The sequence below is a fragment of the Colossoma macropomum genome, unplaced genomic scaffold (genome assembly GCF_904425465.1).
Source record: "Colossoma macropomum unplaced genomic scaffold, Colossoma_macropomum, whole genome shotgun sequence".
NCBI classification, from domain to species: Eukaryota; Metazoa; Chordata; class Actinopteri; order Characiformes; family Serrasalmidae; genus Colossoma; species Colossoma macropomum.
In genome coordinates, this window is record NW_023494790.1 from 3,226,840 (window position 1) to 3,332,691 (window position 105,852).

The 105,852-nt window shown below is 40.7% G+C and overlaps 3 protein-coding genes across 4 annotated transcripts; all 3 read left to right on the forward strand.

The window, feature by feature from the left end:
* Positions 1 to 20,303: 20,303 nt before the first annotated feature.
* ndr2 (nodal-related 2) lies at positions 20,304 to 25,473 on the forward strand. The gene is made up of 3 exons (XM_036571809.1): positions 20,304 to 20,523; positions 23,221 to 23,954; positions 25,321 to 25,473. Exons 1-3 carry the CDS (start codon positions 20,304 to 20,306, stop codon positions 25,471 to 25,473), a joined length of 1,107 nt encoding a protein of 368 aa, XP_036427702.1.
* Positions 25,474 to 31,273: 5,800 nt separating this feature from the next.
* Positions 31,274 to 51,212, forward strand: lrrc20 (leucine rich repeat containing 20). 2 transcript variants are annotated; one of them, XM_036571926.1, is made up of 5 exons: positions 31,274 to 31,486; positions 33,456 to 33,545; positions 35,184 to 35,333; positions 36,897 to 37,064; positions 50,805 to 51,212. In XM_036571926.1, exons 2-5 carry the CDS (start codon positions 33,476 to 33,478, stop codon positions 50,918 to 50,920), a joined length of 504 nt encoding a protein of 167 aa, XP_036427819.1. In that variant the 5' UTR covers positions 31,274 to 31,486; positions 33,456 to 33,475; the 3' UTR covers positions 50,921 to 51,212. The 2 variants fall into 2 exon arrangements, with proteins under 2 accessions (XP_036427819.1, XP_036427818.1); XM_036571925.1 differs by having other exon boundaries at positions 31,274 to 31,440.
* A 28,601-nt stretch (positions 51,213 to 79,813) lies between these two features.
* LOC118808796 (neuropeptide FF receptor 1-like) lies at positions 79,814 to 104,594 on the forward strand. Its single transcript, XM_036571673.1, has 4 exons — positions 79,814 to 79,920; positions 96,624 to 96,941; positions 100,810 to 100,909; positions 103,680 to 104,594. The coding sequence occupies exons 1-4, from the start codon at positions 79,893 to 79,895 to the stop codon at positions 104,497 to 104,499; spliced, it is 1,266 nt and encodes a 421-aa protein (XP_036427566.1). The 5' UTR covers positions 79,814 to 79,892; the 3' UTR covers positions 104,500 to 104,594.
* The last annotated feature ends 1,258 nt before the right edge of the window (positions 104,595 to 105,852 follow it).

Below are 105,852 nucleotides of genomic sequence, written 5' to 3' on the forward strand. Positions count from 1 at the left end.
CGCAGGAGGACAAACAGCTCACAGGAGGAAACGGCAGCAACGTTTACAGCACACAGTTCACACCAACACGCTAACACACAGAGTCACACGCCACCTCACACGCCACCTCACACGCCACCTCACACGTCGAGGAACGCGTTACTGCAGACACTACCTTCAACAGACGCTACCACACATGCTAACACAAACGTTACCTGAAAATGCTAACGCGATCACTAGTTTGCATGTTAACACAAATACTACCTCACTACCTCACACGCCAAGCATTAACACGGACACTACCTCACATGCTATCGCAGATGCTATCAGAACCACAGATGCTATCAGAACCACAGATGCTCCTCACACACTAACGCGAACACTACCTCACGCACTACGGCAAAGGCTACCTCACGCACTACGGCAAAGGCTACCTCACGCACTAAGGCAAAGGCTACCTCACGCACTAAGGCAAAGGCTACCTCACGCGCTAAGGCAAAGGCTACCTGACACGCTAACGCAAAGGCTACCTCACGCACTAAGGCAAAGGCTACCTGACACGCTAACGCAAAGGCTACCTCACGCACTAAGGCAAAGGCTACCTCATGCACTAAGGCAAAGGCTACCTCACGCACTAAGGCAAAGGCTACCTGACGCGCTAATGCAAAGGCTACCTCACGCACCAAGACAATCGCTACCTCACGCGCTAACACAAAGGCTACCTGATGCGCTAAGGCAATCGCTACTTCACGCACCAAGGCATTCGCCACCTCACGCACCAAGGCAATCGCCACCTCACGCACCAAGGCAATCGCCACCTCACGCACCAAGGCAATCGCCACCTCACGCACCAAGGCAATCGCTACCTCACGCGCTATTGCAAAGGCTAGCTCAAGCACCAAGACAAACGCCGCCTCACGCACCAAGACAAACGCTTATGCACACACATTGGCGCTAATGTGAACTCTTTCATGCTAACACAAATGCATGTTATTACAGACGCTACCTCACATGCTAACGTACAAACAACAAAAGAAACAAACTCTGACCTTTGAATCAAAAATGTTTTCAGGTGTTTAAAGAGTAACGACACCCTAAGACCTTTTTTCATTAACAGCTGAAATGCGCTGCTCTGTAATAACAAAATATACCAGACTTGCTTGAAATGTGATCACATCTTTCCAAACTGTAAAAATATCATATTTATCGTGGTCAGTTCTGCCTCTTCCTTTGAAATTCAGTTTCTCAACGTTAGCAGTCGAGGAACAAATGAGAGCTCATTTTCACTTATCATAATCTACAGGCCACCGGGGCCTTACTCTGAGTTTTTACAGGAATTTACTGACCTGTTATCTACTTTAATAACAATCTCGAATAAAGTAATAATTGTTGGAGATTTTAATATCCACATAGACAAACCACAGAATCCGCTAAGTAAGGCATTCATATCTATTTTAGACTGTTTTGGCTTCACTCAAAATATTATGGGGCCTACTCATTACTGTAACCTCACTCTAGACTTAATATTGACCTTAGGTATAGACATTAAGCATTTGGCCATCCTTCCTCAGACCACAGCAATGTCAGACCACTACTTAATCTCATATGAAATCAGTTTTAGTCGTAATATATATTCATCCACACGCTATAGTGTTAAACGTACTATAACATCATCTACACCCAATAGCTTTATTGAAAACCTTCCAGATCTTCCGTCCTTAATTAGTTGTCCGTCTGAACCCAATGAATTAGATATACTGACTAAATGTTTGGAAGACACTCTTCGCTCTACTTTAGATAATGTGGCTCCATTAAAAAGTAAAAGAATAAGGCAGAAAAGGCTCCATGGTACAATGACCATACTCGAGCTATGAAACAGACTGTTAGGCGATTAGAGCGTAAATGGCGTCAGACTAAACTTGAGGTTTTCCAATCTGCCTGGAAGGAGAGTCTTATAGACTATAGGAAAGTACTAAAGTCAGCACGTTCAGCCTCTCAGTCTCTCGTCATTGATTGAAAATAACAAGAATAATCCTAGGCTACTATTCAGTACTATCTCTAAATTAACTAATAATCAAGCAGCTACTGAAGCCCAGATACCATCAGCCTACAACAGCATTGACTTCATGAACTTCTTCAATAATAAAATTGAATTGATTAGGCACAAAATTCAAAATGCGCAGCATTGCAGTGCAGCGTCCTATAAACCTAATCTAGATCTAGAGTGCAGTATAACCACTACAGAGACGCTGGAGTCTTCTACTTTACTCCAACAAACAGAGCTCGTCCAAATTATTTCATCTACAAAAACAACAACCTGTATACTAGATCCAATTCCTACAGGTTTACTTAAAGATGTTTTGCCAGAAATAACTAAGCCCTTTCTAATTATAATAAACTCTTCTCTCAGCCTCGGCTATGTTCCAAAATCTCTTAAATTAGGTGTAATTAAACCCTTAATAAAGAAACCCAGTCTTGACCCCTCTGAGCTATCAAACTATAGACCTATTTCAAATCTTCCCTTTTTATCAAAAATTTTAGAGAAAGCAGTGGCAAAACAATTATGTTCCCATCTGCACAGGAGTAATATATATGAAAAATTTCAGTCTGGCTTCAGGCCTCACCATAGTACCAAAACAGCGTTAGGGAAAATTGTAAATGATCTTTTATTATCCGCTGACAAAGGAAACATATCCTTACTGGTTTTACTCGATCTTAGTGCAGCATTTGACACAATAGACCATTCCATTCTATTAGACAGGCTTGAGAAACTAGTAGGAGTGACAGGTGAAGCTCTTTCGTGGTTCAAATCTTACCTTAGTGATCGCTTTGAGTTTTTTAATGTAAATGGTGAACCATCAGCTCTCACAAGAGTAAAGTATGGTGTTCCACAGGGCTCTGTCTTAGGACCCATATTATTTACCTTATATATGCTACCACTAGGTACCATCATTAGAAAACATGGCATCAGTTTCCACTGCTATGCCGATGATACACAATTATATATTTCAGCTAAACCAGAGGACAAAACTGAACTTAGTAAGATTGGACTGTGTAAAAGACATTAAAGACTGGATGTCAAGCAACTTCCTTTTACTAAATTCAGACAAAACCGAAGTCCTTCTTCTTGGTCCAAAAGCTGCTAGGAATAATCTGCCTATGTTTACTCTTAATCTCGGTAGTTTCTCAATTGCACCAGGCACATCTGTAAAAAGCCTTGGTGTCACGATTGATCCCAGTCTGGCCTTCGATGAGCATATTACCAATATTACCAGAATAGCTTTCCTCCACCTGCGTAACATCGCTAAATTAAGAAATGCACTGTCGCTACAGGATGCAGAAACGTTAGTCCACGCCTTCATCACGTCCAGGTTAGATCACTGTAACGCTCTGCTTTCTGGCTGTTCCAGCCAAAACCTTAACAAGCTTCAGTTAGTCCAGAACGCTGCAGCCAGAGTTCTCAGCAAAACCAGGAAATTCGACCACATTAGCCCAATTTTGTGTACCTTACATTGGTTGCCAGTTAAATTCCGCATTGAGTACAAAATTCTTCTACTGACGTATAAAGCTCTGAATGGCCTTGATCCTCAGTACCTCAGTGACCTTATTTCCTATTATCAACCGACACGCCCACTTAGATCACAAGGTGCTGCTCATTATTAGTACCCAGAATAAATAAAGTTACGACAGGGGGAGGAGCCTTTTCATACAAAGCCCCCCAGCTTTGGAATAGCCTACCAGTCTGTGTTCGGGACTCAGACACAGCCTCCATCTTTAAGTCTAGGCTAAAAACTTACCTGTTTAATTGAGCTTTTGGTTAATTTGTTTTTCTAACTATGTCCCTCTCATCCCCCCTCCCCTCTTCCCCCCCCCCTTCCCCCTCCCCCTCTCTTTCCCTGAGCTGAGCGGCTGCCTGTCCTAAGAGGGTCTGACCCGAGATGCGGCCGGCGCTCTGCACAGTGGTGTTAAACTGTATCCACTATACTGTTTTGTGTCTGTCCTCTTATCCGGTGTCGACCAGAGGAGGATGGGTTCCCCTTTTGAGTCTGGTTCCTCTCGAGGTTTCTTCCTCCTGTTGAGGGAGTTATTCCTTGCCACTGTCGCCAAGGCTTGCTCACTGGGGGCGTGGACCCGGATTTTTTGTAAAGCTGCTTTGTGACAACATCTGTTGTAAAAGGCGCTATATAAATAAATTTGACTTGACTTGACTTGACTATAGGCGTGGGGGACGTCTTCATACTGAAGTACCAAGACACATCACAGTATGCAAATCAGTCAAACAATGTTATCGCCCCCTGATGACGCCCTACTCATACCACACCCACAAATATGAACGCGTAGAAGCCCAGAGTGAGGAGAGAAACACTCACACGCTGAGCTAAATACCCCCAGCACCACCTCACAAGGCTGCGCTATGCCAGCTGTCTGTACCAACTGTAAATAACCCAGTTAATCTGAGCTTAGTTAATAATAAAGATGTTGGACAGATTAAATGAGGATTCTTGTCTCCATAAAGCTGCTGGTGTTGCATCCAATTCATGTTTCCCTTCACGACTCAGACCCTCGGGCGCGACTCACTGAAAGGACATCAACAGCAACACTGGAACTACGGAAAGCGACACAGTTCATCAGTACAGCCTCTCTCAAACTTTTTTCCCGCTTTCCGTAGCTCCAGTGCTGCTTGCCATTGATTTCTATTCAGTGATTGTGGCCCAGACGGTCAATTTACGAAAGGGAATGTGAATTTGAGGCAGAACTGACTCGGATGTAACACTGGTAAGTGCCATGAACAGCTCGCAGAATATAAGGATTTAGGGCCACTAAATGGCTGACCGGTGATGCAGCCTGCGACTTTGATGTCAAACTGAATGAAACTTATACAGAGTTCAAAGAAATCCACTTTATTCATTCAGAATTCAGGGCATCTAAGAAATCAGGACTCGGGTTATGTTGAATATGGACCTGCTGAACAGATCAGAAGCTGCCCGTCACGGTTTTAGGGAATGTTCTACCGTTCGACGCCTCTGCCGCTCACTGCTGATCGTTTTCTGCACTACGTTAACTCTTGAGTCAGTGACTCGTACTGTTAAGGCTCACGACGCACCGCCTGATCAGAAACACCTTCCCTCGTCGAAGATGGGGATGGTAGTGGAGAGAAATCGTCAACCTCATAAGACTCTCAGCTGCAAAAGTGCCGTTTGATTGTGTCTCTCTCCCTATTTTCTGGTGGCTAAAGTACTCTAGCTCTAAAAACACAGCAGCCCAGCCCACCTGGGTTCCCTCGTAGCCCCACCTCCAAACCTCTACATCACTGCCATGCCCCTCCAAGCGTTCCCCCCATTTTAAGCATTTTTCAAAGTTGAGCCAGGAGTGGAGTCAGCTGGAAACAGGGGGGTGTAGTTACTCTTTAAACCAGATTTGGGCCGAAAGAGTTTCAATGTGTGCTTTTAACAACTGAATATTTTTTCCTGATTAATTTAGTTAAAGCACAACAAAGTTAAATCGCTGTCAAGTATCTGGTCTCTGTTTTCCGCTCCAAACCGATTCATAAACACAGCAGATCTATAATCAGCTGTGCGCGCGGCCGGGTTCTGTATTTAGACTGAGCTGAAGCTCCTAAGCGTGTATTTCCTGAGGCCTGTGTTTCTGCCATTAGCCTCCACAGAAGGAGCTCAGGCAGAGGCATAACGGCTGTTTACAGAAGAGCCACACCTGTTCCTTCCTCTGCTCCAGACGCTTTGAAGAAACCCTCACAGAGCCCAACATACGACCAGAAATACAGCTGCTGGCAAATAACAGACAAGCTAACACAGCTATGCTAATAACCACCAACAGAGCAGACATGCACTGTAGCACTGTAGCACAGCACTGTATCACTCAGCTGAATTAAAGTCAGTCTGAATTAAAAATGATATCATTTTTATGTCTTTGTTTTAAGTACAATATGCAAATACGTCATAAAACCATTGGGAGTCTTTGTGGGTTCAGCCAATCCGGACTAGCCAAGCCACTGAGCTAGAGTCTAACAAGCAAGCGAGCGTTAGTCTAAGTCTTGCCTGAGTGTTTGAACAAAGCTGTAAAGAAAACAGTGATTCTATCTTTATTGAAAGGGGAACTCCACCTATTTTTTAGAATTTCTGCACAATTAAACAGCTAACACGAATCCCATGCTGGTCTGGTGCTGGTTTAGTTGGTCACCCAGCATAGTCATACTGGTTGACCAGCATACTAGCATACAGAACTCAGCAAATGCTGGTCTCTGCTTGTTATTCTAGCAGGAAAGTCATTCAGAGTGGTTTGGTGTGAAACACTCCATTCTAGAGAAACCTAGAGTCAGAGTAGTTCACAGTGGTGGTGATAGGAACCAGACGTCCACCTCTAAAAGCTCCCTCACAGAAAGTTACTACATGAAATGGTTATGAATTCACTGATGACGCTGTTTTACGATACATGTGTGATAAAAGTTTTGGCCTAAAACATATTATGATCATTTTATTTTACTATATTCACGGTGGAGGGATACATGCAGGGTGTTGTGGGGCAAAATAGTCCCCAGAAAAAAACGTACTGTTTCAGATTTTCCATTTCCCATCATCAACTTTCATATAAAGCTTTGAAGTCTCGTGTAGGTTCACTGGTGGTTTTGATGGTAAATAAAATGTCTATATTTGTGTTGTAGTCATGGCGACCCCTGGTTCCTATCACCACCACTGTAAAGACATCTGAACCACTTCACACCAAACCACTCTGAATCACTCTGTTTACATCTCACACACTATGAACTATGCAGAAATTTAGAAAAATCGGTGGAGTTCCACTTTAAGTTCAAACTGGACACCAAAGACAATTATTTTAGCCTTTCCGTTTCAGATTTTTGTGCTCCCCATTTTATCAGTAATTTCTGTCCATGTCTCTATTGTAATGATGAGGACAGCTGCAGTCTTACGGCTGCAATAACACATTTAACTCATCGATAACATTTAACCATCTGCCTTCACCAGCTAACAGAAAAACACAATCATTTCAGTGACCCAGTGAGCTAATACATTCAAATGCATGTACACCGATCAGGCATAGCATTATGACCACCTCCTTGTTTCTACGCTCATTGTCCATTTTATCAGCTCCACTTACTATATAGGTGCACTTTGTAGTTCTACAGTTACAGACTGTAGTCCATCTGTTTCTCTGATACTCTGTTAGCCCCCTTTTACCCTGTTCTTCAGTGGTCAGGACCCCCATGGACCCTCACAGAGCAGGTACTATTTGGGTGGTGGATCATTCTCAGCACTGCAGTAACACTGACGTGGTGGTGGTGTGTTAGTGTGTGTTGTGCTGGTATGAGTGGATCAGACACAGCAGTGCTGCTGGAGTTTTTAAACACCTCAGTGTCACTGCTGGACTGAGAACAGTCCACCCACCAAAAATATCCAGCCAACAGCGTCCTGTGGGCAGCGTCCTGTGACCACTGATGAAGGACTAGAGGATGACCAACACAAACTGTGCAGCAGCAGATGAGCTATCGTCTCTGACTTTACATCTACAAGGTGGACCAATAAATCAGCGTAGAAACAAGGAGGTGGTCATAATGTTATGCCTGATCGGTGTATATATATATATATATATATATAATATATATATATATATATATATATAAATGATGTTTCTTGCATTTCATAAGCAAACGTTTCTAAAACACTGTAAAATGACTAGTTTCTACTGTTTCTCCCACTCTGCGTTGTTTTTGTGTTTTTTCCATATTTCGCCCACTTTGTCTCTGGCATTGTTAACAAACTAGCTAAACAAACTTGATGGACCACCAATGGTGCCGTTCTGATTTGTTTGTATGGTGAAGAGGAGGAGGATACGGGGCTGTGGATGGATCGCACAGCAGGACAAACCAGCAGCTTCGCTTTATTAGACAGGTTCAGTGCAGAGAGAGAGATTTAAGGAGCAAGTTCAAATAAACAACTACTGCAACCGGCGACTACCAAAATTTGTAAGTTGCTTTACATAAAAATAAGCCCAAAGTCATTCATAATAAGCAGTCTTGGTAACTGTGGTCTGGATCTTCATGCAGATGATCCACACAGAGAGGACACTTCATCAGATTAAAAGAACAAAAGCAAAATCTCAGAGCTTTGTTCTTTTAGCAGACGGTGGAGTAAAACAAAAGAGTTTCCGATCTGAGCTCATAAACACAGAGGGAGAGAGAGAGAGAGAGAGAGAGAGAGAGAGAGAGAGAGAGAGAGAGAGAGAGAGAGGAGAGTGTCAGTACCTGAAAAGAGGGCAGGAAGCTGTGGCTGAGTTTACAGCTGTGCAGAGACACGCAGAGAAATCACACAGCAGGTAAGAGTGCAAGTGCGCGTGTGTGTGTGTGTGTGTGTGTGTGTGTGTGTGTGTGTGTGTGTGTGTGTGTGTTTTGGGATGTGTGTGGGTACTCCGTAAACTGTTCCAGGTACCAATATACTCAAAATGCTCAAATCAAGATTTAAAATATGGAAATCTCTGTCCGAATGACAGAAAAGCTGCTCGAGTGCCCGAATTGTTGTTTAAGTGCCAGAATCGCAGCTTGAACACCGAAATTGCTGTTTATATGCCGGAATGGCTGCTCAAATGCCAAAAACCGCTGTTTGAATGCTGGAATCGCACATTGCCAGAACTGTTGCTCGAATGCTGAAATTGCTGTTTATATACTGGAATGACTGCTCGAATACCGGAATTGTTTCTCAAACGCCGGAATTCTTGCTCGAATGCCGGAACTGCTGCTCGAATCCCAGAACTGCTGCTCGAATGCCGGAATTGTTTCTCGAACTCCGGAACTGCTGCTCGAATACCGGAATTGTTTCTCGAATGCCTGAACTGCTGCTCGAATGCCGGAACTGCCGCTCGAATGCCGGAACTGCCGCTCGAATGCCGGAACTGGCGTTCGAATGCCGGAACTGCCGTTCGAATGCCGGAACTGCCGTTCGAATGCCGGAACTGCCGTTCGAATGCCGGAACTGCCGCTCGAATGCCGGAACTGCCGCTCGAATGCCTGAACTGCCGCTCGAATGCCGGAACTGCCGCTCGAATGCCGGAACTGCCGCTCGAATGCCAGAATCATTGCTCAAATGTTGGTATCCCTGCTCGAATGAAGAAATCACTGCTGAAATGCCAGAATCGTTGCTCGAATGCCGAAATACTGTATACTGAAATTAACGATTCAAACACTGAAATTAACATTTGAATACCGAGATCACTTTTCAAATATTGAAACTACTATTTGAATAAATATTTAATTAATACTTTATTTAATTACACTGTTACTTTGAGAAGAAAAAAAAAAAAACAGTGTAATTCTCCTTTAAAAAATTTGAATATTAAATTTGACTGAAATGCCCATGTATATGATTGGTGCATGCATAATACTCATACAGTAACACTCATTGTGCATGCACTTTTTTAGGGCACTAGATTGCATGTGTGTGTGTGTGTGTGTGTGTGTGTGTGTGTGTGTGTGTGTGTATGCTGAGAATGCACAAATGTGTGTGTGTGCACTTTGTTCCTCATCATGCAGGAGAGAGAGTCTAGGTTCTATTACAGCTTTTCTCTCTCGCTCTCTCTCTCTGTCTGTGCTGGAGAGTGGTTACCTGCCTGTTTCCTGTTCTGCTCTGTGTCTGTCAGATGGATGAGGCTTTTCTTTTTTTTAAACATCCTTTTCCGACTGACCTGATTCCCCTCAGCGTGTCTGTGTGTTTCTGCACTGTTCTCCACTCTCTCTCTGATATATGGACTCCAATAGCAGCACATCCACACTCAGACTGACCGCACAGGACCTCAACTCACCTTCAGCTCACAGTGGCTACCTGTCCCAACATTAAAGGTCATTTTTTTCTCCCAAATTCTGTACAATTATACCTTAAAGATGTTGAAAAGGTCATTCAGAGTGGTTTGGTGTGAAACGCTCCATTCTACTTAAACTTGCTGAGTCAGAACTGTTCACAGTGGTGGTGATAGGAACCAGACATCCACCTCTAAAAGCTCCCTCACAGAAAGTTACTACATGAAATGGTTATGCCTGGAATCATGTTTTACGTTAAGCATCTGCCCTAAAACCTTCACTCATGGTGGAGGGATACAAGCAATCTGAGTCTCTACAATCAACCATTTCACACCAAACCACTCTGAATGACCCTGTTTACATCTCAAACACTGAATTATTTTGAAAATTTGGTGGAATTCTCCTTAAACTGCAGTGCGTGTCCATTACAATTCCAATTTTAACTGTTCAGACGTCTGGTTCCTATCACCACCACTGTGACCACTCTGAACGACATCTTTACTGTTCAATTATGCAGAAATGTAGAAAGTTTGGTGGAATTCTCCTTTAACTGTGTGTCACTTACTTCAGCATAAACACCAAATAAATATTACGTTTCTGTTCTGTAAATGTGTTTGTCTGTTTAATGTTTAAAATACTGTGTAAAATTAGTGTCATTTTAAAATATACAGAACAAAACAGGTTTATAAGACATTCTTTGAACAAAGAGTAGCTCATTAACATTACTAATACCAATTTACATAACCTCAGATACGGTGACATCCTTATAAATTACTTTTATCAATTACTATTTCATCATTGTTTTGACTTTGGCAGATCTGTGTTGGGGGTTTATGAGGTAAATAAGGTGAGGAGGGTAAGTTAGCACTGTATCTGAAAGCTGAATGAACACCCGAACCAGCTGAAAGACTCAGGGAACCTAAAATCTGTGTTTTCTTTCTAATTACGTTAATACAGGCCCTTTTCACAAGAAATGGAAGTGTTTAAACTCTGGGGAAAACAAGTTCCTCTATTGCCTTACGGACAGTTACTAACCTCAGAAATACAGGCGTTCGTGTCACTTCAGCTCATCACACAAAGTTGAGTCACTTTATCTTTATCATGGTTGCCAAGACTAACACTGGAGGATGTGTCCAGAACCGCTGGAGACCAAACACACAACAACATGGGAGTCCAAACTAAATAAAGGATATAAATGATTAGTGGAAAAATTCCGTCTACAGAGCGATAAATCAATGGAGGCGAAAATAACTATAACCAAAACCCCAGATTAGCCATGTTAGCTGGAGATGTTGAAACAGCTCGCTACAATAAACTGATCAGCAAAAAGCTAAACATGCACACATCCCAGCAGGGGGCGCCAGGTCGTCAGGGTCCGTAGCGCCAATGTAGACGTTTTCTTATTTGCATTTATAATCACTCCGTTTAGGATTCCTAAAACATTTAATCTGCAACGAGAAACTGTCAAACACTAAAAAGTCGTGAGGCTGAAGTCAGCGTCGTGTTGGAATTTTCTCATTCGTTCCGTTCCACCTTAAATTTACAGCGGTTACAATTTGGCGGCTCAGGCACCATTTAAGGTAGAACCACCGGCACCAGTGAACGACCATCTGCTCCCCTCTGAGCTCTCGCTCTCTCAGATACCGACAGCTTTAGAGGGAGGAAATGAAAACTGTTCCTCTGAAAGCGGCTGAAGCAGCGACTTTAAAGCACAAACTCGTTTTCCTCTGTTCATCATCAGCTGACAGACCACTGAAACTGAGATGAGGCTGTTTTTGCTTCAAACTCTATTACTGGAGTGAGTCATCGTTGTTGCTATTGTAATTGATTCAGCGGAAGCAACGTTACACTGCAACGAGAACTTCCTGCTAAAAAAAATGCAGAAATGTGAAAAGGGCCTATTGTTCTTGCAGGTAATCAGTAAACATGTATTAAGTTTACCCTTTAATAATGTTCCAATAAACAATAAATGCTGCGATGGACTGACGACCTGTCCAGGGTGTGTCCTGCCTTCCGCCCAATGACAGCTGGGATAGGCTCCAGCACCCCACCGCGACCCAGAAGGATAAGCGGTTTAGATGATGTGTATGGAAACAATCAATGACTGATTTCACCATATTTCTCTCTTCTCGATGTAAACTGGGTAGTCCTAATCTTTGGTAAAGCGTCTGTAAGCATTTCCCTGACCAATCACAGGGCTGCATCTCCTGCCCCGCCCACACAGAACCGTTTCAGAGTTAGAGAAACCTAGCAAGCTAAAGCTAACCCAGCATAACCATGAACTAGATAGCTAGACCACCTGTCTGTCGCCTGTTCTCTCGTTTATCCAACTCCAACGTCGTTCGCGCATCCTTCTTTCATTCACGCACTGCTTCATCCTTTCATTCATCTGTCTGTCAGCCTAGGAGTGCTGGACAGAGAGCTGTCAATCAAGACGCTCATTAGCCACACCCACACAGTTCTCAGATCTAATCGGCGGTTTGTAAACTGTGTTTTATTATATCTATACACTATATGTACACATGTACACCCCTCCGATTTACTGAGTTCAGGTGTTTCAGCCACACCCATTACTAACAGGTGCATAAAGTTAAGGTCATAGCCTTGAAGTCTCCATAGGCAAACACTGGCAGTAGAGGGTCACACTGAAGAGCTCAGTGACTTTATACATGGCACTGTTATAGGATGACACTTCTGCCACAAGTCAGCTTGTGAAATTTCCTTCCTGCTAGATCTGCCCCGGACAACTGTAAGTGCTATTATTGTGAAATGGAAGGGTCAAGGTGCAAAAACAGCTCAGCCACAAAGCGGTAGACCACACAAACTCACAGAGTGGGGCTGCCGAGTGCTGAAGTGCACAGTGTCTATCCTCTGTTGAATCATCACTAATGAGCTCCAAACTGCCTCTGAAGCAACATCAGCAAAAGACCTGCACATCAGGAGCTTCACAAAATGGGTCTCCATGGCTGAGCAGCTGCACACAAGCCTAAGATCGGAATGCACAATGCCAAGCGTCGGATGGAGTGGAGTAAAGCGCCGCCACTGGACTCTGGAACAGTGGAAACGTGTTCTGTGGAGTGACGAATCAGCTTCTTTATCTGTCAGTCTGATGGACGAGTCTGGGTTTGGCGAATGCTGGGAGAACCTTACCTGCCTGGCTGGATGAGTTTGGTGTGGAAGAACTTGACTGGCCCTCACAGAGCCCTGACCTCAACCCCATCACACACCATTGGGGTGAACTAGAATGGAGATTGTGAACCAGACCCTCAGTGTCTGTGAGATCAGACACAGCAGTGCTGCTGGAGTTTTTAAACACCTCAGTGTCACTGCTGGACTGAGAATAGTCCACCAACCAAGAAGATCCAGCCAACAGCGTCCTGTGGGCAGCGTCCTCTGACTGATGAAGGACTAGAGGATGACCAACACAAACTGTGCAGCAGCAGATGAGCTATCGTCTCTGACTTCACATCTACAAGGTGGACCGACAAGGTAGGAGTGTCTAATAGAGTGGACAGTGAGTGGACACAGTGTTTAAAACTCCAGCAGCACTGCTGTGTCTGATCCACTCGTACCAGCACAACACACACTAACACACCACCACCACGTCAGTGTTACTGCAGTGCTGAGAATGATCCACCACCCAAATAGTACCTGCTCTGTGAGGGTCCATGGGGGTCCTGACCACTGAAGAACAGGGTAACAAAGTATCAGAGAAACAGATGGACTACAGTCTGTAACTGTAGAACTACAAAGTGCACCTATATAGTAAGTGGAGCTGATAAAATGGACAATGAGCGTAGAAACAAGGAGGTGGTCATAATGTTATGCCTGATCAGCGTATATTAATATATCATATTGTAGTAGCTCATATTAAACTGAACGTTTGTTAGACCCACCAATCAGTAGTGCCCACCCAAAACAGAACTCCCGCCTGGTTCAACTGTAAACACAGCAGAACTGTGTTCTCCGCAAAGCGCAACAATCTCATAAGCTCATTTATGACTTTATGACGCTGCACCAGTGTTATTAATTTGCACTCTGTGACTCAATAACAGATAAAGACAGATAAAGACATAAGAAACTCTCATTAATGCGCAAATAGATCAAATAAAATCACGTTAAACTTCTGTAAACATGCAGTTCCCATCAGACGCAGCCCACAGGCTCTAAATGAATGAACTGCTTCATCCCCACCGAGACAACAAATCTTAATCCCTGATGCAAACTGCTCTAATCTAATGTTAACAGATTAAAACAGATGGATTATGCTGAGAGAACCCTTGTGTGGGTTAAACAGGTTCAAAGAGGGCCATAATGAATTAAAGTGCTGAAATGGGGGGAGGGGGGATAAGGGGAACAACACTAGGGGGAGGGGGAGGATCTTTTGACCATAAACCAAAACCCCTAAAATCGCAAAACCAAAATCAATCTAACCCCAAACCAAAAACCTCAAAATGGAAACGCTAACCTTACCCAAACCCAAACCTCAAACCAGAACTTAGACCTCAAAAAATCAAGCCCTAAAGTCAGACCTGAAAAGCTTTAATCCCAAACCAGAACCAAATACTAAACTCAAACCCAAACCCAAAGCTCAACCTCTTACCCCAAACCTGTACCCAGACCTCACAACCCAAACGCGAACGCAAACATAAAATCCTTAAATTCAAATTCTAAACACTGAACTTAAACCTACAACCCCTAAACTTAAAACAATCATCAAACCAAACCCAAATCTAAAACTCTTATTCAGAGGCTAAAATCTCTAAATCTCCAAAACCCAAACACTAAACCTAAAAAGCTTTAACCCCAAACAAGAGCCAAGCCCCAAACACTAAACTCAAACCTAAAATCCCTAAACCCAAATGCTAAAACTCTAACCCCAAACCCAGACCTCACAACCCAAACACTAAACTCAAACCTTAAACCTGAAGTCCTTAAACTTCTAAACCTAAAAGCTTAAACGTAAAAATCCATAAATCTCCAAACCAAAACACTAAACTCAACTCTAAATCCAAACCAGAAACAAAACCCAAAGCATAAACTCAAACCAAAAATCCTTAAAGCCCTAAACCCAAATGCTAAACACAAACCAAACCAAAACCTAAAACTGTGACCCTAGACTCTCAAGCTAAATCCTAAACTTAGACCTAACATTCACTAAACTCAAATCCCAAACGTTAAACTCAAACCTAAAACCAAACCTCAAACCTGAAATCCTTAAACTTCTAAACCCAAAAGCTAAACTTGAACATAAAATCCATAAATCTCTAAACCCAAATGCTAAACCCTAAAATTCTAACCCCAAACCAAACCAAAACCTAAAACCCTAACACCAGACTCTCAACCTAATTCCTAAACTTAAACCTAACATTCACTAAACTCAAATCCTAAACCCTGAACTCAAACCTAAAACCCCTAAACGCAAAACAATCAAACCAAACCCAAATCTAAAACTCTAATCCACAGCCTAAAATCTCTAAATCTCCAAAACCCAAACACTAAACCTGAAAAGCTCAAAACCCCAAACAAAAGCCCAAACCTCAAAACCCTAAACAGAAGCCTGAAACACAAACACTAAACTCTAACCTAAAATCCCTAAACCCAAATGCTAAACTCAAACTAAAACTCTAACCCCAAACCAGCACCCAGACCTCACAACCCAAACACTAAACTCAAACCTAAAACCAAACTTCAAACCTAAATCCTTAAACTTCTAAACCTAAAAGCTAAACTTAAACGTGAAACCCATGAATCTCTAAACCGAAACACTAAATCTAACTCTAAACCCAAACCAGAACCTTAAACTCAAGCCAAAAACACAAACTGTAAACTGAAACCTAAAATCCTTAAAGCCCTAAACTCAAACCCAAACCTCAACCTCTTACCCCAAACCAGCACCCAGACCTCACAACCCAAACACTAAACTCAAACCTAAAACCAAACCTCAATCTCCTCAAACCCAAAAGCTAAACTCGAACATAAAGTCCAGAAATCTCTAAACCTAAACATTCTAACCCCAAACCAAACCAAAACCTAAAACTCTAACCCCAGACTCTCAATCTAAATCCTAAACTTAAGCCTAACATTCACTAAACTCAAATCCCAAACCCTGAACTCAAACCAAACCCCAAATCTAAACTCTAACCCCAAAGCAGAACTTAGACCTCAAGACTCAAACCCTGAACTCAAACCTAAAGACTCTAAACACAAACCAAAACCCAAACCTATCAATCCAAGCTTAAACCAAAACTCTAATCTAAACTAATCCTAAGCATAAGGATTCTGAACTTAAACACTAACCCTAAACCCAAACCTTAAACCCAAATCTAAAACTAACCCCAAAGCAGAACTTAGACCTCAAATCTCAAACCTAAAGACTCTAAACACAAATCAAACCCAAACCTATCATTCCAAGCTTGAACCAAAACTCTAAACTAATCCCAAACCATAAGGATTCCAAACTTAAACAGTAACCCTAAACTCAAACCTTAAACTCAAATCTAAAACTAACCCCAAAGCAGAATTTAGACCTCAAGACTCAAACCCTGAACTCAAACCTAAAGACTCTAAACACAAATCAAACCCAAACCTATCAATCCAAGCTTAAACCAAAACTCTAATCTAAACTAATCCCAAAGCATAAGGATTCTGAATTTAAACATTAACCCTAAACCCAAATCTAAAGCCTGATATGAGACCTGTGGGCTGAGGCTGTATTCCGAAACTTTTCAGATCCATGCCTGAAGCCGATTCATAAACATTTATAAAAATGTAGAAATCTGGACTAAATCTGGATCATAATTACAGAGAAATCAGTAAATGATATGAATGCAATAAATGCAGCAAAATAAATAAAACACGGATGTTTTAGTGCAGAAACTCTGGAGTTCAATAAACTCATCAGATTTCAGCCTAAAATATCAGCCAAATCCCGAAATCACCATCCGTCCAAAGTTGATATATATTTTTAAGGAAATATTTGCCGATATTGATATGATTCTGATATAATCGCACTTCCAAACACCTAAACTGAAACCTTCTTAAAAATAAAAAGGCCAAATGGTTCTCTTTAGGGTTCTCTAATGGTCGGTTCTTTAGAGAACCAGAGACTTGTGTAAAAGAGATGTGTGAGTGGTGTAAAGAACCTCCTCGTGTTGCAAACCTTTACATTACGTTGTTCACACTCTCAAAGTTCTTTTTCAAATGTAGTTCTTTTATGGAACCAAAAGCGGTTCTATGACATCAAAGAGCTCTTTGCGGTACCTTATTTTTTTAAGACGGCATCTAAACTTTAAACACAACCCTAACCTTAAACCTAAACCCCAATCCTGCACCTAAGCTCAAATCAAACAGAAACACAAACCCTAAAGGGGAATTCCACCAATATTACCAAATTTCTGCATAATCAAAATGGTTAATTCATGGTTATTTTGCTCTTAATTTATTATTATTATTATTAATGTGAAAGGCTGTGTTGGAGAGGGAGGTGCTGTGCTCCAGAACTGGAGACACTAATGACAGCAGAGTTAATGTAGTATTCTGTTAAATACTGTTGTGTTGTGCATGAAGTGAATAAGAATTAAAATATTTCAGATTTACTTTGGTTGTTAAAATGGTTCCAACTAAAATGTGAAGGGATTACGACATTTATGACTCATTATATGTTTCATAAACTGTTTTTTGGGGGAGTCAAGTCCCTTATCTGCATTCTTCTTGTTCAAAATGCTCAATAAAACTGCTAAATAAATAAATAAATAAATAAATACATACATACATACATACATACATAACTCAACCAACAAACCTGAAGGGATAAAAGGATAAAATGCCACTGTTAACCAACAAAAACAGGGTTATTTATGCATCTGAAATTGTTTTGTTCAGAAAAAACATAAACTATGACCTATACCGTCAGAAATTTTAATTATACCCATGATAATTTTTTTTTGCCCACACCACCCACTGCTAGTAAGGAGTGAACGAGGGTGCGCAGCAGCAGGTTTAACGTCGGAGGAGGTACAAGACTGGAAAAAGTTTGGGAACCACAGCTCTTCAAAGAACCAGCTCACATCAAACCACTCTGAATGACTGTTTACAAAAAAAAATTGAATTATGTTGAAATTTTGAAGATGTGGTTGACTTCTCCTTTCTACTATGCAGACACCTGGTTCCTATCACCACCACTGTGATCAATTCTGACTCAGTAGGTTTTTGTAGAACTCACTTCACACCAAACCACTTCTGAATGACTTTGTTTACATTTTAACCACTTAACTATGGAGGAAATTTTGAGAAGAGGGTGGATCCCCCCTTTTCAGACGTCTGGATCTTATCTCCACCACTGTGAGCGATGCTGGCTCGATAAGTTCCTCGAGAACGCAGAACCACTCTTAATGACTTATTTACCTCAGATACAAATTTGGAAGCAAAGGTGGACTTCCCCTTTAAACTCTTCAGACGTCTGGTTCCTATCAGCCCCACTGTGGACAATTCTGGCTCGGCAAGTTTCTCTACCACACTCACTCAGAACCACTCTGAATGACTTCGTTGACATCTTGGACATTTAATTAGGCAGAAAATTTTGTAAAAAATCGGTGGGATCGCCCTTTAAGCCCAAACCAGTATCGATACTCATCATCATTAATCTTCATAAACTCTCGAAACCGAACATTAGCACTTCGAACTCCGCTCATAAACCCGTTCTGGGATCTGAGGGGATTGCTGGAGGCCAGTTTCGCCCATCAAAAAAAGACGATCATCTTTAATAATAATGTTTTTATTTACTTTATGCTGCTGTTTGCATATGACTGACCGACTGCAGCTCCACCTCGCTCTGCTCTGCACTGCTGCCCCTCACAGAGCCTCTGTTTACCCCCCACCCCATTCATTAGCATCAATTAATAAATGGGCTGCTGTGATTATAAGAGTGTGAACAGAGCCTGGACACATGCAGGACGGACACACAGGCGTGCACGGCCCATTTGTATGCATGTTGGGCTTACAAACTATCCCAGCTTGCCTGCTCTGCAGCCATGTGGCTCGTTTCCATGCACCGCGCACGCGCACGCAAGGCACAGGGGGTCTGAAAAATGTGCTAAAATGCATAAATAAGGATGAATGATCAAGTTTAGCCTTCATGCAAAGTGGGCTTCCAACTTGTCGTTCGAACTCCCCGTTCCACCTTAAACGGTGCAGCAGTTACATTGTGGCGCCTCAGGCGCCACAATGTAACTGCTGCACCGTTTAAGGTGGAACGGGGAGTTCGAACGAGAAGATTTAAATTTCGCAAAAAAAAACACGCCAGCTGTAGTTAAAAACTTCTTTACTCACCATTGCACCAAACACGCAGTCCTCTGCGGAACAAAAAAAAAATGCAAAAAAATATATCTACAAAAATATTTTCCGCTTATGAAATCAGTTCATCAAACACCTCCCCGCACTTGTGCTTTTCGCTTAAAACGACCTACTATGTGTTTTCGCTCGTGGGCGGCTCTCCAGGCACAAAGATCTGTCTTTTTTTCCTTTTTTTTTCCTAGTAGAAAAAGCATTGTGGCTCACTGCGCATGCGCGGAGACGGAAAACGGGTGGGTTTTGTTTCCTTACCCGTTTTCTGACATCCCGCCCTGCTGAGCTGTGATTGATTGTTGAGCCGCTTCATCCTGCTTTAGGATTGGGTACCGAACTTCTGGCCAATCCTAGAGCGGGAGGGCGCGGCCTGCCTGAAAACGGGTGCGGAAAAAAAAGAATCAGCGCTTGTTTATTGGGTTGCACTTAATAGTGACGATAATAATAATGTTTGCTTGTATAGCACTTTTCACACAGGGCAAGTGCTGTTGCTTATCAATAATGGATAATAGTGGATAAATAATAAGAAAATAATAACAACAGAACACAGAGATTGAAGGATATGATTGATGTGGGTTAATAAAAATACATTAGAATTGTCACAGCAATGACTTTAAGTCATTAACTTAAGTTTAAGTCATTTATCTTAAGTTTATATCATCCAGTGATGTTCATAGGTTGGTCAGAACTGGGTTTAAAGCCCTTTAAAGTTAAAATAATTGTATAAAATTATCATTTTTTACAGTAAAGAACCACAAAAGGAACCTGCAGAATTGTTCTTCCCCACAATACAGCAACATCAACACACAACATGCTCCTTAGGGCAGTTGAGGCCTTCAAAGAGGCCAGAAATAAACTGAGAACATGTGTAATAGTAATACAGTGCAAAAGGAGAGATCTAAGTAGTGTTCATTGTAAAATATGCGCAGCGGGGGCCTCATTTACAGCTCAATGGCTGATGACCTGTCATGTCGGCCCTTGAAGAGCCACTTCGGCTTCCTTTCATGCTTTCTGCTCTGGCACTTGTTAAATGTGTGGGGTGTTTAAGAAGAAGGGGGGGGGGTGTTAGTGATGGAGGTGGTGGTTGTTGGGGGGGGGTGGTATAAAAGGCCAGGCTGGTGCCCTGACCTGTCATTTCCAAGCTGCTGACCTAACCATGAACATGCTAGGAGTTTTATTCCCACTGCTGTATTCCCAGCTCCTCCTGGACGCAGCCTTTGGGATCCACAGGAACGTCAGTGCTCCTCGCCACCACCCGCCGTCCTACATGATGCGCCTTTATCGCAGCTTCAGACCCAGCCAGACCCCATCCGAGGATTACACGGAGCAAGACAGGTCCAAGCAGGCCGACACCATCCGGAGCGTCATGTCCAAGAGTAAGGAGCTGCCGTGTTTTATTTTTATCTTTTTTTAGAGTTTTTAAGGCTTTGGAAAAGCAAAAAGATGGAATAATTAGAGTAGATAGAGGAGAGGCAGGTGTATTTCTGTAGTTTAGAGTTTAGTTATACTTTAAAAACTCCCCCAAGACAGTGTGCTAACTCTGTCCCAGCTACTAAAACATGTAAATACCCTGTACAGGTGGGTTTAGAGCTGGGACAGAGCAACCACATGGCCTGGTTTGGGAAACACTGCAGGATAAACCATCTAATATCTTGTAAGCAGTTTGTAACCCTTAACTCACATAGGGGCCTAATTCTGTGTGTATATATAAACTACAACACACAAGGGGGAAAAAATTAAACATACTGTATAAAATGTGCCATAAGTTTTGGCCATACTGTAGTATTTTTCCCCAATAAGTTAACATTAGAAAATAAACAGTTTTTATTTTTTTACATTAACTTATAAAACAGTGACTTTTTAATTCTACCTACAAAATGTAATTTAACTGGGGTTGGGGGGGTGCCCAAACTTTTGCACACTGCATTTTTTACGCATGTGTGTATTTATTTATTTATTTTTTGCTTTGTCTGCCAACACCAGCCACCCTTTACATTATTTGAAACTTTTATTTTACTTTTACTTTTATTTATTGATTGATTAATTTGTTTACATTAACTTACAGTTAATGTAAGTGAAGAAAGTTACTGTTGTTGCTTGTTTTCCTCTTCAAAGGTTCCTATTTTGGAGATGACATGTTTGAATAGAGTTATACATTTTATAAAAGTATAGAAGTAAAAGTTTCCCAGTATCTTCAAAACGGAAACTTTATAGAGGCCAAAAACTTTCTTAACTTTTAATGCAGGTCAATATTCCAAGCTGTTTTTGGAGAATCGCTATTAGAGCAGTTTGTTTGTTTATATATGTATATATATATATATATATATATATATATATATATATATATATAATATATATATATATGTTTGAAGCACCCTTTGTTCGCTCAGTCAAGAGATGCACATACCTGAACGCTTCACTGTGCATCAGTGTGTGTTGTGTGTTACTGCGGCCGTGGCGCAGAGCTTTGCGCCGGATTTTGCGCTGTTTGTTTGAAGGCCCCAGGCTGTCAGATGAGGAGGTGTTTAACCCAGACAGCTCGAGGAGGCCAATCCACATCCTGAGCAGAGCCTCAGAGCCTCGGAGCTGCTGCTGCTGCTGCTGTAATGTGGATTAGCATCTCGCCAGACTTCCCCATACAAATCACATGTTAGCCCAAATCCACATCAGCGCTCTTCACACATGCGCCTGATTAGATTAGCCGGCCTGCCCCGCGCGCGCGCGCGCTCGCGCAAAGGGGTGAGGGTGAGAAAGCCGGAGCCTGCGAGCCTGTTTGAAGAGGATGTGCGCGCGGGATGTGCTAAACGATTGGTTTCGATCCGGGGTCTGTTTGGAGAGGGGATTAAAGCAGCGCGGGCTCCCGCGTACTAACACACACACACACACACACACACACACACACACACACACACCATTGGTTTCTGACTATTAATCAAAGCTCAAGGCGTCTCTCTCGGGCCACACCCTCCACCTGCGGGCGCTCACACTGCGCCTCCGTTCGGGCCCAGCTCGCGAGCAGGTCAGCATCCTCAGAGTCAACATCTCAGCCTCCTGTCCACTTCATTTAGACCTCACTTTATCAGATCTGCTCCTGGAGGCCCACTGACCGCACATCTCAGCGCTTCTCCTGACACTTTGACCCAGAAACCGATGGAAGAACAATATATAGTAATTAAAGAAGTCATGATAAAAGTTTTAGAGCAAGTTTTCCATAATTATGACTTTGTATCTCACAATTGTGACATAGCAACTCATTATTACGACTTGCTGTCTCGTAGTAATGAGATTCAATCTCATAATTATGGCTTAATATTGCTTGATTTTGACTTACTTTCTCATAGCTATGACTTAATATCTCATAGTAATGAGATTCAGTCTCATAATTATGACTTAAGTATCCCAATAATGAGATTCATTTAGCATCTCATAATGATGGCTGTCATAATTATGACCTACCTTCTGACACAATAATTATTATATCAAGTCATAATTATGAGAAACTTCATTGTTATGAAGTTTCCATACATTACTGAGTTAAAGGAGCAGGTAAAGCACTGAGATGTGGGGGGCAGTGAGGCTCCAGGAGTAAAAACACTGGTTTATACCCCCATCCGCCCAGCCTGGGACCACTCAGAGCCTCTTCACTGCTGAGATCCAAACTCAGTCCCATCATTTAGAGACCTGTATCCCCACCAGGCAGTCAAGAGCATTAAAGGGCCGATACTGTACTTTTATTTCCATATTTTGCATTTACTACAGCGAACCTTTTTCAGTTTACATCATCTAAAGCAGCAACTTATTCTCAAATGTTTCTTAAAAGTGCGTTTTGAAATGGGAAAGAGACCAAAAATTCTCATAAATGCCATTTTTTGGGTTTTCCCAGGAGTTTTCCTGAGAATGTCCTCACTCAGGGTCCTCTAAGCCACCGTCACTGTGGTTTACATTCATAAACAGGGTTTCAGTCCTGAGTAAAACAGAGAGAGACCAACACAAAACGTCATAAACGTCAAATGATTTCCATTTTTAAAGAATTACTCAGATCCTAAACTCACTCCTTTCGCCTCTTCACGCAGGTTTGACCTACCGAGACGCACGCTGGGTCGCAACCTTTGACTTCTCCTCCCTGCTGTCAGACCACCACGTCCAGACGGCCGAGCTGAGGATCCGCGTCCCCCCAGCAACCGGCCGCCCAGGGAACGTCACCGTGGAGATCCAGCATCAGCAGGACCGTCCGTGCCACCGCCACGACGTCTGTCTGGAGGACCAGTCGATGGGGCTCCTCCCAGAATCCTCTCTGATCAGCTCGTCCAGCCACTGGAGGGTCTACAACGTCACCTCCCAGCTGGTCCAGTGGATGGAGAAGACGCTGTCTCAGAGGAAAAGGAGGCTGCCGAGGATCAGGAAAGACCACCCAGGCCTGAAGGCTGCGCCTAACGGAGCCAACAGGGCCATGCTGGTCGTGTTCTCTCACACGGGATCAAAGAAGGGCCCTCAGGACAAGGCGAGTCTCCTCCGGACGGCAGAGCGCTCCAAGTTCCTGCTGGCGTCGGACGGTCAGGTGGTTCAGAGGGTGAAGCGGCAGAGGAGCCGGAGAGGTCAGCCCATAAAAAGGCATTCGGAGACCCTGAGGCCAGAGAAGGAGAAGAAGAACCTGTGCAGGAGAGTGGACATGCACGTGGACTTCAACCAGATCGGATGGGGCTCCTGGATCGTCTTTCCCAAGAAGTACAACGCCTATCGCTGCGAGGGAACCTGCCCCAGCCCGCTGGGGGAGGACTTTCAGCCCACAAACCACGCCTACATGCAGGTAATGCTCTCTTCACTGCACACCTGGTTGAAAAAACCTACCACAAAATTAGCAAATATAGTCAAATATCCACACTTGAATTATCACCACAGTGTCCATAGTGGAGACCAGGCGCTTAAAGACTGAGGTCCCTACCGCTCTTAGCTAGGACATTTGGTTCTAGATATCATTTGGAAGGTTCTTCACACTTACACATCTCATTTACAGCACTAATGGTTTAAAGAAGCCAGTGAGAGGGTCTTCAAGTTACCAAGAGGTGGTTCTTCTATGGCACTGAACCAAAGTACCGTCTATTTTTAAGAGCGCTGTGGGACGTACAGTCGTGTGCAAAAGTTTGGGCACCCCTGGTCTTATGAAACGTTTTGTTTATTCTTGTTTTAAATGAAAATAAGCTCAAATTTAACTTTAAGTTTAATGCACAAATTGTGTTTATTTGCTAAATTTAATATATTGGGAAAATAAAAAAAAATAAATGTGACCAGCACAAAAAATGATGGCACATTTTTATATTTTATGTTTTATTTTTTCCAGCAAACTGTTGCAGAAAAACGGTATATTAAATCTGAATTAAACCTACACTGTTAATAAATATGGCTCTTCAAGAGTTCTTTAGTAAAGAGAACGGTTCTATTTAGAACCATTCGTTCTATATAAAACCATTTCATACTTAAAATGGTCCTTTCCGTTGTGAAAAGGTTCTTCAGATTAATGCAGGATGTGTTGTATATGGTTTTGTATTGAACCTGTTTGAAAATGGTTCCATATAGCGCCAAAAACGGTTCTGCTATTGCTATGATTTCAAGTTTGTAACAATAGCAGACCCCTTTTTGGTGCTACATAGAACCATTTCTCCATCTGAGGAACCATTTTTTCCATGCAAAGGACCATTAAATCATGAAATGGTTCTAAATAGAACCATTTCTTTACTAAAGAACCCTTAAAGAACCATCATTTTTAAGAGTGTAGTAAAAGACTAACTAGTTTGCGATGGTGATGGTGAATCGGCATTGAATTTGTTTTAAAAGTGTTTGTTCTACTTAAGTAAACGTGCAAAAGTGACTGTACATCATAATGAAAAGTAAAGGTACTTCTAGTCATTGTGGATGTGATGGATACACAACAGAGCTTATTCGTTACACATATACAGTTGGATAAGATCCAAAATAACTCAAAGCGGTGCTACTTTAATATTTCTGTACTGTTGAGTAGAAATACAGAAAGAATTCTGAAGTAATATTTGACTGCAGTACAGAAGCGTCTTATCATCTTTCTTTTAGAAAATGCTTCATGAACTCTACTCAGACTGTCATGTCAACATCTGACTGGCTCAGAATTTAACATGTATCGTCTCCGTTCTCCTCCGCAGAGCCTCCTGAAGCATTACCACCCTGGCCGAGCTCCTTCTCCCTGCTGCGCTCCAACCAAGATGAGCCCCCTCAGCATGCTCTACTACGAGAACGGGGAGATGATCCTCCGGCACCACGAGGAAATGGTGGTGGAAGAGTGCGGCTGCCTGTGAGAGCCTGCCTGGATCATCCGCCCGCCTCGTTTACCCCCTTCTGAGGGTCTTCCTGGACCAGTATGCATGTGTTCTTCAAGCCCAGAGCATGGCAAGTCAGTGTTCTCCAAGAAAAACCAACAAGGGATGGTCTGAACTGCCTGAGCCGGTGAAGCAGCAAGCTGCGAGCTTCCATTACTGTTAGCTATGTTAGCTTCATTGCTAATGTAAGCCGTCCTTGAGTTCTGGAGTGTATCTAGTCAACGTTCTCCAAGAAACACCAGCATGGAAGGTGCACCTGCATGTGATTAATGGGATTTTGCCTGAGCCAGTGTCTTTCTTAGTGGACCAGCAATCTGAGCTTCCATTACTTGATAACTGTGTTAGCTTCATAGCTAATTCCTTGATCTTGAAGCGCACCAAGTCAACGTTCTCCAAGAAACGCCAACAAACCTCGGCTCTGGGTTGGTGTGATGTACCTGAGTGACTGTTGGGACTCTTTTTGCTGGCTTATCATCATCCTTTCACCCTTTAAAGCGATAGTTTGGTGAAAAATCGAATTTGCGCAATTTTCTCCTAAACGCTAAACTTCGCTATCAGTAAAAATGGACAAAATGTCCACTTTTATAGAAAACGGTGTGTCTTCTGTGTGAGAAGCCACACAATCAATTCTATTAGAGATTACTTAACAAGTGATGCATGCAGTTAGCACTGTGCTAACCGGTGGGGCATTGCTTTTTAGCTACATTAGCCTCGTAACTCCAGTGCAAAGGCTAAAGAAGCTAATTTTGGACACCAAAACATATTTTGGATGCCTGATTTCATTGGCAGGAAACTGTGCATTTGAATTTCTTGCCAAACTATCAGCTCAATGTGAAAAAGATCTTCAAACAGTATTTGTGGTATTTAACGAAGAACCCTGTGAGGTTCTCAAGCACTGTGTATGCATTTAGAACACGCTGCCTGGCGTGACAACCCGTGTACATATTTACTGTAAATAATAGCAAAGTACAAATATTTATATTTATTATTATTTATGATTCTTTGATTAGAATGATATTTTTGCAGGAAGAAATAAATTTCTATAAATGAATATTTGTTTTGTGTTCTTTTCTATGAAATAAGTTCATAATCAGTTATGGATTCATAATAAACAACAGTGATCCTAGCTGAGCTCTTCTGATCGGTGCTGAATTATTATTTTTTTGTTGAGTTATCTTTTAAAATCTGAGATTCTGAATGTTTTTAAGAGCGCTGTGGGACGTACAGTCATCTGCAAAAGTTTGGGCGCCCCAGTCATGTGATACATTTTATTTATTCTTGTTTTATATGAAAATAAGCTCAAATTTAACATTAAGTTTCATGCAATAAATGTTGTTTATTTGCTAAATTTAACATATTTGGGGGGGGGGACTAAAATGTGACCAGCGCAAAAATTATGGCACATTTTATATTTTACGTTTTATTTTTTTTCCAGCAAATTAAAACAGAAAAATGCCTTATTAGATCTGAATTTTCTGAATTGTGTAAAACTCCATGAGAAATGTTTGTCTGTTTACGTCCAATGACTAAATTTAGTATGATGAGATAAAATAACACACAACTAGTTCTGATTGGTCGAGAGCAGGGGTGTCAAACTCCACCACTGAAGGGCCTTTTCACAAAAACCCAAACAATTCTGTGGGCCTGAGAACCTCAGTGTTTGTATTTGATTTCTAAATAACCTTAAGCTATAACCCAAACTGACCATTGTTTATTCAACATATTACCACTGCTGTGAATAAACTTGGTAAGTTTCTCTAGAAAATATCATTTCCAAATCAATTTAGGGGACAATTAAGACTTTCACAGATGCTTTTGAGTGACTTAAACTCACCCAGTTCACCCCAAGCCTTTACTAAAACACCCAAAAGAACACAAAGAACGTTATGAGGGAAACTCTGGTGGATCAGGCCTGCATGCATTTATTTTAATTTCCCTTTTTTATTTGACTTCCCTTAGCTTTTCAGTTAAAAGTCTGAAATGCGTGTGTTTTTAAAGGGGAATTCCACCAAATGTTTCAAAATTTCAGTACAATCAAATGGTTAAGATGGAGAATCTATCTTGATAGATTTGTATCTATACAGATTACAATAGGACTGAACTGGGGCCATTGTTTATTCAAAACACCAACAGCAAAAATCAAACATAAATAAATTATATATGTAAATACACCGATCAGGCATAACATTCTGACCACCTCCTTGTTTCTACGCTCGTTGTCCATTTTATCAGCTCCACTTACTATATAGGTGCACTTTGTAGTTCTACAGTTACAGACTGTAGTCCATCTGTTTCTCTGATACTTTGTTAGCCCCCTTTTACCCTGTTCTTCAGTGGTCAGGACCCCCATGGACCCTCACAGAACAGGTACTGTTTGGGTGGTGGATCATTCTCAGCACTGCAGTAACACTGACGTGGTGGTGGTGTGTTAGTGTGTGTTGTGCTGGTCTGAGTGGATCAGACACAGCAGTGCTGCTGGAGTTTTTAAACACTGTGTCCACTCACTGTCCACTCTATTAGACACTCCTACCTTTGTGTTGGTCATCCTCTAGTCCTTCATCAGCGATCACAGGACGCTGCCCACCAAAAATATCCGCTGTTGGCTGGATGTTTTTGGTTGGTGGACTATTCTCAGTCCAGCAGTGACACTGAGGTGTTTAAAAACTCCAGCAGCGCTGCTGTGTCTGATCCACTCAGACCAGCACAACACACACTAACACACCACCACCACGTCAGTGTTACTGCAGTGCTGAGAATGACCCACCACCCAAATAGTACCTGCTCTGTGAGGGTCCATGGGGGTCCTGACCACTGAAGAACAGGGTAAAAGGGGGCTAACAAAGTATCAGAGAAACAGATGGACTACAGTCTGTAACTGTAGAACTACAAAGTGCACCTATATAGTAAGTGGAGCTGATAAAATGGACAATGAGTGTAGAAACAAGGAGGTGGTCAGAATGTTATGCCTGATTGGTGTATATATAGGCTTCATTATTCATGTTATAATGCATACTATGCACATTACAATAGGCTACATTACATTGTATTATGCACATTATGTTGCAGTGCATGTTGGGGATTGTAGTAGCACATTATGAAACTGGCTACTATTAAAATAACATTAAAATAGTTATGCAGGCTGAACAGCATTGTGCTGTGGGCCTGATCTTGTGTTTGACAAATGGGTCTAGAGTGATATACTTTGGATAAATATCTAACAGAAGCTCATTCAAATTGTTTGTTTACATAAAATTTTAATATTTTATTCACAATCAAACTTGTTTCATTAAAAACAGTAGTTATGTGACCAAAAAGATTGAAGTGAATAATAAATACATTGATAGAAACTGATTTTCCAGGCATGCAGTTTGATCAGTTTTTAATGACATTAGTGAGTTCATATTTGATCCTAACAAAATGAACCTGAATCCAAATCTGAACTCCACTTCCTGCACAAAAGAGCTGCAGTTCTGAGCCCTTTGTGGTGAGTCTAGATTTACCCCGGTGGGCCGCGAGCCTGGCCGGCTGTAAGGTCAGCGGGTCACGGACTGAATACACATACAGCCCTTTTCTTTTGTTGGGCTGAAAGAGGCTCTGCAGCCGGGATGCGCCAGGGTCCTTCCAGAAGAACCTGAACACCCACCGCGCAAAGCTCACACAACACGGGTACGTAAGTACAATCTGACTTTTAACGTCTAAATTTCTCTTTAAGATAGTTTTTAAATCTGTTTCAGGTGTCAAACATGTTTTGTGAAGGCTTAGCTATGAATTGTGATTTTTTTAAAGGGAAATTCCACCAATTTTTCAAAATTTTTACATAATGTAGACATTACACCTGTTTACAAGATAATTCAGAGTGGTTTGGTGTGAAATGGTTCAGATGTCTTTACAGTGGTGGTGATAGGAACCAGGGGTCGCCATGACTACAACACAAATATAGACATTTTATTTACTATCCAGAACCACCAGTGAACCTACACGAGTCTTCTGAGTTTATATGGAACGTTGATGATGATAAATCTGAAAATAATACGTTTTCATTGGGGGACTATTTTGCTTTACAACACCCTGCATGTATCCCTCCACCATGAATGGAGATTTTAGAGGCATTAAACCGTTCAGACGTCTGGTTCCTATCACCACCACTGTGAACATTTCTGACTTGGTAAGTTTCTCTAGAATGGAACGTTTCACACCAAACCACTCTGAATGACCTTGTTTACATCTGAAATGTTAAACTATGCAGGTGTTTTAGAAAATCAGTGGAATTCTCCTTTAAGAAGCAGGTATTTCGGATTTTTATCTGCAAAACTCCTCTGAAATAAGTAAAATAAAAAAGAGAAAATGAAAAGAAATGAATGCAGTCCTGCTGCACCAGAACATAACTTATAACTTAAGTGTGATATGTCCTTTAATGTGTTTTATGAAAGGTTTGCGGTGACCTGGGTGAGTTTTAGTCACTAAAAAGCATTTCTGAAAGTCTTATTGGTCCCATAAATTGATTTGCACTCATTTATGGATCAGCATGTTTAGCTGGTATTTAGAAGAGTTCTAGCTTAAGATGCAGAGACATGATCACATGCTAATGCTAATGTGTTGCATATGGTTCTACATAGTACCAAAAAAGGTTCTTCTATCGGTACAACCTTGACATCAGAACTGCTACATAGAAGTATTTTTTAGATAGCATCTTTATATAGAATCATATACAACACAATCCCCATCAGTCTGAAGAACCATTTCACCATATTTTATATCTTATTTAAAATGATGGTTCTTCAAGGGTTCTTTAGTAAAGTGAATGGTTCTGTTTGCAACCATTAATTCTGTATAGAACCATTTCATGCTTAAATGGTTCTTTGCATGCTGAAATGATTGTTCTCAGATTGATAGAGAACATGTTGTATATGGTTCCAAGCATAAGTTTTCTGAAAATGGTTCTATGTAGTTAGCACCATAAAGCGTTCTGCTATAGTTACGATGTCAAGCTTGTAGCAATAGAAGAACCCTCTTTGGTGCTATATAGAGCCATTTCACCATGCAACGAACGATTTAAGCATGAAATAGTTCTTTACGGAGCTCATGGTTCTAAGTAAAATGATTCCCTTTACTAAAGAACCCTTTAAGAACCATCTTTTTAAAGAGTGTAGCATTAGCATTAGCATGTGATAATTTCTCTGCATCTTATGCTGGAACTCTTGTGAATACCAGCTAAACATGCTAATGTTCTATTTAGAACTCATTCCCTTTATAAAAGAACCTTTTTAAGAAGTGTATTTCAAATAAGACACCGAATTCAGTTCATTGAATAGCATGTTATGTTTTAACGTGTTATTTTTCCCACATTATTTTTTCTCCAAAAGCGATAAAGGCCGTTATCGCTGAGCTTGTGCTTAAAAAACTACAACTCCCATGATGCACTCGGGTAGCGATTAAAGCAAAAATAAATGTATTTATTCCTTCATTCATTTATTCACTTTGTTTCGAAATCTTTTTTTAATTACTGATCATTTCAAGCGATCTTCAAATGAAAATAAAAAGAAAGGCGGAACCCGAAACCGAAACCGCCGTTGCTTTTTGATCAATGATTGAAACAATAACAACAAAAAAAAACCGTTATGATTAGTTTCACAACCATCAATCAGCAATCAGTGTTTTTTTTATGCTATGATATTACGTCACGACACAAAAGAACTAACAGAGCAAAAAAATAAAAAAGAAATAAAATTAAATTAACGAAAAAATAAATCGCTGGTGGCTCCGCCCCCATCCGGGCACCGTCAGGCAGACAGCATGTGTTGAGCAGAGGCTCATAGACAGTGAACTACAGCAGCTCAGAGAGAAACTAAGCTAAAATCTCTAATAACAGCGACTTTATACGGGGTTAAACACGAGTTAGACCGTCTGATTCCGTCCAGTTAAAGTGTTTTGTCCCGGAGACACTCGGTGAGAACTCGTACTAGTTTGCATGAGAAGCCCGGCTGTGTTGACTGTGAGTGTTAATGCATGTCTTCCGCTCAAACATGTAAATAAGTCATAATATCGTGAAATAATTGTGATAATAACTGTGATAAAACACCGACCACCGCTGCACTATTTAACTGGACCCGCTTTTCTATTTATAGACCGCGCTAAAGTGAGCTTCCCATTCGAATTTCGCGTTCCACCTTAAATGGTGAAGCAGTTACTGCCTCTCCATTTAAGGTGGAACGCGAAATTCGAACAGGAAGCCTCGTGATTATAGCTGCCTTGGACGGATTTGACCAGATCAGCTCACCAAAGTGACATTTAGAGTCTCCAGCGGCGGCTGGTTCAGCCAGTGGCTTATATAACAAGAATAACACGGACTTTTTAAGCACTGCTGCTTGTGTGTCTCTTATTTACTGGCCAGTTTGTAAAGCCATTGTTTAACTGTGTTGAGTCTTCATTGAAAGCACCATGTTAAGGCTGAGTGCGGTAGTCGTTGTGTGCATGTAAAAAAAGGGGAAATCTTTGTGTTTTTTCCAGTAACAGCTAGTAAAAGTGGGCAAAGCGGACATCTGAGAGACTTTGCATTAACAATACATCAACCGAAATAATTCCAAATGATCTACCGTTCATTATAGCGTCCACTCTGTCCATCGCTCTGTGCCGGTCATGTGGTTTTTCCCCACTTTTTCATCATAAAATACGCATTAAGTTTCATTAAAAAAGCCTCTGATTCTGCCAGCTGAGCATCTGTGACTGCTGCAGTGACGGTTATAGTTTTGTTACTCATCACTGTTTTGTGCTCTTAGCATTATGACAGTTGTTTTGGCGTTGTGACGTCACTGTGGTCACTATGGTTACTGTTCTGCAGCATTGTGATGTGATTTTAGCATTATGATGTAACTGTGGTCACTATTTTGTTGCACTGTGATGCGATTTTAGTGTTATGATGTCACAGTGGTCACTATTTTGTAGCATTGATGTGATTTTAGCATTATTATGTCACAGTGGTCACTATTATGTAGAATTGTGATGCGATTTTAGCATTATGATGTCACAGTGGTCACTATTTTGTAGCGTTGTGATGTGGTTTTAGCATTATGATGTCACAGTGGTCACTATTTTGTAGCATTGTGATGTGTTTTAGCATTATGATGTCACAGTGGTCACTATTTTGTAGCATTGTGATGCGATTTTAGCGTTATGGTGTCGCTGTAGTCACTGTGGTCACTATTTTGTGGCATGGTGATGTGATTTTAGCATTATGATGTCACTGTGGTCACTATTTTGTTGCACTGTGATGCGATTTTAGTGTTATGATGTCACTGTCATTACTGTTTTGTAGCATTGATGTGATTTTAGCATTATGATGTCACAGTGGTCACTATTATGTAGAATTGTGATGCGATTTTAGCATTATGTCACTGTGGTCACTATTTTGTAGCGTTGTGATGTGGTTTTAGCATTATGATGTCACAGTGGTCACTATTTTGTAGCATTGTGATGCGATTTTAGCGTTATGGTGTCACTGTAGTCACTGTGGTCACTATTTTATAGCATTGTGATGTGATTTTAGCATTATGATGTCACAGTGGTCACTGTTTTGTAGCATTGTGATGCGATTTTAGCGTTATGGTGTCACTGTAGTCACTGTGGTTACTATTTTGTAGCATTGTGATGTGATTTTAGCGTTATGACTGTGGTTAACTGTTTACACCAAACGGAGATGATGACCTTCTCACTGTGTTCAAAGCAGGATTTCTCAGTTTAGCCAGATAAGCTAAGCACAAGGTCAAGCCTGTCCAGTAGGAAAGGAGCTGAGTGACACTCCTATTGGACGGTGCTCATCGTTCGGCTTGAGTTATCTGGCTAACTGAGAAATCCTGCTGTGTGAAATGCCCCCAGGGTGTTCAGATTTTGTAAACAGCTGTATATTTGTGTTTATATTGTTGAGGCAGAGCTGCTTCTGACCCAGAAACATTCTCTGTCCGCAGACCCGTCAGGCTGGGACAGGATGGCAGAAGCGGTGGCGAATGTGGCCAGGAGGATAAACGCAACGGCGGAGGAGGGAAGAGACACGTTAGGTCAGATCTGCAGTGTTAAACGTAAACCTGAGTAAACAAAGTACAATCAGACTTATATATACACATATATCAATATTTGTCATTTTTCAGTTTATGTCATAATTTGAAAATGCCTGTTGCCCTTTACATTATGTGTAAATTTCATGATGAATGGATCAAAAGAAACGGCCCAAAAATACTTAAAATAATTCTAGTTCCATTGACTTACATTAAAAGTAAAGTATGTTTTTTCCTTCTCCTGTAAAGTTACCATTTTGGAGATATGAGGTTTTGTTCCGACAGCAGCGATATATATATATATATATATATATATATAGAGAGAGAGAGAGAGAGAGAGAGAGAGAGAGAGAGAGAGAGAGATTCAGAGTGGTTTGGTGTGAAATGGTTCAGATGTCTTTACAGTGGTGGTGATAGGAACCAGGCATCGCCATGACTACAACACAAATATAGACATTTTATTTACTATCCAGAACCACCAGTGAACCTACACGAGTCTTCTGAGCTTTATATGGGATGTTGATGATGGAAAATAGTGGAAAATCTGAAATTATAAGTTTTCTTTGGGGACTATTTTGCTTCACAACACCCTGCATATTATGTATCCCTCCACCATGAATGTATATTAAAACTTGATCTCAAAACCATCATAAAAAACAGTGTCTCAGTCATCAGGCACTGAATTCATAAAAATTTCATGCAGTGACTTTCTATGAGGGAGCTTTTAGAGGTGGACGTCTGGTTCCTATCACCACCACAATTCTGCCCCCTGCTGGACACACCTTAAACTGCACAAATAGCAGGTGGTAAAACAAAGTAAATCGTCTTATTGGGAATAAACTGTTTCTCACACATTGACTAAAGTTGTTAAACTTATTCAGCCCAAAGGCTGCTTGAGTGCTTCCATATATGCTGTCAGAAGTTTGGAATGACGTAATTACAACTGAAGACGTGTTAGATGTGTCCAGAAAGATGAACAGATCATCTAGAATGACTGAGAAAGAACATTCAGAATGAAGTTCCAATGAAATTAATACTCAGGTGTGTTGAATATGCATGTATTTTAAAAAATGTGGACAAAACATAATATAAGGGTTATTTTATTTAGCATTTAACAACCATAAGTTGTTCCTAAAATATTTTAAATATTTTGAATTAAAATGTAAAGATCATTTTGTCGTTTAACTTATGACTTATTATAATTATTGTATATAAAATAACAAACTATTAATTTACCATTTCATATGAAGCTTGATGTGTTCCACTTCTCTGCTCTGCTCAATAGATGGCGCTGTTGTGCTGCTTCAGTTTCCAATGCTGAATGGATTCATATTCCAATCTCTGCCTTTATACCGGCTCATTTAGATCAATGCAACACAAACAAAACAAAGACACACAGTTTAATCAGATTCATTGTGGAGCCAATTACAGTTTCTGAAAAGCACACAGAGATCAAGTGGCTCTAAATCACTCTTTTTAACCTTTTCTCCTGCGCAGGGCCGCTAGTGCTGATTGGTCACGCGTGATTGTGTTATTCAGAGCACGGAGGTGGTGTGATAAACACAATACAGTCATTAGACTCTCCACATGCACCGTCCACTGAGTGTATCCCTGCTTCACTCTCTCTCTCTCTCCTTTCAGACCTGTCCGAATGCAAGCTGATCAGTTTTCCTGACGGAGTCTTCAAAGTGCTTCGCAGTTGCACAGAAAACATACGCAAAATCACACTGGCCAACAACGAGGTGAAGGCCCTGACCAACAAGTTCTTCACCACCTTCACTCAGTTACGAGGTGAATTTTTACAGCTGTCTCTGTTTTACGTTAAGTGGCATTACAAACATACACCAATCAGACATAACGTTATGACCACCTCCATTGTCCATTTTATCAGCTCCACTTACTACATAGGTGCACTTTGTAGTTCTACAGTTACAGACTGTAGTCCATCTGTTTCTCTGATACTTTGTTAGCCGCCTTTTACCCTGTTCTTCAGTGGTCAGGACCCCATGGACCCTCACAGAGCAGGTACTATTTGGGTGGTGGGTCATTCTCAGCACTGCAGTAACACTGACGTGGTGGTGGTGTGTTAGTGTGTGTTGTGCTGGTACAAGTGGATCAGACACAGCAGTGCTGCTGGAGTTTTTAAACACTGTGTCCACTCACTGTCCACTCTATTAGACACTCCTACCTTGTCAGTCCACCTTGTAGATGTAAAGTCAGAGACGATAGCTCATCTGCTGCTGCACAGTTTGTGTTGGTCATCCTCTAGTCCTTCATCAGTGGTCACAGGACGCTGCCCACAGGACGCTGTTGGCTGGATATTTTTGGTTGGTGGACTATTCTCAGTCCAGCAGTGACACTGAGGTGTTTAAAAACTCCAGCAGCACTGCTGTGTCTGATCCACTCAGACCAGCACAACACACACTAACACACCACCACCACGTCAGTGTTACTGCAGTGCTGAGAATGACCCACCACCCAAATAGTACCTGCTCTGTGAGGGTCCATGGGGGTCCTGACCACTGAAGAACAGGGTAAAAGGGGGCTATTCACCATCTTCTTGTTTGAATTTTCTCATTCCCCCTTAAACGGTGCAGCAGATACATTCTGGTGCTTCAGGTGTCAGAACTGCTGGACTATTTAAGGTGGAACGGGAGAGTTAGCTAGCTAGCTACCGAGACATTAGCATGCTATTAGCATTGTTTTATGTTTGTTATGAAGAAAAGGGCCAAAATACACTGAAACAACATTAAACTAAGATGATATGATGGTTATTGTAATTTATTAGCAGAGAAAATTCTCACATTTGTGGGTTTCTTTGGTCTCTTGTTCAGCCATCTTGCCGATTTTTCTTTTTTTCTCATAACTCTCCATTTGGAGCCTCTGAAAAACCTCCGTTTGGAGGGTCATGTAGCCCCAACACTTCACCCTACCCCTCTATCTCAACAACAGTTGGGACACCCTACCCCTAGACGTGAACACACAAAACAGAGGGGTAGGGCTAAGTGGTAGGGGCGAGGGGTGAAATGGAATTTGGACCATAGAACCATGAACCCTCAAAGGACCCATTTTATTTTTACACTTATAACATTTGTGTGGTTTTACAGTCATGATTAATTTCTACATGATCTCTATTCATCACTTAGAATTACACAGACTGCACCTTTAAGACTGATGTATGTGAATTAGCTCTGTTCTGATTGGCTGCTCTGTATTGAGCCTCATTCAAAAAGCAGTCCAGGCTGAAACAACTTCAGTGTGAGTAGGTGAAAGCGTTGTTTAGACTGATTTAAAAAATGCTTTAGGTGGTTCTAAATAGAACCGTTTTGAACCTTCCTCTGTTTGTGTGAGCAGAGCTGGACCTGCAGGGGAACGTTCTCACCAAGCTCCCGGACGCGATCGGAGACATGGAGCATCTGGTGAGCATCAACCTCTCCAACAACAGGTTCAGTGAGTTTCCTGACCGTCTGACGGCCGTCCGCACTCTGGAGAACATCAACATGGAGAGCAACCAGATCTCAGGTAGGAGCTCAGAGTGAAAACACGGTGAGGTAAAGCACTGTTAGAGGAAACTTCAGTGGTTTTCAGCCTCACCTATATCTGCCTTACGTGATGCGTATGGTGAATAACCATGGTCAGTAATTTCAGCACATGCACTATATGGACAAAAGTATTGGGACAGCTACACATCACACCTACAGGAGCTTTTATGAATCCCATTCTAAATCCATAGGCATTAATATGGAGTTGGTCCCCCTTTACAGCTCTAACAGCTTCCACTCTTCTGGAAGCTTCCTACAAGATTTCGGAGAGAGTCTGTGGGAATGTGTGTCCATTCATCCAAAAGAGGATTTGTGAGGTCAGACACTGACGTTGGACGAGAGGGTCTGGCTCACAATCTCCGTTCTAGTTCATCCTAAAGGTGTTTGATGGGGTTGAGGTCAGGGCTCTGTGAGGGCCAGTCAAGTTCTTCCCAGCCTGACCTTATGGAGCTGCTTTGTGCACTGGGGCTCAGTCATGCTGGAACAGGAAAGGTTCTTCCACAAACTGTTCCCACAAAGTTGGAAGCTACAATTGTCCAAAATGTCTTGGTGCTGAGTCATTAAGATTTCCCTTCACTGGAACTGAGGGTTCTAGACCAACCCCTGAAAACAACCCCATATCATCATCCCTCCTCCACCAAACTTTACAGCTGGCACAGTGCAGTCAGGCAGGTAACGTTCTCCAAACCCAGACTCGTCCATCAGACTGACAGGTAGAGAAGCTGATTCATTACTCCACAGAATACGTTTCCACTGCTCCAGAGTCCAGTGGCGGCGCTTTACACCACTCCATCAGACGCTTGGCATTGAGCTTGGTGATGTAAGGCTTGTATGCAGCTGCTCAGCCAGGGAAACCCACACACACACATATAAATATATAAATAAAAGGAGATGGGGACAGTCATGCTCAGGCACGGTACAAAACACCTGGGTATAGTGCGAGTAGTGTGAGCTGGGTATAGTGTGAGTAGTGTGAGCTGGGTATAGTGTGAGTAGTGTGAGCTGGGTATAGTGTGAGTAGTGTGAGCTGGGCATAGTGTGAGTAGTGTGAGCTGGGCATAGTGTGAGTAGTGTGAGCTGGGCGTAGTGTGAGCTGGGTATAGTGCGAGTAGTGTGAGCTGGGCATAGTGTGAGTAGTGTGAGCTGGGTATAGTGCGAGTAGTGTGAGCTGGGCATAGTGTGAGTAGTGTGAGCTGGGTATAGTGTGAGTAGTGTGAGCTGGGCATAGTGTGAGTAGTGTGAGCTGGGTATAGTGTGAGTAGTGTGAGCTGGGTATAGTGTGAGTAGTGTGAGCTGGGCATAGTGCGAGTACACCTTTGTTTCTTATATCTGACTTTTTAGACCAACTGTTTCGATTTCGACTTACAAGTAGTTTCATTCGGTAGAACCAGAAACGTAACGTCGTCATATGTTGGTTTTCATGATATCACAAAAACACTTCATTCAAAACAGGAGCTTATTGTCCATATATGGACTGTAAGCACTGAATGTAATGCTTTAAAACGTTGGCAGTGTTTATGTACCACATCAGAGACTTTTATTTGAGGGAAATCCAGTTTTCCATGATGTGAGCCCAAGCGATTCCCTGCATTGCTGTTTGTATAGCAGTACTTGTTGAGCTCCTTAGGAGTTCGTTAGGGAGTTCTCACACACGCGACACGAGTAAACATAGAGAAAACAAGTAAACATGGGAAAGAAAGGGGAGTCACGAGGAAGCAGTGGAGCGCGGGGGGGCTGGGCTTTGGGCTCTGGAGGGGGTAAATAGGCAGGGGGGTGGATGGCTGTGATAAGCACACATACACAGGGTTCTGTAATAGGATGTTTAGAGGGAAAAAGCTCTGCAGGAGATGGATGGAGGGCTTATTAGCGTCCAGACTGCGACAACATCAGCTCGTGAGGTTTGCATGTGATAACGAAGTGAGGACGCAGCGGGTGACCGCAGGTCATGCATGTACATGTGTGTGTATCTATAGAAGCCTGCTGCCACCTTTAATGAGGAGAAAGTGTCGCTACTACATGGTCAGAAATAAGGGTACTGTACAGTGTTAGTGCACCCTTAAAGGGACAGCAGTGGTCTTAAGGTCCATTTCTTCGCCCTTCAGGTCTGATTTTATGCACCAAAACAACCAGAATGAATCTGAGTGACTATTTTCCAACCTCTGTTTATCCCTTAGAATTAAACTGACTGCCCCTTTAACCCTATATGCACGGCTATACAACCGCTGAGCGTCGCTCGGGCAGCCTTTAGCTGGTCGCTGATGGGCGTTTCGAAGCAAGAGCGGGCCGGCAGGAAGTTCAGTAGGATTGTGTGGTCATGCAGGCCACATTTTTAAAAGCATAGGACCTGTTTTCACCCAACCCAGCATAGTCTATATTTATTAACCTTTTAACCTGTTTTTGCCTGAAACAGCATAACTAAGTTTCTTTGTCATTTGCACAAAATGTCATAACATTCAGGCATTGAAATGCTTGTGGTGAGGCACAGATAATCACTCTACAGCAGGGCAGCATTATACACCGATCAGGCATAACATTCTGACCACCTCCTACACTCAGTGTCCATTTTATCAGCTCCACTTACTATATAGGTGCACTTTGTAGTTCTACAGTTACAGACTGTAGTCCATCTGTTTCTCTGATACTTTGTTAGCCCCCTTTTACCCTGTTCTTCAGTGGTCAGGACCCCCATGGACCCTCACAGAGCAGGTACTATTTGGGTGGTGGGTCATTCTCAGCACTGCAGTAACACTGACGTGGTGGTGGTGTGTTAGTGTGTGTTGTGCTGGTCTGAGTGGATCAGACACAGCAGTTGTATCTTGTCAAGTAAAATTATCTTTAACCTAGTCAATAAATCTCATATTTCTCCTGTTGAGATTGTTGTAAGGTTATATTAAGTTATATTATAGTAGATATTATATAGAAATAAGCAGATAATCTTATAAAAGGTGCACAACTATCTCAAAATGGGGAATATTAGTTGATATCGATTAGATTTAAGATCATTCCACTTGACAAAATACCAGTTTTTGCAGTCTGGGGGTGGTGCTGTGTGTGGTGGACTGTGTTTGGGCTTATCACGGGATCCACTGTAGGGCAAAATTCATATCATGAGAGAACGTCATGCTGTTATTCAGTTTTATACCGGTATACTGTCCACCCCTAATGGACCCGTGGATTTGTTAGCATTTGCTCATTCAGTGCTGATGTTGCAAATGAGACGATCGTAACTGCTGTGATTAGCGGATCATAAAACAGTTTGTGGGAATCGAGTCCTGAGGTTTCAAGCTTTCTAATGGCAAACTGCATCACTGTGTTCAATCAACCTTTGTTTAAAGTCTGTGTACATTAAGGGAGACCCTCATTTACAGTGTAGCCGAGCCAATACAGAAATCAGGGATTTAATTTTTTTTTTTTATAAATTGATTGTAAAAATATATCAAATGCTAAAAAAGTAATAATAATAATTATAATAGTAAATTTAATAGTATAAAGAACTTTGAACTTGCAACAGTAACTTGTATTAACAGATCAAATAGGGATAAAATAAAAAAAACATAGTTAATGAAATAACGATTTTTTTTTAGATTTTTATGGATTTTTTCCTGAGACAAATTTGGGTGTTATCCACATAACAGTGAAAACAAGTCTGAAGGGGCACATGGCATGACCGAGAGGGAGTGTATAAATAATAAACGAGAGGTCCGAGGACTGAAACTTGTGGAACTCCTTGATTGACAGCAGAGGTGGAGGAAGTACAGCCAGCGAAAATAATGAACTGCCTTCTACCCTGTTAAGTGTGATGTGAACCAGTCCAGGTCAGAGCCGCCAGCGTCCAGCTGACGCAGCCTTGACAGGAGGACTGTTCAGAAGCTGCGCTTAAATCAAGGGCTTGAAGTGATTAAGAGGCAGTAATCACTGTTTTGGGAAACTGACAGAACTAAAGAAATTAGAAACGAAAGAATTAGAAGTTGGAGTTCACGTTCCTTTTAGAAGAGTGTGGGGGCGAATCCCAATCCAGTAGTCGAGTGAGGTGCGGTCGAGTCAGGTCAAGTTTATTTCTGGCGCACAACTAATCAAAATCGAAACATTTATAAACAAACAGAAGCAAATTTGATCTTAAAAACACAAACAGTGCAGTGAAAATGCAAAAACAGTTAAATGTAAAAAGAAAACGAAGTAATTCATCAAAATGAAATACACAATTTAGATGAACAGATAGATAAATAGATAGATAGATCGCTTTATTAATCCCAGAAGGAAAGTCGACAGAACAAAGTACAGGAAAGAGCAAAATGAGCAAAAATTACAGTATTACAGATGCATAAATAGAAGTAAAGATACAAAATATACTTAAAACATCAAAAAATATAATGTGCAGTACAAAGTTAAGTAAAATCACATGAATATTATGCAGGTGACATATTAGATATGAGTCGTTTAAATGAGTGTAATGCTAGCGAAGCTGCAGCTAACAGAATCGCTACTTCATTTGCTGAACCAAAAGAAGACAATGACTGACGCAAACCGTGTTTTCAGTGTTTTTAAATTCTTTTAACTCGTTTTCTTATCAATTTCATTTTAGCAGATTTTCTTGGCAGACGTACACCGACCATAAGGTATGTGTAGATATAGGTTAGCTAAGTTGAAACTACATTGCTATGAAACTATGTTTAAATTCTAGAAGTGTGAAAGTTTCACATTGTGGCAGTTTGTAACTGGCTGCTGGACTCAGAGCCGGCTGTATGGAAATAATACAGCTTTAAAATAGAATTAGTTGGATTTGACACAGTTGTCTTTCCTTAACTGAAGGCACTGAAGTGGAACCCGTGAGGGCTCCAGCACAGAGGTGGTTTAGGACCTTAATTTCTGAGAGTGTAGGAAATCTCAGTTCTTCTGTTTTCTATTTAAAGATGCTGGAGTCAACAGGAAAAAGCATGCTGTGAATTTAAGGTGGCAGTGAATTTAATGTTGCAGCCAATTAAAGGTAGCAATACATTTAAAGTGGCAGTCAATTAAAGGTAGCAATGAATTTAAGGTGGCAGTAGATGTAAGGTAGTACGAGATCAATGTTAATCGGTAACATTAGCGATGCTGCAGCTAATGTAATCGTTATGTGAATTCACTGAACCACAGAAAGGTAATGTTAATGTTAGCCAACGCGAACCGAGACATGTTACAGTTTTCCCATCGATCAAATCAACCAATAATGATTGATCAGATACCGACTGTAGGGTATGTGTAAATTTTAGGTCAGAACTGAAAGCTCAGTTAAAACTGTGTTACTTGGTGCAGCCAGTTAAATCCTAGTAGCTCATAAACTGAACATTGTGGTGGTTTACGTTCAAAACTAGGCTACGAGGTGGTTTGGGACCGTAATTTCTGAGAGTGTAGGAAATCTCAGTTCTTCCGTTTTCTATTTAAAGACACTGGAGTCGACAGGAAAAGCATGCAGTGAATTTAAGGTGGCAGTGAATTTAATGTGGCAGCCGATTAAAGGTAGCAATTCATTTAAAGTGGCAGTCAATTAAAGGTAGCAATGAATTTAAGGTGGCAGTAGATGTAAGGTAGCAATGAATTTTTAGGTAGGACGAGATTAACGTTAGTCAGTGACATTAGCGATGCTGCGGCTAATGGAGGACCTGAGGAAACCTCAGTTCTTCTGTTTTCTATTTAAAGACACTGGAGTCGACAGGAAAAGCGTGCTGTGAAATGCATTTCCGTAGTCACTGATGTGAAGTGCTTTACGGCCACAACGCAGATGGTGCTCTGTACCTCAGTGGGAGGCGCAGTGGCTAAGAGAGGCTGCGTTTCCGCTTCTGCTCTGGATGCAGCGCTGTGACTCATAAACACAGCGGATACAGCAGCGGTCAGACGTACAGACTCACCTGACTGACTCTGAGTTTATCTGCTTAAATACTTAAAGATTTGAGGCAAAAAACGGCTAAAAGAAGTAGATTTTCTACTATAGTCACTGGGGTGGAAGCCTCAAGGGTCCATCTCAGTACCTTTAGTCAGGGAACATAACTGAACCATAATCCACTGAAATGATATGTTCTAAGCTGTACTGACTCCACACACCCCGTCTCGTCTCCAGGCTTTTATTTTACTGTTCTGTTTAAAACATTCGGTTATGAAAAGGTACAAATACAAACTTTTCACCTGGAAAAACTGATTTAAGGTTCATAATCAGACCTTAAAACCACTGTTGTACCTTTGAGGGAACATTTACACTGTTTGTACCTTGATGAACAAAAAATGTACCTCAACAGAACCTTTATTTCTAACAGTGTAGAAACAAATATGAACAGAGAAGTTCATGTCTATATGGGAATGTATTTGATATTACATGTAATAAATGTGTTTATCTTTTTAAATTTGATCTGTGTCATTGCACCATATGATTTCAATTTAATACTCGTAAATTTTATTATTTTTGTATTACTTGTAGGCATTAACACCAGTCTGTAAAGCACTTTCACCTGCCATTGGTATGAAAAGCGCTCATAAATGAGATTATTATTATTATTATTATTATTATTTTTTCAACATGTATTTTATCATCTTGAAAAAAAAACTGTTATATACAAGTACATATATAAATGCTTAAATTTAGCAAACAATTTGGCTACACACAGCAGGTACAATTGCTGAAATCTGATTTTTTGTTGGGTTAATAAATAATAATATAATAATAATAATAGTTGTTTATTTATATAGCACTTTTCATGCTGATGGCAGCTCAAAGTGCTTTACAGACTGTGATTAACACAAGTATTAATTTAGAATCATCTAAAAAAAGGAAACAGATCAGATTAAAAGATAAAGACCAAAGAGCCGTAGAGTTTTAATGAAGCTCTGAGTTAAAGAGCTGCGTTTTCAGATGTTTATTAAAAGTGAGCTCTGAGCTCGACTGTCTAATAAAAGCTGAACTGAGCTCCACAGTTTAGAAGCAGAATAACTGAAAGAGTCTCTCCAGGTTTTCAGTGTTTTACTGAAGGTGTTCAGAAGTTCAGTATCTGCAGATCTGAGATCATAAAGAGACACACATTCAGGAGCTTTAAGTTCATTTAGAGCTTTAAAAAACCAGCAGCAGAGCTTTAAACTCTATCCTGAACGATACAGGCAGCCAGTGCAGCTCTTTTAAACCAGGACTGATCTGATCTCTCTCGTGTTGATTTTGTTAGGATGCTGCTGCATTTTGTACGAGTTGTAAAGGATGTATAGTATTCTTAGGAAGTCCAGTAAGAAGATCATTACAGTGATCAACTCTGCTGTAACAAATGTATGAATGTAAGTTTCTCTGCGTCGCTCTGAGAGAGAGAAGGCTGAACATTAGTGACACTCCTCAAATGACAGAAAGCTACTTTAGTGACTGCATTCACAATATCTTTAAATGTGATCTGTCTGCGACATCAGTCTGAACAGGTCAGCTCCTAAACTGACCCGCATGCGCAAACGAGCAATGCGTCACCTGGCTCATCCAGAGATAAACAATCACAATCACCAGCAACACAGGAACTCGTAAGAAGTTCTGCGTTCAAGCTCACTGTATAAAGGGCACGTTATTCAGACACGGTCACTTCTTTGGTTCACGTTCTTGGTTTCTTTAAACTTTGCTTTCAGACTTTTCTTCGACGCTGCAGCCTCGTTCTCCTACGGAACCTTTCAGCCATTTCTTACTAAATCTCTTCGAACACAGAGCAGCTGCGATGAGTGTCTTCTAATTTTGTCTGTGCAGAAACATCAGCCCAAATGTTTGAGTCTTAGCAGTGAGAAATTATGAGGAATGTCGAGTTGGATTGATGTAAAAGTCCTGGCCGTTTAGACTCAGTCTGAAGTCGCACACCTGCGTATCAGATACGTATCGGATTTCAGTGCCACGTATGGAAGGCTCTGTTCACACAGCAGGTAAAAATCTGATCTTTTTCTTCGTAAGTGACACAGATGTGTGTCAGTGTGAACAGATAAACACACTGAATCTGTCATTTTCAATTCCGATTTGAGAGGCTTTCATATGTGGTACTGAAATCCGATCCGTGTCTGATCTGCAGCAATGAGACTCAGAATTCATGAAACTTTTATGTCTGTCCAACTCGACATTCGTCATAATTTTGCGCTGCTGAGACTCAAAAACATTTGACAGATGTTTCTGTACAAAATTTAGAAGAGACCCATACAAACCCTCTGTGTTCAAAGAGGTTTTGAAAGAAATGTCCGAATGCGGCCGCAGAGAACGAGGCTGCAGCGTCAAAGAACAGTTAAAAGCAAAGTTTAAAGAATCCGAGGACGCAAACCAAAGAAGTGACCGCGCCCTTTTTACGGCTCAAACACATTCTGGGTGATGAGCCCAGCTGTCAGTCAGTGAAGCTTCATGATGGCTCCTGTGATGCTGGTGAAGATGAAGCTGATCCTCCGCGTCCGGCGTTCACTGGCAGTCATAATTGTTTACCTCTGGATGAGCAGTGAAATTATGATAAATGTCGTGTTGGATTGACGTAAAAGCGGCATGAATTCCGATCTGGCTGTTGAGACGATTTACATTAGATGTGCAGAACATATTTACAGTACAAACCTTGTCAGTGAACTATGAGAGCAAAAAACAAACCCAAAAACAAAATAATCGTTCATTAAGCATAATCGAGGTAATATTCAATTAATCATGATATTGATTTGAAGTCATATCGCCCAGCACTACTATATAGCACCAAAAAGGTCAAGGTAAGGCAAGTTCCTTGATTTCTTGATGCAAGACTCAGCATGATAGTTAGTAAAGTGGCAACATCTGTCGATAGGTAATGTTCTGTCAGAGGTCAAAGTTTGAAGAGAAGCCCTTGATAGTTTATAACTGTAATTATCAGCTATTTTGAGCAGACTGCTTGGTTGGAGGAGCCTTGTTGACCTTTTTGGTGGTCTGTGTGCAGTTTTAAGATGCTTTTTAACGCCACCCACCCTGATCTTTACATCAGCCTACACTCTGTAAGAAATGTATAACGTTCCTCTGGCTTTGGTTTCTCAGTGCAAACTAACTGAACATGTCGTTGCAGAGAAGATGTTTGTTGTATGCGTGGGCCGTTTAGTTGCTGTTAAAAGCGTAAATACATTTAAGTGGCTGCGTATGAAAAGTGCATTCACTTCGTTTTATCCTCTGAAATGGGCTTTTTACTGGAGTGGGCAGCGTTGGCCGGTACTCTGGGCTTTAATTTGTTGGTCAGTAACAGCGCCACTGAATGGACCAGTTTAAAAAAGCAGCTGAACCCAGTGGATGACACCCTACAATGCACCATCATGTTGTAGACTTGTTAGCTGGTTTGTATGTGAGATTTACATCCCCATTTCCAAAGTTGGGCCGCTGTGCAGAATGTAAATAAAAATAGGATGCAATGATGTGCAAATCATGTAAAAGATATTTTTAAAGGAAAATACTACAAAGACAACCTATCAGATGTTGAAACTAAGAAATTGTATTGTTTTTTGAAAATATATGCCATTTTTAAATTTGCTGGCAACAGCATGTTCCAAAAAAGTTGGGACGGGGGCCTGTTTACCACTCTGTTTCATCACCTCTTCTTTTAACAACACTCTGTAAGCGTTTGTCATATTTTTCATTTTATAATGCACCAAATGTTTTCAGTGGTGACATGTCTGGACTGCAGACAGGTCAGTTTAGCACCCGGACTCTTTTAGTATGGAGCAGTGCTGCTGTAATACATGCAGAATGTGGTTTCTGAAATAATCAAGGCCTTCCCTGAAAAAGACGTAGTCTGGATGGCAGCATATGTTGCCAAAACATGTATATATTATTCAGCATTAATGGTGCCTTCACAGATGAGCACATCACCCATGCCATGTGCACTAATTCCCCCCTATACCATCATGAATACTGGCTTTTGAACTGTGCACTGATAACAAGCTGAGTGGTCTTTAGCCCGGAGGACACAGTGTCCATGATTTCCAAAAATAATTTCAAATGTTGATTCGTCGGCCACCGGACACTTTTCCACTTCCCCTCAGTCCATTTTAAATGAGCTCAGGCCCAGAGAAGGTGGCAGCATTTCTGGATCCTGTTTATATATGATTTCTTCTCTGCGTTTTAGAGTTTTAACTTGCATTTGTTGATGCAGTGACACTATTTTCACAGACAGTGGTTTTCAGAAGTGTTTTCTGAGCCCATGCAGTGATTTCCAGTACAGAATCATGTCTGTTTTTAAATGCAGTGCTGCCTGAGGGCCCAAAGATCACGGCCAGTAAATACTGGTTTTCAGCCTGGTCCCTTACATACAGAACTTCTCTGAATCCTTTAATGTTATTATGTACTGTAGATGATGAGAAGCAGAAGTTCTTTGCTGTTTTACATTGAGAAACATTATTCTTGAATTGTTGCACTATTTGATGGAGCAGTCTTTCACAGAGTGGTGAACCCCTCCTCATCTTTACTTCTGAAAGACTCCGCCTCTCTGAGACGCTCTTTTATACCCAATCATGTTACTGACCTGTTGCCAATCAACCACCAGGTGGTTTTATTTATTTTTTTTTAGCATTACACAACTTTACCAGCCTTTTGTTGCCCCCGAGTGTAGGAAACACAGTAGCTCACAGAAATCTACACTCTGAGCTCTATAAAATGATTTTCCAGCGTGGTTGTCATCAAGTTCATGTGGTTAAACAGTAATGCTAGAATTTTTGGCTGCTTTTGGGGAAAAAGAAAAAAACTTGGTTTCCATTGAAACCCAGTTAAACCATCTGCACAATGCTGTGGAATAATTTAAGTTTAACTTGCGTTTAAATGTCCGTGCCTGTCCGGCTCTGACCAGCTGAAAGACGTGTATGAATCAGAATCTTTGTGTGTGCACGTGTCTCTCAGCCTTAATGCTCATAAAGCCCAGCCATGACTCACCCAGCCTACAACAAAAGGAATGATTTTAAGAGCTGCTCCTGCAGAGAAAAGCCAGCGTTCTGTCTGGTTCAGGCCGATACGTTATAACGAGGCTCCGGTCTGCCTCCTCCAGTCCCTCGCTGACATTAATCATTAAGGACCGCTAATGAACAAACCTGTAATTAGGGCTTTAGCTTTATTCTGCTTTAGTGTGTCGGATGTCTGGATCTGCCTGGACACATTAAAGCTTTCCATGAAGCACGTCGACATCAGTGCATGGGTTCTTCTGCAGAGATCGATTGGGTTTTTCTCTCTGATGCACACAAACACAGTTTTTCACATTTCGGTAGCGGGCAGTTCAACAAACCTACACGGAGAAGGATTTTTGTTTTTTTGTCGTTCTCCATTTGGAGGGGAAACTGTGTCACAAAGGTTTCAGGGCTAAAAAAATGCTTAAAATATCAGACACAGCTCCAAAAGTCAGTATGTACATTTACACAGTCGACTAAGACTAAATAACACTTTTCCCTCATGATTCTCTGATTTTTCTTTTTTTTATCCTGTTTCATAGTCGCTCTGCATCTGTACAACAATTTGGCACAAAACCAACTGTCAGCATTTAACAAACCATTTTTAATATAAAACAAAATTTTGAAGAGGTTTAACTGAAGAATTTTATAAAACAGATTCATGTTTACTCTTTATATCATTAACAGTATACTACATTTAAAAATATGTATTTTATGTTAAAAATTCGTTTGTCACAGAGATTGTGGTCACTGGTGTTATCAGGACTCTTATTTTACATTTTAACACAGTATTTTCAGCTCTATTAAGCTGCTTCTTTGGGTCGAGGCTCATCAGAGAGGAAGCAGCTCAAGGCAAGAGAAGGCGAGTCACACTGGCTCACTATATTTTATTAATTTATTAATAATTTTGTTCATCAGGCAGCTCAGACTGTCTATGTGTCACTGGTGTTTTGTGCTTTAATAGCTGGATCATTAAAATTTTGTCAAAATTATGCCAAATATAATTTTTATTACTGATTTTAAACAGTCGCTCAAGGTCACCTGATCAGCCAATGAGTTAGCCAATTAACAAAATCCTCAGTTTTAACCTGAATGTCACTGGAGTCACCGTCACTGGTGTTACACCATATTCATACAACACCAGTGACTGTAAAATATGTTTGAATTAAGCTCTCCTTTCTGCATATATGATAATAGGAGATATTAATGGACATATTAAGATTATTTAGCTTTGGGATTAAAGAAATGTATTTTTTTATGTATCCACCTGAATTCCCACTCCAAATGGAGAATGACTGGTATATATGTTATTACTGTCGGGACAAAACTTGTTCCATTTTTGTCCATTTTTCATTTTTTGATACAGTTTAAAATCATCTGCCATTTACATTGTGTCAAAATTTCATGGTGAATGGACGAACAGAAATGGTCCAGAAGTACTTGGAATTAACTGTTTCTCCATTAACGTCCATTAAAAGTTACAGACATTTTTTCCTTCTCTGTGCTGGTCTGAGTGGATCAGACACAGCAGTGCTGCTTAAGTTTTTAAACACTGTGTCCACTCACTGTCCACTCTATTAGACACTCCTACCTTGTCAGTCCACCTTGTAGATGTAAAGTCAGAGACGATAGCTCATCTGCTGCTGCACAGTTTGTGTTGGTCATCCTCTAGTCCTTCATCAGTGGTCACAGGACGCTGCCCTCAGGACGCTGTTGGCTGGATATTTTTGGTTGGTGGACTATTCTCAGTCCAGCAGTGACACTGAGGTGTTTAAAAACTCCAGCAGCACTGCTGTGTCTGATCTACTCAGACCAGCACAACACACACTAACACACCACCACCACGTCAGTGTTACTGCAGTGCTGAGAATGATCCACCACCCAAATAGTACCTGCTCTGTGAGGGTCCATGGGGGTCCTGACCACTGAAGAACAGGGTAAAAGGGGGCTAACGAAGTATCAGAGAAACAGATGGACTACAGTCTGTAACTGTAGAACTACAAAGTGCACCTATATAGTAAGTGGAGCTGATAAAGTGGACAATGAGTGTAGAAACAAGGAGGTGGTCAGAATGTTATGCCTGGCGGGTTGGGTATGTATATATATATATGATTAATTTGTTGATTTTATTCCACACGTTTCATGTACAGTTACTGTTTATTTACTGAACTTAACATACTGGGGAAAAATAAAACATAAAATGTGGCCTGTGCTGAAGTTCTAGCACAGATTGTATGTTTAAGTTTTTTCCTGTGTGTTAAACTCAGCAAATAAATGAACATTGTTCCCTAAAATTAGCAGGAAAATATCTTATTTGACTGTGTTCTCTGTGGAGGATGTGTTAACTCGTTTTCAGAGCCCTAACTTTTGCACACACCACATTTTGTGTTTAATTTTAATCCAATGTGTTAAATTCTGTAAATAAACAGGAGTTGTAAGTGCTGGATGTTAATGTTATTAGAACCTCATTCACGATGTTCTCAGATGTCTCAGTCATTCACGATTGTCTGTTCATCTTTCTGAACATCTCACATTTCTTCGGTTTATTTACAGCTTCACACTGATTAATTAATAAAGTGAATAAATTGATTATTTAACTATTGTAATTTAATTTCTAATTAATTTTTTTTCATTTAATGATTTTCTCTTTATTGTTTTAATCAAGTTTTCATTATGTTTTTAATGTTGTTTTTAATTATGTTTATATGTTTTTCTATTCACATTTCTGAAAATGAATGATCTCATTTTTACCTCTCTCTGTCTGTCTCTCTGTCTCTTTCTCTCTCTCTCTCTCTCTCTCTCCCTCCCTCTCTCTCAGAGTTGCCGTGGGAGCGTCTGTGTGAGATGCCGGCTTTGCGCAGTGTGGATATGAGGAGTAACCCTTTCTCTCTGTCATCCAGTCAGACCCCACAGAAATTCACCATCATCACATAACTCACACACACAGACACTCAAACATATGCTCCAGTCTGGTCACGTAATGGGATTGCCACTTTATTAGAATTACCAACATTGTACTTCCACTGGCCATTTTATTAGAAACACCTACCTTATATTTCCACTCACTGGCCACTTTATTAGAAATACCTGCCCTGTACTTCCACTTCCTGCCCATTTTATTGCAAACACCTACCTTGTATTTCCACTCCCTGGCCACTTTATTGGAAACATCTACCTTGTATTTCCACTCACTGGCCACTTTATTTGAAACACCTACCTTGTATTTATACTAACTGGCCACTTTATTAGAAACACCGGCCCTGTACTTCCACTCCCTGGACACTTTATTGGAAACACCTACCTTGTATTTCCACTCCCTGGCCACTTTATTGGAAACACCTACCTTGTATTTTTGCTCCCTGGCCACTTTATTGGAAACACCTACCTTGTGCTTCCACTCACTGGCCATGTTATTAGAAACACCTACCTTGTGCTTCCACTCACTGGCCACTTTATTAGAAACACCTACCTTGTGCTTCCACTCACTGGCCACTTTATTGGAAACACCTACCCTGTACTTCCACTCCCTGGCCACTTTATTGGAAACATCTACCTTGTATTTCCACTCCCTGGCCACTTTATTGGAAACATCTACCTTGTACTTCCACTGACTGGCCATTTTATTGGAAACCCCTACCTTGTATTTCCACTCCCTGGCCACTTTATTGGAAACACCTATCTTGTATTTTTGCTCCCTGGCCGCTTTATTGGAAACACCTACCTTGTGCTTCCGCTCACTGGCCACTTTATTGGAAACACCTACCCTGTATGTCCATTCCCTGCCCATTTTATTGCAAACACCTACCTTCTAATTCACCATCAGTGAGTGGATGTTCTGGGCTGTTTCTAATAAAGTGATGCCTCAGAACTCATTTATGCCATAACACTCACTCAGTCAGACCACAGACTGTCACTAAGGTGCCTTAACTGAGTGCTGACAGATTAATGATTCATACAGGACATCATTCATTTGGCTGCACTTTGTTGTGAGTTTACAAATCCATCAAAACATTCAGTTCATCAAGCGTAGAATCCGACTCCACACCAGTCCAACACCAAACACCAGGCTGGATTAAAGAAACTGTGGTTAGAAAAGAAAGAAAGTCAATGTTGCCCACTCTGAATGGCCATATTAAAATTAAACACACCTACACACTGGACACTGTGGCTAAACATGGAGAAAACTATCAGGCCAGTCAGACGGTCAGGCTGCTGTTGTGGACAGATGAGCTGACCGAGCTCAGTGTCACAGAGCATGCTGTTTGAAGCAAATGCAGTTTTAGACACGGCACTGATTTCATTAGTAAAGGGTAATGACTAATTACAGGCTCTGTAAACGGTAACAGGAGCATAGAACAGCAAGAAGACATTGTCACAACTTAATATCAGGATAGATATACCTCGATTACATTTTACTGCATGCCAAGTACAGCAGAGCGGCTTCTGAGACATGAAAGCAGGCATACTTCGCATTTTTTACAACAGGTGAATATGAAAGCGATAATTTATAGGCACAAAATCAAACTTACAGTTTTTTCACCTTTACTTCAAGTGTAGTCGGTCAGCCAAGACTGATTGGCATCTAAAGTTTGCTTCTTCAGTTTTAAACTACAAGGCTAACAAGTAATGAAATTTTGGACCCCTCCAGTTAGCCGAGGGCCTAAATCATCACACAGAATGTCCTTTATCCATCCAAGTTCCATATAATGAATTCTGAGCCAAATAAATTTCACCAATAGTTTTTGTTATTCATCAGTTTCATCTTTGGCGTATCAGGACGATCAAACTGGTAGGATAGTGTAAATTTGAGCATAAGAGTTTCACAAAACCTGAAAAAGAATGCTTGATTTGGGTTAGCTAACCAAAACTGTTATCAGTATCATCTAGAATATCAATAACAAGAGTAAAAATAGAAAATAACAATAATACTAATAATTTATGCACATACTAATAATTTATGCACATAAGTTTGGTCACTAGGGGGAGCAGCGCACTCACAGCTCCACCCAAACTCTGCCCTACGAGCGCAGCTGTTGGCTCATGAGCTGCTGTTGTTTTATTGGCTCCATACCAAAATATATGCATGAATTCGCGTGTGCTTAATATAAATGATATGTAAATGAGGTGCCGGTAGGCTGGCGCTTGATTTCACGCACGGACGCTGACTCAGCGCCCAGATCTCCACTCGATGCAGAGCAGTTTGTGTCATTAAGAGTGTTTATTTATTCAGTTATTCATCTCTAATAGACTTAATTCTGAGCTTTCTGACACCGTTGTCTGTAAACATGGACTAAAGTACAGGAAACATTTTTTTTTCTCCCATTTTTATGCTTTTTTAAAACATTTTATAAGTAAAGAAGCAAAATGCAGACACCAAACGTTTTGGCTGATCTATGACACTTTGGGTAAAGGAGGAGGAACTGCATATTTGATGTATCGCTTTAATGAAATGAGTTATTGCTGCTGTGTAAACTTATTAATATGAAAAATGAAGATTTCACAGATGAGGCCCGGAGACTCCGGTCTGTCTGAGAGCCGTTTGGCTCTCTCTCTCTCTGATGCTGCTGTTTCTCATGCACTGAACAATCTCTTCTGTGCCTCTTTGTGACTTTTTTCAATAAAATATTTATTAAGCATCTAATGCAGAGTGCCCGATTTTTTATTTCAGACTTGTCCGTGTAACACGACAGAATGACGCAGACGCTCGCGGGTAAAATGGAACGGGAGGCTTTTCTGATGAAAACACAAATCGAAGTCAATAAACAGGCGTAGGTCAGATCCAAAAAGGGCAAAAAACACAAAAATAACCAAGCGAACAATTCGAAAAGGGTCAAGCAAAAGTCAAATCAAAAACAGGGGCAAAAATGTCAGAACCAGAATAACACAAACAGATATAAACGCTCAGCAGCTCCTGGGACAGAAGCAATACCTCGGAAAGAACCGGTCCTACAAGCCTGGGCTTTAGACCAAACTAATCAACGAACCAGAGTTGGACTTGATCAGTACTCTGGAGAGTTAGAGCTCTGATTGGAGCACGAGAGTGAGGCAGGAGTCACGTGACCCCCCAGGAGTCCAAAGAGACCTCAGAACCGAAGGGAGTCGTGACAGGCTGAGTGATCTTACGTTCTGTCGCTCACAACAGACACTCGCTAGATGCAAGATTGTCTAATGAGAATCGGTTCCGGCTATTGAGTCATGCAGTGGTGTTGCTGCAGTTGGAGTGATTCTCCCTGATAGAAATCTGGGGAGTGATTTCAAAATTGGTGCATTTGTTACTTTTTTTAAATTTTTGACTTCACTGAATTGAAATATTTTTCAGAAAGTTTTGGGATGTGGGTTTCTGAGGGCCACTTTTCATGGTGCTACACTTTATATCGCAAGGTATCAGTAGAAAAAGTAGCCCATTGATACTCAGACTGTGATTAATCCAGGTTTAGGTAATCAGGCTGTAATTAATCCAGGTTTAGATACTCAGGCTGTGATTAATCCAGGTTTAGATACTTGGACTGTGATTAATCCAGGTTTAGGTAATCAGGCTGTAATTAATCCAGGTTTAGGTAATCAGGCTGTAATTAATCCAGGTTTAGATTCTTGGACTGTAATTAATCCAGGTTTAGATACTCAGGCTGTGATTAATCCAGGTTTAGATACTCAGGCTGTAATTAATCCAGGTTTAGGTAAGCGGGCTGTAATTAATCCAGGTTTAGGTAATCAGGCTGTAATTAATCCAGGTTTAGATAATTGGACTGTGATTGATCCAGGTTTAGATACTCAGGCTGTAATTAATCCAGGTTTAGATACTTGGACTGTGATTAATTCAGGTTTAGGTAATCAGGCTGTAATTAATCCAGGTTTAGATTCTTGGACTGTGATTAATCCAGGTTTAGATTCTTGGACTGTGATTAATCCAGGTTTAGGTAATCGGGCTGTAATTAATCCAGGTTTAGATACTCAGTCTGTGATTAATCCAGGTTTAGGTAATCAGGCTGTGATTAATCCAGGTTTAGATACTCAGACTGTAATTAATCCAGGTTTAGATACTCAGGCTGTGATTAATCCAGGTTTAGATACTCAGGCTGTGATTAATCCAGGTTTAGACTGCAACCGGCAAATGAACATGCAGAATAAGACGTGACGTAAACAAAATGTAAAACTCAAATGTCACGAGTGGCTTTTTTTAAACATTGAGTCATTTTAGTAGAAAAACATGATTATGCATAATTTAGAAGATGAAGAACATTTAAATCCTTGATTTTGAGGTTGTATTTGGTTTCAGCGTCGCTCCGAAAGTGCTGTGCTGCGTCTCGCGGGTGTTAAACGCTGCTCGCTGTTTCCAGTACAGCACTCTGTTTTCACACATGCTCAGACTGAGAGAAACGAAAGAAATCAGAGTGAGAGTTCACCTGCACTGAAAAACCCCATTACTGAGCTCAAATCCAGCCTCTTTATCAGATTTACTAATCAGATTTATAGACCTTAATCTGATTTTAGAAATCAGAGTGTGTGTTTACACAACCATTTAATAATCAGATAACTGCAGAAATCAGATAATGATAAGATTATTAAGTGCATATAAACACTATGTGTGTATGTGTTTGCTGGGTTTTGTTCTGGGCTTGGGGTTAAGAGTGGGTTTGGGTTCAGTAACCATTTGGAGAAAGTGTGACCTGCCCTCTATTCTGGCTGCTTTTTCTAGCTAAAAAAGCGTTTTTGAGCAGAAATCATGGCCCTCCTGATTCTGCACAACTCCACAGTATCTGTAGGGAATGAATTACAGATTCATGGGTGTTGACTGAATCGTCTACTATCACACAAAACTATACGAAGTTCTTTGTGTGAGTCTGATGTGCAAGTGTGGCAACTTAGAATCTGCAAGTTACTGCTGTGCTACATCAAATACATTGTGATTCAAATTCCAACAACATCTAAAAATGCATCCAAAGTCATAAGCACAGGGACCAGAAGCTTGTGTGAAATGAATCGTTCGATTGAAAAAATAAAACCGTAAAAAAACAGCAAAGCTGCTAAGAATGTGGGGAGGTTCAGACCCTGCATATACAATATAAAATATGTAAATATATCTAAAATAAAAATAAAACATTTTTAAAAGTAGTTTCCACCATACAGCACACGCATGCATAAAATACTCTAAAGGATTATTATTGTTATGATTTTGCAGCAGTTGCAGTGAAACGGTTCTGAAAGCAGGGGGCGCTGGAGACCTCCTGTGTGCCTGTATGCAGGACTCCAGAGTGGGAGATGAAAGCTGTGATGTGGAACGTTCTTGTTATTCGGTCTGATGGTGGTGATGCTGCATCTGTCTGATCTACTCTGTGTCTTCTACACTCGGTTGACACAAAGACGTTGTGTGGAGTTTCAGAGAACACAAGCAAACTTCTGAGAGATCAGTGCTGCTGTCTACAGAGGTGGAAATCTGCCTGATGGTAACTCTGGCAGTAAGAATGGACGATCATGAAGATACGAGTAAAATCCTCTTAAACAGTTTAAAAGGACTTTAAAAATGGAGAATGTTGGTGTTTGGTGGAGAATAATGTTTGTAGTGAAAGTTGGTGTTTGGTGGAGAACGATGGTATTTGGGGAATGGTGATGTTTGTTACATGATGGTGTTAGATGGTGAATCACCTCATTTGAAGGAGAATGATGGTGTTTGGTGGGGAATGATGGTGTTCGGTGGAGAATGATGTGTTTGGTAGAGAATGATGGTGTTTGGTGGGCAATGGTGGTGTTTGACGTTGAATGATGATGTAAGATGGTGAATGACCTCATTTGAAGGAGAGTGATGATGTTTGGTGGAGAATGATGGTGTTTGGTGGAGAATGATGGTGTTTGGTGGATGATGATGGTGTTTGGTGGAGAATGATGGTGTTTAGTGGAGAATGATGGTGTTTGGTGGATGATGATGGTGTTTGGTGGAGAATGATAGTGTTTGGTGGATGATGATGGTGTTTGGCGGAGAATGATGGTGTTTGGTGGATGATGATGGTGTTTGGTGGAGAATGATGGTGTTTGGTGGAGAGTGCACTAATTGTGATCATATGATCCTAGCCCTAGCTGGAGCTCCTCAGGGGTTGGCAGGACTCTCATTCCACTTAGCAAAGGATTCTAACCCATGTCACTATCTTGGGTTCAGTCAGAGCCTGAAAATGGCAGTGCTGTACAGCCATAATGCAACACAGTAATGGAACTTAAACATATACATTTTGTCCACTGCTTGATTTCCCATAATGACTGTAATCACTATAATAAAGTAATAACGCAGAGCAGCCTGTATATAAAGCCAACATATAGCACCTGCAAAATTATTGTCCTGGTACGAGCAATTAACAGCGAGAGGAGACAGCAGAGTAACAGAACACTGACACATGAACTGTGTGGTCTACTTCATCTGTTTGTGTGCTTGCTAACAACATGTGGTGGTGATAGGAACCAGGGGTCGCCATGACTACAACACAAATATAGACATTTTATTTACTATCCAGAACCACCAGTGAACCTACACGAGTCTTCTGAGTTTATATGGAATGTTGATGATGGAAAATAGTGGAAAATCTGAAATAATACGTTTTCTTTGGGGACTATTTTGCCTCATAACACCCTATATGTGTCCCTCCACCATGATTTTAAGGCCAAAATCTTCTCTAAACTACCGTAAAACAGTGTCTCAGTCAGGCAGTGAATTCATAACCATTTCATGTAGTAACTTTCTGTGAGGGAGCTTTTAGAGGTGGACGTCTGGTTCCTGTCACCACCACTGTGAACAGTTCTGACTTGGTAAGTTTCTCGAGAACGGAGCGTTTCACACCAAACCACTCTGAACCACTCTGAACCGCTCTGATTACATCTTATTTAGTTAATTATGCTGATGTATATTTGAAAACTGGTGAAATTCTTATGTAAAGCATTAGGATGTACATAGGCAGGTGTGCTGCAGCGCTTGCTGAGGCTTTAAAGAGAAAAGTCTAAAAAAAAGGGGTTCTTATACGGCTGACGAGGGAAGGAGAACCACAGGTACACACTCTGAGAAATGGCATGAATAAATAAATAAGTAAATAAATAAATAAATAACTCAGTTCTTGAGTAAATTAATAAGTGCAGACCTGATTATATGTATTGTTTGTCGAGAGTCAACAATCAACATACAGTCTATCAGAGTATTTGTTAGAGCAGCTCTCTCTCTCTTTCTCTCTCTCTCTCTCTCCCCGTCTCTCTCTCTCTCTTTCTCTCTCCCTCTCTCCCCGTCTCTCTCTCTCTCTCTCTCTCTCTCTCTCTCTCTCTCTCGTCTCTCAGTTCAGTTCAGTTCAGAATAGTTTTATTAGCATGACTGTGAGGTACAGGTATTTCGTCTTTCTCTCCCCTCATTTTTCTCTCCTGCTGTCTCATTCTTTCTCCTTCTCTGCCTTTTTTTGCCTTTCTTTTTATGTAAAAGTATGTGTATATGTTACATCTCTCATATGTATATATAAGTATATATATATATATATATATATATATATACTCTCTCTTTTCTCTTTAATCAAATGTGTCTGTAATTCTCTCTCTACTCGACACTCTGTCTGTTCTTTACCTTCCTGAACTCCACACGCTGTCTCAGTGTGTTTGTGTGTGTGTGTGTGTTTGTGTGTGTGTGTGTGTTGTTTGTTTGTTTTTGTGCATTTCCAGGACAAAAATGTTCTGACTTCGCAGAAAAAAAGAGAATGAAAACAGAAAATCAGCTAATCTTTAAGCACCAATGAAAAGGTCCTACTATCATACCCTTTATACAAAATCTAGATTTATGTTTACACCAACGTTAATGTCAAAATTTGGTTAATGTTTTAGGTTAATGTTAAAGTTAAGATAAAAATTATTACTACATATAGATACATTTATATGGTGTGAGTATATATGTATGTATGTATGTATAAATATGGGGATACATGTTTTCCTTTGGACATCAACAGTATGGGGCACATTACCACTACATATGGATAATTATGGATAACTATATATAATAAATATGGAGATTATTACACATAGCTAGCTATATCACTGTTGTCAGAACAAAACCTTGTATCTCCAAAACGGTAACTTTACTGGAGAATGAAAAAACATACTTTACTTTTAATGTAAGTCAATGGAACCAGACGTCTTTTTAAATAATTCTGGGACATTTCTTTTGGTTCATTCTTCATAAAAATTATGCACAATGTAAAGGGCATCAGGCATTTTCCAACTATGCCAAAAACTGAAAAACGACAAAGAAGGACGAGGTTCTGACAGCAGCGATATATTAAATACACAAGAGACATATTAATGTTATTACATATGGGTACTTACATATATATGGGGCATATAAATGACCCCACGTCCAGATATTGTATAAAAACAAAAGTGTGTGTGTGAGTTTGTGTGTGTGTGTGTGTGTGTGTGTGTGTGTGTGTGTGTGTGTGTGTGTGTGTGTGTGTGAGTGTCGGTGTGTGTGAGTGCAGCAGGTAATTGAGTCAGTGTGCTGTGGTGTGAAAGGCACTCGGTGCTCCAGCTCTCCATTATTAGCAAAACAGCCGCTGCTTTCCTCCTGTGTTTAACAACGGCTGAGCCACAGAAACCCACTGCACCGCACCTGTTACTGAAAAAGGATGTCCAAAATGAGCTGGACACCCCCCAGCAGCCCTGTGGTCACTGCCTTTAGAGAAAAATGTGCAGCGCTTTTGTTGTTTATCTGATGAAAGGAAGGCAGACTGGACCAAGGTCAGTACAAAGACTCAGCCGGTGGAATCAGAAACTCTGCCAGTTTACCTTAAACAAGAAAGTTCACAGTAACCCCTCAAAAGGCCAGAGCCCACCGGCAGGCCCAAAGTCTTATTACACACGTCTATAACATTAGAACAGCTCAGCCAGGTTGCACTGAAGTCCCTGTAGTTAAGCATTAGTATGCAATAAGCCTGGATTTTAAGGGGTTAAACATCTTCCACACACCTCCTCGTTATGATTCTAATAGCTACAGAAACCCACTTTTAGCCTGTTCTTCAGTGGTCAGGACCCCCATGGACCCTCACAGAGCAGGTACTATTTGGGTGGTGGATCATTCTCAGCACTGCAGTAACACTGACGTGGTGGTGGTGTGTTAGTGTGTGTTGCGCTGGTCTGAGTGGATCAGACACAGCAGTGCTGCTGGAGTTTTTAAACACCTCAGTGTCGCTGCTGGACTGAGAATAGTCCACCAACCAAAAATATCCAGCCAACAGCGTCCTGTGGGCAGCGTCCTGTGACCACTGATGAAGGACTAGAGGATGACCAACACAAACTGTGCAGCAGCAGATGAGCTATCGTCTCTGACTTTACATCTACAAGGTGGACTGACAAGGTAGGAGTGTCTAATAGAGTGGACAGTGAGTGGACACAGAGTTTAAAAACTCCAGCAGCACTGCTGTGTCTGATCCACTCGTACCAGCACAACACGCACTAACACACCACCACCACGTCAGTGTTACTGCAGTGCTGAGAATGACCCACCACCCAAATAGTACCTGCTCTGTGAGGGTCCATGGGGGTCCTGACCACTGAAGAACAGGGTAAAAGGGGGCTAACAAAGTATCAGAGAAACAGATGGACTACAGTCTGTAACTGTAGAACTACAAAGTGCACCTATATAGTAAGAAGAGCTGATAAAATGGACAATGAGTGTAGAAACAAGGAGGTGGTCAGAATGTTATGCCTGATGGGTGTAAATACAAGTTGAGGCTTTAAGGATCCAAAGGAGTACAGAAAAACTGATACCCTAACAAACAACCTACAACAGAACTTTCTAACTAACCAAACCAGTATCAGGGATGGATTATCTGGACCTACTGAGCACATGACCAGGAGCACTGACCCCTAGTGTTGACAGGTTCGCCTGCTATGTATGCTATTTTTTAATTCACAGACAACCTTTACTGCCCCGATATCTTTTTTTTTCTCACAGCAGCCACACAAGATTTATTACAGTAATAAATCGCCAGATTTATTCATCCATTCCTATGCAGTGTGTAAATTGAGCAATTATTTACGGTCATATTATCTACCAAATCTCTAAAACTCAAGCCCAACATCCGACTACTCAACTGCAAACTATTAGACACTCATTGCGGTTGATGGAGTCAGGAAACAAACCATCCACTCTGAAAGTCACCTTAAAACAATGCTAGTGTCTGACACTAAGAATGATGGTGTCTGATGAAGAACAATGGTGGATTTTCATCATCATCACTCATCATCTATGTTGCTTATCCTCCTGGGCCGCGGGGGGTGCTGGAGCCTTTCCCAGTGGTGTTTATTTGGGAATGTTGGTGTTTTGTTGAGTAGAGAATCAAGGTGTGTTTGGAGACTGTTGGTGTTTGGTGAAAAATGTTGCTATTTAGTAGAGAACGATGATGATGATTTTTTTGAGTATATTGGTGTTTTGTTGAAAAATGATGGTGTTTGGTTGAGAACGTGAGTGTTTTATTGAAGAATGACGATGTTTGGTTGAGAATGTGAGTGTTTTATTGAAGAATGATAATGTTTGGTTGAGAACGTGAGTGTTTTATTGAAGAACGACAATGTTTGGTTGAGAATGTGAGTGTTTTATTGAAGAATGACGATGTTTGGTTGAGAACGTGAGTGTTTTATTAAAGAACGACGATGTTTGGTTGAGAATGTGAGTGTTTTATTGAAGAATGATGGTGTTTGGTTGAGAATGTGAGTGTTTTATTGAAGAATGACAATGTTTCGTTGAGAATGTGAGTGTTTTATTGAAGAACGATGATGTTTGGTTGAGAATGTGAGTGTTTTATTGAAGAATGACAATGTTTGGTTGAGAATGTGAGTGTTTTATCGAAGAATGACGATGTTTGGTTGAGAATGTGAGTGTTTTATTGAAGAATGATGGTGTTTGGTTGAGAATGTGAGTGTTTTATTGAAGAACGACGATGTTTGGTTGAGAATGTGAGTGTTTTACTGAAGAATGATGGTGTTTGGTTGAGAATGTGAGTGTTTTATTGAAGAATGATGATGCTTGGTTGAGAATGTGAGTGTTTTATTGAAGAATGACGATGTTTGGTTGAGAATGTGAGTGTTTTATTGAAGAACGATGATGTTTGGTTGAGAACGTGAGTGTTTTATTGAAGAATGACGATGCTTGGTTGAGAACGTGAGTGTTTTATTGAAGAATGATGATGTTTGGTTGAGAATGTGAGTGTTTTATTGAAGAATGATAATGTTTGGTTGAGAACGTGAGTGTTTTATTGAAGAACGACAATGTTTGGTTGAGAATGTGAGTGTTTTATTGAAGAATGACGATGTTTGGTTGAGAACGTGAGTGTTTTATTAAAGAACGACGATGTTTGGTTGAGAATGTGAGTGTTTTACTGAAGAATGATGGTGTTTGGTTGAGGATGTGAATGTTTTACTGAAGAATGATGATGTTTGGTTGAGAATGTGAGTGTTTCACTGAAGAATGATGGTGTTTGGTTGAGAATGTGAGTGTTTATTGAAGAATGATGATGTTTGGTTGAGAATGTGAGTGTTTTATTGAAGAATGATAATGTTTGGTTGAGAACGTGAGTGTTTTATTGAAGAATGATGTTTGGTTGAGAATGTGAGTGTTTTATTGAAGAATGATGATGTTTGGTTGAGAATGTGAGTGTTTTACTGAAGAATGATGGTGTTTGGTTGAGAACGTGAGTGTTTTATTGAAGAATGATGATGCTTGGTTGAGAACGTGAGTGTTTTATTGAAGAACGACGATGTTTGGTTGAGAATGTGAGTGTTTTACTGAAGAATGATGATGTTTGGTTGAGAATGTGAGTGTTTCACTGAAGAATGATGGTGTTTGGTTGAGAATGTGAGTGTTTCACTGAAGAATGATGGTGTTTGGTTGAGAATGTGAGTGTTTTATTGAAGAACGACGATGTTTGGTTGAGAATGTGAGTGTTTTACTGAAGAATGATGATGTTTGGTTGAGAATGTGAGTGTTTTATTGAAGAATGATAATGTTTGGTTGAGAATGTGAGTGTTTTATTGAAGAATGATAATGTTTGGTTGAGAATGTGAGTGTTTTATTGAAGAATGACGATGTTTGGTTGAGAATGTGAGTGTTTTATTGAAGAATGATAATGTTTGGTTGAGAATGTGAGTGTTTTATTGAAGAACGACGATGTTTGGTTGAGAATGTGAGTGTTTTATTGAAGAATGACGATGTTTGGTTGAGAATGTGAGTGTTTTATTGAAGAACGACGATGTTTGGTTGAGAATGTGAGTGTTTTATTGAAAAATGATAATGTTTGGTTGAGAATGTGAGTGTTTTATTGAAGAATGATAATGTTTGGTTGAGAATGTGAGTGTTTTATTGAAGAATGACGATGTTTGGTTGAGAATGTGAGTGTTTTATTGAAGAACGACGATGTTTGGTTGAGAATGTGAGTGTTTCACTGAAGAATGATGATGCTTGGTTGAGAACGTGAGTGTTTTATTGAAGAACGACGATGTTTGGTTGAGAATGTGAGTGTTTTACTGAAGAATGATGGTGTTTGGTTGAGAATGTGAGTGTTTTATTGAAGAATGACGATGTTTGGTTGAGAATGTGAGTGTTTTATTGAAGAATGATGGTGTTTGGGAGAATGTGGTGTTTGGTGAAGAACGATCTTTGTGTTAAATGATAGGCACTATTTATGAAAACATCTGCATGTGGTTAAATACTCCTCAGTAGAATCCAGAGGTTTATGGTTTTACATCTAATTGCAGCACCTCTGGAATTTGTAGTTCTCTTTTTCTGTTCAGCAAGACATGAACCCATGTTGCTTTGTTGCCTGCAGTAACAATGGAACAGAGCAATGTTGGTTTAAATATAGACTCTTTTCCTATAAAACTGGTAGAAAGCAAATGCAGCAAAATTCACCAACTGCTAGCCCCATTATTTGTATGAATATATGTATATATGTTTATTTACTGACATTTTGGCCTAGGATTATAACAGGGAGCTATAAAACTTAAAGTCTTTATACTTTATAGTGTGAATGGCCAAACTCTGCTCCAAGAGATCTGCAGAGTTTCATTCTAACACTAATCTAACACATCCTTTCCAGTTAATAAAGGCATTCTGTAGCATCTGTTTCAGCCTGGTGTGTTGGTATTGAATTCTGCAGGATGACAGATCTCCAGAAATGGAGTTGGGTGACCCTGCCTTGAAGTTTCTAATGAAACAGAGAAAAATAAATCTCTTTCCTTCCAGTCGACTGTTCTGGAGATGAAAGGGCTTGTGAGTGCACTCAACACAAAACTACATCAATAAAACACGGAGTCCAGAGATTGAAAAAGCCCACAACTGTACGAGGACAGCGATCTACAGTCATGTGGAAAATTAGGACGCCCTAATTCAGCTCTTTATGAAGAAATATGGACATATATGATCTTCTTTCAAACAATATCTATGACTAATGGTGTTTATTTGCATCTTTGCAGAAACTATGCAAACTTGACTTTATTATTTATTTATCAAAAAAAAAAAAAGAAATGAAAGAAGATGCCAATTCCTACTGAGGGAAAAGTTAGCACACCCTATGCCCTAATAGCTGATATTATCCAGTTTGGCTGAAAAAAAACTCAATTAGACGTTTCCTTTAACCGTCTAAATGACCCTGACAACAACTGGGAGAAGGTTTTTCCTTCTCCATGCTGAACTCCAGCTGTGAGGTGTTTAAGGGGTTTCTTGCATGAACATCCAGGTTTGACTCGGCCACTCCAGAACCCCCTATTTCTTTCTTTTGAGCTGTTCCTTGGTGGATTTACTGCAATGTTTGGGGTCATTGTCATGTTGCATGGTCCACCTCCACTTCAGCTTCAGTTTTTAGATGGTCTCACATTTTCCTTAAGCTCCGTATGACACGATAAAGAATTATAGTGGATTGTATATTTTATTAAATATTACTAAATATTAAATTATAGTGATATTTAGAGATTAAATAGTGAAATTATAGTGAGAGAAATGATAGTGTCTCTATATTTTGTGTATATTTAATATATTTCAGTTTGTTTTTCTTGTATTTTTGTTTTTTTTTACTTATTTACTTTCTGTAGAGTGATTAGCTGAGCCTCACCACAATGAGGCTGCATAAATGTCCTGACATGTTGTGCAAATGACAAATAAACTTGAAACTATGATGATTCCTTTTGGTGTTTTTAGCCGTGCAGTTCTCCTATTAGTGGAATTTTAGTCCTGACATTTTCCTATTGGTGTTTTTTTGAGCCATGACTTCCTCCTGTTTGTGCTTTTTTAGCCCTGCTGTTCTCCTATTGTTGTGTTGCCCTGTCTTTCCCCTATTGGGGGATATTTAGCCATGCTATTCTCCTATTGGTGGATTTTTAGCCCTGCCGTTCTCATATTGGTGGATTTTTAATCCTGCCTTTCTCCTATTGGTGGAATTTTAGCCCTGACATTCTCTGTTGCTGTTTTCTAGCCCTGATATTCTCCTATTGGTTGATTTTTAGCTCTGCCACTCTCTAGTTGGTGGATTTTTAATGTGTTGTGGCCGCCTCTCTGATTCTTTGGTCACCACAGCAATACCACAGATTCTGGCTGAAAGACCCTTTTAGAGTTTGCAATTTTTTTCTCTTTTGTCTGTGACAGTTTTATTATGGAGTGTTTCAGGGGGTCTAAGCCAGCATTTAATCACATGTAATTATTTTCAGTCATAGTGTTTATCAAAAGTTTAAAATCTCTTGGGTCAGTACTTGGGTCACTTTTATTTAGTGTCTATTCTCTGGTCGTTTGCATTATTTATCAGCATGGCTTAGGTCCTGGTTGCATAGCAACTTTCTGAAACTTAACTCAAACGAAGTCATTCTGGTTCTAAGTCCCCTAAGGTCAGAGGTGACCCCTCCTACAGTGTTCCTCTGTGCACTGACAACTGTTAGGGTCACACCGTCATTACAGGCTAAAAACCTTGGTGTTATTTTGGATGCAACTCTTTTGTTTGACTCATGATAACTAAATAAACAGTCTGTCAGGAGCCTCAACAACTAACTCTAATCTCAGCTGTTCAGTATTCAGTGAGTCAGTCTTTCCCTTTATTCCACTCTTTTCAGGAGCCTCACTTTCAGTTCCTCAAAGAATCTGCAGACACACCTCCAAAGTTCAGTCTTAGAAGCTGGTTGATCATTTTCTGAAGTAATCAAACACATTCAGTGGTGTTGAGGTCTGGACTCTGGGGTGGTCAGTCCATCGTTCAGCTTCTTTGTTTGATGTGTCCGTCTCCTTTTCTCAGTGAGGTTCTTCTTGAACAGCTACACATCCTTTCAGACCCACAGCGCTGAGTCGTCTTCTCACAGTGGAAGGATGGACAGAAACACCTGTGGATGTTTTCAGATCTGGAGCAGCTTGATTTTCTCCTCTCAGAGATCTCAGAGATGAAAGCTTTAAGTGCTGTTTGTCTGATGGGGGCAGTGTTATTATCGATATTCTGTCTCACATTTTAAATAAATTGCCACTTTTGCTAAATACAGCTGCTGGAGTGCTGACATCTACATCTACATGCTACACTCATATCTGCCGATCTGCACTGCCTACCTGGGTTTCAATGGATTTACCTTCTATTTCTATTTTTTAATTTATATTGGATGTTTTGGATTGCTGCTTAAATCTGTAAACAACTAAATATCAAAAGTTTTGTGTTTGTATGGATTTGTGTAAAGCATGTTTAGTTCTTGAAGAAGGTTCTCCATAAATACAACGTATTATTTTTATTATGATCACACTTCTTTGACAGTCTCCTATAGATTATCAACAGATGTTTTAAAAACTGGTGAAACAGCAGGGTCTTTATTTGGTTTTGGGTGGAAGTTAAGGTTAGGTTTGGGCTAGTGTTAGAGTTAAGGTCAGATTTAGAATCTATTACATTCAGCGTAAAGTTTGGTTATTATTCAGTTGTTGTTATTATTATTAAAACACAAGCACATCTCACTCAACTGCAGAATAACAGTGGTCCACACTAGCAGTGGAAATACATACATCAGAAGTGATTCTTCTGACACTGGGTCCCCATCAGGTGTTTGTTGGAGAATGATGGATGTTTGGAGGGCGAATGATGGTTGTTTGGTGGATAATGATGGATGTTTGGAGGGCTGAATGATAGTGTTTAGTGGTTAATGTTGGTGTTTGAAGCATAATGATGGTTGTTTGGTGGGCGATTGATAGTGTTTGGTGGATAATGGTGTTTGAAGGATAATGATGGTTGTTTCGTGGGCGAATGATAGTGTTTGGTGGATAATGGTGTTTGAAGGATAATGATGGTTGTTTGGTGGGCGAATGATAGTGTTTAGTGGTTAATGTTGGTGTTTGAAGCATAATGATGGTTGTTTGGTGGGCGATTGATAGTGTTTGGTGAATAATGGTGTTTGAAGGATAATGATGGTTGTTTCGTGGGCGAATGATAGTGTTTGGTGGATAATGGTGTTTGAAAGATGATGGTTGTTTTGGTGGGCGAATGATAGTGTTCAGTGGATAATGGTGTTTGAAGGATAATGATGGTTGTTTGGTGGGCGCTTGATAGTGTTTGGTGGATAATGATGGTTGTTTGGTGGGCCAATGATAGTGTTTAGTGAAGAATGTTAGTGTTTAGTGCAGAATGTTGGTGTTTGATTGAGTGTCTTGGTGTTTGGTGAAGAATGTTGGTGTTTGAAGGATAATGATAGCGCTTAGTTAGAAAATGATAGTGTGGCATATTTTGTGGGCGAACGATAGTGTTTGGTGTATGTTGGTGTTTGGTGGAGAATGACAGCGTTTGGTTAGAAAATGATAGTATTTGGTGGAGAATGTTGTTGAATGGTGTTTGATGTATAATGGTGTTTGACAGAATAATGATGTTTGGTGAAGAATGGTGGCAGTTGGTGGATAACGTTTGTTTGGCAGAAAATTATAGCGTGGTTAGAAAATGATGTTGTTTAATGGAGAGTGTTGGTGAATGGTGTTTGGTTAACAATGTTAAGAATTTCGGTGTTTGATGGTGTATGTTGGTGTTTGAAGGATAATGATTGTTGGGTTGGAGAATAATAGTGTTTGGTAGACAATGATGGTGTTTGAAGGATAATGATAGCTGTTTCATTGGAGCATAATAATATTTGGTGGCTAATGATGGTGTTTGGTGGAGAATGTTGGTGTCTGAAGGATAATGATAGACGTTTGGTGGAGAATGATAGTGTTTAGTTAGAAAATGACTTGTGTGATGGAGAATTTCCGTGAACGGTTTTTGATGGGTAATGCTGGTGTTTGACACAGAACGATAACATTTGGTGAAGAATGGTGGCAGTTGTTCGACAATGATAGTGTTTGATAGAGAAGAGATGGTGTTTGGTTGGAGTATGTTGGCGTTTGATGGATATTGTTGGTTGTTTGGTGGAGAATGATAGTGTTTGGTAAGAAAATGATGGTGTTTAATGGAGAGTGGTTGTTTGGTTAGGAAACGAAGGTGTTTGTTAAAATAATGGTGCTGTTGATTAGAAAACGATGGCATTTGCCTTGAAAATATTGGTGCTCGTTTAAGGACGAGAGTCTTCTTCCAGTCTATCTTCAGTCCCAAACACATTAAACTGGCTTAAAGTGAAAGTTTAAACCCACCGACTGTATTTTTTTAATGATTCTTGATATCAAAGCACAAAGCACATGCTGCCTACCTGAGGTTCTCAGTGCTGCAACAACATGCAGTTTCCAAAGGCACCTTTTACAGCACATAAGCAGGGTATATGTATATGTCTGTGTACAGTAGATGGTAGAGTGGAGACGTGACCAGCTATGCTAACACTCATTTGACCGGCCTCCCGCTGAACCACCTCTCCAGGGACTCTGAATGAAGCCGGAGAGATGACATTTTCCTTCTCGCACTCCAGCGGAAGAGTACTCATCAGACGCCGGCCCAACACCCACGTCAGCCTCACACTCGCACATTAAAGCATGTGTGTGAAAACCGGACAGAGCAGTTTCAGAGTCACGTCGCCGTGGAGACATCAAGCGCTGAGCGCCGGTGCCAGGAGGAAGGAAAAGATGCCACACTTTAGATGTGAAGTGATAAAGAGGACGACATAAAGAGAAATGTGCTGCACTAAATGAGCATCGCAGCCAGTCGGCGAAGGCCTCGGAGATGCTAAAGCACAACTGCCTGATGTGCAGTGAACTGAACTGAACTGAACTTCACGTTGGCAGGTCCATCCTGGTTTCTGTAAATCTCTGGTGAACATGAGAGAGAGAGAGGTCTGCCAGGCATCTGCGAAAGAGCAGGAGAGAGAAAAACAGAGAGACTGAAAAAAGCGCCAGACTGAGACCAGCAGATAAAGAAGTTCAGTCAAACTGACTCAGGGGTCACAGATTTGAATAACTGCAGCTCGCCAAAGTCTGAAATCCAGTGCTTGTAAAGTTCAGATGTTAATTAATTAATTATTAACAACATACTTTTTAATGCCATTAACTCATTCTCCTAGTTTGACCCTCGACTACTGATTACACACCGTGAACGATAAAGCAGTATACTGTTCAAACAAAACCTTGTATTTCCATGTTTGTCATTTTCATCTATTTATTTATTCTTACAGAATTTGAAAAGATCAGCTGCTCTTTACTTTTTATTTTTTATGATGGATGGACCAATAGAAGTTGTCCAAAACGACTTAGAAAAAAATCTTATTCCATTAACTGCCATTCAAATTTTTAATTTTATGTAACTTTAGCTCCGTGTGAGATCTTTCTTACCCACTGCTATGCGGCTCTACAGCGAGTCTCCTTACTGCAGAGACGGTACTGATCTCCTGCTGTCTGAACTGAGCTGAACCTCATCACTGTATCTCCTCTCCTGTAAATACACACTGTGCAATATATCATAACTGATATATGTAAGTATGTGCGATTATATATCTTACTATTGTAACACTGTAGTTTCCCTTCAGGATAAATAAAGTTCTGTGTATCTATCTATCTATCTATCTATCTATCTATCTATCTATCTATCTATCTATCTATCTATCTATCTATCTATCTCTGTCTGCCTGTTGGTCTGTCTATCTATCTATCTATCTATCTATCTATCTATCTATCTATCTATCTATCTCTGTCTATCTATCTATCTATCTATCTATCTATCTATCTATCTATCTATCTATCTATCTCTGTCTGCCTGTTGGTCTGTCTATCTATCTATCTATCTATCTATCTATCTATCTATCTATCTATCTCTGTCTATCTATCTATCTATCTATCTATCTATCTGTCTGTCTGTCCACCTGTCCATCCGTCTGTCTGTCTATCTATCTATCTGTCTGTCTACCTGTCCATCCGTCTGTCTGTCTGTCTATCTATCCAGGTTTACATAAAGAGACAAAATTTGTATCCGCTGGGTTTCGCAAACCTTTTCATGTAAATAAAAACATTCGAGAGGGCGCCAGTGTAATTTCCTCCTGCAGTGCACTTTCAGACTAACCAGAATTTTTGGGAAAACCGCAAATCCGGCTACCCTGTGTGACGGAGAAAGAACTTGTGCGTGAAACGCACGCCTGTGGAAAACGAGTAGTGTTCCTGGTTGTCATAGCGACCCTGCTGGTTAAAATCCTACTGTTAGTGCAGTTTGACTGTAACAGCTGTTTTCTGCTCTGTGCGGTTTCACTGCTGCTTCAGTAGCTGCACCGCCATACAATTTTTCATAGAAACTACAGATGATGTCCTATTCTGACATTATGTTGCTGACGCAGAACTATGAAAGCCTACAGCGCTGCCACATCTGTCGGCCACAGTAATTTTTTGTCGAGCGACACTTGTTGCCTAGACTATAAAAAATTGGCCTTAAAACAGAAGCCATGGGCCAATTAACATCTGTCCACGGGCCATCTGTCCAGACTTTGGACGCCCCTGATATAAATGATTTGAGAAGGTTGGACACTGTTAATAAAGAGAAATCATTAAGTAGTGCTGCAGTGGAGCCGATGGAGATGTGGAGGCCCATCATCTCAGATCATTTGCCCATGATGTCCAACCAAAACTTCTAAGAACAAAGCCAGAAAGCATGAAGTAATTGCCTGTTAAGGCTGGGAGGTGAGGACTGTGGCCAAATCACATGCAGTGCAGTTTATGGGTAGTAACGTAGGTTCTATTAAGACTTCCATACTGTGTTAACTGACGTTTAGCAAAAGAGTTATTACATGTGTTTAGTTAAGATCATATGGTATCTCTCTGCTGTGAATACATAGGAGACTGAATATGGCTTCCAAGGTCTGGTGCTTTTTTAAGCTTTAGATTTATGCACAAAGTAGGGAAACAGAATTGTAGGGAAACTGATAAATTAGAACATAAAAGAAAAAGATAAGTACTGTTTAAGCTGAACTCTAAACAAATATGCACAATAGCTGCTAAGCACAGGTCTACATTGCATGAGTGGGTGTTCACATTGTCGCAGAAATAAATGTGTACTTTCAACCTCCAACAGTCTCTATGCCTATTGTTTTTCAGAGACATGGGCTCCTGAAATATCTGCAGTATTAGTCAAATCCTTTGTCGTTTAATCACCTTCCTTCCACTCCTCACGCTGACAACAATGGATGGACTGCTGTGCAGCTTCTTTTACTTTGACTTGCTGCACTGTTTTGCACCAGCAGGAGGTTCTTCTATTTCTCCTCACAGTGCCGCATGTCCCATCAACCAGATAGGAGAGAGATGAAAGGCAGCTTGGTATCACAATCCATATCAGTGATCCAGACCTCCTATCCTGATGAAAATGGCCCTTCGTTTGGCATCTCCTTTTGAAGTTGGCTGCATCTCTTTCCTGTCCTTCTTCTTAATAGCCATAGCGGACAGATCAAGGAGTTATGGAGCCAGGATGGAAGTAGCCTGGGGCACCAGGGTTCGAAGCTTACATCTCATCCCATCAGTAGCCTTTGGCCCGTGGCGTTTCTGTAAATGAAGATTCTATAAAGATCTTGGGTGTACTTTAGCATCCTCTTGATTGCCTGGACAGGGCATTTACTCTGAGCAAACTCAGGCTACGGTTGATGCGTCTGAACTTGAGTTTGCAAACTAGGCAGAGCTATCTTCTGGAAATTGAGTCTAATTGGCAAAAGTTTAGTCTAGAATCTCGTGTCTGGTGAAGACTTTAACCCTCTGGGATCCACGGGTGTCAAATATGATGTTTCTATATCTGTGTCTCTTTCTTTGAAATGATACAGAACGGAAATCCAGTTCAAACACTTCCCTGAGTCTGTAGAGTCGCCCTTTCCAATCCATCTCATCACAAGATCATACGAGACTCACATCCGGAGTTATGAGCCTATGAAGAGGGGCTGAGATACACGTTATCTGCCTCTCACCGTGTGGAACTGGTGGATTCGTGTGTCCGTCTACATTCTGTGTGAAACTGACCAATGGACACTCAGGAAATCTTTAAGGACTGACCATCACGCCGGAAAACCTTCATTCTTCATTCAGTCCACATCGGAGACTCATGTGAAATGGCGTGCAGAGAGTTTACAGCTGCTGAAGTTGCTGCAGGGGTTTTGGAAAGTACTGATGAAGATAACGGAGCATTTTGATATGAAACATATGAGGATCATGTTCTATGAAGAGCCTTTAAAGGAGAGTTTAAGAGGATATGAACAAATCGAGAAAATGACCTCAGTGTCCAGAGGGTTAAGGTGCACAACAACATTTTCTGACCTTGTGGGAGTCTTAAAATTCCAGAAAATGAGAAACAGTCCACCTCTAATAAGCAGTTGTGGCCATTCAGTAGGATGTCAGCGCATAGAGACCCAGGGTCTCTTCAGAAGCTCATTAGGCGTTCATGGTTGTGCAGGGTTGGCCACGTTTTTCTTACAGTTCCACACCAGTTCATTCGAATGCTCACTCAGCCCTGACCACCAATTAGGCTCTTCATCCTGGTATCTGCATCTCGCTGGGTCCTTTGTGCAATTACTACAAAATGGTGGGAGATGGTATCACTAACTTGGAGGCTTTTAGCAGAAGGTAGTACAGTTTTACAGCACCTTTCAGCCTATTATGACCTGGTCAACACGTCTGGCATTGGGAATATGTGCTGTCCACACAGGGAAAGTTGGATTGGTGGGCAGCTTGTGCATTATAATACACCGCTCAGGCATAACATTATGACCACCTCCTTGTTTCTATGCTCATTGTCCATTTTATCAGCTCCACTTACTATATAGGTGCACTTTGTAGTTCTACAGTTACAGACTGTAGTCCATCTGTTTCTCTGATACTTTGTTAGCCCCCTTTTACCCTGTTCTTCAGTGGTCAGGACCCCCATTGACCCTCACAGAGCAGGCACTATTTGGGTGGTGGATCATTCTCAGCACTGCAGTAACACTGACGTGGTGGTGGTGTGTTAGTGTGTGTTGTGCTGGTCTGAGTGGATCAGACACAGCAGTGCTGCTGGAGTTTTTAAACACTGTGTCCACTCACTGTCCACTCTATTAGACCCTCCTACCTTGTCAGTCCACCTTGTAGATGTAAAGTCAGAGACGATAGCTCATCTGCTGCTGCACAGTTTGTGTTGGTCATCCTCTAGTCCTTCATCAATGGTCACAGGATGCTGTTGGCTGGATATTTTTGGTTGGTGGACTATTCTCAGTCCAGCAGTGACACTGAGGTGTTTAAAAACTCCAGCAGCACTGCTGTGTCTGATCCACTCAGACCAGCACAACACACACTAACACACCACCAACACATCAGTGTTACTGCAGTGCTGAGAATGATCCACCACCCAAATAATACCTGCTCTGTGAGGATCCGTGGGGGTCCTGACCAACATAATAGCAACCACATAGGAACACCATAGCAACCCACTGGGATCTGATAGCAACCACCTAGCAGCCGCTTAGCAACACCATAGCAACCAACTAGCAGCCACTTAGCAACACCTATTAGCCACCACATAGCAACCATTCAGCAACACCAGAGAAACCACCATAGAAACTAGCAACAACGTAGTGAGAACCATTTAAGCTGCACAACCATCCTGCTTTTTCTAAATGTTTTTTAAAGGTGTCCAGTGTCTGGTCTGGCCGCAGGTCTGGGGAGAAGAGCCCACTCTCATTTTCTGTAATGGTCTGACCCTAGACCGGGTCATAACACCTTTATACAGCATATTTAGTGCACTTCAGCGATTCAGTTTGCTCTTTCACACTGAAGGGTTTCTATAATGAAAGCCTCTTTATTTGAAGCCATGTTGAACCTGACAGGTGTTTAATAGATTTTGTGCAATTCAATGACTGCAGCTAATAACCAGACTAAATAAAAATGTTCTCGACTCAGATTCGCACCCCAGAGACTCAAGACTCCACTTGGACTCACATGAATCAACTTGTGAACATCTCTGCCAGCTCTGAAGCTCTCTGACATTAGCCGGCTCTCTCGGTTTCTGAATGGAGGCAGTCTAATCTTGTTCTGGCCTCTGGGTTTTTGTTGATATAATGTGGCCCAAAATTTCACCCCCTCCTTCTGTCAAGTTCCACAGTTTTCTAAGATCAGAGTAATGCTTGCCTTCTGGACTCTATTCAGCAGTGTGCAACTGCTCATTATGTTCTTTGGAAACTCTCAGGGGCTGAAGCGATCCCAAATGGTAGCCTGTTAAAGTGGAACAGGCCAAATGGTGTGATAAGAGTCGGTGTAGGCCAATTCTTCTTGTGCCAGAAGCCCTTATTGGCATCAGATTTGCCAAACACCTGGGAACCTGTGAGCCTTAACACTTCTTGAACACAGACCTGTTGGCTCTTCCACTTTAGTTATGACCCATAGGCTGTCCATGTGAGAGCTCCTCATTACTCATTTATGGCTGATGCACCATCCCCAAGCCATTAGACACTTGAGGATCAATCTCTTGTAATTTTTCCACATGAAGGCTCTCCATCCAGAGCAATGAAAAACCTACTCACACCTAATTCTATATTCCATTTGTCTTCATTCTAAACATCACCGCACCACCTGGGACCACCACAGTCTTCATCTGGACATCACAAGATTAACATTTCAAAAATACTGAATCTAACATGAAAAATTAAGTCTCTACTTTGTTTTTTCACTTACAGAAGATGTTTTTGAGGCCATGAACAGGCAAGTTCTAGAGAACTGACTTAACAGTAGCTGCTGAACCTTGAAGAACCATCATTTTTAAGATTGTATAGACACTCCTGGTCAAGTATTACTCCAATACAAGTGAAAGTCAAATTTGTACTTAGATTAAGGTACTGGAGTACTTGTTTTTAAAAGTACTTAAGTATTCAAAAGTACATATTCTTGGATTCTGCTTCAAGGATTCTTTAGTGAAGTAAACGGTTCTATAGGGATCCATGAACACTCAAAGAACCCTTTGCATGATATAAGGGATCTTCAGATTGATGGAGAATGTGCTGATGGCTCAATGTTGAGGCTTTATGAAAACGGTTCTATATAACACCAAAAAGGTTCTTCTATTGTTGTTACAAGCTTGACATCTCAACAATAGAAGAGCCCTTTTTGCTGCTACATAGAACCCTTTTCAAAATCTACTGTATATTTAAGCAGTAGAACACAGAGGGAGTGTGTTATCGTGAAATAACATCACGGCTGTGATTTGGTCGCCGTAGATCATCACGGCCATGATGTTATTGTGATAACACACTCCTCGAGTGTTCTATTGCTTTTATAGAACAGTTAAATAAATACAGTAATAAATTAATAAACTGGGCCGTGAACGCGGCGTTTAATATGTTTTAATGTTCGCAGTTCCTTCACCAAATTATAGTTCCTTAACGAGCAGCTCGTTGCTACGTCAGAGTAACGAGCTCCGCCCACTCGCTGCAGTTCGTTCTCCAGCTCCTTACACTAAATTCCCAAACTGTCATCACCACTGAGCAGCTTTTCAGTCGGCAGCTGAGACAGAAGAACAGCTAAACAACCTGGAATCAGCCAGAAATGAACCCAATACCCTTCGCCAAACGTGTAGTCTGATCTTCAGAGTCTGACCAAATCAGACTGAGCCATAAAACTGCCGCAATATCAAGTTCAGCTCAGTTTTGTCAGTTTTTGCCAGATCAGTATTAATGTTGTTTTGTTCCAGCCAGTCTGTAAAGCATCTTACAGCCCATTTAGTTTGGCGAATGGTGTTGGGTTCATTTCTGGCTGATTCCAGGTTGTTCAGCTGTTCTTCTGTCTCAGCTGCCGACTGAAAAGCTGCTCAGTGGTGATGACAGTTTGGGAATTTAGTGTCGTCTCATCTTCAGAGTCTGACCAAATCGGCTGTCGGTCAAATGTGATCTTAAAAGTGTCCATTTTCTGTTTGTGGCAAAGTGAGAAATAAAAACGTTCAAATGTATTGAGCGTCTCCTACAGCTGTCAGAGTCGTTGCTTAGCAACGGCGTCTCAGCGGAGTGACTCAGTGTTTGTGAAAAAAACGTGATGTTATGGTGAAATAACAGCACAGTTAGAACGCCTCTCAACCAATCAGCTTGTGTGGCTGGAACTAACTGATGTATAAAGAACTATCTAAAACACATTCTCCATCAATCTGAAGAGACACTTCACCATGCATAGTTTGTTTTAGAGCACAGGATTAATATAATCTGTGGTTATTCATACAGTTTGTTTTACAGAATGGGATTAATATAATCTTAGGTTATTTTTAAGGTTTGTTTTACATAATAAGATGAATATAATCTGAGGTTATTTCGTCTGTTCGTTTAATAGCACATGATTGATATAACCTGATGTTATTTATATAGTTTGTTTTACAAAATGGGATTAATATAATCTGAGATTATTTCTACAGTTTGATTTACAGCAGTGGATTAATATAACCTGACATTATTTATATAGTTTGTTTTTCAGAATGAGTTTAATATAATCTGAAATTATTTTTACAGTTTGTTTTACAGAATGGGATTATATAACCTGTAGTTATTTCTACAGTTAGTTTTACAGAATGGGATTAATATAATCTGGGGATATTTCTACAGTTTGTTTTACAGAATGGGATTAATATAATCTGAGGTTATTTAGACAGTTTGTTTTACAGAATTGGATTCATATAACCTTATTAATACGGGATTGATTTAATCCTGGGTTATTTCTACAGTTTATTTTACAGAATGGGATTAATATAATCTGAGGTTATTTAGACAGTTTGTTTTACAGACTTGGATTAATATGATCTGGGGATATTTCTACAGTTAATTTTACAGAATGGGATTAATATAATATGAGGATATTTCTACAGTTTATTTTACAGAATGGGATTAATATAATCTGAGGTTGTTTAGACAGTTTGTTTAACAGAATGGTATTAATATAATCTGATTAATATGGGATCAATATAATCCTGCATTATTTGTACAGTTAGTTTTACAGAATGGGATTAATATAATCTGAGGTTGTTTAGACAGTTTGTTTAACAGAATGGTATTAATATAATCTGATTAATATGGGATTAATATAATCCTGCATTATTTCTACAGTTTATTTTACAGAATGGGATTAATATAATCTGATTAATATGGGATTAATATAATCCTGGGTTATTTCTACAGTTTATTTTACAGAATGGGATTAATATAATCTGATTAATATGGGATTAATATAATCCTGGGTTATTTCTACAGTTTGTTTTACAAAATGGGATTAATATAATCTGAGGTTATTTAGACAGTTTGTTTTACATAATCTGATTAATATGGGATTAATATAATCCTGCATTATTTCTACAGTTTATTTTACAGAATGGGATTAATATAATATGAGGATATTTCTACAGTTTATTTTACAGAATGGGATTAATATAATCTGAGGTTGTTTAGACAGTTTGTTTTACAGAATGGTATTAATATAATCTGATTAATATGGGATTAACATAATCCTGCATTTTGTTTTACAGAATGGGATTGTTTATAGGAGGTTATTTCAGTGCTGTGTTAGAGGAGTTCAGTTAAGGACATCACATTTTACTGTCAATCCATTTCCTCCAATCCAGTCCTTTTTTACAACAGGTGTTGTCACATAGCAGCTTTACAGAAAAATCTGGGTCTGAGCCCCCATGAGCGTCGCCAATGGAGACAGTGGCAAGGAAAAACTCCCTAAGAGCAAAGAGGAAGAAACACTGAGAGGAACCAAGACTCAGAAGGGCGTAATAAGATGCCATTTGCAGCACTTAAAAAATACAGAGCAAATTTCTTTTCCAAACTGTAAAATTAAATGAACTGACCTGAAGGTTTTACAGATCTTTACATGGACTGTGTCAGTATGAAAGATATTGTAGCAGAAATAGATGTGGGATTAGGAGCCCTTGAACATATCTAACATATATCTTGGATGTGATGATGTGGGTCACTGAATCATGCAAATAAAGCGTATGATAATTAATTCAGGAAAAGGAAAAGAGACAAACTTCAAGGAACTAAACGAGTGGCCACAGCAGGCGGACGGAGCCACGCTGAGATCTGATCTGAGTTAGAAAGCGTGATGAGACTGAATAAATACAGGTCTCTGAGAGGACGAGACCCTCAGCCTGTCTGAGAGACGGTTCTGTCGGTTCTGGGTGGAGAGAGTGCTGCAGAACCTGTGAGGATCATCTCACTGAGGAGTTTTAATGATTGATGTTTAGGATTCAGTTCCAGGTGTTTCTCCAGAACTTTCCTAGAAGTTTTGGATCAAAATGCTGAGTGAGACTGTGTGTGAGAGCAGAGCGCCTCTTAGTGGTGCGGAGAGGAACTGCAGCCTTTGAGTGACGTTATTGATGTTGAGTGATTTTTCGGTATTAAGTTGTGTGAGTTTGTAAGATGTTATTAAGCCATTTTTAAAAAGTTGTTTAGATCATTTTTAAAATTGTTAGATTTTGTAAGAATTGTAAGATTGTTTATAGGAGGTTGGTTCAGTTCTGTTTTGGAGGAGTTCAGTTAAGGACATTGCATTTTACTGTTAATCCATTTGAGCACAAAATGTATTCAAACAGCAAAACACCAAAAACGTGCTGTTAATTAAGATTCACTGCATTTCGTTATTTTAATTAAAAGTTTGAGAATGTAAGAAGTGTCTTCAGTGAATTTTAGGAAGTTGTGGATTGAGGTTATTTAAGGATTTTGGAAAGTTTAGAAAGTATTTTTCTGAGGTTATTTAAGGACTCTCTCTCTCTCTCTCTCTCTCTCTCTCTCTCTCTCTCTCTCCCCTTTTCCCTTTCTCATTTGTCTCTCCCCCTTCCCTCTTCTCTCTCTCTCTCTCCTTCTCTCGTCCTCTCCCCCTTCCTTTCCCCACCTTCTCTCTCTCTGTCTGTCTTTCATTCTCTCCCATTCTGTCTCCCTCTCTTATTCTCTCCAGCTTTCTCTCTCTCCCTCTTCTCTCTCTCTCTCTCTCTCTCTCTCTGTCTCTCTCCTCCCTCTCTCTTCCTCCCTCTCCTCCCTCTCTCTCCCTCCCTCTCTTCCCTCTCTCTCCTCCCTCTCTCTTTCTTTCTCTGTCTTTTCTCTCTCTCTCTCTCTCTGTCTCTCTCTCCTCTCCCTCCCTCTCTCTTCCTCCCTCTCCTCCCTCTCTCTCCCTCCCTCTCCTCCCTCTCTCTCCTCCCTCTCTCTTTCTTTCTCTGTCTTTTCTCTCTCTCTCTGTCTCTCTCTCCTCTCCCTCCCTCTCTCTCTCTCTCTCTTTATCTCTCTTCTCTCTCTAAGTCTCTCTCTCCTCTCTCTCTCCTTCTTTCTCTCTCTCTCTCTCCTCTCCCTACCTCTCACCCTCTCTCTCTCCTCTCCCCCCTCTCTCTCTCCCCCCCCTCTCTCTCTGAACTTTGATGGAGTGAAGTGTCTCTCAGTCTCCGGCGGGTTCAGGCGAGCTGCAGTGAGTCTGAGGCTGCTGTGTGGTTGATGTCTGGAGGGGAAGCGCAGGAGCCGCAGATGAGAGATGGAAGCAGATCACAGCGACGATGAAGGTAAAGAACACAGTTTTACTCTAGAACCACAGACCAGGTTCAGTCTGAGCTGAAGCTGAACTGTAGGAGGTTTTATTCAGCGCTGCTGAGATGCAGGCGGATAAACGAGAGCAGATCCTGCGGAGTCTCTTCGCTCTGAGCGGAGTGAGTTCAGCTTCCTGCTGCTGTGGGAACTCGCGCTTATCTCAGTCACTACTGCTCTCTCACATCTTTACAGACCCTCCGCCTCCTTTATCACTCTGGACCTGCACCTTTTAGAAGTTCACTTTCAAAAATGAAAGTGATGCCATAGAAGAACCATTTTTGGTTCCCTAAAGAACACTTTGATGCATGCTACTTTAATGAACATTTACATTTGTTAATTTAGCAGACCTTATCTAGAGCAATACTCCCACAAGGGGTTCTTTGAGCGATGCCACAGAAGAACCATTTTAGGTTCCCTAAAGAACCTTTCGAAAGATAGTACTTCAGTTAATGTTTATATATTCACATTTGTTGATGTACATTTACATTTATTCATTCAGCGGACCCTCTTAAGAAAAGAGGTGCCACCAGGGGTTCGTTGAGCGATGCCACAGAAGAACCATGTCAGTTCCCTAAAGAGATGAGATGTCTGAATGTGAAGAACCTTTCTTAACCCTAAAGATCCTCCACACAATGTAGAAACCCTTAAATTTGTTAAATATTTTTTTACACTTTTAAAAGGTTCACATCTCATTTACAAACACGGTTCTTTAAAGAACTTAAATGGTTCCTCTATGGCATTGAGCAAAGAACCTTTTGTTTTTTTCCTAAAGTGTTGTTCTAGATAAGAGCATCTGCTAAATGAACTAATGTAATGCCTCAAAATCTAAATGCCTCAATGTACTTGCAGTTGCATTGTTAATAAAAGTGGTTCCTTAATGGTTCTTATAGAACCACAACAACCTGATCAACCAGTTGTGGGCTTTATAGGTTCTTTGCATGGCCAAATGATGGAGAACCTGTTGGATATGGTTCTTTAAAGAGAACAAACCTGGGATTTTGCTATTAACTGTTGCTATTTTCAGTAAAATGTACGAAGCTTCCAGTGAAGAGTGAGAGATTTTGTATGAATTGTCTTCATCACCACCACCATCATCATCAGTGTCGCTCTGAAACAGAAGGCATGATTCATAAGTGTTGGGTTGTAAACAGCTTCTGTCGTAGTGGACTCAGCATGTGGAGCTAAAGACTGTGACAGACTCAGTGACTCATACGATGCTGGAGTCTAAAAAGATGAATATAAAAAAATTCATTCATTTTTTTAATCCTCCTGGGTCACGGGGGGAGCTGGAGCCTATCCCAGCGTTCATTGGGCAGAAGGCAGAAAACACCCTGGACAGGTCACCGGTCCATCACAGGGCAGACACACCAACATGTACAGTCTCAGACATAAAGGTACTAAACTGTCACTGGGTCAGTGCCCCTCTTGTCACTGGGGTGGAACCCTCAAGGGTCCATCTCAGTACCTTTAGTCAGGGAACATAACTGAACCATAATCCACTGAAATGATATGTTCTAAGCTGTACTGACTCCACACACCCCGTCTCGTCTCCAGGCTTTTATTTTACTGTTCTGTTTTAAAACATTCGGTTATGAAAAGGTACAAATACGAACTTTTCACCTGGAAAAACTTATTTAAGGTTCACAATCAGACCTTAAAACCACTGTTGGAGCTTTGAGGGAACATTTACACCGATCAGGCTTCTACACTCATTGTCCATTTTATCAGCTCCACTTACTATATAGGTGCACTTTGTAGTTCTACAGTTACAGACTGTAGTCCATCTGTTTCTCTGCATACTTTGTTAGCCCCCTTTTACCCTGTTCTTCAGTGGTCAGGACCCCCATGGACCCTCACAGAGCAGGTTCTATTTGGGTGGTGGATCATTCTCAGCACTGCAGTAACACTGACGTCGTGGTGGTGGTGTGTTAGTGTGTGTTGTGCTGGTACGAGTGGATCAGACACATTTTTAAATTATTTAAGGGTTTGCAAAAAATGACATCCTGGCAAGTTAAGAAGTCTTAAATTTAGTTGATTTGTCTAATATGTGTCTGTATGAGCCAAATATCCTACATTTTTCTTGTATTTTATTTTTTCCCACTAATAACATTTTTGTGGTTTTATGTACGAAAAAAAACACCCATAAATCATTTTATATGACCATTTTCCATGACCATTATGCCTTTAATATATATATATATATATATATATATATATATATATATTAATATATACACTGATTGGCTGCCCTATCTATCTATCTATCTATCTATCTATCTATCTATCTATATATATATATATATATATATATATATATATATATATATATATATATATATATATATATATATAGATTAGCTCCCTGGTGTGTTTAAGGTGGTAGTAACTTCAGGCTCCTGCAGATGGTGCTGCACAAGGATGATTGGGCTATAAATACCTGCGGTGTGTGTAATGGGATTCATAGATTGAGAAAAGGTGGTACAGTGTGGTAAATGTCTCGGTCAGTGTGTGGAAAATGGGTCGCAAAGCAGGTGTTAATGATTGGCAAAAAGGAGTGATTTGCATTCGGGTGCCAAAGGCCACAGCGTGAAGGAAGTAGCTGAGGTTGCAGGTGTTTCGAAGCGTACGGTCATACGGGTCGACCAGCAGTGGCAAAATCCCAGCCTACAGGAAATTCCCATCAGAATTGTGGCCAAAAGATGAAACTGATGGACAGGGACTGCTTCCTTGTGGAGTGCGCTTACAGAAATTGGTTGTGAAGAACCTGCATTGACTTCTAGAAGCAGTTCTTGCCTGAGAAGTGAAGTGATTTTTATTCACAGGCTCCTTGGACAAAAAATTAGACACCACCTTAATCACGCAAGGTGTTTAAGACTAATTGTTTTGTCTGGGAAGCTTATACATATATCGCTGTTGTCGGAAGAAAACTTTGTATCTCCATTTTTGCCATATTTCAGTTTTTGACATAAGTTGCCTCTTTTCCTTTACATTGTGTGTAAATTTCATGAAGAATGGACCAAAAGAAACGGCCCAAAATGATTTGGGGGAACTACTTTTGTATAACTACAAAAGTCTGGTTCCATTGACTTACATTAAAAGTAGAGTAGGGTTTTTCCTTCTCCTGTAAAGTTACCATTTTGGAGATTTTGTTCCAACAACAGCGATAATATATATATATATATTGTCGCTGTCCAAAGAAAAGTATCTCCAAAATATGAACTTTACAGGAGAAGGAAAAAACACTCTTACCTTTCAATGTAAGTCAATGTAAAGAGATTTTGTTCCAAGTGATTTTAGAGCATCTCTATTGGTTTTACACATTGTAAAGGACAGCTGTTGTGTTGAAATGATGTAGAAAACTAAAAATCAATAAAAATGGAGATGGTTTTCATTGGACAGCGACGATATATATATCCCTGTTATGGACCCTTTAGCTTAATTCTTGACATTTTGTACTTCTTTTATGTAATTTTATTAAGATTACTATTACTCTTACTATTAAGATTGATATTAATTATCTGAAATATGGGAAATATAGGAAATGATGCTTGAAATAAGTAAAATGATCTGCCATCATAGAGAGATGAAATAAATAATGAATAAATAATAAATAGTAAAATTAATAATAATAAAATAATTGCAAATAACAGCTATTTGTAAAATATATACAAATTCCTAAACAGGTCATTTAACATGAACACATACATCATATCTAAATTGTATTTTAATGTGCACCCCAGGCCCAGGGTGGGGCTGGAACTGGACTATGCAAATGAGATTTCTTGCCAAATTATTGCTTTAATATCCTGTAGAAAGGAAACATATTTCTGAAACAAAAAAAAGACGAAGCGCAACTTGAAGTGATTAAGATGCTGATTTAACAGCCTTAAGGACTCCAGTTAATGAAAACTGACAAATGAGGAGGTGAATGCAGAGAGCGGCTGATGAAGCTGCGCTGATCTGATCAAATATTCATCGTTTGATTTATTATTCAGCTGTTAGATTTTGGCATTTGTCATTTAACATGAGCTCAGCGCAGCAGCGTCGATTTCAATCAATGTCTGTCAATCATTTCTCGTCTACTGAGACGTGCTGAGGTTCAGAGACCTTCAGGCTTTCTGAATATCGAGCTGATTGACTTGTGTATTTACATATATTAAAGGGCTGATAAGCTGCATTTTTGCTGCCATTTTATTTTTATTTTCCTGACGTGGTTTTGACAGTTTGATGTGCCAAAAACAGCCATAATTAAATTTTTCATGCTTATTTTCACAGTTAGAATTAAACAGACTCCGCCTTTAAGACTAATATATATAAATTAGCTTTGTTCTGATTGGTTGATTGATAAGACTGATATACATGCTTAAAAAAGGTTCTTCAAAGGTTCTGTCATAAAGAAAATAGTTCTGTATAGAACCATGAATGCTCAAAGAACCATTTGCATGCTTAAATGGTTCTCTGCATGGTGAAATTGTTCTTCAGATTGATGGAGAATATGTTGTATATGGTTCTATACAGCTCCAAAAAGGGTTCTTCTATTGTTCTTTTATTGTTACGATGTCAAGTGTGTATACAACAGAAGAACCCTTTCTCTGTATAGAATCTTTTACAGCACATTCTCCATCAAGCTGAAGAACCTTGTCACCATGCAAAGAACCATTTAAGCATGCAGATGTTTTTTGGGTGCTTATGGTTCTATATAGAACCATTTTCTTTAATAAAGAACCCCTGAAGAACCATTTTTAAGAGCGTATGTAAATGAACTTTGTTCTGATTGGCTCTGCCTCATTCAAAAAGTAGTCCAGGCTGAGTAAATGGGCGGAGCTTGTGCTATAGACTGAATAGACAGATAATTTATATATAGCACTGCAGTAACACTGACGTGGTGGTGGTGTGTTAGTGTGTGTTGTGCTGGTCTGAGTGGATCAGACACAGCAGTGCTGCTGGAGTTTTTAAACACTGTGTCCACTCACTGTCCACTCTATTAGACACTCCTACCTTTTCAGTCCACCTTGTAGATGTAAAGTCAGAGACGATAGCTCATCTGCTGCTGCACAGTTTGTGTTGGTCATCCTCTAGTCCTTCATCAGTGGTCACAGGACGCTGCCCACAGGACGCTGTTGGCTGGACTGAGGTGTTTAAAAACTCCAGCAGCACTGCTGTGCCTGATCCACTCAGACCAGCGCAACACACACTAACACACCACCACCACGTCAGTGTTACTGCAGTGCTGAGAATGATCCACCACCCAAACAGTACCTGCTCTGTGAGGGTCCATGGGGGTCCTGACCACTGAAGAACAGGGTAAAAGGGGGCTAACAAAGTATCAGAGAAACAGATGGACTACAGTCTGTAACTGTAGAACTACAAAGTGCACCTATATAGTAAGTGGAGCTGATAAAATGGACAGTGAGTGTAGAAACAGGGAGGTGGTCATAATGTTATGCCTGATCGGTGTATATCTAATAAAAAATACAACACCACACAGCCTATTGCTATACATGCACGTTTATAAATACAAATGCAGCAGATATTCAGCACACGTGTCTTTTCTGAGAGAAAGTCTTTAGATTACAGTTTTCTATCTGAGATGTGGAGTAAGGCCGCTTTAAATGTGGATTAAACCAAACCAAAGGAGGTTTTCCATTGAAAGCCCACGCATGTGAAATCAGCATTCATACCCGCCGGACCGTGTACTTAGTGGCCGGTGAGAGCCGCGCTGATGTGGTTCCCTATCGCATGCTTCAGGCTGTCTTTCATGGAAAATCCGAGAGGCGCTCAGATTCCACATCTTTTATGGTTCAAATGGAAAGATTTTTAATGTTAACGCTGCGCTGCTTTTCTCCCACTGCTGAATCCCACTGAGTCCTGCATGCTTTCCTCTCTGAAAGGATTCATTCAGTTCATTAGCTCATTATCATCTATCAGTGAGATTTAGTCCGACTCAAAACCATTACAAATGTATTGAAGCCAATTTCCACACAGTAGAGGAGGGAAAATTCCCTCATTCTCCCTCACTGCTTCTGGCAGCAGTGTGTCAAAATATTGACTCAATATATATAGAACTGACTCCTCTTCTCAAAATATTGACTTTTCTTGAAATAATGACTTATTTTCCAAAATTAGTGACTTATTATCTCTAAATATTTTATTAGAAACACCTACCTTCTGCTTCCAATAACTGACCACTTTAGTAGAAACACCTACCTTATACTTCCTCTAACGGGCCACTTTAGTAGAAACACCTACCTTATACTTCCATTTACTGGCCACTTCATTAGAAGTACCCACCTTGTACTTCCACCAACTGGCCACTTTAGTAGAAACACCTACCTTCTGCTTCCACAAACTGGCCACTTTAGTAGAAACACCCACCTTGCACTTCCACTAACTGGCCACTTTATTAGAAACACCAACCTTCTGCTTCCACTAACTGGTCACTTTATTGGAAACACCTATGTTCTGCTTCCACTCACTGGCCATTTTATTAGAAACACCTACCTTCTGCTTCCACTCACTGGCCACTTTATTAGAAACACCTACCTTCTGCTTCCACTCACTGGCCACTTTATTAGAAACACCTACCTTCTGCTTTCACTCACTGGCCAGTGTTAATGATTATTTTCCTGAGGCTGAACTAAAAGACTAAGTCTTTTTCCTTCTCGACACTATGGGGTGAGAGAAACTCTGAAAAAGTGCAGCGCAAGAACTGTCCTTCATTCTGCTTTAGGAAGATTTGTCTAAAATTTTGCTGAAAGTGCAGATTTCTATCTCTCTCCGCTGTCAGGATCGCTGCTGTAAAGCCTTAATTAATGTAAATGCGCTTGCTGTGTGGATGTGTGACACTGCGTAGGCCTTCGTGACTTTTTCTGTGGTGCTGCTCTGAGCGGGCGGACATGTGTCGTTTCTGTAGCTAGGATACAGCAGACCTTCAACACATAGTCGGCGAAGTCAAGTCAGTACCGATGCTTAAAAAGCCAGAAAGAACAGACACTCCTCTGCACAAGCAAGAGTCACTCTGCAGCTATTTCCAAAATTCCAGTTGTGATGAAACTCTAGTGACAGCAGCCTTAGAGAGAGCTCGCAGCGTCCAGATGGAACAGAATTTCATTAACAACAAATGGAAAAGTACTCGCTACCACACAGACGAGACTCAAACACGAGATAAGATGCAGAACGTCTGCTGAACATTTTATGCCTCCTCTGTGCTGTATGAGCCTCAGTTTTTGTTTCATTATTTCTGACTCGTATCTCATTGGAACAAGTGTAGAAGTTGATCATTTGGGGTTATAAATAATTTCCAAACTTTAAACTACAAGGGGAAAGTTTGTGAACAAACTTTGGTAACACTTTATTTGGAGTAGTCCTTTGTAGATGATTAATAAACTCTTTACAGATTATCAGTAACACATCAACAGCATATCAGTGAAGTAGCAGTAGTGAAGCATCTGAATATACTGAAGTAAATATCTTGTAGATGTTCAGTTGATGCATAATTTACATTAAGCCTGTTACACCCTGGCCCTAACCCTAACCCTAACCTCAATCCAAAACCTAATCCTAACCCTCTCCCTGGCTCTAATCCTAACTCTAACCTTAATCTCAACCCAAAACCTAACCCTCACCCTCACCCTGGCCTGAGCCTGGGGTAGCACAGGGCGTGCTACAAGGATGTTTAGGTTAATTGGCAACTACTGAAGTACTGAAAAAGCTGAGCTGAACCTGATATTGTCAGAGTTTTGTGGTTCTATCTGTAACAATGCGGTAAGTTTTCACCGCAACCAAATAAATTACAAAAATGTTTGCCGTTAAATTTTACCAGCCTTGAGGTGACAAGAGACTGAAGGAGCACGAGAGAGAAAAGATCGAATTCTCCGGATGTTGTAGAGGAGAAACCTGCGTAACCGAGTCAGGTTTGCAGTATGAGCTGAGAATGATAACTGGTCATCTAGAGTCACATCAAAGCTTGTTGCATCTTCACACAGAATAACCAAGAAGTTCTGAAATGAGATGGAAGATGAGGACCTGTAGTTCCAGGGATAAAGAGCAGCTCAGTCTTGATAGGGTTGAGCTTCAGGTGTTGAGCTGCCATGCATGAAGAGATGTGAGTCAGACCTGCTGAGATGTGACTGGAAACCTGAGTGTCAGAATGTGGGAAGCAAAACATCAGTTGAGTTTCACTGAGCATAGTATTTCAGAAACACACCAACCAAACAGATCTAAACAGTGTATAAGGTGAATATCTTTCTACAATAAGTCAGTCACACCAAGTCACTTGTAGTAAAGAGAGTGACTTCACTTAAACTGACTACGAATCCTAGTTAAAGGCAGCAGCTCTCTGTACTACTTGTAATGTAATGTGATTTTGCCTTATTTTGGCTAAATATATGGAAAATACACTCTATGACCAAAGTATGTGGACACCTCTCCTAATTATTGAGTTCAGGTGTTTCAGCCACACACAGGTGTATAAAATCAAGGACATAGCCTTGAAGTCTCCATAGACAAACACTGGCAGTAGAGGGTCGTAGGACCACTGTCATAGGATACCACCTGTGCCACAAGTCATTTTGGGGAATTTCTGCCCTGCTAGATCTGCCCCTGACAACTGTAAGTGTTATTATTGTGAAATGTAAGTTTCTAGGAGCAACAACAGCTCAGCCACGAAGCGGCAGACCACCCAAACTCACAGAGTGGGACCGCTGAGTGCTGAAGTCCACAGTGTCTTTCCTCTGCTGAATCACTAAAGAGGTCCAAACAGCCTATGGAAGCACAAGAACTGAGCATCAGGGGCTTCATGAAATGAGTTTCTATGGCTGAGCAGCTACACAAGCCTAAGATCACTATGCGCAATGCCAAGCGTCGGCTAGAGTGGTGTAAAGCGCCACCACTGGACTCTGGAGCAGTGGAAACGTGTTTTGTGGAGTGACCAATTACACTTCTCTACCTGTCAGTCTGATGGACGAGTCTGGGTTTGGCAAATGCCAGGAGAACCTTACCTGCCTGACTGCACTGTGCCAGCTGTAAAGTTTGGTGGAGGAGGGATGATGATATAATGCTATGGGGTTGTTTTTCAGGGGTTGGCCTAGAACCCTCAGTTCCAGTGAAGGGTGATGTTAATGCTACAGCACAAAGACATGTTAGACAATTATCTGCTTCCAGCTTTGTGTCAGCAGTTTGGGAAGAGCCTTTCCTCTTCCAACATGATGAGCCCCTGTGTACAAAGCAGCTTCATAAGACATGGTTTGACCAGTTTGCTGTGGAGGATCTCCAGTGGCCTGCACAGAACCCTGACCTCAACCCCACTGAACACCTTTGGGATGAACTGGAATGTTGACTGTGAGCCAGGCCCTCACATCTAACATCAGTGTCTGACCTCACAAATGCTCTTTTGACTGAATGGACACAAATTCCCACAGACACACTCCAAAATCTTTAGAAAGCTTCTCAGAAGAGTGGAAGCTGTTACAGCCACAGGCAACCCCATATTACTGTCCATGGTTTTGGAATGGGATGACCAACAAGCTCATGTAGGTACGGTTTAGATGTTTGCTTCATGACTAAGCTTTGGTCATCTGTGTTTCAATATATTTGGTTGCAGTTTGTTTTCTGTCTTTCAGGAGTGTGAAAATGTAGGTTTGATCATTTTTGGAAGTTTATTTCATGAGATATTAAAGAGAGAAAGTCAAATATCCAATCAAAGTCCAATTCAAAACCAAGCAGCCAGTCCTTCTCACCCTGCCCAAACATTTTGATCCTCTCACTAAAGGTGACCAGCGCATGATTCTGAAACAAAATCGATTTATTTCACGAGTCCACCTTGCAGAAAAACTGTAAACCTGCAGACCAAACGGGCTCATATCTACTGACATCTGTCTGAGAGCTGTGGAGCCGACTGTGGAGATTACCCAGAACCTGTTGACAGAAACAATTTATTTCTTCATGCTGTCAGATTAAAGTCTTTACTGGGTCTGCAAAAGCAGTTTGGAGTCATAGGAAATCTGAACACTGTCTGAGGAAGGTTTGGGGGCTCTAGGCTTTTGGAGGCCTATGAATTTTACAGTACATCTTGCTTACAGTAAAATTAGAGGCTAACTAACAGCAATGGCTGCTGTCTGATTTATAAATTTAAGACTGGCTAATTTGTGTATAACCGATGTTTGGGTGCTCATTTGGGGATCTAATTAGTTACAGTTTAAACCAAAACAGGAAAGTTTGTAAACAAACTTTAGATTGGCTTTACAAAGCACTGAACGGTTGGAGGATGGGGGCTGTTTATTCTGTCTTTAAGCAGACTTTATATTGGGTCATTTTAACTTTATATTCGGTTATTTTAACTTTATATTGGGTTATTTTGACTTTATTTCATCAATTGTTCAATTGTTTAAACATTGGTTGCTATAGTGTTCCAGGTGGTTGCTATGCCGTTTCAGTTGGTTGCTATGGTGTTTCAAAGCTGTTGCTGTGATATCCCTGGGGGTTGCTGAGGTGGTTGCTATGGTATCCCAGGCGTTATCCTGGGTGGTTGTTAAGGTTTTGCCAGGTCAGTGAGTGCATTTACATGCACTCAATAATCCCATAACAGCAGAAATCAGATTTTGTCAGTAATCTGATCAACGCGTTTATACGCACTTAAGTAATCAGATAATGGGGAAACTCTGAGTTTACATTAGTCATTTATTTCTGCTTTGTAACCAGCCAATAAACTCACAGAAGAAGACGCAACGTAACCATAATGTTAAACTCAAACTTCATACTGCAGCTTTTTTTTTTAAATCATAGAGTCACTTTATCTGAAAATATGAACATACATCATGTAAAAGATAAAGAATATTTAAATCCTTCATTCGTCAAGCACACATTCGGTTTCAGCGCCACTCCAAAAGTGTTTTGCTGCGTCTCACGGCGACACTGCTCGCTTATTTCCGGTACCGCAGTCTGTTTTCACACATGCGCAGACTGAGAAATCCGAAAGAAATCAGAGTAAGAGTTTACAGCACTGAGAAATCTGATTACTGAGCTAAAATCCAGCCTCTTTATCAGATTTCTTTATTGGACTTCTAAACCTTACTCTGATCTAAGAAAGTGTGGTGTTTACATGACCATTTGAATAATCAGATAACTGCAGAAATCCAATTATGATTGGATTATTCAGTGCATGTGAATGTGCTCATTGTATACCAGGTGTTTAAGATGTTGTTAAGCTGTTGCCATGGTATTCTGGGTGGTGTCTTTAGAGCTGCTAGGCTGTTGCTATGCTATCCTAGGTGGTTGCTATGGTATTCTAGGTGGTTGTTAAGGTTTTGCTAAGTCATAGCTATGTTAACTAAGGTGGTCGCTAAGGTGTTGCCAGGCTGTTGCTATGGTATCCTAGGTGGTTACTAAGGTGCTTGCTATGGTATTCTAGGTCGTTGCTAAGGTGTTGCTAGGCTGTTGCTATGGTATCCTAGGTTGTCTAAGGTGGTTGCTATGGTATTCTAGGTGGTTGTTAAGGTTTTGTTACGTCAAAGCTATGTTAACCCAGGTGGTTGCTAAGGTGTTGTCAGGCTGTTGCTATGGTATCCTAGATTGTTGCTAAGGTGGTTGCTATGGTATTCTGTTTGGTTATTAAGGTGTTGCTAGGCTGTTGCTGTGTGGTTTCTAATCTTCTCTTTTTCTTTGTAGTTTTTGGCTCCAGATTTTTATGAGGCATAATACAGATCTTTCTTAAGACATAATACGGCAGTTGCTTTTTTCTCTGACCCCTTAGACAACATAATGATGCAGTAATAACACAGAAGTTGTTAGCGGGCCCCTGATGTCTGCGGGGCCGAAAGCAGCTGGTAGCTTTAGTTTTAAGAGTGCTTGCACTTGTTTGCTTGTTTACAATAGTGAATAACAATTATTTATGAAGCACATTTCACACATCTGTTGTCTGGTCCCCAGACATTTGATGGCTGTAACCGTGTGGAGGAACATTTCCAGCTTTCCAAAGAGCAGCTCCCGAATACAGTGTGTGTAGAGGCTGAGAACAATACATCCACATTTTCCTCTTTCACTCCACCATCATCTCTGAAATAAAGAGACAAAAGAGCTGCAGGTGAAACATCCATTTCTGTCTCATTTACATTCAAACCTGTAACAGAAGGTATTATAAACTCGAATGCTGGAATCTAGTGATGCACTATTTGGACAAAAGTGATAACTGATTATTATTAAGAATTCTGTTACTGAACCTCTCAGGGTTTTGAGTTATCGGATAACAGGGAAACCTTTTCAGAAACACATATCTTGTACTTTAACTCACTGGCCACTTTATTAGAAACACCTACCTTGTACTTCCACTCACTGGCCACTTTATTAGAAACACCTACCTTGTACTTCCACTCACTGGCCACTTTGTTAGAAACCTCTATCTTGTGCTTCTACTAACTGGCCACTTTATTGGAAACACCTACCTTGTACTTCCACTCACTGGCCACTTTGTTAGAAACACCCACCTTGTACTTCCACTCACTGGCCACTTTATTAGAAACCTCTACCTTGTACTTCTACTCACTGGCCACTTTATTAGAAACCTCTACCTTGTGCTTCTACTAACTGGCCACTTTATTAGAAACAAACACCTTATACTTCCACTCACTGGCCATTTTATTAGAAACCTCTACCTTGTACTTCCACTAACTAGCCACTTTATCAGAAACACCTACCTTGTGCTAGCACCAAATCAGAGTGGTCATGTAATCATGATTAATTAAAATCAGATTGACTGTACATGTGTTGCTGGGTCATGTACAAATCCTGTAAAAACAGCAACACTGGAGGCACATGTCAGTACAGTTGCAGAGCTGCAGTCTTCAGTAAAAGCACATATGGAGCACTTAAGCCTCAATTACATTACTCATGGTCATTTGGGTTGCATCATGACATTAACAGCAGAAATGAGTCATTTATTCAAGCCTTTAGCAAAAAAAGGAAACTTTAGCCATATTTAACATCTTTTGCAGCCTCAAAGATACACAAGGCATCTTTATATAAAATAATACACATTATAAGAACACAGAAAAACTCAGTACCTGCTATGAATTATTCATTATCTACTATGAATTATTCAGTACCTACTATAAAGTAAGTACATACTATGAATTATTCAATATCTACTGTGACTTATTCAGTATCTACTATTAATTATTCTGTATCCACTATAAATTATTCAGTATCACTATGAATTATTCAGTATCTACTATAAATTATTAAGTATCACTATAAATTATTCAGCATCTACTATAAATTATTCAGCATCTACTATGAATTATTAAGTATCTACTCTGAATTATTCAGCATCTACTATGGATTATTAAATATCTACCATAAATTATTCAGTGTCTACTATGAATTATTCAGAACCTACTATGAATTTTTCATTATATACTATGAATTATTCAGTATCTACTATGAATTATACAGTATATACAACAAATTCTTCAATAATTTATGTGGGCCTAATTATGAACCGTTATAGTTATGGGTTTAATAATAAACGAGAAAAAAAAGAGAACCAAGTTGAAAAGGTAAGATAACAAACATCTTAATGCCCAGGAGCTGCCAGGCCTCCATTCCTCACTTCTACAGCTGAAGCATGACTCAGTTAGTTTGCACTGATTTCAGTGTAGTCCCTGAATAATAAGCATTAGAATGCAATAAACCTAGAATTGAAAATGAAAAAAACAGAGATTGATCATATCATGAGAGACAAACAAAAGCCTTCAATCAAACGCCTAATAAGGCAGATGCAGTTTCTTTGCCAAGAACTCTTGGACGCTGTGTTCTGTAGCTTCAGTAGGGAATAAGCCGCAGTAGGAGTGCCTTTATTCTTCCCGTTGAACATTATTTTACAGTGAGTCATGCTGGAATATCTTTGAATAGGGACAAACAACAAGGATTGCATAACACATCAACACTCTATAATGTACAATCAAGAAATAACATCCTTATTTGCCATTAGAAGACCACGGTTGATGTTGTTTTGCTATACATTTGAATTTACATTTAATTATTTGTCATTTATATTGTTTATAAAGCAAAATTTTAAGCACACTTAACCACTTAAACACAATTTCTGCAGCAAACTATTTTTAAAAAAAATCATATTTTTCTGGAAATGTTTGCACAAAGTTACTTTAAAATTGATTAATATACAAAACAGAAAAAAATACTACAGCATGTGCTGCTTTTTAGCTTCATAAACCAAACCTGCGGTAAAAACCTAGTGATCTTAGACTCTGAGCTCTGTTTTATCTGCTTGTAAACACAGTCACTAAAGCAGCTTTTATCATTTGAGAAAATCACTAAAGTTCAGCTTTTTCTCTCTTACTTTGTTGCTGCATTTGTTCAGCAGAGTTGATCACTGTAATGATCTTCTTACTGGAGAAAACAGTCCATCCTCTACAGTTTGTGCAGAATGCAGCAGCACGGATCCTCACAGCACCAACACAGAGAGCTCATATCACCCCGTTTACACACTGCACTGACCGCCTGGAACTTTTAGAGAGAGTTTTTAAAGCTCTGCTGCTGGTTTTTAAAGCTCTGAATGACCTTAAAGCTCCTGAATGTGTGTCTGTTTATGATCTTAGACCTGCAGATACTGACCTTCTGAACACCTTCAGTAAAATACAGAAAACCTGGAGAGACGCTTTCAGTTATTCTGCTTCTAAACTGTGGAGCTCAGTTCAGCTTTTATTAGACAGTCGTGCTCAGAGCTCACTGAAAACGCAGCTCTTTAACTCTGCGCTTTATTAAAACTCTACGGCTCTTTGGTGTTTATCTGTTTAATCTGATCTGTGTTATTGTCTTATGATTTTAAATTGATACTCATAGTTTCTTCTATTACTGTTAAGCTTTTTTCACCTGTCTGTAAAGCACTTTGATATATAAATAAAGATTATTATTATTAAAAGTTGTAAAGTCCCAGAACTCATTAGACCTTAACTGACTCATTAGGACTGGTAAGCTCACAACCTGGGCTCTTGGACTCTTCAAACATTATGCTAACATCCAAAGTCCATGAGCTCCTCTAAGCAGCTGGGTGAGGATCTGAAAATGAAGCTAACTGATGCCTACAAGGGAGAAGGCTATGAAGAGATCACTTTTAGCATTCAATTTCCTCAGTCAGAAACAGGGGTGGCGCCGCACCTCCAAAATTGGTAGGGAAAAAAAAAGCATCTGCCTGAGTGACGAAATGTAATTAGGTCACTGATTAAAATTGCCTCTCATGTCATAATAAGAACATTTCTTTATAAACCTAATCAGAGGTGGGTAGTAAGTAGTTACATGTACTTCAGTAAAATATTGATGGATTTTACTCTGCTGAGTTTTTTCAAATCATATATTTTTTTTTATTTCTACTAAAGTGAGTGAAGGAATCTTTTTACTCTGTTACGTTTTAGCCGTTCATGCAGTTTACGGAAAGCTGAGGTTTTATGTCTCTGTCCAGTACTTTGAAAAGTGGTAGGGCGAATGCCTGCTTGCCACAGTGGTTCTGGCGGCCATAGGTCAGAAATGTCATTAATGTCAGAAATGGCAGTTAAGGTGCTCTGTGGAAGCCAAGGCAAGATCTGGAACTCTCAGGTAGCACTGCTCATATTCTGAACAGAAATGCAAAGCAAAACCCCCATATGATGGCAAAGGACCTGCAGGAAGGTTTAGCTGACACAGGAGTGGTGGTGCACCGTTCTGCTGTGCAGTGTTCTTGCGCAAAAATGATCTGCATGGAATGTTATTCCTGCTATCATTACTACACCACAAAAAATGCCATCTTGTCAAGTAAAATTATCTTAAATTTGGTTAATAAATCTAATAGTTATCCTGTTAAGATTGTTGTAAGCTTAATTTAAGATTATTTAATTTATATCTAGACATTCTCTACTTGTTTTAAGTGATTTTATTCAGTAAATGGACTGAGAGGAAGTGGAAAAGTGTCCTGTGGTCTGGAATCAACATTTGAAATTCTTATTTTAAATCATGGACACTGTGTCCTCCGGGCTAAAGACCACTCAGCTTGTTATCAGTGCACAGTTCAAAAGCCAGTATTCATGATGGTATAGGGGGCATTAGTGCACATGGCATGGGTGATGTGCACATCTGTGAAGGCACCATTAATGCTGAATGATATATACATGTTTTGGCAACATATGCTGCCATCCAGACGACGTCTTTTTCAGGGACGGCCTTGATTATTTCAGCAAGACAATAAAAAAAACCTATTCTGCATGTATTACAACAGTAATGTTCCATTTTAAAAGAGTCCAGGTGCTAAACTGGCCTGTCTGCAGTCCAGATCTGTCACCACTGAGAACATTTGGCGCATTATGAAATGGAAAATGATTAGTTGTGACATTAACTGTTTAGTAATGCTTATTTCTCTCCTTTATACCATTAACAGATGTACTCTTACAGTAAATGTACTGTATCATTTCTTTCCCTCTTGCTTCACAACAGTGGTGACCATCTCTCCTCCCAAATCCAGCCCTCCTCACTCAGCTAATCAAGGCCTTCTAAAGGCAATAATTAGATGGATCAGGTGGTCTGGATTAGGCCTGTAACGTCTGCAGGAAGGTCTCCATGCGCAGGGTTGGTAACCACTGCCTTATAGGATGAACGTTTCTAAAAGGGAATAACTTACACTGTTTTTTGTTTTCAGAGTTGCCCACCTACAATCTGACCATCTCCTACTCTGATTACGTCAGCGTAAATGTCACCGACCTCCCACCGGACGGCAGGAACTACACGTTTTCCTCGTATTACCTGCATTCTCCACCAGTGGCCACCATCTGCATCCTGGCCTACATCCTCATCTTCTTCCTCTGCATGGTGGGCAACCTTCTGGTGTGCTTCATCGTGCTGAAGAACAAGCAGATGAGGACGGTCACCAACATCTTCATCCTCAACCTGGCCATCAGCGACCTGCTGGTGGGCATCTTCTGCCTGCCCATCACTTTAGCTGACAACCTAATAACAGGTGAGCTCATAACACCATTCGCTCCTCGACCTCCTTTATTACGGGTCAACGAGCGCTCCTGCAATTATCAGCAGAGTCCAGCTCTGAAGAGGATAATTACTGTGTTTCAGATGGAGTTGATACTTTTCTTGTTGAGTTTGAGGTTAAGAGTGTAGAAAAGAGCATTTCCAGAAGAAGAAACTGTTGAACCAGACATTTTGTTGTCAGTGAAGTTAGCGTCAGCGCCACTGTGAAAACTGAGTTGACAGGCAGCCACTGTTGGAGTAGCCAGCCAACATGGGACCCCCGAATACCAGGGGGTACTTCACACAGTGATTTTATGTGTGTCAGTGTGTTTATTTATTTTCTCCTCTTTCCTCAAGGCTGCTCAGTATTAGCTGTAGTGATAATCCAACACCTGCTTTATCTAATCAATACCTCATTAAGTTAAATCAGCTGCTGCTGATGGAGTTTAATAAATCCATGTGTAGCTGGTGGGTCCAGAAGAAATCAATCAAACTTTGTTCTTCAAACTCACAAGTGCACAAGATATGAATAACTGTGTTGAAAACAAGAAAATCTTATTACATTTTTTATTTGTTACAAGCAAAAAAAAATAAAAACAAAAAACAAAAAACACTTATTACTCAGGTATTTGGTTTTAAACTCGTGTCTCTGGCATTTGCACAGTACTAAATGTATTTTTGGTGACACTTTATTTTGATTGGTCTTTTTACATGAAACAAACACTCAACAGACTCACAGTAACATGTCAAAAACATATGATGGGTTAGGATTGGGGCCAGGGAGAGGGTTTGGATTGGGGCAAGGGTTTGGGTTAGGATTAGGGTTTTGGGTTAAGGTTGTGGTTAGGGTTCGGATTAGGGCCAGGGCGAGGGTTAGGATTAGGTTTTGGGTTGAGATTAAGTTTAGGGTTCAGCTTAGGGCCAGGGCGAGGGTTAGGATTAGGTTTTGTGTTGAGGTTAAGGTTAGGGTTAGGATTGGGGCCAGGGCGAGGGTTAGGATTAGGTTTTGGGTTGAGGTTAAGGTTTAGGGTTCAGTTTAGGGCCAGGGCGAGGGTTAGGATTAGGTTTTGTGTTGAGGTTAAGGTTAGGGTTAGGATTGGGGCCAGTGCAGAGGGTTTGGATTGGGGCAAGGGTTCGGGTTAGGATTAGGTTTTGGGTTAAGGTTGTGGTTAGGGTTCGGATTAGGGCCAGGGTTCGGGTTAGGATTAGGTTTTGGGTTGAGGTTAAGTTTAGGGTTAAGATTAGGGCCAGGGAGAGCAATTTCAGCATCTTTTCTATAGAAAGTTGACCCTTTTTTCCATAAACCTGAGCTATAAACTGGACCTCAGATGGTGTCTCTTCACTTAAGCTCTGTAAAAATTATTTTTATAAAAAAATACAAGGTGTCTAAGATTTTTGGCTTTCAGCAGTAAATTGTAAGCATAAAGCAATATGTGTAGATCATAAAACACATTTTCTGTTCATTTGAGGGGAGCTTTTACCAAACCCCCCCCAAAAATTTACATTTATTTTAATGCAGCTACTAAATAATTTGCCTTGTGATTTGGGCATGTAAATTCAGATGGATAAAAACAAAATATACCCAGGAAATGAAGAGGCTTTACCTTAAAATGTAATCTGTAAAATACAACCTTCGACTGGTTGAGCACATAAGCATCAACTTTAATAGTTATATTTGTCTTTGGCTGCATTTATATAAAAATGTCAGTAATAAGTGTAATTTTTGGCCATTGGGGTGCAGTAGAGTTCACTGCCTTCACAATCAGTGGACAGATAATTAAGAAGCTGTTCAGGATTAATTAGATGTTTTCACCTGATCAGCAGCAGCTGCTTTCAGCATCGTGTTGCCAGGAAACTGATTTAGTTAACCAGCTTTTTTAATCGCACCTCTGCGATGATGATGTTTGTGGAAGTGTGAGCTCTTTAAACATGAACGAGTCCATATGACACCGTCAATAATTAACGAGCGGAACCAGCCAACAGATTTGTTTATCTATTCCTCTCATAGAGCTAAAAAAAAAACATGGGCCTACACTTCTCTCTACTTTCGCCTTTATCTTCATTTTTGATTTATTTATATCATCTATAATAGGATTATAATAATTGATGAAAATGACATCCATTTTATTTTTAGTAACCATCTTCTGTTTGATTTATCTGAGCATCTTTCTGAGCTGTTGAACAGCAGAGTGAGCGACTCTGGTAACAAACTGGCACCTAATGATAATTTCAGCACTGCTGATTATGGAGCACTTAATATTTCTCACTCTTTCTTTTTATCTTGTACTGTAACTCACAATGTCTCACTTGTTCTCACTCCTCTTTCTCTGTCACTCATCTCATTGTATCTGTCTTTTACTGTCTTGCCGTCTCAGTATCTCACTCTCTACTTTTCTCATCCTACTTTCACACTCGGCTCACTGTCCCGTGGTCTCACTGACTATCTCACTCTACTCTTCTCATTCTCACTCATCTCACTATCTTAATGTCTCACTCTCTCTCTGTTCTCTCACACTTATCTCACTCTGTCTCACTTTCTGTCAGTCTCACTCACACTGTCTCACTGTCTCACTCTCCTCTCTCTCACACTCACCTCACTCACCATCTCACTCTCACTCATATCATTGTCTTGTTTCACGATCTCACTCTCTTCTCTCTCACACTCATCTCACTGTCTGATTGTCTCACTGACTCACCATCTCACTCATATCACTGTCTTATTCCCTCACTATCTCACTCTCTTCTCTCTCACACTCCTCTCTCTCACTAACTCTACTCTTCTCACTGCTACTCTCTCATACTAATCTCATTCCATCTCATTCTCTCTCTGATTCACTGTATCAATATCTCACTTGCACTCTACTCTCATTGTTTTACAGTCTCTCACTCTTATTCTCACTGTCTTATTGTCTCACTGACTCACTATCTCAGTCTCTACCCTTCTCACTCTTACTCTCACACTAATCTCACTCTGTTGTATGGTCTCACAGACTCTCACTCTTATTCTTACTCTCACTAATCTCACTGTTTTATTGTCTCACTGACTCACTATCTCACTCTCTACTCTTCTCACTGACTCACTTTCTCACTCTTACTCTCTCATACTCCTTTGTCTCATTGTCACTGACTCACTATCTCACTCACCCTCCAATTTTCTCACTCTAACTCTCTCACTAGTCCCACTGTCTCATTGTCTCACTGACTCAGCCTCGCTCTCATTCTTAATCTGCCGTCCTCTTACTTTTACTGTTCACTCATCTCACTCTATCATGGCTCCTCATTCTATCTCACTCTCTAATTCTCACTGTCTTAATTTATCACTCTGTCCTGTTCTTTCACTCTGTCTCTTTCAGCTATGCAAAAATGATGATTGTCTCGCTCCTTTCATTCTGTCTGTCTCACACACTCTGTATCACTCTCTTACTGTCACACTCACTCTTACAACGGGCTATTTTTGCAGGTTAGTTTTCTATATGTGGACTATATGGACTGGACAGTGAATGCTATGCTTTGAAACTTTGTGTTTGTATCTTATACTTAAGTTGAAAAAGTGAAAAGAATTCAGTTTTCCACTATATTTGCCCTTTAATACCCAAACTTGACCACCAGCCGCACTGTGTTACATCTGTCCCCTCACTACACACTGTATAAATCACACCCAATCACTTAACCAGAGGCACATAACAACGACGTTCTAGCTAACACAGTTCCACTTTCCTGATATTGTGTATCATGTAAAGTGCAGGAGACAGACTTACAATTCTCTGGACACGTCCTTCACGCCCCTGACGCCCGCCTCTCTGTCTCTCTCCCTTCACTGTGTTAACCCTGACCTTCCTCTCTCTCCTCTCTCTCACCCCCAGGCTGGCCCTTCGATGAAGTGACCTGTAAGATGAGTGGCCTCGTCCAGGGTGCCTCGGTGTCTGCCTCAGTTTTCACGCTGGTGGCCATCGCAGTGGAAAGGTTAATTACATTGCTGTCTCTGATGGTCTCTCTGAATAACAAGTGACAGACAAAACTGAGTTCACTCTGCTGTGGAGTGGAGATATTTCAAAAGCAGAGATGACTCAGAGATCGAATTGTAAAAATGTATTTTAGTGTGAAGAACAGAAACACTGCTCAGTGACCTTCGCAACACTGGCAGCCCATATGATCCGAAAAGGGATGAAAATGTTTCTATTTATATGCACTGACTCAGAGAATGAATGCTGATGCAGAAGAATGCTGGTACCGTCGTATGCTTTATCATCATCATAAGAAAAAGTGATTGTCTGGTCCAGGGGTCACAACACAAATGTTAAGAAGAGCAATTTTGTCCTTTCAGCAAAAATCAAACCACCTTGGTAGACATATTTTTGGTCCATTTTACCATCTTGGCTGTAAATATGTCTCAGATATAGCTGCTTTTCTCACATCTCCAGCAGGAAACTTTTCCTCCAGAGAGAAACAGTTTCTTGTAAAATGTCTCTCAACGTTAAACTTTTCACGAGGCTGAAGTTGCTTTTCACTCACCAGCTTCTTGTTCGAATTGTCCCGTTCCACCTTAAATGATGTCTGAGGCGACAGAATGTAACTGCTGCACCATTTAAGGTGGAACAGGAAAATGCTAACGAGAAGCTCGCGAATGAGAAGCGACTTCAGCCTCGTGGCTTTTTACTGTTTGTCAGTTCCTCATTGCAGATTAAACGTATCAGGAAACCAGCTGGAGTGATTATAAACACAGACAAGTCCATTTGTCACCAAATTATCGATGTTCGTCTTAAATCTCTCTTTTTGCTGTTTCGTTAGCTACTAGCTAGGCGAGAAAGGTGTCCTTTTAGTAAAAATCAAACCACCTTTGGAGCCACAACATTTTATGTCCATTATACCGTGTTAGCTGTAAATATGTCTCAGCATGTGCTGATGTCCTAGTATAGGATAAAAATATAATATAAACCAAAACGCTGACTTATGTTGCTCTGCTTTAATCTTTAGCTCAGCTATAGCCACATTTCTCGCATCTCCAGCAGGAAACTTTTCCTCAAAAGTAGAACAGTTTCATGAAAAATGTCTTTCAACGTTAAACTTTTTATGAGGCTGAAGTCGCTTCTCATTCACCAGCTTATAGTTCGAATTGTCCCGTTCCACCTTAAATGGTGCCTGAGGCACCAGAATGTAACTGCTGCACCATTTAAGGTGGAACGGGAAAATTCGAACAAGAAGCTGGCGAATGAGAAGCGACTTCAGCCTTGTGAGTTTTAAGTGTTTCAGTTTCTCGTTGCAGATTAAACGTATCAGGAAACCAGCTGGAGTGATTATAAACGTAAATACGTTAATTTGTCTCTAAATTATCGATGTTCGTCTTAAATCTCTCTCTGCTGTTTTGTTAGCTACTAGCTAGGCGAGGTTGTTGTCTGTGTTGCTATGGTGACCAGCAGTCTGCGCTGATCTTCAGGGTTAAAGGGTGAATCAGCAGTTCTACATTAACTCCAGAGTTTAAGACCATTTATTGTTAAACTGTGTTGAATGATCAGCAGAGCTTTATTTTACTGTAAAGGAGGATTATTTTATTTTTACCTACAGATCTGATTCTGCTGTGGAGCCGATACATGGGTTGGCCTATAACTAGAGAATTAAAATTGCACAAATGTTTATTTTCATGGCACAGAACAGCACAAACAAACAAGACTATTTTGGTGTAGTTTGGAAATTGATGGGTTTGAGTGGCCTCACTCATCAAAACATTACCGCTTAATAACTTGAGAATTAAAATAGCTAAAATGTTTCTGTTATCTGCACAAACAAGCTTAATTGTAGTGATGATTTTTATGAGTCTTACGGCAACCAAAGATATTTGTTTGTCCTTTTCTGATGATCAGAATGAATTTAACAGAAAATTACACTGAAGCCTAAATCTGCTCTCAGCTGTTTGAGTCAGTGAGTCACTCTTCACCTTTATTCCAGCTTCCACTCTTTTCAGGAGACTCACTTTCAGTTCCTCAAAGAATCTGCAGACACACCTCCAAAGTTCAGTCTTAGAAGCTGGTTGATCATTTTCTGAAGTAATCAAACACATTCAGTGGTGTTGAGGTCTGGACTCTGGGGTGGTCAGTCCATTGTTCAGCTTCTTTGTTTGATGTGTCCGTCTCCTTTTCTCAGCGAGGTTCTTCTTGACAGCTACACATCCTTTCAAACCCACAGCGCTGAGTCGTCTTCTCACAGTGGAAGGATGGACAGAAACACCTGTGGATGTTTTCAGATCTGATCAGCTTGATTTTCTCCTCTCTCTCAGAGATGAAAGCTTTAAGTGCTGTTTATCTGATGGGGGCAGTTTTGGGGTCGACCAGGTCTTCCAGGTGGTTGTTAGGAGCCACATTTTCTCAGTAGCTTTGAATCAGTTTTTCACCTCCAGTTATGAAACTCTTGTTTATTTCACTTTGACTTTCAAGGATCCATGCAAGTGGATTATCTCATATCTAATCTCGTCAGAAATATCTGAAGAAAAAGTGAACAAATGAAATATTGTTAGATTTGATATTATATGTAGCTGTTGAGGCTTCTGTGTAATTTTGTTTTAAATTTATGTGTTCTGATTTTTTTTATGCTTTTTTGGACACTGAAAAAGCAATAACTTCATTTATTTCAAAAAGTTCATACTTCATACTCAAACCAGAGGGGTAGGGCAAGTGGTAGGGACGAGGGGTGAAATGGGATTGGCCCTTTATAATAGCTTGTTTTCTGTATTCCCTTTCAGGTTTCGCTGTATTGTGTACCCGTTCCAGCAGAAGCTCACTCCACGCCAGGCCATCATCACCATCACCTTCATCTGGGCTTTGGCCATCATCATCATGTGCCCTTCAGCAGTCACACTGACCGTCTCCCATGATGCCTATCACTTCATGGTGGATGGGGACAACACCACCTACCCGCTGTACACCTGCTGGGAGGCGTGGCCAGATCAGAGCATGAGGAAGATCTACACCATGGTGCTCTTCTCCCACATCTACCTGGCACCTGTGACGCTAATCGTAATCATGTACACCCGCATCGCCCTCAAACTCTTCAAATCGCCTGCCTCCATCCGAGACGCCCAAGCCGAAGACGAGGGCCGGCGGGTGTACCGCAGAAAGATTCGTGTGGTCAACATGCTCCTGATGGTGGCGCTGTTGTTCACTGTGTCCTGGCTGCCCCTGTGGATCCTCATCCTGCTGACTGATTATGGGAACATGAGCTCCAGCCAGCTCAACATTCTCGCGGTCTACATCTACCCCTTCGCCCACTGGCTGGCCTTCTTCAACAGCAGCATCAACCCCATCGTCTATGGATACTTCAACGAGAACTTCCGCCGAGGCTTCCAAGCAGCGTTTAAGTTCGGACTGTGCCTGGTGGAGATGCCTCCCCAGCCCACTGCTGCACATGCAGCTGGAGAGATGGATCGCAGAAAAGGAAAGTGGAAACGGAACCGGGTGTTTGCAGATGGACGAGTGGAGAAAGGGAGCACTCAGGTCAATGGGAGGAGAGAGTTCTGTAATGGAGAGACACAGAACGAACTGGTGCTGGAGGATCTGGAGTGAACAAACTTGTATTGACTGAAATAACTTGTGCTGGAAGACCTGAAAAGACCAGTAGAAAACTGGTACTAAAGGATCTGTAGCAAATGAACTTCAGGTTAAGGATCTGGAGTGAACAACGTTGTGCTGGAGAATCTAGACTGAACTAACTGATTCATTTCTGCATGGTTAAATATAGGAGAAGCTACATTCTTCAACTTAAGAGCTGATCCTGATAGTGTTTGATTTTGATATTGATATTAATATTGACTGATCCTGATATTGATCCGTGAAGCCACCAGCCAGTTTTGTTAAACTACGACAATATGAATGTTAGTCCATGTGTACTCTATACATACATGGGGAATTTGGAGTGAATTAACTGGTGCTAGGTGAACAAACTGGTGCTGAGTTAATTAATACGTAGCAAAGGATCCAACGCAAAATTCAGTGATGGACCTGTAGTGAATGAACATGTGGTGAAAGATCTGGAGCGAATGATCTTGTGGTGACAGATCTGGAGTGAATGATCATGTGGTGAAAGATCTGGAGCTAATGGTCTTGTGGTGAAAGATCTGGAGCTAATGGTCTTGTGGTGAAAGATCTGGAGCTACTGGTCTTGTGGCGAAAGATCTGGAGTGAATGATCTTGTGGCGAAAGATCTGGAGTGAATGATCTTGTGGCGAAAGATCTGGAGTGAATGATCTTGTGGTGAAAGATCTGGAGTGAATGAACTTGTGGCGAAAGATCTGGAGTGAATGAACTTGTGGTGAAAGATCTGGAATGAATGATCTTGTGGTGAAAGATCTGGAGCGAATGAACTTGTGGGGAAAGATCTGGAGCGAATGAACTTGTCCTAAGTAACAAACTGGTGCTGAGTGAATGAACCTGTAGCAAAGGATCTAAAAACATGCATCGAAGGACCTGGAGTGAATGAACTTGTGGTGAAAGATCTTAAGTGAATGAACTTGTGCTGAGTGAATGAACTGTAGGTGAAAGATCCAGAGTGAAGAAACATGTTGTGAAGGATCTGGAGTGAATTAACATGTGCTGAACATCTGTCATAAATAAACCTGGGGGAAGCATCGGGGGTGAATGAGCTTGTAGTGAAGGTTCCAGAGTGAACAAACTTGCGCTAGAAAATCTGGAGAGAATGATCACATGGATCCAGAGTGAATGAACCTCTGGTGAAAGATCCTGAGTGAATGAACTTGTGCTGAAGGATCTTGAGTGAAGAGACCTGTTGTGAAGGATCTGGAGTGCATGAACTTACGCTGAAGGATCTGGAGTGAATGTGTGCTGAGTGAATTAACATGTGCTGAAAATCTGTAGTGAATAAACTTGTGGTGAAGGATCTGGAGTGAATGAGCTTGTAGT

Excerpts from the sequence above, each read along its gene's own strand:
- ndr2 (XM_036571809.1), top strand. The coding sequence starts at position 20,304 with ATGAACATGCTAGGAGTTTTATTCCCACTGCTGTATTCCCAGCTCCTC. Across the intron at positions 20,524-23,220 it reads CCGGAGCGTCATGTCCAAGA|GTTTGACCTACCGAGACGCA; the intron begins GTAAGGAGCTGC and ends CTCTTCACGCAG. Across the intron at positions 23,955-25,320 it reads CAAACCACGCCTACATGCAG|AGCCTCCTGAAGCATTACCA; the intron begins GTAATGCTCTCT and ends TCTCCTCCGCAG.
- lrrc20 (XM_036571926.1), top strand. The coding sequence starts at position 33,476 with ATGGCAGAAGCGGTGGCGAATGTGGCCAGGAGGATAAACGCAACGGCG. Across the intron at positions 35,334-36,896 it reads CACCTTCACTCAGTTACGAG|AGCTGGACCTGCAGGGGAAC; the intron begins GTGAATTTTTAC and ends TTGTGTGAGCAG. Across the intron at positions 37,065-50,804 it reads GGAGAGCAACCAGATCTCAG|AGTTGCCGTGGGAGCGTCTG; the intron begins GTAGGAGCTCAG and ends CCTCTCTCTCAG.
- LOC118808796 (XM_036571673.1), top strand. The coding sequence starts at position 79,893 with ATGGAAGCAGATCACAGCGACGATGAAG. Across the intron at positions 79,921-96,623 it reads AGATCACAGCGACGATGAAG|AGTTGCCCACCTACAATCTG; the intron begins GTAAAGAACACA and ends TTTTGTTTTCAG. Across the intron at positions 96,942-100,809 it reads AGCTGACAACCTAATAACAG|GCTGGCCCTTCGATGAAGTG; the intron begins GTGAGCTCATAA and ends TCTCACCCCCAG.